Raw genomic sequence first — 122,758 nt, 5'->3', positions numbered from 1 at the left:
TTGGGACATTAAGAATATCCTAGGGGTACCTACTGGCTCAGTGAGTGGACCATGTGACTCTTGATCTTGGGGTTGTGAGTCTGAGCCCCACACTGGGGGTAGTGTTTACTTAATAATAATAATAAAGACTATCATATCAACTGTATATGTTTAAAGGTTTTATTTATTTACTCACATAGAGCACAAGCAGGGGGAGAGGCAGAGGGAGAGGGAGAAAGAGAATCTCAAGGAGACTCCTTACTGAGTAGGAGAGCTCAACATATGGCTCAATCCCACGACTCTGAGATCATGATCTAAGCCAAAATCAAGAGTCGGTCATTCAACCCACTGAACCACCTGGGAACCCCTCAAATATATATGTTTAAAAAAGCTTGATCTATAATTGCATACATTTATCACTGGAATTACTAGCCTCTTCTCTAAATCAAACTTTTAGTGAAGAATCTAACTTTATTTGGATATACTTAACTACTCCTAAAGAGTGAATCTGTCATCAGTTCTAGCTCTGAAAGTTCTCTGACCTTTCCTGAGAAATTGGTTAAGATCACACATCTGCAAGCAATAACAATTATGTTACTTTTCTACCTACTTCTCTCTCTTTTTAAAAAAGATTTTATTTTATTATTTATTCATGAGAGACATAGAGAGAGAGAGAGTCAGAGACACAGGCAGAGTGAGAAGCAGGCTCTGTGCAGGGAGCCCGATGCGGGACCAATCCCGGGACTCCAGGATAATGCCCAGGCCCAAGGCAGGCGCCAAACCGCTGAGCCACCCAGGGATCCCCTCACCTACTTCTCTATGTTTTTTTAAAATACTGACTGTAAGACCTATCCTGATTTCAGAAGTATTAAAATGTGAAAAACTTGGGACTTATTTTCAAAGACACATGGTTTCTAAAGTGCTACTGAGAAATGAATGAGGAAGTGATTAATTTTGCCTGGAGGAGGAGTGACATTTGAGTTGGGTCTGGGAAGTTGAATAGGAGTTTCCCAGGCAGATAAAGGGATTAAAGGTATTCCAGGCCAAGAGAAACTTCTCTTATGGTGCTTATCTGAAGCTATCTTGTTAATATTACTCCATTCCCATGAGTCTGTAAATTCCTTGAGGTCATGAACCAATTCTATTTCCCAAAATGATCATTTGACTTATTATATTGTAATTTAATTTTAATTGATTTATTTCATAGTTACTAACTGTATTCATATTTATACTGACAAAAAAAGTATTTCAAATACTTCATCATAGAACACTTGGTAAATGGGACATCTGGGTGGCTAGGTGGTTGAGCGTCTGCTTCGGCTCAGGGTGTGATCCCCGGGGTCCCGGGATTGAGTCCCACATCGAGCTTCCCCATGGGGAGCCTGCTTCTCCCTCTGCCTATGTCTCTGTTCCTCTCTCTCTATGTCTCATGAATAAATAAGTAAAATCTTTAAAAAAAAGAAAACTTGGTAAATAAAAAAAAAAATTCCACACAAATCCATTGGAATTCCACCACTTGGAGAAACCAATGTTAATATATTGATGTATATGCTTCAAGGCTTTCTATTTCTATACTTTTATTTATTTACTTTTAAAGATTTTATTATTTATTTATTTATGAGAGAGAGAGAGAGAGAGAGAGGTAGAGACACAGGCAGAGGGAGAAGCAGGCTCCATGCAGGGAGCCTGATGTGGGACTTGATCCTCCGGACTCCAGGATCATGCCCTGGGCTAAAGGCAGGCGCTAAACCGCCGAGCCACCCAAGGATTCCCTATTTCTTTCTTTCTTTCTTTCTTTCTTTCTTTCTTTCTTTCTTTCTTTCTTTCTTTCTTTCTTGACTTTATTTATTTATTTATTTATTTATTATTTTTTTTTATTTTTAAAAAAAATTTTTTTTTATTATTATTTATGATAGAGAGAGAGAGAGACAGGCAGAGGGAGAAGCAGGCTCCATGCACCGGGAGCCCGATGTGGGACTCGATCCCGGATCTCCAGGATCGCGCCCTGGGCCAAAGGCAGGCGCTAAATCGCTGCGCCACCCAGGGATCCCTATTTATTTATTTATTTATGAGAGACACAGAGAGATGCAAAGGGAGAAGCAGGGACCCTGATGTGGAACTCGATCCCCGGGACTCCAGGGTCATGCCCTGAACCAAAGGCAGACGCCCAACCGCTGAGCCACCCAGGCATCCCTCCCCCACTTTTTTTTTTTTTTAAGATTTTATTTATTTATTCATGAGAGACACAGAGACACAGCAGAGGGAGAAGCAGGCTCCATGCAGGGAGCCCGAGGTAGGACTCGATCCTGGGTCTCTAGGATCACGCCCTGGGCTAAAGGCGGTGCTAAACCTCTGAGCCACCTGGGCTGCCTGGGATCCCCTATTTCTATACTTTAAAGCAAAAATGGTATCAAACTATATTTATCAGTTCATAATTTGCTATTTTCACTTAACCATCATATTAGAAATATGGATCATTTGTGTACTTCACATCCTGTTGAAGGAAATACTGCCTAGCTCATAGTTTTCTATACTTAATTGGCCCTATCTCCTGACCACAGCTAATTGAACTAAAGGATTGGTATCCGATTGAAGGGCAGCCCACCTGTAGGCAGTCAGAGACATACACATGGGGTGAAAAGATTGGCTGGGCCAATTATGCCACTGGGTTATGGAACTGGGCAACTGAGACTATCCTCAAAGGAGCTGATGGTTTAAGGATCCCATGGCCATGAATTAAGGCCCTGGCAAACCAAATAAATGGAAACCAGAGATGTTAAGGAGCAGACCAATTAAAATGGAGGAAGCTGGTGGTCAAAAAGAGAAGGGTAAGAGCAGACCTGCCAACAAGACAAGCAGAGATGTCTTCAACCTTCCATTAATCTTTTCTTTTCTTTCTTTCCTTTCTTCTTTCTCCCCCCCTTTTTTAAAAGATTTATTTATTTATTCAGAGAGAGAGAGAGAGAGAGGCAGAGACACAGGCAGAGGGAGAAGCAGGCTCCATGCAGGCAGCCTGACGTGGGACTCCATCCAGGGTCCCCAGGATCACACCCCGGGCTGCAGGCGGCGCTAAACCGCTACACCACCGGGGCTGCCCTCTTTCTTTTCTTTTTTTTTTTTTTTTTAAAGGATTTATGTATTTATTTGAGAGAGAGAGAGAGAGAGAGAGAGAGACAGACAGAGCAGGGGTAGGGGAAGAAGGAGAGGAAGAGAGGATTCTTAGGTGGACTTCTCACTAAGAGTGGAGTCTGATGCAGGGCTCAACCTCAGGACCCCAAGATCATGACCTAAGTGGAGACCAACAGTCAGCTGCTTAACCAACTGAGCCACTGAGACGCCCCAGTCCTGTTTTCCTTGCTCTAGTCCATATATATCTTTATTATAAATGCCTCTCTTCTAGTCTTTTTTCTCTAGAGATAAAACAAGTGGATCTCTATTCCTTGTAGCCAGTCAAGCCTGACCAGAACCACAGATCATCACTGTTATGACTATGGCATTTTATTGTGTGGAGGTGCCCTTATTGATTTAAAAGCCTAGAGATGAGCATTTAGGACATTTTCTTTTTCTTTTTAAAATATTTTAATTAATTAATTAATTAGACACAGGGAAAGAGAAGGGAGGGCAGAACACAAGCAGGGGGAGTGGCAGGCAGAGGAAGAGGGAGAAGCAGACTCCCCCCTGAGCAGGGAGTCTGATGTGGGGCTTGATCCTAGGACTCTAGGATCATGGCCTAAGCTGAAGGCAGATGCTTAACCCACTGAGCCACCCAGGCGCCCGCATAGGACATTTCCAATAAACATATTTATTTCTAATTTTTGTACATTAATAATTTTTCTTTATGAGGCTGTTGGCTGTCTCAGTCAGTAGAGTATGAGACTCTTAGATTTAGGGTTGTGAGTTGGAGCCCCATGTTGGGATAGAATTTACTTTAAAAAAAAAAAAAAAGAGGCGTGCCTTTGGCTCAGGTCATGATCCCAGGGTCCTGGGATCAAGCCCCATGATAGTCTTCCTGCTTGGTGGGGGGCCTGCTTCTCGCTCTCCCTCTGCCTCTCCCCCCACTGATGCTCTCTCTCTCAAATAAATAAAATCTTCAAAGAAAGTTCCATTGTGATACATTCTAAGAGAGGAATTCTTTGGTTGCAGGATAGCTGGGTAATGCCAAATTGGATTTTAGAAAGATTGTATCAATTTAGCCCAACCAGCTGTGCAGGAGAATGGTTGCTTTTTCACCCCCTTTGCCAAAAGTATCAATGAAAACAAATAAAACATTGCTACTCTGATAGGCAAGAAGTACTAAGTGGCCAGTTAAGATCTTAATGTGTATTTCTCTGACTCTTCCCAGGCATATGGGCTTTGTCATTAGACCTGGGGTTTGAGTTCCAGCTCTGCCTCTTGTTATGTGGCTTCAGTTGAATTACTAGTTTTCTATTTCTCATCTGTAAATTGGAGATGATGATCTTTCTTTCTTTCTTTCTTTCTTTCTTTCTTTCTTTCTTTCTTTCTTTCTTCTTTCTTTCTTTCTTCTTTCTTTCTTTCTTTCTTTCTTTCTTTCTTTCTTTCTTTTTGTGGTGGGGGTGGGTGGGCAAGGGCAGAGGGAGAGGGAGAATCTTAAGTAGGCTCCATGCTTAGCTTAGAGCCCAAGGCTAGGCTTCATTTCACCACCCTGAGATTGTGCTCTGAACTGAGATCAAGAGCTGGACACTAAATCGACTGAGCCACCCAGGAGCCCCCAGTCCTCCTCGTCCTCCTCCTTCTTTCTCCTCCTCTTCTTCTTCCTCCTCTTTCTCCTCCTCCTCTCCCTCTGTCTCCTCTTCTTCCTTCTCCTCCCTCCTCTTTCTCTTCTTCCTCTCCTCCTCCTTCTCCTTTTTTTTTAAAAGTAAGTTCTACTCTACTAACTGAGCCAGCTGGGCACCCCTTATAGTTCTTATTTTGTAGAGTTATTATGAGATTCAGATGAGAAAATAAATACAAAATACTTAGTCTAGTAAAGTCTTCAGTTATTATAATTATGAACAATGACTTAATTTGTGACCATCAGATAAAGCTATGTGAGATATCTGAAATTCAATGTGATATTGATTTAAATATCAGTTAGAATTGCATCGTTTTAGGAATAAGGAAGAATGCATGAGGGATGCCTGTGTGGTTCACTGCATAGAGCATGCAAGTCTTGATCTTGGGGTCACAAGTTTAAGCTGCACTTGGATCTTGGATCTAAAGTTTACTTAAAAAAAAAAAAAAAGCATGAATCCACTAGTGTTATAACCTTTATCATTAGAAAAAACATTTATGTATTTGGATTCCATCCATTACAAAGGTCTTTAGAACTAAAATAAAAACATATGTATTTATTTTAAAAGCCAAGAAATATAAAATAAAATCAAAAGATAAACTAGGGGCAGCCCAGGTGGCTCAGCAGTTTAGCGCCACCTTCAGCTTGGGGTGTGATCCTGGAAACCCAGGATCGAGTCCCACATCGGGCTCCCTGCATGGAGCCTGCTTCTCCCTCTGCCTGTGTCTCTGCCTCTCTCTCTGTCTCTCATGAATAAATAAATAAAATCTTATAAAAAAAAAAAGATAAACTAGGTGGGACTTGAGAATTTCTTTTTTTTTAAGATTTATTTTTTTTTATTTATGATAGACATAGAGAGAGAGAGGCAGAGACACAGGCAGAGGGAGAAGCAGGCTCCATGCCGGGAGCCCAACGTGGGACTCGATCCCGGGACTCCAGGATCGTGCCCTGGACCAAAGGCAGGTGCAAAACCGCTGAGCCACCCAGGGATCCCCTTCTTCTTTTTTTTTTTTTAAAGCAGATGTTTTTGTTTATTTTATTTATTTATTCATGAAAGAGAGAGAGAGCGAGAGAGGCAGAGACACAAGCAGAGGGAGAAGTAGGCTCCATGCAGGAGCCTGACGTGGGACTTGATCCCAGGTCTCCAGGATCACGCCCTGGGCTGCAGGCAGCGCTAAACTGCTGCACCACCGGGGCTGCCCCAACTTGAGGATTTCTAAGAGTAGTCAGAGGAATAGATAACAAGTTTTGCAATCTATGACATAATATGAAAAGAAGCTCAAAATGACAGTTGGCACAGTGAGAAAAATGGCTCTGAAAGCTTGCAGCTCCAGGAGTTATGTCTGGTGGAAACCTCTGATCAAAAGTAATCTTGGGACTCCTGGGTGGCTGAGTGGTTGAGCATCTGCCTTTGACTCAGGGCCTGATCCCAGGGTCTTGAGATCGAGTCCCACATCAGGTTCCCTGCTTCTCCCTCTATGTCTTTGCCTCTGTGTCTCTCATGAATAAATAAATAAAAACTTAAAAAAATTAATTTGAATTAACTAGGTTGGAACTTAGCAAGTGTCTATAACTTTCAACTCAGAAAAGCTTTAAAATTAAATAAAGAAGAGCTTAATGGGATAAAAATTATGATGTTGGAATTAAGAAGAAATATGTGCATATTTCACATTTTGTGGACTTGCAATGTTTTTTTTTAAGATTTTTAAACTTTTTAATGTAATTGCCACCCCCAACATGAGGCTTGAACTCATGATCCCAAGGTCAAGAATCTAGGGCACCTGGGTGGCTCAGTCAGTTAAGTGTCTGCCTTTGGCTCAGTTCATGATCCCAGGGTTCTGGGATAGAGCCCCACATCAGGCTCCCTGCTCAGTGGGGAGCCTGCTTCTCCCTCTTCCTTTGCTTGTGCTCTGTCAAATAAATAAAATCTAAAAAAAAAAAAAAAAAAAAAAAAAAGAATCTCATGCTCTACCAGCTAAGCCAGCCATGTACCCCTGCACTTGCAATGTTTAAGAAAATTTGGCTCATTAGAGTGGCAGCTTCATATGTATAATTGAGTTAGTTTTAGACTTAAGATTTAGAATTGAAACCTTACTAATTTTGCACATGGAACTGGGTCATCTAAGAGAAATTTAGATTCATTTATTTGTAAGTTTGATTTATAAAGATTGCTAAGCCCTGAAAAGTTTTAGGTTAGACAGTTGAAGAAATTGAATAGAAAATCTAATAAAGTAAGTTTATAGGCATAATTTTAAATGCTTGGAGATGTTGAATTAACTAAGTTTGTGAATGGGACCAAAAATTATTCAGTTTCTGAAAAATGGTAAAATATGCTAGGTGTAGAATAATAAAATTTCTAAGCTGAACTTAATCATTTAAGAACTAACTTTTGAATTTTAATAAATTAAATCTTTGCCTGTTTTTCTTATTTATTTATTTATTTATTTATTTATTGAGAGAGAGAGAACATATGTGCATGCCAGTATGGGGTGGGAAGGTGTGGGAGCTCGATCTGACAACCCTGAGATCATAACCTGAGTCAAAATCAAGGTTTGAGCTTAACCCACTGAGTCACCCATACACCCCAAACCTTTGCCTGTGTTTTAATGAAAGGTGTTTTTTTCTAGGTTTTTCAAGATTCTCACTTTAATATTTTGAAGAAAGAGTGAATAGATTGTAAATGGCTAGAGCAAAAAGCCTCCAGTCAGGGGGTGCCTAGCTGGCTGTCTGTAGAGCATGATCTCAAAGGGGTAGTAAGTTCAAGCCCCAGGTTGGGGGTAGAGCCTACTAAAAAAAAGAAAAAGAAAAAAAGTATGGAGTCTTACTGCGAAGGGGCTTGTCATGCCGAGGAACTTGGACCATATTCTGAAGGGGATAATTGGGAAGCAATGTAAAAAGGAAGAATACAAGGTCATTTGCCCTTTAGGAAGAACACAGGACAGTGACAGTGAGGAGCTGGCTGCAGAAGAGAGACTAGAGTGGTGACTGTCTAAGCAGTATGACAGAGAGGAGAGAGACAAAAGCAATGCACTTCAGAATAAACTGGATGTAGGGCCTGAGGCCGGGAGCCTGGGGGTGTCCTGACCATCAAGGAGCACTTCTACTAACAGAGAAGATAGAATAGTCAGTGTTCAACACTTTATATTCGAAGTGTCTGCAGGATCTACAGGTGAAAATGCCCATTACACAGCTGAAAATGCTGAGTCAAGTCTTCTAGAGTTTGGTCTGGAGATGTACCCTTACAGCTCTTCCGCAGCTTAAGGTGAGCAGAAATAAATAAAAATACCAAGAAAGAATGGGCAAAGGAAAAACGGAAGGGGTTAAGGGCAGAATTCTGTTGAATACCAGTATTTGAAGGGATGCCGCAAGCTGCAAGGGGAAGGGGCATCCCTAAAAAGGCAAAGAATCTCCTTAATAAAGAGAAGAACTCGCAAAGAACAGAGGCAGGGAAACCAATGGAAGGAAGCTTGGACAGTTCTCCGCTTTAGCGACCACTTCTTCAATAGGAGGGGGCTGAGCAGTTCCAATCTGGCGCTTGCGGGCGAATCTGGGAGGGGACGAGGCCAGCTTGCAGCCCTTATGGCCGGGCATCCCTTACAGCAGTCTGAGTCCTGCTTGTGTCCCACAAGAAGACTTGGGGCCACTGCAAAGGACGCCTTCCTTGAGCGCTTTGGTGCAAAGGATTTTAGCTCGGTAGGCAGGAGGAAAGAGGGGGCCCGTGCTTTTTATTTCAAGCCTTTTAAAAACATTTACGTGCATTTATTTCATGCTGAATTTAATCCTGGGCTCCTAAGTTCTTCTTTCTTCTGGAATACCTTTTTCTTCTGTGCAACCTCCTCTCTGGTTTAGGCACACGCCGCTTTTTTTCGGCCCCAGACTTGCCGCTGGGGCGCGGCCGGCAGGGCTGGGCTCCAGGGCGGAGGCGGTCTTCCCGGCCGAGCGCAGAGGACCCGGGGTTCCCGGGCCGGCGGGCCCCGCCCCCTTCCTTCCGCCTCCTGAGGGCGTGGCTCCGCGGGGGCCGGACCGGGGGCGTGGCCGACCGGGGCCCCGCCCCCTCCACTCCGGCTCCGGGCGGCGCGGCAGGGCGGGGCCCGCGGGTGGGGTCGCGGGGGCGGGGCCTCGGGAGCTGGCAGCCCGCGCACTCTGCAGGAGCTGCAGCTGCCGCCGTCCGCGCCTTCAAGGTCTCGCCGCTTCCTCACAGAGACCCGGGCTCGGCCGCCATGTCCGCCGCGGACGAGGTTGACGGGCTGGGCGTGGCCCGACCGCACTATGGCTGTGAGTGCGGGGGCTCTGCGGCGCCGGGGCTTCGGGGTCGGGCTCGCTGCCTCCGGGGAGCCGTCCTCCCGGGGGCGCGGGCCGGCGGGGTGGCTGCGGGCCGCGCGGACCCGGAAGAGCCGGCCTGGCCGGGCGGCGGGCGGCGGGCGGCGGGCGGCGGGGGAGGTGGCGGGCGGCGGGGCGCCCAGCAGGGTCTCCGAGGCGGCGGCGGCGACGACGCAGGCGGCCTCCTCGCCAGGGCCCGGGCGCCGCGACCCGGGGGCCCCACCCATGCCTCCCGCTTCCCGGCGCCGCCGAGATTTGGGGCTGGGGGGGGCGGCCTCGGGTGAGGTGGCAGGAGGCCGGGGCAGGGCGTGTCCCGGAGACCCGGGCTCAGCTCGCGCTTAGCGGGGAGGCGGCGAGGAGGCGGCGCGGCGCGGCCCGGCCGGGGGGTGCGGACCCGCCCGCCGCAGGGCAGCGGAGAGCGGCGGCCCCGGGCGGGCCACTTAGGCTCTCGGGCTTAGTTCCCTCCTCAAGATTGCAAAAATTAAAATAAAAAACAAAAAAACAAGAAAAAAAAAAAAAGAAAAACCTAACCCCAAACCCTAGGACTTCCTCATTTTCCGAACCTCATTTTCTGTAGCTGTCCATGGGACGTCATTGGACTGCAGGCGGGAGAGCTCTACCCGGGGCCCAAGGAGAGTCCCTGGGAATCCTGAATTCCGTTTTCGTTTTATATCCTGGGGATAATGGCCCGTGTTTAGGATCATTTCACTCAACAGTTATGTGTGCGGTGCTGTGTCACTTTGTGAAATTAAAAATGAGTAAGACTGGGCCCTGCCTTCCAAGAACGTTTTAATCAGAGAGAGGGAGAGACAGGTGTACGACCTAATGATAGTAAGGTGTAATAAAGATAAAAGCTGCTGAGCCAGCCAGGCAGAAGCAGTAGGGTGGGTGAGGAGGAGGGGTTGGGGGGAGCCAATGAGAACACAGCCACGTTTCAACGGAGCCTTGAAGGAGGTAAAGTTTGACTGGGCAGGGTGGGGTCGGAGAGGTAACTTGAGGAAAGAGCAAGAATTAAGGTACTGAAGAGTAGAAGGGCGTAGTGGGAGGAGGAGGGGCAAGGGAGAGGGCAGCCAAACTGGGAAAGGCCTTGAATGCCATCCCAAGGAATGAGGAGTTCCTGCCATACCCCTGGGTGCCCATGAAGGGGACAGACTGAGACAGACTGCTTGGATTTGAATCCAGGTCTGAGGACTTAATAGTGGTGGAGTTCAGATCACCCGGGGCTGTTTCCTCATCTGTAAAATGGGTGTGATAATCACAGGATTGTTGTGGGGCTTCAGGGAGAGGATGCAAGTAAAATGCTTCACCGCACAGTTACTGCCACTTAGTTCTCAATGACTGCTGGCTTTGGTTATTAATAAAAAAGGGAAAACATGGGGCCCCTGGATGGCTCTGTGGTTGAACATCTGCCCTTGGCTCAGGTCGTGATCCTGGGGTCCTGGGATCAGGTCCCATAGCAAGCTCCCCACAGGGAGCCTGATGTCTCCCCTTCTCTCTGTCTCTCATCAATTAAAAAAAAAAAACTTATAAGAAACAAAGGGTAAACCTGATCAGCTCCATATATAGAGAGAGCCTGGCAGACCAGAACACATTTGGGCCAAAATCTCAACTCAGTATTTTTCAGGGTACAATAAAATTTAGTACATGTTTATATTATCCTTAAGAAAAAGGTAGAACAAATGTAGTTGAAACCCCATAGTTCCTGTTTAGGAACCCCATTGTTGTGCATCTGGCTGTCCACACGTCCACAGGTTACCCTGCCTCTCTAGGTGACTAACTGAAATTTGATGCTGTGGCATTCTTTTATCACTCAGAAGGGTTACAAATTTTTGTGTTTGCATTCTTTCTTTCATGTTTTAGCTGTCCTGGATAATGAGAGACTCACCGCAGAGGAGATGGATGAGAGGAGACGTCAGAATGTGGCTTATGAGTACCTTTGTCATTTGGAAGAAGCAAAGAGGTAAAGATTGGTGGGCTGGAAGGAGGGAGCTGTTAGAGTGTGAATACAGATAAAGATCTCTTTGAATCTGTTGCAGGTGTGAAGGTAGGAGGCTGGTAGTTTGAAGGACTAAGTATAGGTAGGGTATTTTTATTCATGGGAGCAAGTAGCCTTGATGGTGGTTTATTGTGAAACTCTCTGATGGGCACTTAAGTATTCTGAAAAATTTCTAGATTTGTGTTGTTTGGTTTCTTGCTTACGATGCTTGTTTTGGGCACTACCAGCTGTAGGGGAGAAATAACAGTTTTGTTATTTTTTCAAGCCCCCCCCCCCTTTTTTTAAATGAGATCCACACCCATCTTGGGGCTCAAGAGTCACATGTTTTTTGACTAAGTCAGCCAGGTACCCCAGAAATAGCATTTTTGAAGTTTGAAGTTCTTGGTCTTAATGTTTCGCTAATTCTCCACTGCTTTTGATTTACATACGAATTGGATTCATTTCCCTCTTGGTAGCCATCTGGGAATGGGCCCATCCATTTGGCAATGCTCAAAGTTTACCAAAGCCAGCATCCTCCACATTCCTTGTGAAGTGAATGTATAAGGGCAGTTTTCCTTTTCCAAATGCCCCAAGACCTCATAGTCTTATTCCTAGAGTGTCAATTTGCTATCTGTGGTTCATTTCTTCTGTTTTGTTGCCTGTGTTCCTTTGCAAGACCCCAGGGCAGATAGCTGTAATTACAGATCCTGTTTCCTGTGTGTGAGCTTTGGTGGAAAAGGCCAGTATGGGTTAATGAAAGGTATTTGTGAACGAAGTCTAATGAAATTCAAGGATGTTTCAAATGGTTCTGATAAACATGAGTATTTTTGTTTGCTTTGGTTAATTCTGAAAATCTTAAAAAAGGCTCTAGGAAAGTCCAGAGAACAATACAACAAATGTCCTCATATTCCTGAAGTTACAAGTCTTAGTCTTCAACTCTTTTCCTTTTCCTCTCCAAAGACACAGTTGGAGTCCCTTTTGTGCTCCTCCCTGGTCCCATTTTCCTTCTTCTGTCTCTGGGGCTACCTCTAGTATGCATTGGGTGTCTTAAATCCAGGCTGCTTTTCTGAGCTTTAAAGCTCTTCCTTTAGACGGGAGTGGGGGGTGGGGGGTGGTTGAATTAGTGGTGATTTAGGTGGGGGAGAATGGTAATAACACTTGTTTTTCTAAATAGAAGGTTAGACAGCAGGAAGTAAATATGTAATTAGAAAAGGGGATGTTTCTCATACGGAGTTTGTAAGGGACTCATGGGGGTGTGGGGGGGACTATTCGGTCCTTTGTTGCTTAAACTGTGGACTAGATCTAGATCTTGTTTTAGAAGGTCAAATGGTCTGAAAGCTGCAGCTGTATCTGAGAGACCATCTTGTGCTCTGTGAAGCCTTTGGTGTCTCTGTTGAGGTGACCTGGGGCTGAGAGGGAAGAACCCCAACTCCCTTCCTCCTTGTGAAGCAGTTCTACTTTTGTTTTAATCTTGGGTTTCCACAGTAAAATTCCCTTTTAACAGAGGGTTTCTTGGCTGCCACTCCCTTGCTACCACTAACGTAGTTCAACTACTCCTCTGCTTTAACCGTTTCATTTCAGGTAGGAAATGAGGAAATGGAAGCCTGAATTTGTGTGGTCTACTTGTAGTTTTCTTGGTTGAGCGATAGTTTTTTGTTTTAAATCCATTCTTACAGTGGTTCTTAACCCAGTGTGTGCATTAGATCACCCGGGGAACTTGAAAATATAGACATCTGGGGCCTTAGCACAGAGATTCTGGTTCAGTAGTCCTGGGCTGGAAGGTCCAGTGGTCTATTTATGTCTGTCTGTTTTATGCTTCCAGTGGTTCTGATGTAGTTGAGAAGCAAGATTTAAAAAGCTCAGCCTCTAGCCTGACTAGAATGGGGATTTCTGTCAGTCACATTTCCTTCTTCGAGTGCTGTAGGAGCAAGGCACTTCATTTCCATCTACTCTGGGGCATGTTCTTTTCTGTCAGGTGTTTTTCCCAGAATAGAAAAGTAGCCCGTTTCCTTTAACATCCATGATCGCCTGGCCTTTTTTTTTTTTTTTTTTTTTTTCAGTTGGATGCTTTTGCATACTTAGGCAGTAACTGAGGCAGTCAGACATTTGTGCTAGTCTTTATTTTTTATGCTTTGGGTTATAAGGGAGGGTATAATAGTGGCATATTGCCCTATTGGCCTGGCATCGTGGAAATGTGCATGGTTTATTTTATGGAGGCAATCACAGGATGCAGTGATGGTGGTGGTTGTTGTTTAAAGCTTTGATTGGAAGATCAACTTTGGAGGCATGTATTTAGATTTTACTACCAGAGGGGGCTAGGAAGAAGCCTGAGGATGTCCTGCAGAGAAAAGACTGAGATCCCTACCAGCCATCTGAAGTGGCTGCTGCCGTGCTTGCTTCGGCAGCACATATACTGAAGTGGCTGCTGCCACCCATAAGAAGTGTTTGAGGTAAACCACAGACAAATCACATGCCCTTCTGTATTAGCTGAGGCTTCAGCTCCAGTTGTTTCCTACGCTGGTGAGCTGGGCTCTACCTCATATGCGGCTGGAGCCCCACATTCCCCTCTAGCCAGAGCCCAGTTTGCCTTTTTGGATTGGCCCCCTGTTTCCTTCACAACCTCCACCCCTCCCAAGTCAGAGGAGCCCCAGGGTCTGGAATTTATACCCCTTCCAGGTCCAGGAAGAAAGATCAGAGAGATCCAAGGGAGAAAAGGTTTCCCTCTTTAGTTCTATTTATAATACTGATACTCCTCCCACTGAAAGCTCCCCCTTAGAGCACAGTGGCTCCATTGTGTATCCTAGGGCGCTCTATTTTCTCCTGTACCTGTAAGAGAGCTCTTTCGTGGGAAGAGAGGAGATTGTGTAGAGAGTGTGAATATGAGTGTGTGGAGACCGTGAGTGTAAGGGTGTTTGCAGAGAAATGAGAGTGTATTAGGGCTGTGGGTTTGTGTTCCCCTCAAAGGCTAAGTGGGAAAATTTAGGAGTGATTCCACAAAAGTGTGCACCAGGAGTGGTTGGAAAAAAGAAAATATAGAGATTCTGTTTTTCCCTGTTTTTTGGAGAGTAGCTTTAATAGGGAAATAATAAAATATCATAAAATATCATCTGAGGATTCAGGGCTTTTTGCTGAGGGCTGCAGAGCAGACCAAGGACTTTATTTATTTTAAAGATTTTATGTATTTATTCATGAGAGACACAGAAAGAGAGAGAGAGAGAGGCAGAGACACAGGCAGAGGGAGAAGCAGGCTCCATGCAGGGAACCCGATGTGTGACTCAATCCTGGGACTCCAGGATTATGTCCCGGGCTGAAGGCAGGCGCTAAACCACTGAGCCACCCAGGGATCCTCAGATCAAGGACCTTAAATGTGTTTTTTTTTTTTTAAATCTTTTTGCCTGTTCTGATTGTGCTTTCCGTTTGTTTCGGCTAAGGAGCAGTTGTATAGTAGAGATGAATAGCATTTTCACTTAGTTGAGGGAGGTGAAATTTAAATATGTGAGGTACAGTAGGTGCTTGAGTTTTGGTCAGGAGGAAGTAATAGAAAGGTCAGGCTGTTCACGTGAACAGCCCAAGAAGAGAACACATCAGGCTGGGCTGAGCAGGCAGTCTGCAGGTGAGGAGAATGTCTGAGCTGAGCCAGGAGAAAATTCGGTTAGGTTAAAGGTCACAGTCAGAAGCGTAATCCCAGCACTCTTTAAGTTTGATGATTAAGCATTTACTTCTTTCAGAGGCTTGCTATCATGGGCCACCTTCCTCTTACTGTGTCCATACCCCACCTGAAGGGGCAGGGCCTACCCCCACATAGAAGGGAAAGTAGGGGCTCTGGTTGGTGTCAGACTGTCAGAGACGATGCCTCGTTAATAAGAACAGAGCACTAGATAGAGGCATTCTTCCTTCTGTAATTTAGGGGAATTGTAAGAGTATCTTGGACAGAAATCTGTTCTTGAGAACAAATTTTCTTTTGTGCCTATGTCTTTGTTGTTGGCATTGAACAGGATGGGCTTTTTAGATCTCTTCTCTTCATGGGATCAAGATTTCAGTAACATCGATATATCCAGGCTGGCACACTGTGATCATGAAAACAAGTTAAAGACATTTAAGATTAGGCAAGAAAATAAAAAATGGGTAGGTGATGTGGCTCGGAAGAACAGCTTGCCCACCAGCTTTCTAGAATTCTCAAAAGGAGGAATGTCACTTTATTTTTAGGAGGTTGACCTATGCTCTTCTTTAATAGATGAAAAAACTAATTTGACTCATGAGACCCTGTGTGAATAAGGGGGCCACATAGATGTAGCTACTTAATGACACGTTTGACCCACAAGCTGGGTGCATTCATGTATTCATAATTATCAAAGTGAAATGGGTGGGATTTAGTCTTTTATTTTTTTTTGTATTTTTTTTTTATTGGAGTTCGATTTGCCAACATATAGCATAATACACAGTGCTCTTCCCATCAAGTGCCCTCCCACCCTCAGTGCCTGTCACTCAGTGACCCCATCCCCTCACCCACTTCCCCTTCCACTACCCCTTGTTCGTTTCCCAGAGTTAGGAGTCTCATGTTCTGTCACCCTCTCTGATATTTCCCATTCCTTTTCTCTCCTTTCCCCTATAATGGGATTTGGTCTTAACTCTTCAAATGATGACACAGACCAAAAAAACTCTATTCTCTGAAACTTACTTTGGTGCATCTGCCTTGGATAGACTCAGTGGTAAGAAGTTGATTGCATTTAAAAGTGTGTTTGTTAAAATTGTTCAAACTAAGAGTGCTTTTGCACGTGGTTGTAATGTTACAAATAGGAGGATTAGTTCCTAGTGTGGCCAGAAAAATGTTTTGCTGCCTTTCACCCTGTGGTGAATCTGAGACCTTTAGCAGAAGTTAGAGTTAAAAAAGTGTGGAGAGGGACGCCTGGGTGGCTCAGTGGTTGAGTGTTTGCCTTTGGCTCAGGGCAGATCTCAGATTCCTGGGATTGAGTCCCACATCGGGCTCCTTGCAAGGAGCCTGCTTCTCCCTCTGCCTGTGTCTCTGCCTCTCTTTCTAGGTCTCTCATGAATGAATAAATAAAATCTTAAAAAAAAAAATGTGGAGTGGCGCCTGAGTTGCTCAGTCTGTGAAGCATCTGCCTTCTGCTCAGGTCGTGATCCCAGGGTCCTGGGATCAAGTCCTGCATTGGGCTCCCTGCTCAGTGGGGAGTCTGCTTCTCTCTCTCTCTTTCTGTCCCCCCACTGCCCTCTCCTCAGTCTCTGTCTCTCTCTCTCTCTCTCAAAATAAATAAATCTTTAAAAAAAAATGTGGGGAATAATCTGGTATATATTAGGCAGTCAGCTATCATTAGTACTAAGAAAAGTCATACGGCTATAATCTCATAATATTTATAATGAAATGAAACAGATATTTAAAGTCTGAACAAAACATTTAAAAATCCTTGACCGTTGGGCACCTGGGTGGCTCAGTGGTTGAGCATCTGCCTTTGGCTCAGGTTGTGATCCTGGGGTTCTGGGATCAAGTCCCACATTGGGCTCCCCACAGGGAGGCTGCTTCTCCCTCTCCCTGTCTCTGCCTGTGTCTCTCTGTGACTCTAATGAATAAATAAATAAAATCTTAAAAAACAAAAACAAAAACAAAAACCTTGACCGTTGAGATATGCGAAGTTAAGAGAATGAGGACTTTCAGTTTTGGCAGGGGTGAGTTCTGATTCTGCTTTTTGCAAGTTGTTTAACCTGAGGGAGTGAGCCTAAATGTGTACTTTGCAGAATGGAGATACCCTGCATCTTAATGGAGGTGCTGGGAGGATTACATGCATGGTAGGCACTCAGTAGATGTATTATTTATCCTGGTCCCTGGGGCAAAAATAAATTTAATATGAAGATGATGAGGCATTAATACATGTTTCTGGAGAATTATCTGGGCACTTTCAAGGTCTTAAAAGACAGTAGCCCTAGTTTTTCACTTCAGACTTAAGGTTTGTTTGGAAGGAAATGACAGAAATAGAGGATACCTCTAGGGGGTGGAGTAGGGGTGGAGGGTGTGAGAAGATTTTTCCTTTTTATTTTAGTGCCCTTTGGTATATTTAAAACACTTTTTACAATGATCCTGAATTTTATAATAAAAAAAAAAAAGGAAGGGCTTAAGTAGAAGAAAAAACTATCTATATAATTTTTAGATAGTTGCATTCACGAATTTAGGTTTTTTAATTGCTATATTGTCTTAATTACTATTTTCAGTGGTTATATAATATCCATTATTTGGCTAATTCCAGTTTAAAATTATGTTGCTTTGATTGCTGGATAGTTTAAACATTTTCCCCACATATTTGTTTATCAATTTTATTTTATTATGTAAATTATTGATGACATTTGTCTAGTAGGGTCATGGTGTTAACTTTCATGAGCTTTCTCTTTTAATATGGATGCCAGTCTTCTGTTATATTTACTACCAATATTTTCCTTTGTTTTTCCATTTTGTTTTTTCACTGTACAAAAGTTTTATTACTTTAGTTTTTTTTTTTTTTTTTGGTTTTTATTTTATTGATTCATTTGAGAGAGAAAGAGCACAAGCAGAGGGGGAGGGAGAGAGAGAGGGAGAAGCAGACTGCCTGCTGAGCTGGGAGCACAGTGTGGGACTTGATCCCAGGACTTTGAGATTGTGACCTCAGCTGAAGGCAGATGTTTAACCATCTGAGCCACCCAGGCATCCCTATTTTAATTTTTTTTTGAAGATTTTAAGTAATTTCCATACCCCTTGTGGGACTCAAACCTAGAACCCTGAGATCAAGAGTCACATGCTCCACTGACTGAGCCAGCCAGAGGTGCCCCTGTAGAGAAGTTTTAAATTTTGTGCAGTTTAGGTGTTAAATCTTTTTTTTTTTTTTTTTTGTAATTTCTTCTACTAATTCAAAACCTAGATAGTTTAATTTCTCTAAAGCCTTGCTAAAATGTGAAGTTTTATATTGTTGGCTTTTCTTTGATTTAATGATTCAACCTTTTTTTGAAATCTAGATTTTAATTTAAAAATCTTATGATGTTTCTAAATTATTCTGTCATTTAAAAACAGTCTTAGGGTACCTGAGGCTCATTCAGTTTAATATTTGCCTTCAGCTCAGGTCATGATCTCAGGGCCCTGGGATTGAGCCCTGCATCAGGCTCCCTGCTCAGCAAGGAGTCTGCTGCTTCTTTTCCTTCTCAAATAAATAAATAAAAAATTAAAATCCCGCCCCCCAATCTTTTTACTAGCTACTAGCAATTGATATATACTTTGTCAAATACTAAAGTATGTATAGTTCTGTTTCTAGACTCTTTATTTTTTTTATGGTAAACTATATATTTCATTTTTCTTTTTTAAAGATTTTATTTATTTATTTCGTGGGGGTACAGAGGGAGAGAGAATCCCAAGCAGACTCTGAACTGAGCATGCAGCCTGCCCTGGGGCTCGATCCCACAACCCAAGCTGAAACCAAGAGTTGGACACCTCAGAGTACCCAGTGAGCCACCCAGATGCCCCTATATTTCGTTTTTCTTGAGAAAATGTGTAGAACTTCATTTTCTTGTACTTAGAAATATCCGAAGTTAACCTCGATTTTAGCTCCATGATAAGTAACTTTTTTTTTTAACAATTTTTCGTGATTTGAAACTTGTGAAATTCTTGTTTCTTAAAGTTTCCTCAAGTTACATATGAGAGCTGATGTTGGCTTAGTAATTTTGCCTGTAATGTAGAGACTCTTGACTTATATTATCTTTTTTGTTTTAGCTCTAGGAAGTTATTAAACCTTTAATAATTGGTTCTGATTTATTGGTTCTGTCCTGGGTACCTGTTGGTAGGTTAATCTGTATGTTAATGTTTATGTTAAATCAGCATTCTAGATATGCATCTCACATTTGTCTTCTGATTTACTAACGTCTTGATTTTTCTTTTTTTTCCTGGTTCTGTTAATGATAGTTGCTTTGTCCTATTGCAGTTTTCATTTTGGACCGTTAACTGCTTTTCCTTCTCTGTTCTTGTTACTGGATGAAATGGTCTCTAATTATTATTATTATTTTTCAATTATAATAAATAATAATTATTATTATTCAATTGCTTTTTAAAAAATATTTTATTTATTTATTTGAGAGAGAGCAAGTGAGAGAGATCATGAGCAGCGAGAGGGAGAGAGTGAAACAGACTCCCCTGATGAGCAGGGAGCCCAATGCAGAGCTTGATCCCAGGACCCCGGGATCATGACCTGAGCCAAACACAGGCGCTCAACAGACCGAGTCACCCAGGCGCCCCAAAATGGTCTCTAATTAGTTCATGAAGAATAGTGTGACACATAAAGCATTCTTTTCAGGCGGAAAAAAGGAGCTTGAAGCCAAGAGTTGGGTTAAATACTTTACCAGTTCCCTAAGTCTTATTTTCACTAAGTCTTGGGGTGGGTGTGACCTTGGGAAACCAGTGTTAACTGGCTAGCTGAGTATGGATTGTCTACCACTCAAGGTTGGGAAAGTCTAATTGGGCTAAGTGTGCTGTTTGTTTGACTGAATTTGGCATGTATTTCTTCTGGTCTTAGAGGTCAGAGTAACAGTTGTGTTTATATATGTTTAATGTTCCCTATGAGAAAATAGTAAAAATATATTTGAGAGCCTAAGTTGGCATGTTCTGGGCATTTAATTTTTTGGATTTGCATGGTGACCTGTGTCTGATTTCTGCATAATTTCGTCTGCTTTGAAGTTTAGCAATTTGGGGATATCTATTGATGGCAGGACCTATTTTGAACATTTTTAAGCCATGTGGTGTTTGACAGACTCCTGGTTGTTTCCAACTGAGGTTGCTAAATAAACTCCTTCACAGGAAGTATTTGTGTAAGAAAGTGCTGGTAGGCAAAGTGAGACCATCCGGAAGTGATTCATCTGACTGGGGTTGTTTGTTTAAAATTTGGGACTTGGTTACCTAGAGACCATATCTTTGAGCAAACTGAGTGAAGTGCCACTTGACTGTAGAGGTTCTGTTGCCTACCTGATCGAATCAGGACTCTGCTGCTTGATTTTTCTTCTAGGGGAGCTCTTGATATTCTGATTGATCCCTGTGCATTGACAGTGTGTGACTCAAACATCTTAAATATATAATAAGTAAAAGATCTGATTAATGTTTTATTTGGTTTTTTTTTTTTGTTTTTTTTTAAAGATTTTATTTATTCATGAGAGACACAGGAGAGAGAGGGAGAGAGAGAGTGAGGGAGGGAGAGAGAGAGAGAGGCAGAGACACAGGCAGAGGGAGAAGCAGGCTCCATGCAGGGAGCCCAACGTGGGACTCGATCCTGGGACTCCAGGATCACACCCTGGGCTGAAGGCGGCTCTAAACCACTGAGCCACCTGGGCTGCCCTAATGTTTTATTTTGAAGAAAAAGTTTACTTGCTTAAGCTTGAATGTTGTCTAAATTTTTTTTTCTTCTAATTCTATGTTGGGAAGAATTGCTTTTTTTCAATAAGGCATTTTATTACAGAAATCTCATTACTTCAGATACTTTTACAACAGCTGAAAGTAAAGAAAAACCCCCAAACCTCAAAACCCAACCCTGCAATTTGCAAGGAGATTGTAATAGAAAATATTTCTGTCTGCCCCAAGATCATTGTCCTCCTCCGCCTCTTTATTGTCATCCTCAGTACCGCTTATTGAGCACTTATTATATGCTAGGCACTGTGCTAATAAGCACTTTGCATTGTCTCAGCAGCTATTCTTGAAGCTCCATGAGGTGCTTATTCTTATCTACATTTAACAGAAAAGAAAGCAAAGCTTCAAGAGTCTGACTTTGCCCATCTAGTAAGTGGTAGATCCAGATTTCTAGTTTGGCAAGTACCTACCAGGTCAGTTTGCCACTGCAGTACTACTGCTTCTAAAAATACAGCAACAGTAACTACCGGTAATTAAGCAGAATGATGATGTACTTCACATACAACATTGCTTTGAGATAGGCATTATTTTTATTTTAAAAAGGGAAACAGGGATCCCTGGGTGGCGCAGCGGTTTGGCGCCTGCCTTTGGCCCAGGGCGCGATCCTGGAGACGCGGGATCGAATCCCACGTCAGGCTCCCGGTGCATGGAGCCTGCTTCTCCCTCTGCCTGTGTCTTTGCCTCTCTCTCTCTCTCTCTGTGACTATCATAAATAAATAAAAATTTAAAAAAAATAAATAAAAAGGGAAACAAATAAATTAGTATCACTTGTCTGACAGTCCTGTAACCATCTGTGGAGTTTGAGCCCAGCTCTGTGTGACACCAGGACACTACTGCTGTCAACCTCTATAGACAGTGAAGGGGCAACATTTAAGACCACCGTTTAAGTCAGCTAGTTCCTAGAGATACTAATTGCCTAGCTCTGATGGGTGAGGTAATGTCAGTGCCTGCGTACCACTTCATCTCTAGCCTGCCATTCTGACTGTATAAGGACAATTCTCTGATTTGTCTCATGTCTTGTCTTGTTTTGTCTCATATCTTTATGTCTAACTAGAGTGTTGGACTCTGCCTTATACTTTTTTTATTCAGTGCAGAGCTAAAGATAGGGATGGACATAACTAAATAACTGCTAAATGTTTGTTGATTGGTGAAAGATTTGTTCATGCTTACAAGAAATATAGTAAACATAGGGGCACCTGGCTGGCTCAGTCAGTGGAGCATGCGATGCTTGATCTCAGGGTTGTGGGTTTCAGCCCATGTTGCATGTAGAGATTACCTAAAAAAATAAAATCTTTAAGAAAAAATATAATAAAATCTAAGTTAAGTGATTTTTATATGTGTCTAGAAACATGATTCTGGTCTGTGATAAATGTGTATGTTTAACTTTTTTGACTGAACTCCCACTCGCTAAGACTGTTTCCCTGGAAGTGGAAATGGATGCGATAGAGGTTATATAGTTAAATATGGTCTCTCTGGGGAGGCCAGAGAGTTCCCAGTTAATTTTCTTGTTTATAACCTGATATCTGCTTTTGATTCAGCTTAGAAAGACATTTCTTCTTCCCAATTGCTTGTTTTTAAAATAATGACCTCATGCAGACAGGAGTGGCAAATTGGATTGGAAATTGCCTTGGATCGTTTGGCAAGAACTATATTTTTTGGTGTTGTGGGTGGAGGAAACTCCTGTCTAAAGGCCTCTATTTCTTCTTTACTCAGAATACCTTCCTGTTGACTCATTGGAAATCATAACGAAAAGCAGAAGGAGCCTTGGAGAGGCAGCTGCCAGCCAGCCCAGGGCTTGGCTTCTGTTGGGGCAGATGTTTGGGGACTGAGAGGATGTTGGCTTTAGGCAAAACTGTGAGACTTCTTAGTAGAAGGAAAATACTGTTATTGTGATGGATATTTATCCTTAAGGTACAAAGTATTCACCTGCTTCTAGGGATCATTAATCGGCCACATAAAAAAACAAAATATTTTCTTGAATAGGATTAATTAGTGTTCCTAAAAGCTAAAGCAGAAGGAACTGAAATAAAAAAGGAGGGGATGAGGCGAAATTAGAAAAGGAAAGCTGAAAAGGAGGAAAAAGCTATTATCATAGATAGAAAAATGATATAAAAATAATTTAAATATGAAAAGCCTTACAGTATAGCCAGTCATTTCATTACAGATAACATGCCAATCATGACCTTTAGAACAGCTAAAAGGAAACAAAATTTACTTACTACTTACAGGACTATTGTAACAAAATGTTTTTCTGCTCTGAAAACATAACTGTTATGTTATTAGTTTGCACAATTCTTTTTTTTTAAATTTATTTATTTACTTTTTAAGGTTTTTATTTATTCATGAGAGGCACACAGAGAGAAAGGCAGAGACATAGGCAGAGGGAGAAGCAGACTGTCATGCAGGGAGCCTGATGTGGGACTTCATGGGGGACTCAGGGATTATGCCCTGAGCCACCCAGGTGTCCCTTCTTTTTTAAAAGATTTTATTTATTCATGAGAGACACAGAGAGAGGGGCAGAGACATAGGCAGAAGGAGAAGCAGGCTCCCTGCGGGGAACCAATGCAGGACTTTGAGGATTTTTCTTTAAAAACTTGAGAATCGGGGATCCCTGGGTGGCTCAGCGGTTTAGCACCTGCCTTTGGTCCAGGGCCCGATCCTGGGTTCCCGGGACCGAGTTACCACATCAGGCTCCTGGCATGGAGCCTGCTTCTTCCTCTGCCTGTGTCTCTGCCTCTCTCTCTGTGTGTCTCTATGAATAAATAAATAAAATATTTAAAAATAAATAAATAAATAAATAAATAAATAAATAAATAAATAAATATGGTGTGTGTGTGTGAGGATTCTCAAGGTTTTTTTAAAGATTTATTTATTTATTTATTTATTTATTTATTTATTTATTTTTTAATTTTTTTATTTATTTATGATAGTCACACAGAGAGAGAGAGAGAGAGAGGCAGAGACAAAGGCAGAGGGAGAAGCAGGCTCCATGCACCGGAGCCTGATGTGGGACTCGATCCCGAGTCTCCAGGATCGCGCCCTGGGCCAAAGGCAGGCGCCAAACCGCTGCGCCACCCAGGGATCCCTAAAGATTTATTTATTAAAAAAAAAGATTTATTTATTTATTCATGATAGACACAGAGAGAGAGGCAGAGACACAAGAGGAGGGAGAAGCAGGCTTCATGCAGGGAGCCGGATGTGGGACTTGATCCTGGGTCTCTGGGATCACACCCTGGACCGAAGGAGGCACTAAACCCCTGAGCCACCCGGGCTGCCCTCACAAAAATATTTTTAAGGCAGATTTTAGTGTTTTTTTTTTTTTTTTTTAAAGATTTTATTTATTTATTCATAGGGACAGAGAGAGAGAGAGAGAGAGGCAGAGACATAGGCAGAGGGAGAAGTAGGCTCCATGCAGAGAGCCCGACGTGGGACTCGATTCAGGGTCTCCAGGATCACGACCTGGGCTGCAGGCGGCGCTAAACTGCTGCGCCACCAGGGCTGCCCAGATTTTAGTTTTTTAATTAAAACTTTTTTTTCTTAATCATTAAAAAGATCCCTGGGTGGCTCAGCGGTTTGGCGCCTGCCTCTGGCCCAGGGCGCAATCCTGGAGTCCCAGGATCGAGTCCCACGTCGGGCTCCGGGCATGGAGTCTGCTTCTCCCTCCTCCTGTGTCTCTGCCTCTCTCTCTCTATGTCTATCATAAATAGATAAATAAATCTTTAAAAAAATAAAAAGAAATAGATAATACATGAACCTGTTACTTAGAGGCTATGGTAGGGTATATGGTGGGGAAAAAAGTCTGTGTCCCAGAGACCCAGTTTTTCCCCAGGTAGAACCACTGTTATGAATATGTATCCTTCAGTAGGCAATATTCTGGATGTATTAATACAATCACTTTTATTTCCTTGTTTAGAAGTGATAGTGCACTGTACATTCTGCTTTGCATCTTGTAACTTATAACACGTGAATACATTAGAGTGCTCCATTTTTTTGTCTTCATAGTTGCAGCTCTTCAGTGTAAGGATTTAACCTTCCAGTGCACGTTTTTCCCCAGCTTTGCTGTTATTAACAGTATTGTAGTTAGCAACTTTGTATGTTTGTCATTTTGTACTCTGAGTATTATTGTAGGATAAGTTTTCTTCTTCTTCTTCTCCTTTTTTTTTTTTTTTTTGTAGGATAAGTTTCTAAAAGTGGAATTTTGAGTCAAAGGGAATGTTTACATTTAGTTTTGATAAATATTGTTAATTTTCTCTGTGTGGAGGTTGTACCATCCACAATATATGAGAGGGCTGCTTTACTTATTATTTTACCAACCTGGAGTATTAATAGTTTTTTAAATATTTGTGAATTTCATAGGTGAAAATAGTATTTCATTATAGTTTCATTTTCAGATTATCTAATTCTGAGTGAAGCTGAGCATCTTTTTAAAAAACATTTGTATGATAAAAGGGTTTTTTTTTTTTTTTTTTTTTTTTAAGTAGGCTCCACACCCACCCAGTATAGGGCTTGAACTTACAACCCTGAGATCAAGAGTCATGTGCTCTACAGCATGAGCCGACAGAGCCAGCCAGGCATCCCTGAGCATCTCTATACATGTTTAAAAGCCATTTATATTTCCTTTTCTGTCAATTGTTTTGGTAGAATCCTTTGCTCCTTTTTCTGTTGAGTTATTGGCTTTTCTTACTGATTTGAAAGAGCTCTTTATAGAGGGAGTTGACTCTTTGGATGCCATATGCATAGTAAATAATCTAGTTTGCCCTTTAGCTTTCTACTTTAAGGTTTTAAAAATAATTTAGGGGGATCCCTGGGTAGCTCAGCGGTTTGGTGCCTGCCTTTGGCCCAGGGCGCGATCCTGGAGTCCCGGGATCGAGTTCCACGTCGGGCTCCCGCCATGGAGCCTGGGCTCCCGGCATGGAGCCTGCTTCTCCCTCCTCCTGTGTCTCTGCCTCTCTCTCTCTCTCTCTCTACATGTCTATCATGAATGAATGAATGAATAAATAAATAAATAAATACATCTTTAAAAAATAATTTATAATTTTATTATTTTAAAAATAATTTAGAATTTTAAAACATGTTTGAATTTATAAAATGTTTATTTATTTACTTTTAAAAGATTGTATTTATTCATGAGAGACAGAGAGAGAGAGGCAGAGACATAGGCAGAGGGAGAAGCAGGCTCCCTACAAGGAGCCCAAGATGGGACTTGATCCCCGATCCCAGGATCATGCCCTGAGCCAAAGGCAGACTCCCAACCGCTGAACCACCCAGGGGTTCCTAAATGTTTTATATTTTTAGCTTTTATGCTTTATGTCATTTTTAGAGGATCTTTATACTGATAATATACAATAACATTTCTCTGTGCTTGCTTCTAGTGCTTTTAGGATGTAAAGAGTTTTAGCAAGTAACTGTTTGATCCATTTTGAATTTTTTTGGTGTGAGGAATGAGATAGAATCCTGCTTGATTTTCTTTAGATGATGTTTGGATAATAAATATTTGGCATCAAGGACTTTCTCATGAAATGTATTCTGTAGTTTGCCATGCTCTCTAGTCTATGAATTGAGATCTTTTTTTTTTTTTTTAATATTTATTTATTCATAGAGGCACAGAGAGGGAGCTGGGCAGAGACACAGGCAGAGGGAGAAGCGGGCTCCAGGTAAGGAGCCCGACATGGGACTGGAGGCCCGACATAGGACTCGATCCCGGGTCTCCAGGATCATGCTCCGGGCTGCAAGCAGCACTAAACCGCTATGCCACTGGGGCTGCCCTGAATTGAGATCTTAATCTTTTTCACAACAAGACAAGTTCGACTGTTGAGACTTCTGAGACATAAAAAGATCATTTTAGAAAAATTGGCTAGAATATTCTAAAGTACTTTCAAGCAAGTTGTATTGTGCCATAAAAAAAGATTAGTGTGTAATGAAGATTAGCATTGAGGAAACAGGTTTTAGATTAACAACGTTGGCATATGTACTGTGAAGAGATGAATTAACTTGCCAAACTAACGTAATTTTTTTGCGTTAAAGGAGAGTACAATTCAGGATTTGAAAACTGTGGGGCTGACTTTCTAGATCACTATTTTTTGAGGTGTATTCTATTAATGAGTGCTATGACATTAAGAAAGAAAGGATTTAGTGGTCAAATTTCAGAAATCATGGATTAAGCCAAGTTAAAAAGATTATTTAATTGGTGGGTTATATGGACTCTTTATTATGGGCTGTAAGTTCTGAATCTCTGGGATCCCTGGGTGGCGCAGCGGTTTGGTGCCTGCCTTTGGCCCAGGGCGCGATCCTGGAGACCCAGCATCGAATCCCACGTCAGGCTCCTGGTGCATGGAGCCTGCTTCTCCCTCTGCCTATGTCTCTGCCTCTCTCTCTCTCTCCCTCTGTGACTATCATAAATAAATAAAAATTAAAAAAAAAAGTTCTGAATCTCCAAGGGAGAAGATAGTGTAAGCAATATTCCTCAAGCGTAGTTTACCATCAGACTCTTCTCATAGACCATCTTTCTTAGGATGGTGTTCCAGAGTATTTTTTTAAAAAGATTTTATTTTTTTTTAGAAAGAGAGAGAAGAACACAAGGTGGGGGGCAGGGCAGAGGGAGAGAGAGAATATTAAACAGATTCCCTGCTCAGCATGGAGCCAGTCACAAGCTTGATCTCACAACCCTGAGATCATGACCTGAACCGAAACCAAGAGTCAGGTGTTTAACCAACTGAGCCACGCAGGAGCCCCTGTTTGGGAAATGCTGTTCTTTGCCAGAATAATGGATTTGAGGGACTATTTCAAGTAAGAATTTGGGTCATGTTCATGGTCAGTTCTCAACTGTTAAATGTTTTATCTGTAGTTTCTTTCTGTTCTTTAAGTTCTCATGTTCTTAGCTTAAATTAAAGCTATTGTTGTAGGTATAATTGCTGAACTGTCATCAGTGATCTTTAAGGCATTAGAAAAGAAGTGTGTTTTAGTTTTGTTTTGCTTTTTAGGAATGTGGTTTTTAAAAGTGGTGGAAGGCAAATGTGCTAATTTTATAAAAAAGGAAAAGGGGATGCTGGGTGGCTCAGCAGTTGAGCATCTGCCTTTGGCTCAGAATGTGATCCTCGGGTCCTGGGATTGAGTCCTGCATTGGGCTCCTTGTGGGGAGCCTGCTTCTCCCTCTGCTTATGTCTCTGCCCCCCACTCTGTCTCTTGTGAATAAATAAATAAAATCTTAAAAAAAAAAAAAAAGGAAAAGGTTATCACAAATTCTAGTCTAACAAATTAGTCTCAGGCAGAACTCCTAGCATAGTGTCAAATAGATGACTTATGAGCACTTAATGAGGAAAAAAGTGATGCTTAGGAGTCAACCAGGACTTCCCGAGACAAGCCCTATTATATTAACATCATTTCCTCTTGGACAGGGTCACCAGATTGGTGAATCAGAGAAACACAGTAATGTCTAGGTTTCAGCAAGGCATTTGCAAGTATGACTTGTGAAACTTTAGTGACAGGTGGATAAATGTGGACTAGGTTGTAAGTTAGGATTTGTAGCCAGTGGAATAAACCATATTCAAAAAGAGCTGCTTGATGAGGAATGACTGCTTAATGGGTGTGGGCTTTCTGGTGGTGAAAATTTTCTAGAATTAAATAGTCATGGTGGTTGCACAACACTGTGAATATACTTAAGAAAAACAGTTGCATACTTTAAAATGGTTAAACATGGTAAATTTATGTTATTTGAATTTTATCTCCATGAAGAAAGCTACTGCTAGGTTTTAAATTCAAATAAAGCTCTTTAAGGCATGTTACAGGTAAAACATTTTCATTGGGACTTTCAATGATGTGTATTGATTACATTTGAGATTGACTTATTGCTAGAGGGATGGTTAATATGCACGAAAGTTTTGCTTCCAAAATATCTTGAATCTAATGATGAGATTTAATAGTGATGAAATGGGACATCCTCCGCTGGGGTTCAAAAATGGAGTGTCTAGGTACAGGATAAAATAGTAGCATTTATAGGATACCGTTAGTTAGGAAATAGAACAAATTGAACCAAATCTCTGTTATCAACTCATTAATAGAAATGTGATATATGCAAAAGGAAGAGATGGTTCCATTGTCCTCTGTATTGATCATAGGCTACCTGAGGTTGGTATTCAGGTCTGGAGGCCATAGCTTAGGGAGACCTTGATGATAGACTAGAGCAGAGATGATGGATATGTGGTGGGATTTTTTTACACCCACAGTAGGCATTGCTGATTGATCAGAATCCTTTTCAATATAGAACCTGAGGAACCACTCCCAATCAGTGGGTGTTGTTCCACTGGTTGAGACGTGATTATTACTCAAGGACTAGTGCATGTTGAATGAGCCTGACCAGGATGATAAAAGATCTGTAAATTATGATGCATGAGGAATCATTGAAAGGGCTGAGATTATTTAATATGGACACAAGATTTAAGTGGACTCTAGAAATGTAGAATCTCAGAGGTACAGTCTGTCATCCAGTATAGGAATTCATTCAACTGTTAATATTTGCCTACATTATTTAGGCTTTATTTATTTGAAGGAGAGAGCACAAAGGGGAGGAGCAGAGGGAGAGTGTTAAGCAGGCTGCACTGAGTGCAGAGCCCAAAGTGGGGCTTGATCTCATGACCCCGAGATCACTAACTGAGCTGAAACCAAGAGTCAGATGCTTAACTGACTGTGCCACCCAGGTGCCCCAACATTTTACCAACATTATTTTTAAAGATTCCTGAAAAATGGAAGAGGGGTTTAGTTTATCACGTGTGGTACCAGAGGAATAGAACCAGACAGTGGAAATCTGCTTAATATGAGGAACTTCATAACAATAAGAAATTTCAAAACAAAAAAAAAAATCTCAAAAAATCTGCTTTAGAAAAATCCATGTTGCAGAAGATTTTCAAGCAGAAGACTGTAACAGTTGATGGAAGATTATGTGCTAAACACTAAGTACTTTCTTCAGTTACTTAAAACTTTAATTTCCTGTGTTATTAAAAGGTATTTTTATTTTAAATAACTTGATAACATTCTTTTTTTTTAAAAATATTTATTGATTTGAGAGACTGTGAGAGGGGAGTGCACATGAGAAGGGGAAGGAGTAGAGGGAAGGAGAGAAGCAGACTTCCTGCTGAGCAGGGAGCCTGAAGCAGGGCTCTATCCCAGGACCTTGGGATTCTGACCTGAGCCAGAGGTAGCCACTCAACTGACAAGCCTCCAGGCACTCCTAAATGGCTTGATAACATTCTATTGTTCATAGAATGTTTAGCTGGGCTAAAACAGTTGGGAATAGCACTTCCTGTAAAATAAAACACATAGAAAGCATTTCTGAGCTCCCCCTTGTTCAGGACCCTCTAATAGAACTGCAAAAGTTGGCAAAAGTTTAACGTTCTGTACTTTTTTTATTTATGTATGATAGTCACAGAGAGAGAGAGAGAGAGGCAGAGACACAGGCAGAGGGAGAAGCAGGCTCCATGCGCCGGGAGCCCGATGTGGGATTCGACGTGGGATTCTGTGGGATTCGATGTGGGATTCGATGCTGGGTCTCCAGGATCGCGCCCTGGGCCAAAGGCAGGCGCTAAACCGCTGCGCCACCCAGGGATCCCTAACGTTCTGTCCTTAAGGAGTTTACAGGTTAATTGGACAGATAAGGCATCACCATTTCAAAAGTCACTCAATATCAAAGTCTGAAAGGTCTAACTAATGTCACAAGAAATGATGCAGTTAAATGCGTGAGAGTTTAGATGAGGGAAAGATTATTTTATGGCAGAGTTTTGGCAAGATAAGCTGAAATTAGATGGGAAGAAGGCAAAGCATAAATACATATATTTTTGTGTTCCTTTAAGTTGAGACTATCTTTTTCTGCTACTTGGCATCTAGGAGCACCCCTTCCACAGTGCTTTTCAATAAAGTAGATGCTCAGGAATATTCAGTTGAATTGGTGCAAAGCTGTGTGGAGTGTGGGAGTTGGATGGTTAAGAGAATTTCAGTGTTGTGGGGATAAGAGCTTTGGATAATTGTAATTATTATTATTTGGTTATGATTGAGACCCTAGTACTATGGTCCTGCCTGAAGCAAGGAGAAAAGAATAGTTTGTCTCATTCAGCAGTTATTTACTGAGCGATGTGCTTCAAAGATGAATCAGAAAAGGATCCCACCCTTCATACTTAACTAATTATACTAAGAGGTAAAGAGATACATTAAGAAGTACAGTTTTATTTTTTAAAAGATTTTATTTATTCATGAGAGACACCGAGAGGGGCAGAGACAGGCAGAGGGAGAAGCAGGCTCCCTGTGGAGGGCACCTGAAGAGGGACTTGATCCTGGACCTCAGGATCACGACCTGAGCCAAAGGCAGACACTCAACCACCCAGGTGCCCCAAGGAGTACAGTTTAGAGGAAGTTTGGAGGAAGGAGAGATTTATTTCCAAAAGTGTAGATCATGGAAGAGTGCATGGAGGAGATGACTTTTGGCAGTAACATTGGAATTGTCAGAGGGGTGAGGCAGATCAAAAATTTTACCAAATCTTTATCTTAGTGGTCATCTCCATCCCTAGCTTCCCGTATTATGGCTTGATGACCTTTACTCTCTCTACAAACTCAATTTCTTTGGTCCTAACAAATTTATCTCATTTAGCATGCCAGCGGGACCTTCCCTGTAGCAATGGGAGAAGTATCTTTCTTCCTAAGACTCCACCTTCTATCTGTGGTCTGGATCCTATCCCTAGGGTCCTTATTTCAGTATTGTTTTCTTAACTGTAACTTACATTTTTTTTTTTTTTTTAGCCAATTCTTTTCTCTGAAGCACATAAACATCCTCACCCCTTCAAGATCTACTCCCTTAATACTAGGCCCTATTCTGATTATTGTCCCTTCTTCTTTTCCTTCAGGAAAAATTTGTCTTTACTCCCCGTGTCCACTTCTTTATCATAACTCCTATGGGTGCGATTTGTGTGCCTTTTCTTTTCCCCACTGAAATTTCTCTTGCTCGAACCAGCAAATTGTTATGTCCGTTGGAAAATTTTCAATACTTAATTCATTTCTTTCTTCCTTTCCTTTTCCTTCCTTCCTTCCTTCCAACACACACACACACACACACACACACACACACACACACACACGTGGAGTGGGGAGGGGCAGAGGAAGAGGGAGAGAGAAAAGATTTTAAGGAGGCTCCACACCCAGCACGAAGGCCAACATGACAGTTTCCATCTCCTGACCCTGAGAGCATGACCTGAGCCGAAATCAAGTTGGATGCTTCACCAACTGAGCCACCCAGGTGCCCCCATATATATCTTTCTTAATTTCTGTGGCATGTGACACTCTTGTCTGCTCACTTCATGAAATTTTCTTCCTTTCAACTGGGTAGCTTTTTATACTTTTTGAATTTTGACCTGTGTGTGTGTGTGTGTGTGTGTGTGTGTGTGTGTGTATCCTAAGAAAGTAAATTCAGGTGACACCTCCTTCAGAGAGCATCCAGCCTTACCCCAGGTCTGAGTTAGATGCTCCTCCCTTGTGTTTCTATCCCTCCCCGCCAGTATCTTTTTTAAATAGCCCCCTCCCCTCCCCTCCCCTCCCCTCCCCTCCCCTCCCCTCCCCTCCCCTCCCCTTCCCTCCCCTTCCCTTCTTCTTAGGGCACACACAGTGGAGTGGGGAGGGGCAGAAGAGGGAGAAGATTTTAAGGAGGCTCCACATTGTTTCTTTCCTCAGGGGCTGTTCACTGCTAGCAGTAACTGGGTGACAGCTGCTGAGACTTAGTATCACCGAAGTTTAACTCCGTTTGAAGATTTTTTTTTTTTTTCATTTAAGGTTAAAAGGTCTTTTACGCTTTGTGATAGATGGTAAATTAGAGACAGGGCTTGATAGATCAAATGTAATGTTTCCCTAGGCTCTGCAGCTGAAGACTTGGTCTGGGAATGAGCAGTTAATCCTATTAGTCCAGGGACTTAAAAAAAAAACTTCATTGGAGTAATAATTTACATGCCATAAAACTCTCCTATTTTTTAATGTACAACTTAATGATTTTTAGTAAATTTACCAAATAGTGCAATTGTCACCATAGTGTAGTTTCCATTACCCCAGTTTCTCTGGGAAACTAGCCCTAACTCCCTTCCCTCTTCAGGTGCTGAGGAGTTCTTTATTGAATATTCTACATTCATGTTTCTCAAGACTGGTTCCTACCACATCGTATTGAAATTACTAGGCTGTTTCCAGGGCCTGGATGGTGCTTAGATGTGTTAGTGTCTTCGTAGAATCCTAATTGCCAGGAAAGACTGCCCAATTTGGGAGGTGTTGAGCAGCCAGTAATCCTGGCATGCAGGGGCATTTGCTGTACAAGCTGGGTGTGGTAACTGGAGGAGCGGCTCCTGGAGGAACCGAATCTCAATGGTTTTGAGTAGTCAGTTCCGGCATTGGTATGTTCCGCTCTGTATTGCACAGAGCTGGGAAACCACTGAGGTCACGTGCTCAGCAGAACTAGTTCAACCCGTTTCCTCCTTACAGACCCCTAATTCACATTCCCACCCTGATTCTTTTCTCCCTCGGCATGCTTGAGGTCTGGGCTTGTCTCAGGGCTTACACACTAAGAGTTCTCGCAATAGTGGTTTCTTTGTCTTGCAGAGTGGGAGAACGGGGAGGGCCAAGCCTCTGGTCCCTTTGACACATGCTATCCGTGGAACGAGGAGGCAGGCATTAGACAGGTTGCTGGGTGTTACACTCCAGAAGGAGGTTTACTTGTGGGATCTAGCTCTTCATACACATACTCCTGTCTCTGTCACACAGCTCCCCCACCAAGAGAGAGTGGAATGGTGTGTTTTTGCACACAGTATTCAGTTAGTCTTCACAATTGCCTTGTGAGGTGTTTTCATAGACAGGAAGCTGAAGTCCCAGAGAGGTTAGGTCACTTGTCATCCCTTCTTCCTTCCCTCCCTCATTTCTTGAGGAAGAAATGGGTCTGTTCCTCTCCAATAGCTAGCTGCCCTCTGTGCTCTTCAGAACCTCCGCTTCTTCCTTGATTCTTTACTTCTTGTATCTTCAGACCCCTCTGTGCTCCGTCCTTTCTTGCAGATGGCAAGGATGTGCCTCTTCCTGTGTTATAGAGGAACACTCTGCCACCTCAGACCAACTGTTTCTCCATTCCTCCAATTTCTCTTCCCTCCTTAAACTTCCTGAAAAGGGAGTCGTTCTTGGCTGTTTCTAGTTCCTGACTTCGACTTAACTTGTCTAGCTGTAATCTCACTCCCCCTGATCACCATTCCACTAAGGTTCTCTTTGTAATATACTCACCTCTTAAGTGTTGGTGTTTTCTGAAGCACAGTCTTGACCTTTTTTCTTTTTTAGTTATTTTTTTTAAGTCATCTCTGTACCCAACGTGGCGCTCGAACTCCCAACCTTATGATCAAGAGTCATACGCTCCTCCGACTGAACCAGCCAGGTGTCCTTTGGCCCTATTTTATTTTATTCTATGGCCTGTTTCTCTGGTGAACTCATCCCCGTGGAGCCACTCTTCACACCAGTGTCTCTAGCTGGGCCCCTCTCCTGAGTTTTCCAGACTTGCATTTCCACTGCCTGCAGGATGTCACCACGTGATGTCCCATTCACATTTCCAGCTGAACACGTTTCCGACATGAATTTGTCATTCTGGCCTGCTTCTGCTAGTGTCCCCCTGCCTTGCTGGCTGGCATCCTCTTTCATTTAGTCATCCTTGCCACAAGTCACCACATCATCTTTTAAAATAAAACAACCTTTTGCCTTTTATAGAAATTTCTGAAAGTTTGCTAACGATGGTACATGTTGCCAGATTTTCTTCTGGAACAGTGTCAGAATGTGGGGTTTTCCCATGTATTGGATAATAATAAGTTGCTATTGTTCCTTTTTTATCTTTGCCAATCTGATAGCCAAATAATGGTATTTAAAAAAAATATTTTATTTATTTATTCATGAGAGACACAGAGAGAGAGAGAGAGGCAGAGACACAGGCAGAGGGAGAAGCAGGCTCCATACTGGGAGCTCGATGGGGAACTGATTCTGGGTCTCCAGGGTCACGCCCTGGTCCGAAGGCGGTGCCAAACCTCTGAGCCACCCAGGCTGCCCAAATAATGGTATTATTGTCACTTTATTTATTTATTTATTTATTTATTTATTTATTTATTTTTAAATTTTTATTTATTTATGATAGTCTCACACAGAGAGAGAGACGCAGAGACACAGGCAGAGGAAGAAGCAGGCTCCATGCACCGGGAGCCCGACGTGGGATTCGATCCCGGGTCTCCAGGATGGCGCCCTGGGCCAAAGGCAGGCGCCAAACCGCTGCGCCACCCAGGGATCCCTTATTGTCACTTTAATTTGCATATCTTTGATTAGTGAGATTAAGAATTTTTCCTATAATTATGGCCATTTACTTTTGTGAGTTGCCTGTTTATCTTTCTAGTCCATTTTTCTAGGGAAATACTTGTCATTTTATTTATTTCAAGCATTTAAAAAATATATATACAGGGATGTCTGGGTGGCTTAGCAGTTGACCATCTGCCTTTGGTTCAGGGTGTGATCCCGGGGTCCTGGGATTGAGTCCCACTTTGGGCTTCCTGCATGGAGCTTGCTTCTCTCTCTATGTCTCTGCCTCTCTCTCTGTGCTTCTCATGAGTAAATAAATAAAATCTTAAAAAAAAAAAGTATATATACATATAAAGATTATAGGGGATTATTAATTCCTTGTTATGTTTTGCAAATTTTCTCTCAAGTTTATCTTTTCTTTAAAAAATATTTTAATTACCTAATAGAAGTTTAGCTGCTTTTTATGTAGCCAATTTATGTCCTATTTATTTATTTATTTATTTATTTATTTATTTGTGGAGCCCAACACAGCTTAGACCCACGGTCCTTGCACTCAAGACCTGAGCAGAATTCCAGAGTTGGACGTTTAACTGACTGAGCCACCAGGTGCCCCTCCCTCTTCCTTTATAATATCTAGTATCTGCTGCCATAATTTTATTTGAAAAGGCTTTTTCTCATTTCAGGATTATACAACCATTCACCTATATTTTTTCCCTCCTTTTTATTTATTTATTTATTTTCTAGATTTTATTTATTTATTTATGAGAGACACAGAGAGGTATAGACACAGAGGGATAAGCAGGCTCCTCGCAGGGAGCCCAATGTGGGACTTGAACCCTGGACTTGGGATCATGCCCTGAGCTGAAGGGACACACTCAGCTGCTGAGCCACCCAGGTGTCCCTTTTTCTCCTTTTATTTTATTCTGTAAAATCTCCAATCCATTTTTAAAATTAATTTTTTATTTTTTAAAAAAGATTTTATTCATTTATTCATGAGAAAGGCAGAGATATAGGCAGAGGGAGAAGCAGGCTCCATGCAGGGAGCCCGATGTGAGACTAGATCCTGGAACTCCGGGATCACGCCCTGAGCCAAAGGCAGGCGCTCAACCGCTAAGCCACCCAGGCATCCCAAATGTTTAGTATTTAATGTGCTTCTCTCGGTGCTTGATAAAGGGAAAGTTGTTGATGAGGTCTATACTGTAGTACGGGTGCTCTAGGAAGTGCAGCCTCAGAACTTGAGATTTTGTTAGTGAGTGTTCAGAGGTGGTAGCTGTTATTATCGGAGGAGGCAATATATTGTAACAATAGAGTGTGAGTTTTAAAATCACATCAATTTGGGTTCAAGTGTTGAGCTCGGGCACTCACCAGGTGGGTAATCTTGGATGGGTCACTTCTAGGAGCCCATGGTTTCCTTATCCGTAAAATAAAAAAAATAATAATACCACTTAATGAGATTTTTGCGAAAATCAAGTGAGAAAATGCATGCAAAGTATTTAGCTTTATTTCAGCCATGTGGTGTTAGAGATTCTTTTTTTCATGTTATTTATATCGAAAATGAATCATTTATTTTGAGACGTGGGGGAGGGGCAGAGGGAGAGGAAGAGAAAGAGAGAGAGAATAGAGCCTGGTGTAGAACTTGATCTCAAAATCCTAAGATCCCGACCTGAGCCAAAATCAAGAGTTGGACACTTAACTGGCTGAACCACCCAGGTGCTCTGAAAATGAACCATTTAGATACTGCTGTTTTTGTGTTTAGTAGCTGTGTTTCAGATCTGAAGTCAGCTTTAAAATTTTTTTAGATAATTTTCATGTGACTTAGATTTGCTAAAGCAGTTCTAGTGTTAACTTGAGGAGGCAAAATGTTGAAACTTTATATCCCTTATTGTGAGAAGGGGGGGACTCAGAACTCTACTCTCCATTTTCTTCAACTCTGTGAGAAATAGAAATATAAGAGTTTTGTCACTAAGTTCTATTTGTGGTCACGGCTGAGGGTCCTGATCACAGGTAGTGTGTGCTGATGTTACCACATGGTATGATATTCTCAGAACTTTTTTTTTTTTAAGATTTTATTTATTTACTCATGAGAAACAGACAGAGACAGAGAGGCAGAGACACAGGCAGAGGGAGAAGCAGGCTCCATGCAGGGAGCCTGATGTGGAACTCGATCCCAGGACTCCAGGATCAGGTCCCGGGCTGAAGGCGGCACTAAACCGCTGAGCCACCCAGGCTGCCCTCAGAACTTTTTTAAAAAGTGACTTATCTATTAAAACATTTGTACATGTAGAGTTTTTTTTTTTTTAATTTATAATAAGATTTTATTCATGAGAAAGAGGCAGAGACCTAGGCAGAGGGAGAAGCAGGCTTCCTGCAGAGAGCCCAGTATGGGATTCAATCCCAGCACCTCGGGATCACGCCCTGATCTGGCGGCAGACGCTCAGCCACTGAGCCACCTAGGTGCCCCTACTTGTAGAAATATTTATACTTGTATTTGAAGAAAAAATTAAAAACCCGACTGTGTTGCCAAAAGTGATTTTCTGAAACAGATCTCATCAGGTCATTCCCCTCTTAAATCCTTCAGTGTCCCTCACAACTAGGATGGTTATTTCTTCTGCCTGGAGGCCTTCCCTGCCTTGGCCAGTTGGTAAACTCCTCTTTGTTCTTTCAAGCCCATTAATATTTGTGGATGATGTGGAGCCAGAAGAGAATTATTGTTTTGGATTGCAGAAGTAGGATTCCCAAAGATGCTGACATTAGGGACAATGGGCTGAACTGAACATGAGGAAATATCATGGAGATGAGTGCAGGTTGTGGTTCTAATATAGAATTTTAGAGATAGGATTCAGTAGCTGTGAATTTCCAAAAAATTGTTGATTGGAAAAATGTAATAAAAATAGTTGAGTCTGAGGCTTTGTGGTTATGGAGTACTCAAAATTAAGAAGGTGATAGTGCTGTTCCATTTCAGGCGAGTTGGACCTTACTTGGAACACAGTGTTCAGTTGGAGAAAGTTCACAGATGGGTGAGAGTGAAATAATGCATGGGTGAGGGGGCCTAGGTGTACTGTCCAACATCTGAGTGCTTGCTCGCTTTGTTTCAGTCACTGTTCTTAATGCTTTATTTGTATTATCTCTTGTAATCCTCACACTCCTTCCAGATGGCTGCTATTATATTATTCCCTTCTTATGAAGAGTATTTGAAAAAACAAGTAATCATTTCACTTACAGGGGTGTCAACATGTGACTCCATCATCTAAGGGGAGAGGAGGAAAAGCAAAAAATTTTTTTTTCATACTGAGCCACCACACACTATGCTAGCTCCACACTTTATATGCAATCTTTTTTTTTTTTTTTTAAGATTTTATTTTTAAGTAATTGCTACATCCAGCATGGGACTTGAATTTAAAACCAAGATTAAGAGTCACATGCTCTACCAACTGAGCCAGCCAGGCACTCCCCCAACTCCACTGCTTTTTAAAATTTTTATTTCCTTATTTGAGAGAGAGAGTGTGGAGTAGAGGAAGAGGGACAAGCAGACTCTGTGCCAAGTGCAGAACTGACTTGGGGCTCAATCTCATGACCCTGAGATCATGACCTGAGCCAAAATCAAGAGTCAGCTGCTCCAGCTCCACTGACTGAGCCACCTGATTTTATTTAATCCCCAGCAACAGACCTACCTGGAAAGTATTGTTATTCCCTTTTAACAAATGAAGGAACTGGTTAAGTGACTGTCTTGATAAGGGACAGGTTATAAATCCAGGTGTCCCTTTTTAAAAAATTTTTTTAAAAAGATTTATTTATATATTTTAGAGAGAGAAAGAGCATGAGCCGGGGGAAGGGCCAGAGAGAAGGAGACAAGCAGACTCCACTGAGAGGGGAGCCCCATGCGGGGTTTGATCCCAGGATCCTGAGACCATGACTGAGTCAAAACCAAGAGTTGGATGCCCAACTGACTGAGCCACCCAGGTACCCCTAAATCTAGGTCTCTTAAAGTCTCTGGCCAATGCTGACCACACTAATACACACATATTTTAAAATTCAAATTCAATTAGCCCACATAGAGTACATCTTCAGTTTCAGTTGTGAAATTCAGTGATTAAATCAGTTGCATATAATACCAAGTGCTCATCTTTAATTCCATATGTTGTCTTGCTCCACGAAGGCAGCTTAGGGTACCAAAGGGGAACTGATGCTGGCTTAATATAAACTTCTACCTGCTAGAATTCAGAAATGAAATGAATTAATTTGAATGTTTGGTTCCATTTCAGCAGCAGTGGTCAGGCTCAGCCTGTGGCATGATTTGGCTGAGAGGTTTTGGAAGCATTCAGGCATGAAAGGGAGGGAGGAGTGGGACGTGGAGGGAGTGGAGGAGTTGGGGTAGAGAGCTGTAATGAGCTTTCTACCCAAGGGATTCTATGATTATCGTGAGACAGTGATAAATATAATTGGCAAAAAGTTGTGGTGGCCACTGATTTTTCTTTCATGCATAAGTTTATTTACTTTTTAGTTTAGCTTTATTGTGATATAATTAACACTTAAAATTTTAAGATATTTAAAGTAGACATTGTGGTGATTTGTTATACATTATGAAAGGTTTAGGTTTGGTTTTGTTTTTGTGAGAACATTCAAGTTCTACTCTCTTGGCAAATTTCAGTTACATAAACATTGTTACCAACTATAGTCACCATGTTTTACATTAGAGCCTCAGACTTTATCCTCTTATAGCTGAAAGTTTGTACCCTTTTCCAACTTCTCCCTATTTTCTTTACCCCATACCTCATGGCAACTACTTTACTACTATGTTTCTATGAGTTTTTTTTTTTTTTTTTTTTTTTAGATTTCACATATAAGCAGTACCATGCAGTATTTGTCTTTGGTCTGTTGCATTAGGATAATGCCCCCAGGATTCATCTATGTTGTCACAAATGGCTGGATTTCCTTCTTTCTCATGGCTGAATAATATTCCAGTCTGTGTGTTCATGTACATGCACATGTGTGTATCACATCTTCTGTATGCATTCATCTGTTGATGGGCACTTACCCTGTTTCCATGTCTTGACTATTGTGAAAAATACTGCAGTGAACATGGGAGTGCAGATATCTCTTTGACAGCCTGTTTTCCTTTCCTTTGGCTGTATACCTAGAATTGGGATTGCTGAATCATACATATGCAGTCCTATTTTTAATTTTTTAAGGAATCTTCACATATTTCTCCTTAACAGCTGTACCAGTTTACATTCTCACCAGTAGTGCAAACGGGTTCTCTTTTCTTTACATTTTTTCCAACACTTGTTGTCTTCTGCCCTTTTTTTTTCTTTAAAGATTTTATTTATTCATTCATGAGACACACACACACACACACACAGACACAGACACAGACACACACAGGCAGAAACACAGGCAGAGAGAGAAGCAGGATCCATGCAGGGAGCCTGATGTGGGACTCCGTTCCCGGGCTGGAGATCCCTATCTCCAGGATCACACCCCGGGCTGATGGCTGATGGCTGATGGCTGATGGCGGCTGCTAAACCTTTAAGCCATTGGGGCTGCCCTCTTTTGCCCCTTTTTTTTTTTTTTAAATTTTTATTTATTATTTATGATAGTCACACACACAGAGAGAGAGAGGCAGAGACACAGGCAGAGGGAGAAGCAGGCTCCATGCACCGGGAGCCCGACGTGGGATTCGATCCCGGGTCTCCAGGATCCCGGGTCTCCAGGATCGCGCCCTGGGCCAAAGGGAGGCGCCAAACCGCTGCGCCACCCAGGGATCCCTCTTTTGCCCTTTTGATGATGATTGTTCTAATAAGTGTGAGGTGATGTCTCATTGAGGTTTTGATTTGCATTTCCCTGATGATTAGCACCTTTTGTATGTCTTTGGAAAAGTGCCTCTTCAGTTCCTCTGCCCACTTGTAATTTGGATTGTTTTTTTAATGTTGAGTTGTATGAAGTCTTTATATATTTTGAATATTAACCTTTTATCAGATTCATGATTTGCAGATACTTTCTTCCATTTTGTAGGTTTCATTTTGTTGATGGTTTCCTTTGTGCAAGAGCTGTTTAGTTTGATATAGTTCCACTTCTGTTTATTTTTGCTTTTGATGCTTTTGATGTCAAAACCAAAAATATCATTGCCAATACTGATGTTAAGGAGCTTACCTCCAGTATTTCCTTCTTGGAATTTATGGTTTTTGGTCATTTGTTCAAGTCTGTAATCCATTTTGAGTTGATTTTTGTGTGTGGTGCAAGGTAGGGGTCTATGCATAAATTTATTTAAAAATGTATTTATAAAGCAAGGGGCGCCTGGCTGGCTCAGTTGGTAGAGCATGTGACTTAATCTCAGGATTATAAATTTAAGCCCCATGTTGGGTGTAGAGATTACTTAAAAAGAAAGTCTTAAAAAATAACATAAAATGTATTTATAAAGCTAAACCAAATGCTTATATTTTATAAGAAAGCTTTGTGTCTGAGTTGAAAATCATTGTGGACTTACAGTTAAACTAAAATACTTAAAACCCTATTTAGTGTACAGAACACAGAGAGATACTAGACTTTTTCCTCTATAGGATATTTTACACTTTGCCGTGTTCATTCTGCCCTAATGGGCCCAGCCCTATTAGATTTTTGGACTGAGTGGTAAGAGCAACAGTAGTCTAGTGAAGAGGATTCTTAACTAGAAATCAGGGTCCTGTTATTCTGTCTTTGCCACTAGCTAGTAGTTGACTTTGGATAGACCTTATACTTGTAAAATTGAGGGAGTTGTACAAATAGGTGTAGCCTTTGGTAAGTTTTTGGACGATAAAAAACGTTTCTTTAATGTTTATAATTTTTTATTTTGTAGTTACACTTCCTTTTTTTTTTCTTTTTAAAGATTTCATATATTTATTCATGAGAGACTCACAGAGAGAGAGAGACATAGGCAGAGGGAGAAGCAGGATCCCTGTAGGGATCCCAATGTGGGACTCGATCCTAGAACCCTGGGATCATGACCTGAGTCAAAGGCAGACAGACACTCAATCACTGGGTCACCCAGGCATCTCTGGAATTACTTCTAAGGTCCTTTCCTTAGGAATTAATTCTAAGTGCAGCAGAACATTGTGCACAAAGCTGTTCTTTGCAGTATTATTTAATGGTTGAAAATATTTGGAAGTGACATGAGTAGGTAACCAATTAAGCACTTGGTAGAGTTTTTATGTAACTTAGTCTTCAGAAATTATATAATAACATGGAATATATTCATAAAATATTGAGAACTGTCTAATAATTTTCTCTTAATGGATATGTATTATATTGAAAAAAAAAAAAAAAACCCAAAGGGATTTGCCATAGATGTGCTTCAAGTTCTTGGCTATCATGTTGTGATTCTGTGGTTTAGTGACAGAAGAAGAAATCTCAGATGGGCTGTAGAGGACAAAAAGAAGGGTTTGTTATATCTTCTTGGGGTTATAGTTGAATCTAGACTTCTAATATTAAACATTAGAGTAACATAGTACCCTACTTAGTGCTTTCAGTTTTCCAAAGCAATTTGGTCCTGATTTAACCTATTTTATTTCATTTCTCTAAACTTATAAATGAGCCGGGTGATACTCTGTTGAGACGAAGGTCACCATCCCATGTGTGGTAACTTGGAAGGCAGCCTTGGGTTTGCGGCAGCTAAGAGACACCTCTGTATTTGGCCTATTTATTCTAGCTCTCCCTTAGCCCTTTTCACCAGATCACAATTGGCTCTTCTGGCCGAACATTTCTGTGATGTGCAAGGTATTTTAAATCTAGCTTGTTAATGGGGATTGTTTTCCAGCAGTTTGTGTAGGGAAGGCGAGGATAGAGGCTTGTGGGAGATGTTGATGCTGGCATTCCTTTTACTTTGATTTTGATGTAGTAATCTCAGAGGTGAACCGAAATATCTTTGGTAACTAGCTCTGTTTTCAAGGCAAAAGCATGTACTGTGCTGTTTATTCATTGTCTTCCCTATGTGTTTACCTTGTTTTCAAGAGAAAGTAATTTTTTTCCTCATACCATTATATGGTAAAGGGCTGTTTTTGGCTTACACTACAGTTGTTCTAGGTTTGTTTCTGTTAATGAGAGCACAAGTTAGACTGTCCCCTGAGAGCCAGAGTTGCCAGGAGCTGATGGCCATATTCCTTTTAGCAATAAAAAATTGAAGGGCTCTATTGTATATCCTTCAAGCAATTTTATGAACACGAATTACATAAATGGGGCAGCCCCGGTGGTGCAGCGGTTTAGCGCCGCCTGCAGCCCAGGGCGTGATCCTGGAGACCCTGGATTAGTCCCACGTCAGGCTCTCTGTATGATGCCTGCTTCTCCCTCTGCCTGTGTCTCTGCCTCTCTCTCTCTCTCTCTGTCTCTATGAATAAATAAATAAAATCTTTAAAAAAAAAGAATTACATAAATGCATAAATGGGATCAGAAATACATGTACATATTATCTGGCTTGTTTTCCTATTAATGTTAGTGTTTTCATGTAAATTTTCATGGATATATATGTTGTGTCTATAAAATATGGCATAATTAAATGTTTCTTCCAGTTTTATTTGCCTTTTAATTCAAGCTTCTGTATATCAATGAACATTATAAATGTTTCCTTTTTATGTTGTCCTACTTGGTGGTAAATCCAGTTTTTACTTCATTCAGCTGTATCTTTCAGTTTTTTTTCATTTGTCTTTTCACAGATTTAACACTAGTAAAATAGACCAGGCAATATCTAGTGTTTGGGGAGTTTTTTAACAGTATGGTAAAGAATGTATGAAATTTGAGTAGAATAATACACACATACACACGTAGGCACGCATGCACTCGTGTGTGTGTGTGTGTGTGTGTATTTATTTATTCTTCTATAAATAAAAGTAAGGGGGGGTGCCTGGTTGGCTCAGTCAGGGAAGCATGTGACTCTGGATCTCAGGGTCATGAGTTCAAGCCCCACATTGGGCATGGAGCCTACTTAAAAAAGAAAAAAAATGAGAAAAGGAACAAAATCACAAAAACAAAAACAAAAAAAATAAATAATAAACTACCAAAACAATGTCTTAAGAAATGTGAGGAAAACTCAAAAACTTTACTAAGATACAAAACTTGATTTGAATCAGAAATCTTGGATTTGGGACTAAGAAGAAAATCAAATAAATGAAAGTAAGCTCCATGCATATTCTGAGCCAGCCAGGCATCCCAAGTAGAATAATTTTAAATTAGGGATTTTTAATATGGAACCAGTGAAATCTCTGAAATTACATATTTTTTAAAAGATTTTATTTATTTTTTATTTAAGAGAGAGAATCCCAAGTAGACTCTTCATGGAGCTGGACATGGGGCTTGATCTCACAGCCCTGATATTCATGACTTGAGCTAAAACCAAGAGTCGGATGCTTAACTGATTGAGCCACCCGGGTGCCCCTGAAATTATATATTAAATTTCAGTATATGTACATTTTTCTGGGGAAGGATTTCCTTAGATACTCAAAGGATGCTGTGACTTAAAAAATAGTTTAAAAAACCATCGCCATGGGGCGCCTAGGTGGCTCAGAAGTTGAGTGTCTGCCTTTGGCCCAGGTCGTGATCCCGGGGCCTGGGATTGAGCCCTGCATTGGGCTCCTGCGGAGAGTCTGCTTCTCCCTCTTCCTATATCTCTGCCTCTCTCTCTGTGTCTCATGAATAAATAGATAAAATTAAAAAAAAAATACATCGTCTTGGGGTAGGTAGGTTTGGGTGGCTCAGTTGGTTAAGGGTCATGCTCAGGTCACGATCTCAGGAGGTTCCCTGCTCAGTTGGGATTTTTCTTTTCCTTCACTCTCCCCGCCCCCCCCCCCTTCCTGCTCTCTGGCTCTCTCTAGTAAATAAATAAAATCTTAAAAAAACCCCAAAAAACCCAAAAAACGAACTCATCACCTTAAATGATTTTTAGTTACCTCCATTTCTGTTGGTAGAAAATATGTGCAGATTGTGTTGTTTTATCTTGGGCCTTCTGAAATCTCTTGAGAGGTGTTCTAGGGAGAAAATAGTTTTCTTTTCCTTTCCCCTTTACAACCTCTTTCTCCACCTCTGAAAAAAAATGCATTCATTTTTACTGATTCCATTGGCATTTTCTTCCCTATTTTAACTGAGATAATTGACTATTCATGCAATCCCCAAACAACCTTAAAATCTGAACCTAGAAATTCACTGTGGATTCTGAAACTGGAGGAGAACATCAATATATTTAAATTTTTGAAAAGCTGAAATTGTGGCTTCAGCCACAAATGACTATTCTTAGGGCTTCTGCAGGAATAACTTAGGGTTAGGGTCTGAGGTTTCTGGGCTGTTGGGGCCGGGGGAACCAGCCAGCTCTGCTGGCTCAGGGGCAGAAAGCAGGGTAGAGAAGGAGGCCTTGATGTTCCGGAGTTTTTCTGAGTTCCTTGCCTCTGAGATCGGACTGGGTCAGGACAAGGATATGTGTGAAATTGCACCTTAAAAGAGCACTGCAGGCAACCTGGGTGGCTCAGCGGTTTAGCGCCCACCTTTGGCCCAGGGTGTGATCCTGGAGTGCCGGGATCGAGTCCCGCGTCGGGCTCCCGATGGAGCCTACTTCTCCCTCTGCCTGTGTCTCTGCCTTTCTCTCTCTCTCTGTGTGTCTCTCATGAATAAATGGATAAAATCTTAAAAAAAAAAAAAAAAAAAAAAAAAGAGCACTGCTTATGTGGAACTTAAGCTCCTCCATAGAGAATGGAAATAAAGCTCAGAATCTCTTAAGGAGGGGATCAGACCTTCCCTCTCTTCTCAAGTCCTCTCCCTTTCTTGCAGGTGGATGGAAGCATGTCTTGGGGAAGACCTGCCTCCTACCACAGAACTGGAAGAGGGGCTTAGGAATGGGGTCTACCTTGCCAAACTAGGAAACTTCTTCTCTCCCAAAGTGGTGTCCCTGAAGAAAATTTACGATCGAGAGCAGACCAGATACAAGGTGAGTCCTTCCTTGCTTGGTGCTTAAATTTCCATACACTTAGAAGAGAAGATTAGTGGACTTTACCCTGTATAAGAGTTATTGAGAAATATGTGTGAATGTATTTGTTCTAGCAAAATAAAGTACCTGGCAGAGTGGAGAAGAGAGTGCAAAGTCAGGCATGGCATTAAAAGGTGGCAGTCTGTATTGTTGATACAATTCCTGTAATGGTGTAGGTCTAGAAATATTCATGGTCCTTGATGAATTTTTAAAAATTTCTTAGAAGATGGAGGAAGTAAAAAAAAAAAAAAAAAAAAAAGATGGAGGAAGTAACTAGGGGGAATTACAATTTCAATTTTAACCAAGCAATGAGATTTGTTGGCAAATTGAAAGCAATAGCAACACACCTTTAGGAAAAAAGGCCCCTCTGTGATACTAGAATTCAAGGTAAATTGAGAAAGCAATCCAATTTCAGGAAATCAAGGTAAGTGAGAGGCTTTGATTCTCGTGGCCCAGAGCCATGAAAAACAGAAATCAAGTTGGGATGTTGACAAGGACCAAACTCTGTTGTGGAGGAGCTTTCCTAGGAGGAGCTATTTAGAAAAGGAAGAATGTAAAAGATAGTGAGAGATTACAAAACCAAGAGCAGCTGTAATCGAGGTAACTGTAGGAGTTGGACCAGAACTTGAAATGAGCTAAGGATGAAGATAGAATCAAAAGAAGTTATGTTTTATGTCTATATTCAAAGGACAAGGAGAAGATAAAGGTCCTAAAACCAAAATTAACATCCCAAAGAGAAACTTTCCTTTTCTGAAGGCAATTCTGGAGCTCTTCTGTTGAGCCCTATACAGTGTGGGGCAGAGCAGCAAGACATTCGTTCATTTAAAAAGATTTACTTATTTTTAGAGAGAGAGGGAGAGAGAATGCAGGCTAGCATGAACAGGAGGGAGCCACAGAGGGCGAGAGAATCTCAAGCAGACTCCCCACTGAGTGTGGAGCCCAGTGCAGGGCTTGATCCCATGACTCCGGGATCATGACCTGAACCAAAACCTAGAGTTGGATGCTTAGCTGACTGAGCCACCCAGGCACCTCAAACAACAAGACATTTAAAACAAGAGTGGAGACTGCATGGCAATAGAAACAATGGCCCTGCCCCTCTTCCCCTCCAGAGAGTAAATCTTTCTGTAAGATAACAAATCTAGAGGTTTAGAGGGGGGATATTTGTGTGAGTGGTACTAAGAAAACCCTGATTAACACACTTAATAATATCTGTTAGTTTGTGAATATTTTCTACCTGCCAGATACCACACTGGGTGCTTTTGTATGTTTTCCCACTTCATCTTTACAATAAACATATAAAGTAGGTGTTAAAGATGAGGAAATTCAAAAAGGTGAAGTGACCTGCCCACTGTCACCAGTAGATGGTCAAGCCAGGGATTGAATCCAGCATAATTGAATTCCAAAGACTGTTCTGTAGAGCTCATTATACAGGAAGATTCTCCAGATGGTTCTCAAGTGAGAGGAGCTGAGATGTGGATTTGGCTTTTTAGGATTGGAATGTGAACATGATGCTATAGATCTTCAATTTAAGGGGACCTTGCAAAGTCTCATAAGGAAACTTTTGTTGCAAAAAGAGTATTTAGTATTTGCTTCAATGTTGCCAACAGTGCCTAATTGTCTCTTATTTGTTCTAGGCAACCGGCCTGCACTTTAGACATACTGATAACGTGATTCAGTGGTTGAATGCCATGGATGAGATTGGATTGCCTAAGGTAACTTACATGATATTCAGAGTTCTGGCTTAGATCAGGCTGTTTTGGCACATAGTTATTCTGCCTGTAAAATTATTCTCAATTGAGGGCGGCCCGGGTGGCTCAGCGGTTTATTTTTTTATTTTTTTATTTTTTAATTGTATTTATTTATGATAGTCATAGAGAGAGAGAGAGAGAGAGAGGCAGAGACACAGGCAGAGGGAGAAGCAGGCTCCATGCACCGGGAGCCTGACGTGGGATTCGATCCCGGGTCTCCAGGATCGCACCCTGGGCCAAAGGCAGGCGCCAAACCGCTGCGCCACCCAGGGATCCCGGCTCAGCGGTTTAGCGTCGCCTTCCGCCCAGGGTGTGATCCTGGAGACCCGGGATCGAGTCCCACATCAGATTCCCTGCATGGAGCCTGCTTCTCCCTCTGCCTGTGTCTCTGCCCCCCCCCCCCCCTTCTCTGTGTGTCTCTCATGAATAAATGAATAAAATCTTTTAAAAAAATTATTCTCAATTGAATCTTTGGTGGTTTTCTTTCTTTTTTTTTTTTTAAGTCCTAAAAGATCTATTTCTTCTGTTTGTTTTAGGAATAGTTTTGTTCTTTCTTTTATATTCTTCATCCCTGCTTCATCTCATCCTAGAGAAATTCCCTATGATGTCATTTACTACATCAAGTTGTAGACTTATATTGAAATTCACATGCCATGAAATCCACCTTTTTACTTTAAAAAAAATTTTTTTTTGAAATCCACCTTTTAAAAGTATACAATTTAGTGTTCTTATTTAGTCACAAAGTTGCAACATTAATATTTGATGTTAGGAAATACAAGGAAATACTTTATTTTTAAAATATTTTATTTATTCATGATAGACATAGAGAGAGAGAGAGAGAGAGAGGCAGAGAGAGAGGCAGAGACACAGGCAGAGGGAGGCAGGCGCTGAACCGCTGAGCCACCCAGGGATCCCAGGAAATATTTTAGAAACATCATTTTTCAGCTGCAGAATTCTCCTCTATCTGTAAGAGAGCTTGATGTGCTATTATTTTATGTTTCAAATTGTAGAGGCAATATAATGACATTTACTTTTTATATCTTGTTTTGGTGATGGCTGTAGTATTTGTGTTTTAAAACATCTTGAGGTACAGTTGGCATGGAGAAATGCACATATTTCATGTGTATAGTTGGATGGGTTTAGAGTGAGTGTGCATCCTTGAATGTTCCGCTTAGGAGTTTATTTTATTTAGCACTGCTCTTACTGAAATTGCCACCTCTAGCCTCCACACCCCTCCATCCTATCTTGAATCCAGAAGGCCATACTGTGTTGTCAACTCTTAGAGGCATGGAAACCTTTTTTTTTTTCCATATCCTTTGACCTAAGGATTCTACTTCTAGGAATTTATCTCTGCCCCAAATCAGATAAGCCCGAAAAGATGGACATATAAGGGTTTTTCAGCATGGCTTAGGATAGGAAAAATTGATAACAATCACATGTTCCTTCACTAGGAGCATTAATTGTGCTGCAGCCAGTCAAACAATAGTACAGCCATTAGAAAGGATGATTTTATTTTTTTATTTATTATTTTTTTATTAATGATTTTTAAAAATTTATTTATGATAGTCACAGAGAGGGAGAGAGAGAGAGAGAGAGAGAGAGAGAGAGAGGTAGAGACATAGGCAGAGGGAGAAGCAGGCTCCATGCACCGGGAGCCCGATGTGGGATTTGATCCCGGGTCTCCAGGATCGCGCCCTGGGCCAAAGGCAGGCGCCAAACTGCTGCGCCACCCAGGGATCCCTAGAAAGGATGATTTTAATCTGTATTGACAAAGGAAATTGTCTGTGAGGTATGAAGTGGAGAATAAAACTCCAAATAGGCTAAAGTTATAAAAGAGTTTGTGTTCTGGCTAAGGTGAGATTGCTATTTTTATGTGTAAAAGTGAATACTTTTGGGAAAGGTTGGTAAGGAGATAATAGTTTTTATTTTGGTGTGATCGGATTAAGGGGTGGATTTTATTTTCTTTATAATTTCCTGTAGAGTCTAAATTTTTGTAACCAAAGAAATATTGAAAAAGAGTGAGATAAGGAGGATCACAAAGTGGCTGGAACCACTGGGAGATGAACATTTGGTATTTAGCATAGCACCAAGCTCAATTCTTCATATGTGTTTTGAATTGAGTTAAATCCAGAGTCAAGTCTTTGCAGAAGACTAGCCTTTGTCCTCTTTTTTTTTTTTTTTTCCAGAACAAAGTTCTGAAGCTCTCTTCCTTGCACTGGTAGGTTTGAGAATTAGGCCCACCAATGTCAGGAAATGCAGTATGTCAAGTTCTTTTTTTTTTTTTTTTTTTTTTAAGATTTTATTTATTTTTTCATGAGAGACACACACACAGAGAGAGAAGCAGAGACACAACAGGCAGAGGGAGAAGCAGGCTCCATGTAGGGAGCTCAATTTAAGCCTCGATCCCGGGACTCCAGGATCACGCCCTGGGTGGAAGGCAGGTGCTAAACTGCTGAGCCACTCAGGGATCTCTAGTATGTCAAGTTCTTAAACATACTTTGCCTTTCTGTGCACCTATATCTTCTTGTACCTGTTACTTTTTATTATTTTTATTTATTCATGAGAGACACACAGAGAGAGGCAGAGACATAGGCAGAGGGAGAAGCAGGATCCATGCAGGGAGCCCAATGTGGGACTCAATCCCAGGACCCCAGGATCATGACCTGAGCCTAAGGCAGATGCTCAACCCTGAGCCACCCAGGCGTCCCGTCTTCTACCTGTTTCTTCTGAAATATGCCTGATGGGCAGTGGTGATTTAACCTCTTCTGAATAATACTAAGAGCTTCATTAATATATGCTTTTACTAGTAGTACTGTTACTACAAAATGCTTTTTTAATGATTTAATTTTACTACTTTTTTGGTTTACTAATGGTAATATATTGTCCTGGATCACCACTGCAACAAATGTAGAATTCCCCAAAGACTTTCAGGGACAACAGGGTTATCATGGTTATCAGCCTTGAAATGTCCACTCTACATGACTTAGATCTAGAAGACTTGAATAATGTGGACTAATGATACTTAGCTGAAAAACTGTTGCCCATAATATACTGTATGATATATAATTGACAATACATATGTAGTGTTTACAGGAATGCCTTCCCTAATCTCTTAATATGGTACATATAGGCTAATTGTAGGAACTTAATGTTACAAGTTTTTGATTCTTATCCTTTTAGTCTTTTTATTATAATTGGTCCTGTTGGCTACCTACCTCTCTAGGAAATATTTTGTGATTTTTGACTTGATTTTTTTTTTTTTTAAAGATTTTATTTCTAAGTAATCTCTACACCCAATGTGGGGCTTGAACTCATAACCACGAAATCAAGATTCACCTGCTCTCTTGACTCAGTCAGCCAGGCACCCTTTGACTTTGATTTTTTTCATTGTGTGTGTGTGTGTGTGTGTGTGTGTTTTATAATTTATAATTTATTCATGAGAGACAGAGAGAATGAGGCAGAGACACAGGCAGAGGGAGAAACAGGCTCCATGCAGGGAGCTCGACATGGGACTCGATCCCGAGACCCTAGGACTACGCCCTGGGCCGAAGGCAGGCGCCAAACCGCTGAGCCACCCAGGGATCCCCAATTTTTTCGTTGTTTTAAATCTGTCCTCCGTCTTCCTCATGTGTTCTACCTCCCATATCCTAGTGGTGGGGGTTCTTTAAGATGCAGTCCTTATTTTAGCTACATTCTTGTTCTTATGGTTTCAGTTATTTTGAAGACTTTCTTAGAAGATAAACACATTGTATTCAAATGGCTGCTGGACAGTTCTCCTTGAATAGCTTTCTATTAGCTAGAATTCCTATCTGAAAGTAAACCTTCCTTTTCCCCCAACTGAACCTCCCCTCCTCTATACTAAATGGTAGGCTGTCCTCATTTCCCCAGTCATCCCGTCTCAAAATCTTGAGGTTACCTTGAACTCCTAAATGCACTTATCCCCCAAGCCTTCCTCATGTATTTGAAATGTTTCTTTTGTCTGTTGAAAGAGATTATCAGCCTGCCTCCTTAGCTTCAATTTCTCCACTATTCATTATATCCTGTGTCCTGTCTCCAGTCAGATCTTCCCGAGGCGCTGTTTTTTATCCTTGGCTTCAGAGCTGGGACTTCTCTGTGGCCTGCATATCAAGTTCAAACTTGTCTGACTTTCAAGGTCCTCATAATCTAATTGCATCCTACCCTACCCAGCTGTATTTTTGTTATTTTCTAAAATGTATTCTGTACTGTTTTTGGGAAGGGTGGCCCAACACAACTGTTATCTTCACCCTTCAGGAAATGACATATCTGTCTTGGAAAGTGAGCATGCAGAGTTTGAAAAATTATCAAAAAGATGATTATAGTACATCTCATCTCTTGACAGGGGCAATTCTTTCTAGTTGAGAGCTGTAGGTATTGTGTGAAAAGCATGAAAACAAACAAACATGATGTGTCAAGGACTCTAATAGGTACAACGTGCTGTGGTACTCTTCCTCCTGCCTTGGTTAAGGCCTTTCCCTGCTCATCCAGATTCTTCTGACGGCCTCAAAATTCAGTCTTTCCCTTCTCCAGATCACTGCTACCTCCCCCTAAATTATAGAATGAATTGTATGGTGCCACATCACCATGAAGATAGATCTTGAAATTCAAGATTATATCCAATCTAAACCTACTATGTTGCTATTCAGCCTCATTCACTAATTCATTAAATGTAGAGCCCCTTCCATGACCTTGGCTCTGGGCTTGGCATTGAAGATGTGGCAGTGAATTGCATAGACCTGGTCCCTGCCTTCATGTAGTGTGTAGTCAAACAGATAATAACACAAGTAATTGATTATTTGTGGCAAGTGGTACCCAGAATAACTACTGATCTTCCATATTCCCATACATATTATATATTCTAGCTACTTCATCTGTGTATCTTTTCTCTTCTTCCAAGCATGTAACACATTTTAAAAAAAGATTTTAAGTAATCTCTATACCTATTGTGGGGCTTGAACTTACAGCCTGGAGATTGAGTTGTACACTCCACCAAATGAACCAGCCAAGCATCCCTGCAGAATAACACATTATAATATTTTGTAGTTTTCTTCAGTGTCTAAATGTAGGAGTTCACAAACCGAAAGCACCTAAGTAAATGTTCATTGTTGAATTATTAATGAATGTAGGCATCATAGACAGGAATTGGGAAGATTGCAGGGCTTTAAAGTTTCTAACATTTACTGGTGATTTAAACTGCACTAGAGCTGAGTGTCATCTGCCTGTATCTGAGTCTGCAGTAAGCAAATCACTTTCACATACCTGGTAAAATTCAGTGGGTTAACCAAATAAGGCTTTTCCAACTAGTGCTTTTTATTCTGTATTACTGTATTTTATTCCTTGCATTACTTAGGATGAATTGTCTGTTCTCCCTAATGAAGTTACTTGCTGAATGCCCATAATATTTTCTAATCGTTCTATTTATATTATTGATGATTGGTGAAAGATCCAGTGGATGGATACCTTACTGTGCTTCTTTTATTCCTTCTTAGATTTTTTACCCAGAAACTACAGATATCTATGATCGAAAAAACATGCCAAGATGTATCTACTGTATCCATGCACTCAGGTAATCAGATATTTGTGGTAAAATAAACAGTGTACATAGACACAGAGAACAGATTGCTGAGTTGCCAGAGGTGGAGGTTTTGCGGGGGGGACAAAATGGGTTAAGGAGCTCAAACGTTACAGACTTCTAGCTATAAAATAGTTAACTAAGTCCTGGGATTATAATGTACTGCATGGGGGTTTTAGTTAATAATGATGTAGCCTTATGCTTGAAAGTTGCTAGGAGAGTAGATCTTAAAAGTTCTCAGCATGGGACACCTCGGTGGCTCAGTCAGTTCAGCATCCAATTTTTGGTTTCAGCTCAGGTCATGATCTCAAGGTCTTGGGATTGAGCCCACATCAGGCTCCCCACTCAGGGGTAGTCTGCTTTCTCTGTCTCCCTCTGCCCCTCCTCCTGTCCCACTCAAGCTCTTTCTCTCTCTCTCTCAATTAAATAAACATATATTTTTAAAAGTTTCTTAGCACAAGGAAAAACAAATCCATAATTATGTGTGGTGGTGGATGTTAAGGAGACTTATTGAGGTGATCATTTTGCAATATATATGTATATTGAATCATGTTGTACACCTGAAACTAATGTAATGTTTATGTCAATTCTCTCTCAATTTTTTAAAAGCCATTTAGGAATAACAATTGAATGTACAGCTTTTTGTGTATGGCGTAATGAAAAAGTTTTTGCATTAGCTTTAGGATTTCCAAATAAAATAGATTATTATTGTCTTTTTTTTTTATTTTTTTATTTATGATAGTCACACAGAGAGAGAGAGAGAGAGAGGCAGAGACACAGGCAGAGGGAGAAGCAGGCTCCATGCACCGGGAGCCCGACGTGGGATTCGATCCCGGGTCTCCAGGATCGCGCCCTGGGCCAAAGGCAGGCGCTAAACCACTGCGCTACCCAGGGATCCCGATTATTATTGTTTTAACAAAATGGTGGGAAACAGCTGTGTTTTTCTGGGGAGTAGGGAGAAGGAATTTATTTATCCCAGTAATAGCAGATAATTTGGCCCTGAAAACATAGTATAGTCTTTCATTGTTGATCTAGTGTTTCTGTGAACTGTGCATTTCAGCTGGGATGCAGTTCCTTTCTTTTTAATTCAAATTTCTTAAAAATTACAAAAAGGATATATATTTTGAAACTTTACTGTTTTGTCACAAGCCAGAAGTTGAATTACAAAATACAACCACCATGTCCTTTTTTTTTTTTTTAAGATTTTATTTATTTATTCATGAGAATACACAGGAGAGAGAGAGAGAGAGGCAGAGACACAGGCAGAGGGAGAAGCAGGCTCCATGCAGGGAGCCTGACATGGGACTCGATCCCAGGTCTCCAGGATCATGCCCTGAGCTGTAGGCGACGCTAAACTGCTGAGCCACTGGGGCTCCCCACAACCACCATGTCTTAATACTTTGGTAGTATGATTAAATTTTATAAAAATCTTCAAATAAAGCCAGCAAATATCAAATGGTTGATTTTTAATTTATTTGGTTTTTCTAGGCTCTCACCAAGCCATTTGTTCATTAGGTAATGTTTATGCCAAACAAATATGATAAATAGGAACTGAAACAAAATATATTTTTTTTCATAATTTCATAGCAGATTTTGAAGATGGCTTAATTTCAGGTCCTTGGCTCTTAGAATCAGTGAAGTGTACTGTATTGGAAGGAAGAGGTGATGTGTGTGGAGGGAGGGTGGGGTTCAGTAGATATGATAGAACCATATCAGAGTTGTACAGATTTACCTGATGGCCATAGGGCTAAACGAGAAGATGGTAGAAGTAAACGGGACATGCAGATGGGGTTTCTTTGCTCAGGCTACCCATTTTACAAGTCATCCTGTATGTGTACATGTTAATTATCTATATGAATATATGAATAATATAGACCCATGAGAAGTCTGTCGTCTCCAGTTTGATCCAACATGTGCCAGATCGTTGGGATCACTGGAGTTCATGTGAGACCCACAAAAGAAAGAATGTAGCTGAAAACTAGTGGACAGCACTGGCTCTGTGCCTTGGGTTATTCTGTTTCTGCTGCCTAAATGCCGCTTTACTCCCTAGTTTGACCCATGCTCTTCTCTAGCTGCTACTGTGGAATGCTACCTGTTCACTGATACCTTCTTTTTACTTTTTCTCCCTCAAATAGAATTAGCTACTTCCCATCCTTGTGCTCTTCTAGTATTTGCACATACCTCTTACTTCAAGCATAGGGCTTTTACATCCTACTCTGGTTATTAGTTCTTATTGCTTGCTCTCTGTGGACTCCTCCCAGGCAGGGCCTATTTCTGTTACTCTTTATCTTTGTGTCTCTAGTACTTATATGCCTCTAGCAATATAGTAGCTAGTCAATAAATGTTTGTATCAAAATCACACATTGTAACAAATCTTCCTTTCTGCCCTCTAGCTTGAAGGGATATTTTTTGCCCTATAAATGAAAAAAAGGAAATGGTGCTTTCTTTTATCAGGTGACACTTCATGTTTGTGTCTATATCCAGTCAAGTTTTAATTCAATTTCCACCTTCTTGGTGAACTTTTGTGATTTCCAGTGACTCCAGTTCATTCCTTGGTCTAAACCCATGTGTTTCTTAGTTCTATTGTTTCTTTCATATGTTTACTTTCTCTTTATTATTTTATTAGCATCTTAGGGACAGAGGTCATGCCTTTCATTTCTTTATCTTCTCTCTAAGGTACATGACATAATGTCAGACAAGAGTAACATAAGGATTTTTTTTTTTTTTTTTTTTAGGATTTTTAAAAGGTATTTAGGAGTGGGTTGTATCTAGGGGAATGTTCAGATTGTAGCAATTTCAAATGAGTGTATCTGAGCCAAAATCAGATTAATTCTGAATATTGTGATTGGCTCTGTGTTACAGTGAGGTCTGTCTGAATTGATAACCTTGTGAAGGTTATACCTACAATGGATTTCTGAACTTGGCAGACAAGAGGCCTAGCTGGTGAAACTCCACTTTGTGTGTTCCACAGCCATAGCTCTCTGCAATGTGACCTGGCTCCCAGGCCCTCAAATTCTCTGATTTGGAGATGAAGAATTAACTGTGCCTTTCTCATGATGGCGTCAGAATCAGAAAGAGAAAGTCCACTATTGTTTTTCATTTCTCTTTAATATGCAACCTGTGCTTAGAAATTATATACAGAGCGGGGATCCCTGGGTGGCTCAGCGGTTTAGCGCCTGCCTTTGGCCCAGGGCCCGATCCTGGAGTCCCGGGATCGAGTCCCACATCGGGCTTCTGGCATGGAGCCTGCTTCTCCTTCTGCCTGTGTCTCTGCCTCTCTCTCTCTCTCTCTCTCTCTCTCTGTTTATCATAAATAAATAACTAAATAAATCTTTTTAAAAAAAGAAATTATATACAGAGCAATGTGTTCTGGTTGGTGATTTATGACTTCTTTCCTTCCTGGAGTGTTTTTCCTTAAAGGCTGGCAGCCCTTGATATCTAGGCAGTTTAGACCTGCTTGGAACCTCTTCTTCACCATGTAGTACAGCAGTGATCGAGGCCGGCTCCACACTCTGCTGTGTGGGGTGAGGCACTTTCTCCCTTTTTGATTTTGGTTAACAGAGAAGCATTATCTCTCTGTTTTCTCCCTGCTTGTTTGCTTTGCTTTTCTCTTTTCTTTTTTCTCTCTTTTTAAAAGTCTTGACTGGCATTACTGCAGAGATATTTACTGTATTTAGTCTTGCTAAATTATTTTTCTGGATTATATTCCACCCCCAGAGAAGACCTCAATTCTTTTTTTTTTTTTTTAAGATTTTATTTATTTATTCATGAGAGACACAGAGAGGCAGAGACACAGGCAGAGGGAGAAGCAGGCTCCCTGTAAGGAGCCTGATGAGGGACTCAATCCCAGATCCCAGGATCACGCCCTGAGCCTAAAGGAGATGCCCAACTGCTGAGCCACCCAGGCGTCCCGACCACAATTCTTTATTTCACATGTATTTGTATACTTTATTTCCATTTCCTCTGATATCTAAGAATTGATTTTGGGATTAAATTGGCCCATAGTCCTGTAACCTAAATTCAAAAGAAATGTAAAAGCTGAAAATTATATTTAGGCTTGGTTCAAACTCATTTGTTGGCAAAATCTGATCAGAATTGATGTTATTTAGAATATTTCTGTCCTTACTGTGATTATATGTATGTTCCTTTGCAGAAAAGTAATGTATTTGGGGATCCCTGGGTGGCGCAGTGGTTTAGCATCTGCCTTCGGCCCAAGGCATGATCCTAGAGTCCTGGGATCAAGTACCATGTCAGGCTCCCTGCATGGAGCCTGCTTCTCCCTCTGCCTGTGTCTCTGCCTCTCTCTCTCTCTCTCTCTCTGTGTGTGTGTGTCTCATGAATAAATAAATAAATCTTAAAAAAAAAAAGTAATTGTTTAGGGGTGCTGCCTCAAGGCTTGCTGGGTGTGTTTTATAATACTGTGCATACTTTAAGTAAACAGATGTCATGTAATTCTGTGTATACTATAAAGCCTTTCTAATATCTGAGGAATCCTAAATTCGTATCTGCCCAAATAATTTAGATCAGGGATTGTGGACTGTACTAGAGTCTCTTTCCTAAGCACCTGTTGCGTTTGTGTTTAAGAGCCCTTATTAACAGTCTTTGAGATCAGCATAGTAACAGGTTACTCTGAGGGCAGCAAAGATAATAGGAATCCATAGCCTCCTTTCCCCTGTTGCTAGAAAGTATAGCTTTGCTAGGAAAAAAGAAGAAGAAAAATGAACCTGATCTTACACAGGTTTACTGTTGTAGGGACCTAACAGTTATTTGTAGAGGTAGGCATGGGAAAACAAGAGGAAAGATTGTTTACTGGTAGGATCTAAAGTTTCAGCTTTGAGGTGGAGTACTTTCAGTTCTGGGCAAGAGGATCTGACTGGCCATTATGGTTATGTTTATATAACTCCAGCATTTCCTTAAAATATTCCCAATAATTAAAATGATATAAAAGAGAGATGGTGCCAGTACCTTATCTTTTTCTCTAATTTATTTATTTATTTATTTATTTATTTATTTATTTATTTATTTATTTATTTTTAAGTTTTATTTATTTATGATAGTCACAGAGAGAGAAAGAGAGGCAGAGACATAGGCAGAGGGAGAAGCAGGCTCCATGCACCAGGAGCCCGACGTGGGATTCGATCCCGGGTCTCCAGGATCGCGCCCTGGGCCAAAGGCAGGCGCCAAACCGCTGCACCACCCAGGGATCCCTCTCTACTTTATTTATATCAGCTAGTGATATCATTACTTTATTTTACATTGAAAGACCTTAAAAATGAACTCACTCTTCTTGAGGCTCTAAAAGTGACATTCTTAAAATTTCTTAAAGTGCGGCAGCCACTTTCTTCATTCCAAGAAGAAATAAAAGAGGAAAAAATTACTGAAGAGAACTATTCTTATTAATTTGGAATGCAGGTGTGGGACATACTATATGGGAGAAATAATATATAGAATGGGTACATATTACAGGTATAGAATGTTATTGGCTGTTTTGCTTTGGAAAATTTGTTGAATAGATTAAAAAATTTTTGAGGGGGGCTTTATATATATATAGTTCCATTTTGAGTATTTTAGTCTTAATAAAAGTACTTAATCATATGCATATGATCATATTTGTACTTAACAGAAAATAATTAGCTACTCTGTATAAATCAGAATGTATTTTTAGAATACTTGACTTGTTTTTGGATTATACATTTGGGTTTATTATACACAATTGAAATTCTGATCAGTTCTGTGAATGTAATATACATGATCCATATTTGTGTTTAGATAAAACTGAGGTTTATAGATTATTTGCAAAAACTGTGGATTGCTCTATTGAGTTTCTGTGATTTGTTTCTTCGGTGTTTTTTATTTACTCCCTTACCACTAGACCATCAGTGTCTTGCTCATGTCCTTCCCTGCAAAGTGCACTTCTAACTTACTGATTCTGATCTGCTAGGTCCTTAGATTCCACTTAAGCTAACTCAGGCTTATAGACATTGACTTATCCATCTCTCCATCTGTGAAACATTAATATTTATTAGTACACACCAGGTTTTGGGTAGACACTGGTGAACAAGACTTTTATTGTTCCTTCCTTCATGAGATTTAAAGCCAAATAGATTTCTTTTTTTTTTTATTTAAACGGTAAGGATATATAATGTTTATTTAAAAATCATTAATTACCTGAATGAAACTTTTCCATCAGTAGTATGAATTCAGTTTACATAAGATTTTTTATGGAATGATTTTTTTTCTTTTTTTAAAAGATTTTATTTTATTTTATTTTATTTATTTTTTAAGATTTTATTTATTTATTCATGAGAATACGCAGAGAGGCAGAGACACAGGCAGAGGGAGAAGCAGGCTCCATGCAAGGAGCCCGACGTGGGACTCGATCCTGGGTCTCCAGGATCACGCCCTGAGTTGTAGGCGGCGCTAAACCGCTGAGCCACCAGGGCTGCCCCTTTAAAGATTTTATTTATTCATGAGAGACACACAGAGAGAGAGGCAGAGACCTAGGCAAAGGGAGAAGCAGCCTCCCTATAGGGAGCCCGATGTGGGACTCAGTCCCAGGACCCCAGGATCACAACCTGAGCCAAAGGCAGACGCTCAACCACTGAGTCACCCAGGCATCCCTTGAATCATTTTCATGATACTTTTATAAGTATCTTGTTAGTTAAAGCTTTTTGATCACAGGAAGGAGAACGAGAATGAAGATTTCTCCACTTAGAATGATTATATTCACATGTATATTACCATCTAATTACACATCAGATTTAAACCAGAACAGGGACTTGAACTTGTCTTCTGATTCCCAGTCCAGTGTTTTTTGCATTATGTGACTTTCTAGGACAATATTTTGTAAAACTCAGAAAAAGTCCTGAGGTAAAGTATGGTAACTGCAAAGGGGAATATGGTAGCATTCAGGGATATGTTCAGAATATTTCTGTTCTTTATACTGACTTTCCCCTTTAACCTAAGAGCAGCAGCTAGGTGCAGCTGGGCGGCCTAACTCTTTTTGCATATCGTGTCTTCTAGTTTGTACCTGTTCAAACTAGGCCTGGCTCCTCAGATTCAAGACCTATATGGAAAGGTTGACTTCACAGGTAAGGAGTTATAAACTTGGCAGGAAATGCTTGATTTATGTGGAAATAGCCTGGAGAGTCAACAGTTCCAATCTTAAAGACATAGGGGTTTAAAAATACTCTGGCAAAAGAGATCAAAGAAGTATAAGTAACTTCTGTGTTGAATAGAGTGCTAAACTGGGAATTTCAAACTCTGTTTTCTCATTTTAGCAAGTACCAGCAGTGAGCAAAGTAAGGGGTGTGTGTGGGGGAATGAGACAATGCAGAGGTGACAATTTAATAAAAAAATGTAGTGTATTTACCTTATTCTGTGTGTGTTTGTTATTGTCAAATGCTTGAATAGGTGGGGGCTTGGGGAGAAAACAAATGGTGGTGATATTGGTTAGGAGCTAATATAGATTCAAGTCTTTTGAAGTGATTATTATTTTGTAGACTTGGGAACTTTAAATTTAATAAAAACTTTTATCTATGACATTTTTCCTTCTAGGGAAGTTGTTCACCAGACCTAGGGCAAAGGGCTAAACCTTACATGTTGTTTTCTTTATCATTTGGCTTCCTGCCTTTGAAGCAGAATAGTTTAATAGCGGCTAGTACCTTAGCATTGAAGACATCTGGTCGGCTTGTGGGTCACTTGTTGCTGAGCTCCCTTCAAAGCTGTTCCATTCATAAGTTAGTTAGTTCGTTGTAGGAAATGCCGCAAGTAGCAGTTTTGAGAAACTGTTTTCTGTAGGGCTGTTTCTCATGTTATATTTACTTTTGATGCTCTTGTTAATAGTAATAATAGTTAATGTCTACTGAGTGTATGCTTTTTGCCAGGTACTATGTTCATTGCTTTCCATATATCTTCTTATTAAGTCCTTCAGTCCTGGGAGGTAGCCACCACTTCATCCCATTTTGTAGTTGGGGAATCTGTTTCCTTCTCTAAGTTCTGGGAAGGTGCTTAACTTGCTTGCCTGCATCTTCATCTTTCTCTTCCTGTAGAAGAGGAAATCAACAATATGAAGATTGAACTGGAGAAGTACGGGATCCAGATGCCTGCCTTCAGCAAGATCGGGGGCATCCTGGCCAATGAACTCTCAGTGGATGAAGCTGCATGTAAGAAGAGAGAAATTTTGTGGGTTCAAATGGGATTGGTGCTACCACTTTCAGTGATCTTGGACACTAGGAATTTTGCTAGCAAACTTAGGCCAATAGAGGTAGTTTAACACTGCAATGGACTTCTGTACTATTGCTATTGGAAGTAAGTGATTGATTTCAATGAAAATGAAAGCATTTAGAAAGTGAGTTATACATTTCAGTATCCTTTGGGTTTCTTCTTTTTTTTTTTTAATGGTATTTACATGATGATTAAAGGTGAACATTTCCATCATTTATGCTCCTTACAAGGCTCTTTACTAATATTTCCCAGTGAGATTCCAAACTCAGCATCCCAGACATGGGATCACAGGGATAGCTGTGGCTTTGTATATCTAGGAAGAGACTACTAGGCTTATAGGATTTGGGGAGCCATTCCTCTAACCCCAGTCATCATTTCTCTATCAAAACAAACCTTTTCCTGCAATAGGGGGTTGTGATGTTGTTCTGGATATGTCATGTAATCTCTTACTCTGTATAACCCCAGTGTTCTATGTTTTGAATTTTTTCTTTTAGTACATGCGGCCGTTATTGCCATTAATGAAGCCATTGACCATAGAATTCCAGCCGACACATTTGTGGCTCTGAGAAACCCCAACGCCATGCTTGTAAATCTTGAAGAGCCCTTGGCATCCACTTATCAGGATGTGCTTTATGAGGCCAAGCAGGAGAAAATGACAAACGCTAAAAACAGGGTAAAAATGGAACATCTGTTCTTTTTAATTGATTTATATTCTTTCATTGTTGGATGTAACTCCATTTTAAAAATCAGTTTTCTTTTTTTTTTTTTTTTATGATTTTATTTATTTATTCATGAGAGATAGAGAGAGAGAGAGAGGCAGAGACACAGGCAGAGGGAGAAGCAGGCTCCATGCAGGGAGCCTGATGCTGGACTCAATCCTGGGACTCCAAGATCATACCCTAGGCCAAAGGCAGGCGCTAAACTGCTGAGCCACCCAGGGATCCCCCTAAAATCAGTTTTCTTGAAGTATAATTTATACACAGTAAAATTTACTCATTTTACATGTATGGGTTTGATGGGTTTTGACAAATGTGTGTGGTTATAAAACAATCCTCCCTAAAGTCCCCAGGTCTCTCTTCATAGTCAGCCTCTACTGCTCCCCATCCCCTCCTTCCCACCCTGACCCCAGGCAACCCCCAATCTGAACAGATCACTATATTTACCTTTTTAAGAATATATATAAACGAAATGGATTTACACAGTATATAGCCTTTGGTATTTGATTCCATTTTAACTTTTATCCTTGAATTTTGTGCAAACCAATGAGAAGTTCTGTGATCTGGTTCTTGGGTGTGCCTGTTCTGCTCAGGTCTGAGGCAAGGATGCAAGCTCACAAGGGAGCAGGGCAGGGTTCAGCAGTGCTTCCTGCTCATGCCCAACTCTGGAAGCACCCTTGGGCTTGTCGTTAATAGGTGGATCTGCTTTTTACATTTTTAGTTAAAGGTTGTGTAGCATTCCACTCTGTGCTTCATTAAGGATTTTAAGCCATACACTTACTCTTTTTTCTGTCATGTTTGGGGGAGGAATACAAGTGTGTTTCTTAGGTCTTCTTAGAGACCTGAACTGATTTGTTACACTTTTTACTCATCTTCAGACAGAAAACTCTGAGAGAGAAAGGGATGTTTATGAGGAGCTGCTCACTCAAGCTGAAATTCAAGGCAATATAAACAAAGTCAATAGTAAGTATGTCCCTGAGTCAGGTAACTGCGGGATGTTACAGAATAATGTGAGTGTTGATCTATTCTTGGACTGATAATGTAGTATAAGTTTATTTATTTTAGGTATCAGTGGACTTGTTTAGGAACTATTGCTTACTACTACTGTTTTCTTGTGTTCATATGTCTTCTGTCTCAGCTGCCATCATCCTTAGGTCCTCCCTCTTCTATCTACTCATCTATTGCAGCTTCTGGATTTGTCTTGGTTAATTTAACTCTTTCACCCTGGGTTAATACACTTAAAAAAAATCTAAATAGGGATTTTATTTTTCCTTTATATATATATATTAAAGATTTTACTTATTTATTCATGAGAGACAGAGAGAGAGAGGCAGAGACACAGGCAGAGGGAGAAGCAGGCTCCTTGCAGGGAGCCTGACGTGGGACTGGATCCTGGGTCTCCAGGATCACACTCTGGGCTGAAGGCAGCGCTAAACCGCTGAGCCACCCGGGCTGCCCCTTATTTATATTTTTAAGTAGGCTTCATATCCAGCATGGAGCCCACTACAGGGCTTGAACTCATGACCCTGAGATCAAGACCTAAGCTGAGATCAAGAGTCAAATGCTTAACCAACTGAGCCACCTAGGTGCCCCTATTTTTATTTATATTTATTTTTATTTTTAAAAAGGATTTTATTATTTAGAGAGAGATAGCAGGGGGAAGGGGCAGAGGGAGAAAGAGATCTCAGGCAGACTCTGCTGAGTGTGGAGCCCAATGCAGGGCTTGTTCTCACAACCCTGAGATTAGGACCTGAGCTGAAACCAAGAGTAGGAGGCCTAATGGACTGCATCCAGGCACCCCTATTTTTCTACTTTTAAATTAATTTTATAATTTCATTTTTCTTTTAAAGAGTAATGCAAATTATTCAGACATAAACAAAAAAAACCCATAAAAAATTAGACCCCTGTTCTCTAGAAATGACCACTGTTGATTTTTTAAAAAGATTTTATGTATTTATTTATTTGAGAGAGAAAGAGAACAAGCAGGGGGAGGGGCAGAAGACGAAAGAGAAGCAGACTCCTCACTGAGCAGGGAGGTCGATCATGGGGCTCAGTCCTAAGACCCAGGATCATAACCTGAGCCAAAGGCAGACACTTAACTGACTGAGCCACCCAGGTGCCCCCACCACTACTGATATTTTTATACATATGTTTAAAAATATACTTAAACAAAAATGAGTTTATATCATTCATACTGATTTTTGTGTATATATGTTACGTACTTTTGAGGAATTCATATCTTGAAAATGTCATTTTCATTTTGTCACTCTTTCACTAAAGAACTTGCATTGGTTCCTTATAACTTGATGGACAAAAGGCAGACCCCTAGCCTAGTGGAGTTTTTTATATGGTATTTTATGCATACAATTCTCTGTACAAACTCATTTGCCTAATTGTCTCCCATATTCACTCTGTTCATTTCATGACTCATGGAAGAGTCCCGCTGTGGAGTGGCTCAGACCTGGGCCTTGGTCTCTTGGCCTCTTACTAATAGCTATTGACTTGGGATGCCTGTGGCACAGACTTGTTCTACAGATGGTGAAATAATGCATGCAAAATGCCTGGTATTTAGTGAGTACTCAGTAAACATTAGCGTTATTATAGCTTTTGCTAATCATGTATTCTCACTATAATGCCCTCATGCCTTATCTCTTACCTGATCCAAATTATACCCATCACTGGTCCAGCTCAGTTCTCACCTGTGCCCATTCCAGTTCTCCCATGGCACTTAAAGACCAACTACACAATTTGATACTCAATTATATATATATATTGTCTTATATGGCTTGCCTTTGTTTCTGACATCTCTATAAATTCTTTGAGTACAGATTATTTATGAGTTCTGCTTCTTTTGAAACCTCTGTAATTCTTAGTGTAATGGTTAGACTCACCAAAGAACTAAAAAGCTTATTTGATTTCAACCAGGCTTGACCTTGTTTTGCTCAAGATAATAATAACAATAGTAATAGTAATCCATATCCTCTCTGTTCATTGGGAGGCCCTAATTTCTCCCTTGAACCAATGCTCTGAATAACTACTGAGACTTTACAAGATTTTGCCAACTCTGTATGATCAGGAGCTCTAAAGCCTGACCAGGAGTCTTTGTATTCTGTTCCATTCTGGTTCATTTAAGCTACTGTTTTCTGAACGGAGTAATAGTACCATTCACATATGGGTGACTGTGTTATACTGTATCTGTATGAATACTTAAGCCAACAAATATAAACCAGTCTTTTATACTTGTCTATGTGAGAAGAAAGTCCCACATGTCTCCTGCTGTATAACAGTGCATAATACACTCTTTGTTTCAATAAGGGTGTTTTTTTTCTGCTATGTTCTTTAGGATTCTGTAACCGTTGTAGCTTTACCTGGCAAAGTCTGAGAGTCCATTATAAACCTGTGGGGGAAAGAGCTGTAGCTGTACATTTTTGAAGTGTTCCATTTAGGGGCCCCTGGGTGCTCACTTGGTTAAATGTCCCACTCTTGATTTCAGCTCAGGTTATGAACTCGGGCAGTGAGATCAAAACCTGTGTCGTGCTTGGGATTCTTTCTCTCCTTCTCCCTCTGCCCTTCCCCCTCCACTCTCTCTCTCTCTCTCTCTCTCTCTTTCTCTCAGATAAATAAATACATCTTTAAAAAAAATTCCCTCAAAATTCCCTCAAATAGCTTTCAACATAGTAGGGAAGATAGACATGCAAGTGAGTAATTTTAGGGCAACTTACTTAGAAGGTATCAAAGACATATGAAGTACAGTCACAGAAAAAGAAAGGAGTGATGACAGCTTGGAGGTTTGTGTAAGAACCTTCACTGGATAGATAAGGTGAGGATAAGGCAGGATTCCCCAAAGAGGAACAATTGTTTCCTAATCGTAGAGCAAGTCTAGGCAAGAGAAAGTTGTGTGCTAGCAAGATACAAGAGCTTTAGGTCCCAGGAATTATCTTAACATAATTATAGATAAGATTCTTTCTGTGAGGGCTTGAGAACCGGCATTGAAGCCACTGCCCCAGGAGAAAGCTGCAGGTCAAATAGTTCAAAATGAGAAAAAGTTTTTATTTACTTTCTTAGTAGAACAAGGAAAATTAATTAAAGCCTAATGGAAGAAAGTATTTAAATAGTGTTCTAACCTTTATCATCTTTATAGTGTGAATGTTAGTAAATGTTTTTTTAAATATTTACATATTTATGTAGTAAGTATGCTTTAAAGTAAAAGCATAATTGACTAGATGCTTTTGTAGATAGATAATCTGAGATTCTGCATCACATACCTAGAGAAAGCCTGGTTGTTAACCTGTGTTGATTGTATTTTCTGTCCCCACTCCTATAAAATCTTCACCAAGACAGAGATCATTTGTTTTGTTCATAGCTGTATTTGCAGCACAAAGCAGGTGCTCAGTAAATGCTGTTGAAGGAATGGATAGTTAGTTGGCTAAGGATCACATGGAGGAGTAGCCATCACCTTGGTGTGGTGATGAGTTAGCAGAATTGCAGGTATAATCGTTGGGAAGGAGTGAGTAGTCTCTTAGGAGTCTACACTGAGTCTACAAATCCATAGAGATTTAAAATTTTTCCTTTAACACCTTGTATTCATTTTTTTTTTTTTTTTACTAATGAAAACATTAAAACATTTAAAAATTTTAAGTGCTGCTATACCCCAAATACTTTGATTTTTGGTATGTTGTTATTGATTTGTTTTGCTACTTTGGTGATAAAAATCAGATGTTCATCCCTGAATGGAGCATGGAGGGAGAATTCTTGTTTTCTAAAAATAGGGAAACAAAATCATACGGTAAGGATCGCTTCCCAGTGGCTATTATTTTTGAAGTCAGAAAATACCTTATTCTGACTGCCAGCCTAATTCCTTATTTATTTTACAACATAAAAAGTGCTTTCACATACGTAATTTTGTTTAATCTTAACAACACTGTGAAGAAGGTGTCTTTATTACTTTCAGATGAAGGAGCATCTAGGTTTTCATTGCCAGATGTTAAAGACCTTGTGTGACTTCAAGTGACTAGAGGTAGAGAGGATTGAGGGTATTAATCGCCTCTACCAATCCCTGCGCTCAGACCACCCTCGCTATCTGGGCACTCACTGTCCTAGTAGAGTGTGTTCAGGAGACAGCTGGATAATGAAGGGATTCAGACTGATGCTGTTAAGAAGGAATGAAAGTTCCTTAATCTGGGGTAGACTGAGGGAAAGAGGGATTGATGTATCCAGGCGTCAACACCAGGGTGAAAACTTTCACAGATTGCTGTGGGAGAAACCTTCTCCTGTTCAGTAGTTTTATCTAGACAACAGCTTGGCATTTAGAGGGAATTTAGACATGTGTTGGTTTTGACTGGTGCCTCATATTGCTAGCCCCATAGTGCTAAGGTGTCTGTATCTGAAAGCTTTTCAGTAGGTCTGAGGCATGCTCCAGGAATCTGTTAACTGACAAACAGTCCAGTTGGGGACCCCTGAACTTGAGCAGTTTAAGGTTCTCTTCCAATTCCAAGATCTTGTGCTTCTGGGATATTCCAGAACAAAGGCCATCTGAGCTATATTTCGCTCTTCTGAAATTGAGGTTGGTTTAGGGGAAGGAAAGTGATGTAAGCTGTGATGTTCACAAAACGTCTTCATAAGCTGCGGCCTTTCCCCCTCCTCAGCGTCTTCTGCATTAGCAAATGTGGACCTGGCTTTGGAGCAGGGTGTGGCACCTGCCTTGTTCCGGGCACTGCAGTCACCAGCCCTGGGCCTTCGAGGGCTGCAGCAGCAAAACGGGGACTGGTACCTCAAGCAGCTCCTGAGTGACAGACAGCACAAGAGACAGGTGAGGATCGTGGGTCAGGCTGGCAGGCATTCACATACAGCTGTTTGAATCTTGTGTTCTTGCTGAAACATATTTGTGGGATCTCTTTTCCCTATAGTTACAGTATAACCTATAGTTTTTAGCATAACTTTCTGCATCTTAATGTAGGTTTTTATAATATCCTCAGGTAAAATACAGATTGTCTTTAGCTCTTGTTTGCTTTTATAGCTGTAAACCTTTTTTTTTTAAGATTTTATTTATTCATGAGAGACACAAGCAGAGGGAGAAGCAGGCTTCCTGCAGGGAGCCTGATGCAGGCGGGACTCGATCTCAGGGCCCTGATCCCAGGGCCCCGGGATCACGCCTGAGCCAAAGGCAGACACTCAACCACTGAGCCACCCAGACGTCCCTGTAAACCCTCTTAAACATAAATACTACCTGCCCTCCAAACCTGACTACCCCTTCACTTGAAGCATCCTTTTTAACCCTCCAATGAAAAGCCCTGGGGGAAAACCTGAATCTCTCCTACATTCTTACTTCAGGAATTTCCTACATAAAAACACACATCACTAGTTTCCTCTGGCCAGCACTGGGAAAGTACTTAACTAATGTGCAGTAAGAGCAGACTGTGTAATTGTACTTAGTGGGGCTGGTAGAACAAACACAAATGGCTTTCTTTTTTGTCTGAACAAGGCCCATCAAGTGCACATTTTGCAGATTCCCAGTATCTATGGCCAAAGCAAACAGTATTAATGTGCTAATGAGGCTGTAAACATCTTATGTCAGTATTTTTTTTTAAGATTTTATTTATTTATTCATATTTTTTATTTTTTTTATTTTTTTATTTTTTTTATATTTTTTTTATTTATTCATATTTATTCACACAGCTAGAGAGAGAGGCAGAGACACAGGCAGAGGGAGAAGCAGGCTCCATGCAGGGAGCCCGACGTGGGACTCGATCCCGGGTCTCCAGGCTCACACCCCGGGCTGCAGGCGGCGCTAAACCGCTGCGCCACCGGGGCTGCCCTTACGTCAGTATTTTGATGCTTCTTACAAACTTTTTTTTTTATGTGCTAGTATCTGGAAAGTCCTCTACCCCAGATTTGGTGAGGGCATTGGTTCCCACTAGGACTACCACTTTCTCTGATGCAGCCTGACACATCCACTTAGGGCCGAACTTTGTCCCTGTGACTGCTATTGAGATACAACTGTAAGGCCTGGAGGCATAGCCATGAGAATCTTTACATAAATGTTCTTTGCTTTTCTCAGGGTGGTCAGGCTGATCCCCTGCAGAAGGAGGAGCTCCAGTCTGGAGTGGATGCTGCAAACATTACTGCCCAACAGTATCAAAGAAGTAAGAGTCCTCTCCCTGAGATACTGTGTGGGGTTAATGTCGCTAGGGCATCTGAGGTCAGATCCTGTCACTTCTCACCCCCACCCCAAGCCTGCTAGCCACAATCGACCAGCAGGTGCCACTAGAGGTGCCCTACCCTAGTTTTAGAGTAGAACTGGAGTCAGTGTGGGCTTACTCTGGCTAGCAAGCACTTGGTCATTGGAGCAGAGTCTTAGGGCTTGATTGGTAAGATCTGGGTGGTGGCAGAGAGAGAAGGATGTTCCTAACCTGAGCAGGGAGGAAAGGAGGTGTGAGCAGAGGTGCCAAAGGTCAAAGATGTTTTGAAGCAACAGCGGTTAGAATACAATATTTGTAGATATTCGGGGTTGAGCTGTGTAAGATAAACCCTTGGAAAGATTGTGGCAGCTTAAGAAGCTGGTACTTGATTCGCCAGGCTACATGGGATGGGAGAGATGCTTTAGAAAGAGTCGCAGGATGAATTGGAGTGGAAAATAGCTTTATTGGGATATAGTTGGCATAGCCTGCAGTTCATCTTCATACAAAGAGGGAGGCTGTTTTTTTTAAAGATGAAAGTTCCACTTCAAACATCATGGCTTATAGTTTATCTGCAGAATAGAACTTTCTTCTGTGAAAACTGAATCTCTTTCCTCTCAGGGCTTCCCAAGCCAGCTGCATTTCTGACCTGTGTTCTGTGCAGGGTTGGCAGCTGTGGCGGCAATCAATGCTGCTATCCAGAAGGGTGTTGCTGAGAAGACTGTTCTGGAGCTCATGAATCCTGAGGCCCAGCTGCCCCAGGTGTATCCCTTTGCTGCTGATCTTTATCAGAAAGAGCTGGCTACCCTGCAGCAACAGAGTCCTGAAGTAAGTCAGCTGAACCTCTCCTGTTTGTGACCAAAATGGGGCAGAAGTGAACTCAACACCTATTTCTTGGTGTGCTTGGCAGAGCCTTTTTTAAAAAAACAAACAAACAAAAAAACAGAAACTTAGACTTCTTATGGCTTAACTGAAGTCCTGACCTCACTTGGTATCCCGGAATGTCCTCATCTTTTTTTTCCTCTCCTTTCTGTGCAGCATAGCCTCACCCATCCTGAGCTATCTGTTGCCGTGGAGATGTTGTCATCTGTGGCCCTAATCAACAGGGCACTGGAGTCAGGGGACATGAACACAGTGTGGAAACAGTTGAGCAGTTCTGTGACAGGCCTTACCAATATCGAAGAAGAAAACTGTCAGAGGTGGGTCCCCAGAGTGGTAGATGGAATCCATTGGACAGCTTTTACTCTGTTGGGTGTCCACACTCCTGTTTTCAGGCATTGTGACTTTAGTATGATGCTTTTTTCCCCCCTATTCTGATTCATTTTATTCTTTATTATGCTGGAGGATTTATAATAAATTACATATATCATGACATTCCACCCCTCAATATGTAAGTATGCTTATCTAAAACAGTGAGGATATTTATTAGGTAGCCAAAATAGTACAATCTCATAGTACAAACCCTGGCAAAATCAATAGTTCTTCTTTAATATGTGCAGACCCTAGTCCATTTTCATACTTCTTCACTAGTTTCGAAACTGTCCTTTTCACCTGATTTCTTCAAACCAGGGTCCAGTGCAGGACTATGTGTTACACCTGGCTATTGTACCCTTTAGGTATCTCTTAATCTAGCATTGTTCCTTTCTTCATGATATTGACTTGTTAAAGAGATAGGACCAGTTGTTCTAAAATGTTCCATCTTCTGGTTCTGGTTGCTTCCTGAGATTTGGCTTATTTTTGTAAATTAGAAATTAGGTGTAAAGGCTTGTCAAGATCAAGTCAGCATTTTTGGTGTTGTGTATTTCATATTTTCTCATAACTAGAGGCATATGAAATTGACTTGTGTCACCATTAAAGATACTAAGATTGATTCTTGAATCCGGGAGAAAGCTTATCCCTCTTATGTGTATTTATGTTTTTCCCTTAGCATAAACTTTTTTTGCACCTTTGTACCATCAAAGTGTCCAGTTCCCCATTACCCATACATAATATCTAAAAAAAAAAATTTTTTTTTATTTATGATAGTCACACAGAGAGAGAGAGAGAGAGAGAGAGAGGCAGAGACATAGGCAGAGGGAGAAGCAGGCTCCATGTACTGGGAGCCCGACGTGGGATTCGATCCCGGGTCTCCAGGATCATGCCCTGGGCCAAAGGCAGGCGCTAAACCGCTGCGCCACCCAGGGATCCCCATACCTAATATTTTTAACCCAAGTTGATAATCCTTGTCTAAATCAATACTTTGCATGAATGAATGACTGAATTTCAATTGCATTTATATTCCAGAAAAATTGGAGGTAATAATAAAATAATTAATGCTGTTTGAAAACAACAAAAAAGAAAAAGACAAAAAAAAAAAATCAATACTTTTCAGTAAGATTTGCTTAATGATTTTTTTTTTAAAGATTTTATTGTATTTCATTATCTTCTTTGTTGGGGGAATGGGGTAGGTATCTTGATGAACTGATGAAACTGAAAACTCAGGCACATGCAGAAAATAATGAATTTATTACATGGAATGACATCCAAGCTTGTGTGGACCATGTAAATCTGGTGGTGCAGGAGGAACATGAGAGTGAGTAATCTACTTAACCATCCCCTCAGATAGTGAAACTGTTAAAGGTACTGTGATTCCATAAACTGGCTCTAAACATTACTCCCAGAAAGATTCTTGAAAATTTGTGTGTGTGTGTGTGTGTGTGTGTGTGTCACAAAAAGCTGAGGTTGGATATTGTTTTTGAAACATCAGGCAACTGCTACAATTAGATATGTATGTAATAAGGACTAACATTTTCAGGAGATAACTTGAACACGATCTGTTATTTTTAAATGTTTTATAACAAGTAGTTATAACACCACCTGGATTTAGGTCATCTTGCATGGGTATAGTGCTCAGTCTTCCATAAGACTCCTCCCATAAGACTCCTCTCATTGGAGACACTAACCACAAGCTTTAAGGAGTTCCCAGGTCACTACACTTCTGAACAATTGGCTATAAATTCAGAATTTCCTTCAACACTCCCCTCAGATTCAATAATTTGCTAGAGTGACTTAAAGAACTCAGGAAATGCTATATTTATGAAGAATATAGTTTTATTAGAAAGGATACAAATCAGGACTGGCCAAAAGAGAAGACCTAGAGGGTGATCCCAAATATAGTGAGGTCCCAAAGACCAAGCTTATGTGTCCTCAGGATGTGTACCCCAACCAGCTCTCCTGAGATTTGGGTCACCAGAGATTTTAAAGAGGCTTCATTACCTGTGAGGAATTGATTGTTGGCCATGTAATTGAACTCCGTTTCCTATCTACCTCTTCTCCCTGGAGATAGGTAGGGTTGGCTGATATCACAATATCATGTTGCTCAAACCCCCAGAATTCTGATCATATGCTTGGTCTTTCCAGCATGATCAGACCCCATCCTGAGACTACCCAGGGGCCCATCTGGGTGGCATATATTCAGGTGTGGTCCTAGAAGCCATGCCTGAATAATCGGATAATAAACAGATAATCAAATTATTTAGGAAATTCTAATGGGGGTTAGAGGCTCCTTCCCAAGAACTGGGGTCAAAAGTTAGCCACATCTTTATTATACCACAGTCTTTACAAAAATAGCACAGCTGCCTGGGATACTTGGGGAGTGACATTTCTAGTTTTAGTTTGTATTTCCTGTGAGAAATATCCATTGATTTAGCAAGAAGAGCCTTGCCTCAGGGTGGGGAGCCCTGGGGTTGGATCTGCTGTTGTCCAGTTGTTTGAAGTGGGATCTCGAAGAAGAAATTTCTAAGCCTAATCTTTTCTTATATAAAAATGTTTAATCAGGGATCCCTGGGTGGCGCAGCGGTTTGGCGCCTGCCTTTGGCCCAGGGCGCGATCCTGGAGACCCGGGATCGAATCCCACATCGGGCTCCCGGTGCATGGAGCCTGCTTCTCCCTCTGCCTGTGTCTCTGCCTCTCTCTCTCTCTGTGACTATCATAAATTAAATAAAAAAAAAAAAAAAAAAAAATTAAAAAAAAAAGTTTAATCAGGTGACTTTTTATGATCCCTTAAACTCTTTTTTGTGAATAAAAAGAGTTTTTTTTATTTAAAGATTTTATTTATTTATGATAATCACAGAGAGAGAGAGAGAGAGGCAGAGACACAGGCAGAGGGAGAAGCAGGCTCCATGCACCGGGAGCCCGATGTGGGATTCGATCCCGGGTCTCTAGGATCGCGCCCTGGGCCAAAGGCAGGCGCCAAACTGCTGCGCCACCCAGGGATCCCTAAAAAGTGGTTTTGATTACACATTGTGATGTACTTGAAAGCTATACTATTAAAACCAGTTTCATCAAAATTCTCTTTATTTTTCCATTAGGACAATTAAAAATAAAACCAAATACTTGAGGTTTCAATGGAAATATGTATACTAGGGTGTTTATTTTAAATGAAACAAACACTAAAGTTAAAAAAAAATTTAAACGCTGCTTAATATTATAGGTGGCAAATTATAATTTGAATCATGGTAATGCTTGGGTGGATTTATGATTCCTTAGCATGTTTAAAGATTTATTTATATAATTTCCTAATTTAAAAAGTAACCTTTTGTCCCTTCATATTTAGGGATTTTAGCCATTGGTTTAATTAATGAAGCCCTGGATGAAGGTGATGCCCAAAAGACTCTACAGGCTCTGCAGATTCCTGCAGCCAAACTTGAGGGAGTCCTTACAGAAGTGGCCCAGCATTACCAAGACACACTGATCAGAGCAAAGAGAGAGAAAGCCCAGGTGAGTGGCAGTGAAATTGTTCCTTTCTGTGCAAAGAACTTCATCCCTCCTAAAACTAAGATAGAGGTAGGGATGTTTTCTAGGCACCTTTGAATTCACAGCCTTGGAGGGATATGAGATGTCACAGTACACATTTGGGGTTGTTTTGTGGTTTTCTGTTGTTATTATTACAGACAAATCTCTTTTTTTTTAAGAGAGGGAGGAGGGGTGAGGGGCAGAGGGAGAGAGAGAATTTTAAGCTGGTTTAACACCCAGCATGGAGCCCCACTAGGGGCTCGATCTCATAATCCTGAGATGACCTGAGCCAAAATCAAGAGTCATACACTAAACTGAGTCACCCAGGTGTCCCTTTCTTGTGTCTCTTTAAATAAAATTGTGTTGAAGTATAAGGTCCAAAGAATGAATGTCATGTAAGTATACAGTTGTATAAATATACCTGTGTAATTGGTGCTCAGATTATTTTTTTTTTAAAGATTTTATTTATTTATTCATGAGAGACACACAGAGAGAGAGAGGCAGAGACATAGGCAGAGGGCAAAGCAGGCTCCATGCAGGAAGCCCGATGGGAGACTTGATCTTGGGACTCTGGGGTTACGCCCTGAACCAAAGGCAGATGTTCAACCACTGAGCCATCCAGGTGTCCCAGTGCTCAGATTATGAAAAGCTTAACTGCCCCATCCCTTCTGCCCTCATCCATCCTTACTCCCTCACCTGCTGGTAATCACTATTCTGATTTTTAACACCACGGTTGAATTTTTTTTTTTTTGGCCTGTTTTTGAATTGTATTTGAACTGTATATAAATACATACAGTATGTATTCTTGTATCTGGCTTCTTTTGCCCAATATAATGTTAGTAAAATTCATTTGTGTGATTGCAAGAAGCAATATTTATTCTTTCTTGTATACTATTCTACTCTGTGGTTATATATTCTGTCTGTGGTAAAGTTTGGTTTGTTTCCTACTTTTTGGCTATTGCAAGTTGTACTTCTATGAATATTTTAGTATACGTCTCTTGGCAAATATATCATTTCTACTGGGTGTACATTTAGAAGTAGAATTTATGGGTCATAGGGAAGCACATGTGTTAAGCTTTAGTAGATAATGCCTTTTTTATTTTTATTTATTTTTTTAAGATTTTATATATTTATTCATGAGAGACAGAGAGAGAGAGAGGCAGAGACATAGGCAGAGGGAGAAGCAGGCTCCTTGCAGGGATCCTGATGTGGGACTCGATCCTGGATCACGCCCTGAGCTGAAGGCAGACGCTCAACTGCTGAGCCACCCAGGCGTCCCAAGAACATAGAAATTTTTGTAGGTGATTGTAACACAAACATATCTTTTAAAAAGTTTACCTCTCAGCTAGTTTGTTGAGGAAATGGACAAGATTTATACCTTCTTTTTTTTTTTCCATATTGCTGAGTAGGAAGTTGCTTTTTTGTAGTAGGCCCTCAGATATTAGTTTACATGATTAAGGCATAATTAATTCTGCTTTTCTAATTGTGACTGATCTTCTTTTAGGTTCTTCCTAACTAATACCAATTAGTTGTTGGAAGGACAATACCTTTTCTCACTTAGAGGGTCCCTACAGTAAGGTTCTGGTAGCAAGCAGAAGAACTAAAAGAAAAAATTTTTTTTAAATTTTATTTTTAAGTAATCTCTACATCCATTGTGGGGCTTTAGCTCACAACCCTGAGATTAAGAGTCACTCTACTGACAGGGCCAACCAAATGCCCCCTAAAAGAAGTTCTTAACTTAGGGGATCAGATTCTTTCTGGGAAGCCATAGGTGGTAGAAAAACACCCGGTTTTTTGTGTTATTGGAGCTTTTGTACACTCACACCTTTGCAGGCTCTTTAAGTTTGGGTTGGGATAGAAGAGTTGTGGGTAATACTATAATATTGATAAGTTCCCTTTGATTCCATTGTCAGGAAAGTAGTTGGCATTACCATGTCCTAATCATATAAATATAACAAGTACCAGGTTTCATTTAAGAGGCACATGATTGTGCTGAATGTCAGGGATCTGATACACAACTCCTTTTGTGTAGTTAGGAAACTGAGAACAGGCGATAACTGATTTCATTTAATTGGGTGAGAAGCAGTTGGCTGTATGGAAGTTGTAAATGGAATTCTTTGTCTTTGATATTAATTTTGGATCATTTGCATCAAGAGCTTCCCAAAGTTGGCCGATTTTTTACAACATTTGAAAAGTTATTTTTAAAATACAGATTCCTAAGCTTTAACTGTATTCCTGCTGATTCAGAATCTCTAGCCTGGGGCCTGGCTGCAGTAGGTTTTTGAAAAGCCAGTTGTGTTGGCATTTGTTTTTGCTACCATATAAGTCCAGAAAGAATCTTATATCTGACTGAGAGGGGAGTGGGGTTTGGGAGAATAAGCTAGGTCTGGTTCCCTAAAAAAGGAAAACTCTAAAAAAGGGAAGTCGTTGGAGGATATAACTTATACCTGTTCTCACTCATGCTGTAAGCCTGACTGCTCCTTTTGTTTGGGTCATGGCAGTTAAAGTTTTAGAGGATGTGACTAGAGTTTGAAGCATTTCCTTTTGCTGGGGAATAACTTTCAGAGTTCATCAAAGGAGGAGAAAGGGGGGAGTTAGAGGAAAATGTGCTTAATATTGCCAGGCTCGTCAGCTTAGACTGCATATTTGGTAGAATTGGCTTTTTTAGGCCTCAGCCTAGTTTCTCTGAGCCATTTTGGGAGTGGTTTTAAAAATAATCATCGGAGTTCTAAATTTAACAAGTGAAAGATCTTAATTTAAGTTTGGTCTGTAGTTTTCTTGTGATATCTTTGTGTCTAGTTTTGGTATCAGGGTAATACTGGTCTCACAGAATGAACCGGGAAGTGTTACTTCCTCTTCTAGGTTTAAGAAGAGTTTCTAAAGGACTCATGTCGATTCGTCTTTAAACATTTGCTAGAAGTCACCAGTGAAGCCATATGGTCCTGTTTTTTGGGTTTTCTTTTGTTTTTTGCAGAATGCATGTTTGATTATTAATTCCATGTCTTTATTTGTTATAAGTTTATTCAGATTTTCTTCAAGTATTCTTTATTCCTCCTCCCTTTCTTGTTGCCTTCTGGGAATTCCATTATGCCTATATTGGTATTATTAATGGTGCCCACAGGTTTCTGAGGCTTGGTTCATTTTTCCTCATTCTTTCTTCATACTGGATTTTTTTTTTTTAAGATTTTATTTATTTATTCATGAGAGACACACAGAGAGAGAGAGAGAGAGAGAGAGAGAGGCAGAGACCTAGGCAGAGGGTGAACCAGGCTCCATGCAGGGAGCCCGATGTGGGACTCGATCCCAGGACTTCAGGACCATGCCCTGGGCTGAGGGCAGGCGCTAAACCGCTGAACCACCCAGGGATCCCCTTCATACTGGATATTGTGCCTCAGACTGTATAATTTAAATTGAACTATCTTCAAGTTTGCTGGTTCTTTTCTTTTGCATGCTTAAATCTGCTGTGTCCCTCTAGTGAATTTTTCATTTCAGTTATTATACTTTTCAAGTCCAGAATTTCATTTGGCTCTTTTTAAAAAAAATAATTTGTCTCTTGATATTCTCAGGTCAAGTATCCTCCTTATACTTTTAAGTTCTTCAGACATAGTTTTCTTGAATTCTTTGAACATATTTAAAATAGCTATTTTGTCTTTGTTTCCTTTTTTTCCTATTTGAATCATGCTTTCTTGTTTCCTTTTTTTTTCCTATTTTGATAGTTTTATAGAATTTTCTTTTTTTCTTTTTTATTCCTTTAAAAATTTTAATTCCAGTATAATTTAACAGAGTGCTACATTAGTTTCAGGTGTACAAGGTAGTGATTCAACAATTTTGTACATTAGTCCTCATCATGATAAGTGATCTTTAATTCCCGTTACCTATTTTCCCCATCCCATAGTCACCTCCCTTCTAGTAACCATCAGTTTGTTCTCCATAATTAAGAGTGTGTTTTTTGGTTTGTGTCTCTTTTTCCCTTTACTCATTTGCTTTGTTTCTTAAATTCGACATATGAGTGAAATCATATGATATATGTCTCTGACTAGCTTATTTTGCTTAGCATTATGCTCTCTAGCTTCATCCATATTGTTGCAAATGGCAAGATTTCATTCTTTTATATGGCTGAATAGTATTTCATTATGTATATATACACCATATCTTCCTTATCCATTCATCTGTTAATGGACACTTGGGCTGCTTCCATAATTTGGCTATTATAAATAATGCTGCAATAAACATAAAGGTGCATATATCTTTTCAAATTAGTATTTTGTATTCTTTGGGTATATTCCTAATATGAAATTACTGGATCATATGGTAGTTCTATTTTAAAATTTTCCTCCTTCAGGGGATCCCTGGGTGGCTCAGCGGTTTAGCACCTGCCCTTTGGCCCAGGGCGTGATCCTGGAGTCCTGGGATCGAGTCCTGTGTCGGGCTCCCGGCATGGAACTTGCTTCTCCCTCCTCCTGTGTCTCTGCCTCTCTCTCTTTCTCTCTCTCTCTCTCGCTCTCTCGCTCTCTCTATGTCTATCATAAATAAATTAAATAAATCTTTAAAAAATAATAATAAAATAAAATTTTCCCCCTTCAAACAAATGATCTCACATATTTGTTACTGAATCAACCTACTCATGCAGAAGCATAGTAACAGGAACCATTTTCCCAATAAAACACGTCTATTGTTCAGGTAGTAGTGATGGTCACAGAGTGATAGGATACAAACATGTGACCTTCAGGCAGCATAAATATGTGTGCCATCTCATGTGCGATCCCTTATAGACCCAGCGTGGTTCTTTTCCAGTCTCTTGGAGTTGTGCCTGCTTTTATTACCAATTTTCATGCATATCCACTGGGTAATGTAACAATTCTTTTGCTGCTTGGCCAGGAGTCGCTTGATCCTGAAACTCTTGTGGGAAGACATGGCGAGGAATGGTCAACTGCACATACCATGATGGGGGAGAAAAGGAGTTATTTTTAATATTTTGAGGGACCTATATACAGTGTTCTGCAGTAGCTGTACCAGTTTGCATTCCCATCAACAGTGCATCAGGGTTCCTTTTTCTTCACATCCTTGCCAACACTTGTTTCTTGTGGTTTTGATTTTTAGCCATTTGGACAGGTGAGAGTTGATATCTCATTGTGGTTTTGATTTGCATTTCCCTGATGGTTAGTGATGTTGTCATCTTTTCTTGTGTCTGTTAGCCATCTGCATGTTTTTGGAGAAATGTCTCTTCATGTTTTCTGCCCATTTTTAATTGGATTATTTGGTTTTTGGGTATTGAAATGTACAAGTTCTTGATATATTTTGGTTACTAATCCCTTATCAGAAATGTCATCTGCAAATATTTTCTCCTATTCAGTAGGATGTCTTTTAGTTTTGTTGATTGTTTCCTTTGCTTTGCTGACGCTTTTTATTTTTATGTAGTCCTTATAGTTTATTTTTACTTTGGTTTCCCTTGCCTCAGGAGACATATCTAGAAAAATGTTGCTATGATCAATATCAGAGAAATTACTACCTGGGCTCTCTTTTAAGATTTTGTGTTTTTAGGCCTCACGTTTAGGTCTGTAATCCATTTTGAGTTTATTTTTGTGCATGGTGTAAGAAAGCTGTCCAGTTTCATTCTTTTGCATGTAGCTGACCAATTTTCCCAACACCATTTGTTGAAGAGACTTTTTCCATTGCATATTCTTCTCTCTCTTGTTGAAGATTGTGTAATCACCAGTTTATTTCTGGGCCGTTTTGTTCCATTGATCTATGTGTCTGTTTCTGTGCCAGTACCATGCTCTTTTGATTTCAGTAGCTTTGTAGTATAACTTGAAGTCTGGGGTTGTGATATCTTTAGTTTTGTTTTTCTTTTTCAAAATTGCTTTGGCTATTCTAGGTTTTGTGGTTCCATACAGATTTTAGGATTGTATTAGTTTTGTGAAAAAATGCTTTTGGCATTTTGATGGAGATTGCATTAAATCTATAGGTTGCTTTGGGTAGTGTGGATATTTTAACAGTATTTCTTTCTCCTAATCCATGAGCATGGAATGTCTTTCCATTTGTTTGTGTCATCTTCAATTTCTTTCATCAGTGTTTTTTAGTTTTCAGAATTCAGGTCTTTTACCTCCTTGGTTAAGTTTATTCCTGTGGTTTTTATTATTTGGGGGGCAATTGTAAATAGGATTGTTTTCTTGAGTTCTCTTTCTACTGCTTCATTATTAACTATAGAAATACAACAAATTTCTGTATGTTGATCTTGTATTCTACAACATTGCTGAATTCATTTATCAGTTCTAATAGTATTTTGGTGGAATCTTTATGGTTTTCTGTATATGATATCATGTCATCTGCAATAATGAAAGTTTTACTTCTTCCTTACCAATTTGCATGCCTTTTTATTTCTTGTCTGGTTGCTGTGGTTAGGACTTCTAGTACTATATTGAATAACAGTGGTGAGAGTGGACATTCTTTGTCTTGTTCCTGACCTTAGGAGAAAAGTTCTCAGTTTTTCACCATTGAGCATTATATTAGCTGAGGGTGTCTTACATATGGCCTTTATTATATTGAGGTGTATTTCCTCTAAACCTATATTGTTGAGGGTTTTTATCATGAATGGATGTGTACTTGGTCAAATCATTTTTTCTTATTTCTTCACATGTCTTATAATTTGTTGTTGAAAAGTAGACATTTTAATAATAGGGCAACTCTGGAAGCCAGAGTCTACCCCCTTTTCAGGGTTATCTTTGTTACTGTTGTTTGTGACTTTCAGTTCTGTTAGGTCCTGTGTGGCCACTAAAGCCTCTGCTTGATTAGCTAGAGGTCAGTTAATGGTCAGGCAGAGTATTGTATATTTATTTATTTATTTATTTATTTATTTATTTATTTATTATTTTAATATTTTATTCATTTATTCATGAGAGACACAGAGAAGGGCGGGGAAGGCAGAGGGAGAAGCAGGCTCCATGTAGGGAGCCCGATGTGGGATTTGATCGCAGGACCCCAGGATCACGCCCTGGCTGAAGGCTGAAGGCAGATGCTCAACCGCTGAACCACCTGGGCATCCCTATTTATTCTTTATAAGATTTTATTTATTAATAATTAGAGAGTGGGAGCGGAGAGGGAGGACAAGCAAACTCTGGGCTGAGTGTGGACCCCGGCACAGGGCTTAATCCCATGACCCCAAGATCATGAGCTGGGCAGAAACAAAGAGTTGGACATTTAACCAGCTGAGCCCCCCAGGCATCTCAAGGCCGAGTATTTTTAAGTGCTTAGAAGCAGTAAAGCTCCGGCCTTTGCTGAGTGGCAGTGTGCATGTTGGGACACACCGTTAACACTCAGCCAGGCAGTTTACAGTTTTGCCTTAGCCCTCGTTTCATGTTTGCCCAGAATCTCAAGGTCAGCCAGAGGTGAGCCCTTACAGTCTTGCCAGATCTTTTTTGAGCATGTGCACAGTGCACATGTGGATTATGGCCTCCTGGATTCCCATCTCAGGAATATGTCAGAGGCTTTTGAAGCTCTCCATGGACAGCTCATTCTTAAACTTTTTCTTTTTAAGCTTTTTAGTTGACCTATTATTTGCTTAATTTTTTATCTGCTACTATAGACATCTGTGGTATTAAACAAGTGCCTCCTATTGTTTTTGGTAAATTGCCCTGGAGAAAAGGCTATTTGCACTGGGCAAGTTCTTTTTTTTTTTTTTTTCCCCTGCCCCCCCCACACTGGGCAAGTTCTAAGTCAGCTCTGAAGATAGCCTTCAGAGGCCGTGCTGTGGCCTTCTAGGGATCTACCTAATAAGTCAGCTCATGATAGTTCTCTGGGAATAGATGGGGCTCTGAAGGAGAAGCATGTGTGAGGATAGGGGGGGTGGGTGGGTGTGGTTGTGGGTGGTGAGGGGAGACATAGGAGTGGGGCCATTTAAAGTGCCACAAAGTGCTCGCTTCGGCAGCACATATACTAAAATTGGAATGATACAGAGAAGATTCGCATGGCCCCTGCGCAAGGATGACACGCAAATTCGTGAAGCGTTCCATATTTTTTAAAAAAGAAAAAAAATAAATAAAGTGCCACAAAGCTCACAGTTGTTACTGCGATTCAACAGCTTTTCTTGGATAAACTTTCTTCTTGCTGCAAGCCTTCGGTTAATTGCTGTAGTTTTGGAAAAGTTGATGATTTTTGCTAGGGTTTGGTTGCTTTTAGGTAGGAGAGGATTTTCAGAGGTCCTTACTCTACTTTCATTGATAGTCACTTCTCTCTTCATTTAAGTTTAGTGTTTTTGGAATTCTTGCTAAAAGTAGATTACTACTCATTGGGTAGTAATAGCTGAATGCCAAGACATGGATATCAGGGATTCTCAAGGAACCCATTTTATAATTGTAATTATGGACTCTGTTCAGAATCTCTGTTCTGCTCCCATACCCTATAGTATGCGTATACACAGACATACTATACTAGTATGCTTGTAGCTAAAAATAAGCTGATATGCACTGGTGCAACTGTAACAGTTATTGGAATATTGAAATACTTTTGTTTGGTACACTGCTGCTGTCCCAACCCAGCCACATGTGTACCACACCCAATTTTTGCTCTTTCCCTGAACTTTCACTGTGCAGTAACTAAAGGATTAATATACCTAATCTAGCAAGCCATAGAACTCTGCTCCATTCTGATTATTCAGTGCTTATGTTGTATAGTTGATGCATATGTTATATAGATTCAGATTCATGTATGTGTGTGTTTACATATGTATATAGTATGTTGACATAGTTTATATATGTTTGTAGTTTATAGTATATGGCATGGTATGCATGTTTGATATATAATATTACATGTATTACATATATGTATACACAATATTCTGCAACATAGATTTTGTTTATCATCACACATGCAAATCATGCTACATATAACAGGAGAGACTTCTAAGGAAGTTTTAAGGAGTAAGAAGTACCCTTTAGAGGTGTGCGAGTTTGGCCTTTACACATATACACATACGTATATAATAGCCATTCTTTTGCCCCTTCTCCCTTTCTTTTCCCTGTATTTTGTGGCTTCTCTACCTTTTTTACCTGTAGTCATTGCCCACTTTTTTGGATTCTTATTTCTGGTTTCTCTCTCTTTATGTCTTCTGAAATGGAGCCAGTGTGCTAAGCTTTAGTGTTGTTAGGAGGCAGTATTTCAGAGTATTTTATATAGCATTTTCACTTTAAATCTTTTTTATCTCAGTATTTCTTCACAATGTCTAGCCCAGAGTTTTAACTCTCTGCTCAATGATTTGTATTAACCTTGGGTGATCTCTTTAGAGTGTGCAGGAGGATCTGGGGCTTTTGTCGTCTTATTGGATCTGATTGGAGCTGAGAGAACTTGTTCTTTCCTTATACTGGAATGAAGTGATTTGTGTCGTCTTTCCTCCTGCCTGGTGAGAGGTATTGCTATATCATTTTTCCCTGACACACTTGAGACACCCATCTATTCTCTTTCTCTTGCCTTCCATACTGTAGCTCTGTTACCTGTTTCTTAGAGGTGTATGCATGGAAGTTTTTATTTTAATTGCTTTGCTTTAGTTTGCCTGGGGCAGAGAAGGCACAACTCTGAATGGTCAGAATTCTTGGTAAGCTGTGCCTTTCTCTGAATGCAAGGAGCATTGTGCCAAACCTCCCAGCTCTGTGTATGGCAGATTCTGCTCAGAGTTATCTGATGTGTGGTCAACTTAAAAGTGAACCCATAAGAGTGTAGTTCTGTGGAAATATTTCTGTTATATTTGAGAGGGTTTTGAGGCTACCTTCTGTTGAAGACTGCACCTCCTCCAGCACTCTAGCATATGATTTCTCAGTTCAAGTTATCACAAACCTGTAGCTGACTCATCGCACTGTGTCACATTGAAACTATTGCATTGCATTTCCAGTATTTAGTCATGTGATTTTAGGGGGGTTGTGTGTGGCCATTTTCTGTTTTCATTAATAGAAAGTGACTAGTGGTAGGAACATACTAACTTCTGCAGCTCTTAGGTGATTTGTTCTTGCATTCTATTTGTCTGTACTCCTCTTTCCCAACAGTCAGTTTCTTAAAATTGGGACAGTGCTTCTTAGGATTCTAAGCCCAGCACTTACCATAATTTACTTAAATGATCTTCCTTCCTTCCTTCCTTCCTTCCTTCCTTCCTTCCTTCCTTCCTTCCTTCCTTCCTTCCTTCCTCCCTCCCTCCCTCCCTCCCTCCCTCCCTCCCTCCCTCCCTTCCTTCCTTCCTTCCCTCTCTCTCTTTCTTTCTTCTTTTTTTTTTCTTTTTAAAGATTTTATTTATTTATTCATGAGAGAGAGAGAGAAAGGCAGCGACATAGACAGAGGGAGAAGCAGGCTCCATGCAGGGAGCCCGACATGGGACTCCATCTGGGGTCTCCAGGATTAGGCCCTGGGTTGAAGGTGGCACTAAACTGCTGAGCCACCTGGGCTGCCCCTTAAATGATCTTTTTCTCTAAACCTCTGCATTTGAAAGGAATAAATCAGTGCTTTCAATGTTTGTTGCCTGCTGTTGGCCTTATCCTGTCACCAATTTGCTTTATAAATTTCAGGAATTTGAGACTGTTTGGCCCTGCTGAGTAAAACACTGTGTCTCCCTCCACTATAATGTGGGAAGATAGTGAAGCCTTCTCTGAGCTTTAGTGACTTTGGCTGTTGGGCCCCATGAGGGCAGTGAAAGGTCCACTTTGCTTTGAAGCCCAGACCCTGCTTCATCTGGCATCGTAGTTATGGTTCCTGCCCACAGTTATCTCATTGGTGCCTTGGCAGATTATATTTTCACCAAGCAGTCCAAATGGACTTGTGATCTGCCATTTACCCCATTTGCTATTAGCTCAAGCCTGAGAAGCAGTTAATTTTGTTGGATCTGCCAGGATCATCTCCAAAATGACTCTGAGCCTGGTCACTTCAAACCTGAGGTGCTTCCCTTCCTGTGGAGAAGGCTGATGTGTTAATCTACTGGATGAGTGCTTTCTATACAGACTTGGAAATATTAGCAAACAGGACCCTGTTGGAGATAGTTGAAACTTCTTCTTTTTTTTTTTTTAAGATTTTATTTATCCATGAGACACACACACACAGAGGCAGAGACACAGGCAGAGGGAGAAGCAGGCTCCATGCAGGGAGCCCGACATGAGACTCTATCTAGGGTCTCCAGGATCATGCCCTGGGCTGAAGGTGGTGCTAAACCCCTAAGCCACCCAGGCTGCCCGATAGTTGAAACTTCTATAACCTCAGTACGACCATTGAAATCTAAGTTGGTATCAGAAGTTTCCATTTCTGATTCTCATGCTGAGATTAGGAGTATTGACTGTGCTGCCTGTACCCGCGCAGCAGTGAGTACCCAGGGCAAACCCTTGAGCTACTTACCCAAATCAGAGAATGGTAGGTAGTCTTGGAAACTGGAAGATATTAGAGAAGGATATTTCTGCCAATCTAGTTCTGTTTAAAATGCCTCCCAGAGCAAATGATTGCCAATAAGCTACTTATAAAACAAAACAAAAACAAAAAAACGTTGGGGGCCCCTGTGTGGTTCAGTCAGTTAAGCACAGACTCGATTTTGGATCAGGTCATGATCTCAGGGTCATGAGATTGAGCCCTGTATCAGGCTCCATGCTGAGTGAGGAGCCTGCCTAAGATGTTCCCTCTCCCTTTGCACCTCCCTACCATCCAGCTCGTGCACTTTGTCTCAAAAAAAAAGTCAAAGACATTTAGAAAGAGGGAAACTAAGCACCACTTCTATTTCATTTGTGTGTCTCCAATATTCAAGTCAGACTGCACTATGGCCCTGTGAGGCTTTTGTTGTCCATGCTGAGGAAACTAATCACCGTTAATTATATTTTTGTGTGGATTATGTGTTTTTAAGTTTCCAACAACTGATTTAACGTTCACGTTTTAGAATTTAAACTGAGGATATGGAGCATTGCCTGTAATGACACCTGGCTTTACCTCTGATAAAGTCTGATGGTCTAAAAAACAGTAATCATAGAGAATATTAACTTCCTTTCAGTTTTGTTGGCAAAGAGGGCTTTCTACAAAATACTACATATTCATATTCATAGCATGGCCCTAGTCACATTAATGCAGTCCTTAGGCCCCTTCCCTTTTTGGTCCTTTTGCTACTGCTAGTTGCTCTTGACCTCCTGAACCACTTGCCTCCGTCTTCATGTGCCCCTCACCTGCATCTGAGGCATGTCTCCTTGCATCTTTTACCAGTTTTTTGATGCCCAGCGTCTTCCTGTTGACTATTTGATGTGTCCTGTGTTTTTGAAACTTATTCTACATCTGAGTGGGCCTCAGAAGCCACCTTGATCACTTGTACATGATTGTAATGTTGTTTTGCTTTTTAATGGTGTGTAGGAAACACAGGACGAGTCAGCTGTGTTGTGGTTGGATGAAATTCAAGGTGGAATCTGGCAGTCCAACAAAGATACCCAGGAAGCACAGAAGTGTATGTATCACTTGCTTGTTTCTGTTTCTGTGGAGGGGGTGGGGGGGTTGGTGCCATGTTCCCCATCTCAGTATTGAGTTTGATAGAGGGATGGAGTGGGGGCAGGGGGGCGAACAGATTGTGAAGATGTGTGTGCTTTAGACACTTTCTGAACTATTCTGGTGATAATTCTCTTCTGAGACAGTTGCCCTAGGAATCTATGCCATTAATGAGGCAGTGGAGAGTGGTGATGTTGCCAAGACACTGAGTGCCCTTCGTTCTCCTGATGTCGGCTTATATGGAGTCATCCCTGAATGTGGTGAAACTTACCAGAGTGACCTTGCTGAAGCTAAGAAGAAAAAACTGGCAGCAGGTGAGTTATGGGGAAATATGTACCTGCGTTGAAAAGAAGAGCTTGAATCTATGAGGGGACAGCTGTAGGGAAAGATACTTTAGTGTAGAAGCACAGTATTTAGGCTTATTTTAAAGCCCCTAAGGAGATAATACCCCTATTTATATATATATATGTATATATATATATAATATTTTTTTTCTCACCTCCCCACCTCCTTGAGGGCAGCTGTGTTAAAAAAGGTCAATTTTCTGAAAAGACAAGAAGGATCCAAATATTTGACTCTTTATCTTTCATAGGGCGTCATTAATTCTGATTGCCTAAGTCTATAGATAGTTAAAAGTCATTTATCTGCAGAAAGAGGGGAATAGAGATAAAATTTTTCATCCTATTGCATGGCTTTTTTGTATTAACTGGAGAAGCTGAATGTTTGCAGATCTTTTAATCAGAATAGTTTTCTGACACACAAGGTCTTAGATGCAGGCTTTGGAAGGAACAAAGTCAAGGTTAGTTCCACAATTGGATTTCATGTTTCCTTTTTATAACAGAAATGAGTGAACTAAATGAGACATGACAAAGCCATGATTTTAGAGGGACTTAGGATGCCTCTTTACTCTTAGAGATGCAAGGAACAGGCTTTTGGAATGGTTCTATTTAAAGTGTTAACCCTGGCCAGAATAATCCTGCAGTGTTAGATATATGAGTGTGGGAAGTGTGGTCCTGGGTTTCTTTTATCTTTCCTTTATTTTCTGTCAGGAGATAATAACAGCAAGTGGGTGAAGCACTGGGTTAAAGGTGGATACTATTACTATCACAATCTGGAGACCCAGGAAGGAGGATGGGAGGAACCCTCGGACTTTGTGCAGAATTCAATGCAGCTTTCTCGGGAGGAGATCCAGGTAGGTCCCATTTTCTCATGAGAGCAGAGCTGAGAGAATGTGTTCTAGAGCGAATATTAGTGAAGAGGACAGGGGCTATGGTTAGAAGCCTTAGACTAAAATGAAGGCTATGTAATGAACTATGTGGACTAGCTTTTTTCCTAGTGTTTGGGGAATGACTAGGGCCTAAGTTAGTAAAGCATCAGAACTGTAAGATGAAGTCAGGTAAATTGTGTGCTCATTAAAGAAAACTTAGATCAGGAAAAAGGCAAAATGAAAAGTTGTTCTGACTCCTTGTTAAATACAGTTACTATTAATCTCTCTCATTTGCCTTTCCACTCTCTTCTTTCGACTGCTCCACAAATTCCAAACTGCTGTTTTTTAATTTTTTTGAAAGATTTTACTTATTTGAGAGAGAGAGAGCACGTGAGCACAAGCAGGAGGAGGGACAGAGGGGGAGGGAGAAGCAGGCTCTCTTGGAGCAGGAAGCTCAATGTGGGGCTTGATTCCAGGACCCTGGGATCATGACCTGAGCTGAAGGCAGATACTTCACCGACTGAGCCCACCCGGGCACCTGAAACTGCTGTTTTAGAATATAACTTGTACTTTTAAATAAGCATAGCATTTTTTTAATAGCTGCTTTGAAATAGCTTTTTCCCCCATCCTCCGTGTGTTTGCTTATGCTGTTTTTTCTTATTGGAGTTTGCTCACTCATTTGGCAGTTACTTAACACCTTGATTGTAACAGGCTATGGTCTAAGCTATGGATAACACATGTCCCTGCTGTCATGGGATGTTCATTCCCTGCCATCTATATCTGTCAGACTTCTATCCTTCTGGATACAAGCATCTCAAATGTTACATCCTCCATGTTTTGTTTTGTTTTGTTTTGAAGTTTATTTAAGTAATCTCTACACCCTTATGGGGCTCGAACTCAGGACCCTGAGATCAGGAGGCTCATGCTTCTCACACTGAGCCGGCCAGGCACCCCTTCTCAGTGAATCTTTTTAAAATTCTCTTTTCTTTCCCCTCCCAACTTCATTTGAAGCCCCCTCAAAACTTCATATTAATTCAGAATTTAACCAACTTGGATTTTTTTTTAAGATTTTATTTATTTATTCATGAGAGACACAGAGAGAGAAGCAGAGATGTAGGCAGAGGGACAAGCAGGCTCCCTGAGGGGAGCCCGTTGCAGGACTTGATCCCAGGACCCTGGGATCAGGACCTGAGCCAAAGGTAGATACTCAATCACTGAGCTACCCAGGTGCCCCCTCTTGAGCACTCTTCACATTACTTAGTGCTGAGCTAATGCTCATTAAACTAGAATTGTCTAATGAACATTAAAAGAGAGGAAAAGGTTATTGAGGGGAAATTTTCAGTGAGGTCATATTTAGAAATGTTATTTTCATTTCATTTCATTTATTTATTTATTTTAAGTAATCTCTTAAAACTATGGGGCTCAAACTCATGGGGCTTAGGGCTCAAACTCATGACCTTGAAATCAAGAGTCAGGTAGGTGCTCTGTGGACTGAGCCAACCAGGCACCCCAAGATGATACTAATAGGCACAAAGATTCCTAGAGAGAGGACAGTAAAGGCCATCTGCTTCCCCAGATCCTGTGTAGAATAATTGTGATACCTACATATGTAAAAAGTGAAATAGTCCCATTATTTAGAGGGCCAGGTTTGTGTCCTATGCTTGAAGTTCTCCTCTTACCTTCCTGGCATTTCATCTTCTCTGCTAATGATTTCACCATGATGAAATTTAAGGAAAGCCCTCAGACTGGGTGAGTGTTCAGTTTGATGTAACAATGTAGCAGAGTCTCTGGCTTCCTGTTGTTCACAGTGTTTTGATGAAAACAGCCCAGAACTGAGTCCTGCAGAGTGAGGTGACAGAGACAAATGCTCTAAAAAACAGTGACGTAGAGGAATGTCTAGGAAGCAGTTAATCTTGTTCTGGAGAAAGCACAGATAATATTTCAGCAGGTGTGGAAAAGAGAAAGGGACTGTGTGTGGGGAAAGGCCCAAAGGACTGGGGAAACATGGGCCATTTATGGGGAGACAAGCACTGCCAGTATGCAAAAAGAGGCTCAAGTTGAATTCAAGGGCTTAACGTGCCACAGTAAGCAAGCCTGGCCACCTCTTTAGCAGAGTGATTTTTAGCTTTTTTTTTGAGTCACTCTTTTGTTTAGCTCATTAACCTCTACAGAGACACTCCTACTTAGTATTTTGCATATGGACCTATATAGAATTTAAAAAAGGGGAAGGGTGTTGCTTCATTTTGGTGCATGAACTAACCTCCCTAAAAAAAGAAAAATAGTGGCCATCAAATTGGATTCTCCCACTCCCCACTTCCTGTACTTTCAGTGAATCTGGATTTTCACTGAATCTGGATTTTCACTGAATCCTTCATCATTTTCTTTTCCAAAACTTATTGTTCATTTTGTCCCTGATTTCATTCTCATTTTTCTAGTTTATTATACAGCTTGTACTCCTCCTCCTCTCATAGTTCTGAAAATTCTTCTATGTCACCTGGATCTGTGCTTTTCTGAATTCAGAGTGGAGAGAAAGAGAGAGAGAGAGAGAGAGAGAGAGAGAGAGAGTGTGTGTGTGTGTGTGTGTGTGAGAGAGAGAGAGAGAGAGAATGTTCCCCAGGGATCTTGGTAAAGTGCAGATGGATTCTGTGGGTCTGAGATGAGGCCTGGGGATCTGCATTTCTGACCAGCCCTCCAGTGATGCTGATGCCATTGACCCAGGGGTATACTTTTAAGTAGTAGCCTGCATACATACATAGTCTTGTTGCCTTCATTGTAGGGGTTAAAAAAAAAAAAAAAAGACAAGTATTTTTAAAGCCTGTGGAACTTTCCTGATTTGGCCTTGCCTACAAACTTGTCACTGTTTCTTCTTGCTGAATGCCTTAAAAGTTAATCTGCCCCTCACTAATTCATTGCCCATTACCACTCACTTAGCTCACAGCAATACAGTTTCCTGTCCAGCCTTTACTTTAGTAAAACTTTTTTTTTTTTTTTAAGATTTTATTTCAGACAGAAAGTGTGTGAGCAGGAGGTGGGCGGAGAGAGCAGCAGACTCCCCACTCATGATCCCCAGGATCATGACCTGAGCCAAAGGCAGGTGTTTAACTGAGCCATCCAGACACCCTGTAAAACTCTTACTTTAGAACTTCTTGATAGCCTTTTAATTGCCAGGTTCAGTTAGGAAATCTCCTCATATTTGACCTCTCACTGTGTTCTCTTCCTTAAACTTGCAACTCTTTGGCTTCCTTAATGTGATTCTCTTCTGGTTCTCCCACTTCCCTCTTCTCTTCCATCTTAATCTCCCTCGATGCCTGCCTTCGTTCCACTTGAACCACAACAGGATTCCATTGGCCTCCTTCTCCTTTGTTCTTCCTCAGGGGCCTCATTCAGGTCTGTGGTTCCAGCTCGCTCCTTTGTGCTTGTGAACCCCAGATTTTGTACCTCCAGACTCCTCCTTCTAACCACCAGCTCTGCCTTTCTATTTGTCTAGAAGTCCAGCAGACACCTCAGACAGTCTCACAGAAAAACAGGCTGCGATAGTATATAAAGGTGTATTTTTTTCTCACATAAAATAATCCCGGAGTTGGGCAGTCCAGCAAAGGTGTGGTGGCTCCACCGTGGCATCTGTTCCCAGGGTCCATCTGTCTTTCTGCTCTGACATTCTTACCATGTGGTTTCCACTCTCAAGGTCACCTTGTCATCCAGAATGACAGCTTGGAGCTCCTTCCATCCAGTTACCAGGCAGAGTAGGAGGAAGCGAAGGAGAGCAAAGAAGGCATGAGGCCAGCTGTCTCTCTCTTAAGCAGCTTTCCCAAAGGTCTTCCCGAACTACTTCTGCTTACACTGCATGGGCCACTTACATCCCCAGCTTATGTAGTCTTTTAATTGTATGTGCTATTGGCCAGAAAAACCTATCAAGGCTCTGATACCAAGGAAAATGGGGGGGGGGAGGGGAATAACCAGATGTTCTTGCTGCCCCCACTCAGACCTGGGTCACCCCTTCCTTGGATTACAGTAACCACATTCTGATTCACCCGTTGACACCAACCTGCCAGCTCCTCTGATAACAGTGCTGCTTTTCTAAAAATAAGACTCCTGGCTGGATTCCTTTGTTGGAAATTTTGCCGGTTCTCCAGTGCCTGTGGTCACAGCCCACATGCTCTAGGCTACTTGTCAGGGCCATTTGCAATCCAGCCACTTCCCCCTGCTTCCTTCCTCCACTGTGAGCATTGTAGGGGCTTCTGGGACTTGGTACCCAGCCCTGTGTTGTACCTGCCACTCTGTCCTCTCGTCCGAATGCAGTTCTCGGCAGTCAGTGTTGGCCCTGAGAAATAGATTTGACATCTTCATTCCTACAGCCCCCTACTGTGGGACAGACTTGGAAAGCCCTGAGGGTCGGTGTGTGCGCTGTGGGTGAGATTGGTTAAAGTTGTGTCCATTCTCTGCTATGTATGTCTCCCAATATGGCTGAATGCCTTTTCAGAGCTCCATCTCTGGGGTGACAGCTGCATACAACCGAGAACAGCTTTGGCTAGCCAATGAAGGCTTGATCACCAGGCTGCAGGCTTGCTGCCGTGGATACTTGGTTCGACAGGAATTCCGATCCAGGATGAACTTCCTGAAGAAACAAATCCCTGCCATCACCTGCATTCAGGTATCCAGAGCCCGTTCTGCAGGCAGCCAGTGGGATTCCAGAGCAGGGGTAGTAGGCAGACAGCTCTTAGAATCAAATGAGAGTGATTATTGCCCTCTGACTTCTTGGTCTCTCCTTTTTTTTTGACAAGTGCATCCTCTTTATTACTGATACAATCACAATAATCAAAGTGTGCTAGATGGGGTAGTGGTGAGTTGTCCAGCCCAGAGGCAGTTCTTGGGTAATTTATAACACCATTCCTTTGTGTCAGATTTGAATATTGAGGGGAAACAGCTGTGGTTTGATTACAGTGACAGGGTAGTGGCATCACGGGAAAAATTTTGAGTTAGGAATTAAGGCCCCGCCCTGCCAGGGAGTGCTAAGCCTCCTCTTAAGTTGCTTCTTCATCTGTGCATGGGGATACTAACATTTATCGTCTTCACCTGATTTGCTGTAAGGAGCCAAGAAGAGAACTTGTGTGGGTGCCCTTAATAGGAATGAAGGGCTATGGCAATATTAGGGAAGTGGGAGGTAGCCATGTGCCCTCCAGTACAGCCCAGTGCCCTCATTCCCCTGTCACTGCTGGGCATAGTCCTTTGGAAGTTTCATCATGAATTGCTCTTGGGTAATCGATGAAGATGAGATTTTTTTACTTCCTCTGATCCTTGGGAAGTAATATATCAACTATAACTTTTGATGATTTCAGTCACAATGGAGAGGTTACAAGCAGAAGAAGGCATATCAGGACCGCTTAGCTTACCTGCGTGCCCACAAAGATGAAGTTGTAAAGGTATAGTAGTCCCGTAGTGTTTCTCAGTGTGGAGTTTTGAGTGCACTAGGTCTTGAGAAGAAGGACTGTCCTAATTTTCAGGCTCTGTCTTCCACAGATTCAGTCCCTGACTAGGATGCACCAAGCTAGAAAGCGCTATAGAGATCGCCTGCAGTATTTCCGAGACCATGTAAGTACCCTTGGGTATAAGGACCAGTAGAATTCGTTTTGCTGTATTTTTGATGAACAAACAAAGGAATTTCTTCTTCTTTGTTGCTTAGATAAATGACATTATCAAAATCCAGGCTTTTATTCGGGCAAACAAAGCTCGTGATGACTACAAGACTCTCAGTGAGTAACTGTGCTCGGCAGACAGGAGTTGAGGCCGTGGTTGAGAGCCATCAGGTTCTGGGTATTCTCCACGGATCTCTTTTCTGGTCCTGAAGGCAAGGCTTGGGGGCTAGGGTGCTGCTCGTGACGTAAGTCTCTCCATTAACCCGTGGCTACATGTCTTGCTGCTTGCTGTATTAACCTGTGGCATGACCAAAAAGACTGCACTTGCTGGTTGTCTTTGCATATCTCAAAAATAAACATCTTATGTGTGTATAAAGTTATTATTTCAAGACAATGCTGACATTTCCCCAAGACTTAGAACTTTTTCTGGTAATTCCATTACCCATCTCACACGTTCTTTCTTTCTGTTAGTCAATGCCGAGGACCCTCCTATGATTGTGGTCCGAAAATTTGTCCACCTGCTTGACCAAAGTGACCAAGATTTTCAGGAGGAGCTTGATCTGATGAAGATGAGAGAAGAGGTCATTACCCTCATTCGTTCTAACCAGCAGCTGGAGAATGACCTCAATCTCATGGATATCAAAATTGGACTGCTCGTGAAAAATAAAATCACACTGCAGGTATGGTCCAGCACCAGCAGAGGCCTCGGGGCCCTTCGTCCTACTCAGTACCCCCTGCCTCACCTATTCTGACTTGCAGGGAGGGTGGAGGCTGGCTTTCTTCTTGGCTAATGCCACATATCCTTTAAAAATTACGTAGGAAACTAAATAACTCAGTAGTGAAATTTTAAATAGAGAAAAGGATTTAATTAAAGGATTAAAGGATTTAATCATAAACACTATTTTTAATGGCAGCACCCATCAGACATTTAGGTTGTTTTTCAAGTTTTTATTACAAATAACATTGCAGTTAATGTCTCAGTGAATATGTAGCTTTTATGGTATTTAAGACTGTATTTTTATTATAGATTCCCAGAAGCTGGTTTCCTGAGTACTTGGATGTTTTTATGGTGCAAGTTCTTAATAGGGAGGTGGAAGTAAGAGATTTGATTGGTGTGCTGAAGATAGGGTACAGTGTAGTGATTCTAAAATAGTTAATGGGATCTGCCAGTGCAGCAGATGTATTTTTTTTTTTTTTTTTGGTGCTAAATGACCTTTCCTACAGTATCCAGTTTCATCTTTCAAAGCTTTTTGATTTATGTGTATGCTTTCGTTTCCAGGATGTGGTTTCCCACAGTAAAAAACTTACCAAGAAAAATAAGGAACAGTTGTCTGATATGATGATGCTGAATAAGCAGAAGGGAGGTCTCAAGGCATTGAGCAAGGAGAAGAGAGAAAAACTGGAAGCTTATCAACACCTGTTTTATTTATTGCAGGTGAGTGGCTGGAGTTGATCTTGTAAGATTTAGCTTATTTCCCACAAGGAAGCCTTTCCCATACATCTCTATTTCTGGCTTCCACTAAGGGGTAAGGAAAGAGCTGTGTTATTTTTATTTATTACTAATGCACATTCTAATCCTTCAAGTTTAAAAGAACTTGAATATTTGTGCCAGCCTTTATATTACCTAGAAATTACTTATTCCTTGGTTTTATTTCAGACCAACCCCACCTATCTGGCGAAGCTGATTTTTCAGATGCCCCAGAACAAGTCCACCAAGTTCATGGACTCTGTAATCTTTACCCTATACAACTACGCATCCAACCAGCGAGAGGAGTACCTGCTCCTTCGGCTCTTTAAGACAGCACTCCAGGAGGAGATCAAGTATGAATGGGTTGCTGCTGGGCATGGGACCTGTCCCACCATCACTCACACTCACAGTTTGAGAGTCAGGCCTGCCCATACCACTGCCTGACCTCAGTTAACACCATGATCTATGTGAGATGCATACTTGAGAGAAGCTTCTAGTTTTTACATCACGAGTCTAATATGTTGCTGCTTCAGGGAGGTGGTAGATTAAGAGATTTACTAAAGTGATTTTAGGAAGATTCTATATTAAGATATGATTTTTAAAGAACTGATCCAAACATGAAGATTCCACATATTTATCTAATAAAGGACCATTCATGTTCCCATGATTGAGTCTGCAAACAACAGGAGGGTCCTGGATTCAGGTTTGTCAGGGAATGTTTCTAGAGAAAGAGCACTCTTTCAGCTGTTTCTCTTTCTGGAGGATGGAGCCTTTCTTTAAGTAGAAACTCTGTCTTTACATTAATAGATTCTGTGATTATGGGATCCCTGGGTGGCGCAGTGGTTTGGCGCCTGCCTTTGGCCCAGGGCGCGATCCTGGAGACCCGGGATTGAATCCCATGTCGGGCTCCCGGTGCATGGAGCCTGCTTCTCCCTCTGCCTGTGTCTCTGCCTCTCTCTCTCTCTCTGTGACTATCATAAATAAATTAAAAAAAAAAAAAAAGATTCTGTGATTAGTTTAAGTTTGTATCTGATGTTTTATAGGTCAAAAGTTGATCAAGTTCAAGAGATCGTGACAGGAAATCCTACAGTTATTAAGATGGTTGTGAGTTTCAACCGAGGTGCCCGGGGCCAGAATGCCCTTAGACAGATCCTGGCCCCTGTCGTGAAGGAGATTATGGATGACAAGTCTCTCAACATCAAAACTGACCCTGTGGATATATACAAATCTTGGGTCAATCAGATGGAGTCTCAGACGGGAGAAGCAAGGTATGGTAACAACTGCAACATCTTTTCCTTTCCTATTTTCATGATTTTCTTTTTTAAGCAGTTAACCTTTGATTTGTAATGTTCAAATAGCTTTTCCTTAGAAACCTCTTCTTTAAATTTTTGACCTGGTAATTGATCCATATACTCAGCAAATTACTTATTGAGTGCTTATTGTGTGCCAGGCACTGTGTTAGATATATACATATAGTAATACAGTAATGAACAAAACAGGCTCTCTGCCCCCTGTTCATAGTTTATTGCATGGGAGAGACAGGTGCATAAAAATGAAATTACAAATTAACAATTTTACCAAGCCTTGCCTGGGGAACTATAATGGAAAATTGCAAGAGGGAGCCAGCTCAGGCAGAGTGGGTAGGGAAAGCCTCTCTGAGAAGGTGAAATTTCATTTAGCTGAAACCTAAAGATTAAGATGGGGCCAGACTTGCTGAGAGCTTGGAGCAGAGTATTCATGCCCGAAGGTGGAAGGAGCTTGGGAGTCCAGGACCTAAAGGGACACTGACATCACTGAAGATGCAGTTGGATGGGAAGACTTCTGTGTGTGAGATCACCGTGTTTCATTAAAGAGCTGCGGGGACTCTGGGGGTAGCTCAGTGGTTGAGCATCTGCCTTTAGCTCAGGGTGTGATCCCGGAGTCCCGAGATCGAGTCCCACATTAGGCTCCCTATAGGAGCCTGCTTATCCCTCTGCCTATGTCTCTGCCTCTCTCTCTCTCTGTCTCTCATGAATAAATAAATAAAACCATTTTTAAAAAAGAAAGAGCTGGAGGGATCCCTGGGTGGCTCAGCAGTTTGGCGCCTGCCTTTTGCCCAGGGCGTGATCCTGGAGTCCCGGGATCGGGTCCTGCATCAGGCTCCCTGTGTGGAGCCTGCTTCTCCCTCTGCCTGTGTCTCTGCCTCTGTGTGTGTCAAATCAATCAGTCAATCAATCTTTAAAAGAAAAAAAAATAATAAAGATCTGGGGATGGTGTGGGGCTGCCCTTGAATCCTGGGGGAGGGTTGGGCCAGGATGGGAGTTGAACCACCAACATTAACATATCTAAAGAAAGGTGTGTCAGTCTGATGTGCATAATGCTGGGAAAATAAAGGTCAGAGAGCCAGCATGTTTCTGGTTTTATCCAGCTTGAGTGAGGACAAGAGAGGGTTGAGCAGCTTGGTCAAGGGTGGTTTCTCCCGGTTGTTGTAGAGAGTTAGGTCTTGCGTGAAGTTTTCTGGAGCTGAGGAGTGGCTCTCCGTACTGTTGCTCTGAACCAGTAAGTGAAAAATCCACTGTGTCTCTCAGCACATTGCTTAGTTCAGCTGGTTTTTTTCATAGCCAGATTTACTAGGGAAGGACCTAGTGTGTTGATTACATCTGGCTCAGGCCTCTTCCCATCCTGGACTGATCTATAGACTGGTACCAGCTCATACTTTGAATAGTGCTGCTCAGCATCATGCTCCTTTCCAGGTACCTGGCCCCCAGGCAAAGAGGAAGGTGCACTCTGGGTAGAGAACAGACATTCTACTGACTGAAAGGGCCTTAGCCCCTGTTGGGATCATCCAGCACCTGATCCATTTCTCAGTAATGTGTCAATCTGTTACCTGGAGGGCAGCCCTGGTGGCGCAGCAGTTTGGCGCCGCCTGCAGCCCGGGGTGTGATCCTGGAGACCCTGGATCCAGTCCCACGTCGGGCTCCCTGCATGGAGCCTGCTTCTCCCTCTGCCTGTGTCTCTGCCCCTCTCTCTCTCTCTCTCTCTCTCTCTCTCTCTCTCTCCCTGGGTCTCTCTGAATAAATAAATAAATAAAATCTTTTAAAAAAAAATCTGTTACCTGGAGGCAGATCATTGCTGATGTAGTGAAAAGTCCATTTTTGTTTTGCCTTGTACTCCTCAGGCTCAAATCTTGGAATGTGGCCAACAGATTCAGTACTCGCCTGGGAAGTTTTGCTGGCAACCCAGGCCATCCTTAGATGACAGGGCACTGACTGGCTCAAGGGTACTAAGATATCCTTCTCGCAGTCCATGAGTCCATTTTAGATCAAAGTTCTAGTAGACATTTCAGGGTTTTTTTTTTCTTCTGACTATCACAAACTGGTGTCTTACTTTGTTTTTCATAAAATGGAAATTGGTTTCAACACATTCTTGCTACTGATATCTGGAAGGTGCAGTGGGTGCCCATCCTTCCTGTAGGTATCATGGATCCTTGAGCTTAGACCACCAGATACAGAGCAGACTGAGCCTGGTTCCCTCTAGAGAATTTCACCTCTAAAATCTGAGGAATGTAACATTCTGCTTTGTTGAGTATGTGTATTACCTTTCTCATTACTACTTCTTTTTTTAAAATTTTAAAAAATATTTTATTTATTCATGAGAGACACAGAGAGAGAGAGAGGCAGAGACACAGGCAGAGGGAGAAGCAGGCTCCCTGCTGGGAGCCCAATGCAGGACTCGATCCCAGTACCGTGGGATCACGCCCTGGGCTGAATGAAAGCGGCGCTAAACTGCTGAGCCACCCGGGCTGCCCGCATTACTACTTTTTATAAAATGTCGTTTACACATAAAGTTACACAGTTTATTGATAGAAAAGAGGTATGGAACACAGCTTACAAATAATAAAATATATGATAATCTTATTTAACCAACAGAAATTGACTCTCTCCTTGTTCAGGAGACCAGAAATCTGAAATCAGTACCAGTGGGCGGAGAGCACCATGTCAGCAGGGCTGAGCTCCCCAGGAGGCTCTAGGGCAAAATTCGTTCCTTGCCTCTTCACTCTCTGGGGGCTGTTGGCATCCTTGGCTTGTGGCCCGATCACTGTAATCCGTTGCTGTGGTCACATTGCTGCCTCTCCTGGGTATGCCAAGTCTCCCCCTGCCTCTGTCTTGATGGGACCCAGACCACCCAGCTTATCTAGGATCATCCTTACTACTTTTTGACCTCATTGACGGTTCTGGAACCTTGGCCCCTGCATTTCATTTTTGTCTTTCAGTCCCTCCTATCTTCCCCAATTAAGCCTAGCATGCCTGCTGTTTTCCTGCCTGTTTCTTCAAGCTCCATACTCTCTCCCTGAGGGATCTTAATAGCTCTTCAGGCTTCAGTTCCTCTATGTATCTGTCACTTCCCTCACCAGTACCCAGAGGGTCACCAATTCCCACTGACTGTGTCCCCATAGCATCTCAGACCTGTCCCCTTGGTCCCCACTGCTGCATCCTTGTTTGTGCCCTCATCATGTCTTGATCAGGCTGTGGCACTGACCCATCTCTTCATCTGTGACTATCCATCTTTCATTCATTCTTCATGGGGGACCAGAGAAATCTTCCTCAAATTCATGTCTGCTACCTGTTAGTAGCTCTCCCTGGCTTCTAGGAGAATGCAGACCTTAGTGTTATATACAGGGCTCTCCACAAGCTGGCCCCTCTTTACTCGACCACCTTGTTTCTCCTTCTCTTCCATTGTTTTGCTTTTGATATTCCTTCCTGGAAGACAGTTTTTTTCCCCCTTTATCCTGAATTCAGGTGTCCTTTCCTTAAGTTTTCCTCAATTCCTCCCATCTGTGTGGCAGCCCCTTGTCTGTGAATCTGTGTCACAATATGTTTACTGGTATCTGTGTGTCTCTCCTACCAGATTGTGAGAGACTCAGGAGCTATCATGTCTTATGTACCTTTTATCCCAAGGGCCTATCATAGTGCCTGGCACATCGTGATAGGCACCCAGTTCACAGCTGAAAACCAGAGCTCAGCATCTGGCGCTACCATTTAGCAGCTCTGTGAGCAACGAACAACTTACCTTATCTCTCTGGGTCTGTTTCTGAAAGACACAGTCCTGCCTCAGGCTGCTCCTGGCTGTTAACTAACACAGTTGGGGATGATTTTTACTTTCCCAGCAAACTACCCTATGATGTGACCCCTGAGCAGGCTCTGGCTCATGAAGAGGTCAAGACACGTCTAGACAACTCCATCAGGAACATGCGGGCAGTGACAGACAAGTTCCTCTCAGCCATCATCAGCTCTGTGGACAAAATCCCGTGAGTGCCATGGGTTGTGACCCCAGATAGAGCCCAGTATGACTCCCCCCGCCCCCATCCAGTATGATGCCTCCAGTATGACTGTCCCCTTGGTACGATCCCCCTCAGTATGACTCCCCCACCGGTATGATCCCCCTCAGTATGACTGCCCCCACACCTAGTATGACTGGCACCCCTGTTCCGGCCGCTCTCACGGCAGTCTGTCCATCCCACAGGTATGGGATGCGCTTCATTGCCAAAGTGCTGAAGGACTCATTACATGAGAAGTTCCCTGATGCTGGTGAGGATGAGCTGCTAAAGGTAAGAATCTGGACATTGGCACTTCCTTGTCCTTCCAGTAGCCCTTTGAGGAAAAAGTTAGAAAACAAGGCCCAACCTGAGAGCTTCAGCAAGTGTGCAAGCGCAGGTTCCAGCAGTAGTTTGCCATTGGCGGTGAGCTCTTGAAAATGATTGTAAATAGTAAATGATACCTCTCCTAGTCCCTGTGTAGTTCCCTTATTGTTTGGCACACAGACATCAAACAAGTAGAGGAGGTGACTTTCCTGTCTTGAGAGAATTTCTCCGAGTCCTGTCTTTTCGCTGAAGAATTGCACCCTCTGCTGGTGGCGGGGTGAATGGCAGCAAGCACCGTGGTTTCTGCTAAGGCTGTTGCTGATCACTCTTTTTCTTACTTGGCTGTGCTCCTTCCTTTCCCCCCCTTAATCTGAACGCTTTTTTCTTCTCTCTCCTAGTTCTGTGCTTTCCTACAATGAGGCCTCGATTCTAGACTTTCTATTCAGGTGAATTAAATTTTTTTGTTTTGTTTTTTGGAATGAAACTCCAGGGGAAATGCTGTGACTGTCCTTGAATTCTTCTGTGGAGGAGATGTGTGTTGAGTGGCTTTAATTTCAGAGGCATGAACTTGTCCACCACTAAAGTCAGCAGCATGAGGATGGGGTGTGTGTGAACATATAACACATTGCTAATTAGGTCACGTGGGTGATAGTAGCCTTATTTGCTGCCCTGATATGTGAACAAAGGATGCCCTAAAACGCTTAGTGACAGATTTTAAGTCTATAGTGATTACCTTCTGGACCTGCTCTTTCATTATAGTGATATTTGGTTCTGTTATTTTCTTTTTGTCTGCATCCAACCGAGGGATCTTCTGTTGTTTTAGTTTCAGCCTCGAGAGAAAGTGTGTGCATGCGTGCATGCATGCATGTGTGTGTATGCGTGCATAGTGTTTTACTTTTCCTCACAGGACTGCATTTTCTGGTTTTCTTTGCTAGCAAAGTCATTTGTGGCTTACCTGGTGGAGTGGTTTTTCACAGCTGTCTTTCTTTTTCATCTGTTCCCAGATTATTGGTAATTTGCTTTACTATCGATACATGAATCCTGCCATCGTTGCTCCTGATGCCTTTGACATCATTGACCTGTCGGCAGGAGGCCAGCTCACCACAGACCAACGCCGAAATCTGGGCTCCATTGCAAAGATGCTCCAGCATGCAGCTTCCAATAAGATGTTTCTGGGAGATAATGCTCACCTGGGCATCATTAATGAGTATCTCTCCCAGTCCTACCAGAAATTCAGGTAGGGGAAAAGGAATAAGGTACTTAAAAGGTCCTGTGGGTGTGTTTCTATCTCTGAATGTCAGGACAAGATTAAATACATACTTGACTTTGCCTGGGCCCTGCCATACTATAGGATAGGTGTTTGATATGCTCATAGCCCCTGGAGGTGGTAAAGGGGATTTTGAGCTGTTAAAATGTATTCCAACAAAATAGACCGCACTTAACATAAATGCAGTGAATCCACATTAGGCATGTGTTACTTTGTAATCAGCAAAGAATCAAGAGTGCTTTCAACATTAGTAAATTAAACATCCAGTTCTGAGTTCATGGCATTGTCTTAGAGATAAAGTTGGTTTGCCTAATGACTCCGGTATTCGCAAACTGTTTTAAATGATGGGTGAGCGGTTCTTGTGGGTGGAATTAAAACTGGGTGGAGGGAGAAGTTATTAGAACCACCACCCCAAGGCCATGAAGCCCAGCGGACATGTGTAACTTCTTTGGAATCAACGGCCTTGCCTGGCTTCTCTTTGAACTCATTGCTCCAGAGGTTTGTGGGATGTCCTCTGGCCAGCTTTTCACATATGTGTCACCTAAGGGTCTGGCTCTCATGTTTATTTTCAGACGGTTTTTCCAAACTGCTTGTGATGTCCCCGAGCTTCAGGATAAATTTAATGTGGATGAATATTCTGATTTAGTGACCCTCACCAAACCAGTGATCTACATTTCCATTGGTGAAATCATCAACACCCACACTGTAAGTATTTTTTCTTTAATTACTTAGTTTCATTGCTCTAGCCTTAATTGCCTCCCCTGGGTGCTGCTTACCATCTCTGGAAAGCCAGATACCTTACCTTCCTTTGATCTTGCAGACCTCACATCTGCCTTGCTGTTTCTTTCTTTGTGTATTAAAAAGACCTTCTAAATATCTCAAAGTGATCCCAGGCCCTCTACATCAGAGTCACCTGGGCTGATAGTCACAAATGAAGTTTCCGGACCCCACCACAAGCCTGCTGAAACAGTCTCCATGGGTGGGCTGCATAGTCTCCATTGTGAGCACCCATCTAGGGACTTGATAAAATACTGTTTTTACTTCTTCTGTTTATCCTGGCCCTCGGTGTTATTTTTCTAGCATCTAAAATACCCACTTTTTCCTCTGTGGCCCTTAGGATTGATTTTCCCTTGAGTGTTCCTCTTTTCCTCAATATTTTTATAATTCATTCCTTTCTCCTTCGGGGGTATATAGAACAGGAAGTGAAGAAGTATATAAAATGTAAGGGAAATTTCTGAGGGCATCTCCTAGGGTAATAGTATCTTAAGTCTGCTTGAGAACCCTTAATATGGGGACAACATGGATCCTGTGCACTTTTCTCTGAACTAGGAGATGCCGTATATGGTACACATTAAGTATAAGTATGCATGTGAGTTATTTGAACTGGTTGTAGGTACGTTGGTGACTTTGAACATAGAAGTCTGTAGTTTTGTTGTTCTCTCCCTTGTAGGGTCCACTTAAATCCCTTGTATCTACAAGGTTGAGAGAGAACCGGTATTTCCTCTCCATGCATTATCCCATAAGTCATTCAACAGAGGCCAGCACGATGCTTTGTAGTATATCATTTACTTACGTTAGTTTGCTGAGGATGGCCTGCCAGTTCTTTGAATGCAGGAGCTTTGTTATCTGACCCCTTGTATGCTGTTTGGCCTTGTTGGTGGGGCTAAGGGCTGATGGGCTGAGTGTCATGCATGGACTTGACTACTGGGTATTCGATGCAGCTCCTGTTGGATCACCAGGATGCCATCGCTCCAGAGCACAATGATCCAATCCATGAGCTGCTGGACGACCTGGGCGAGGTGCCCACCATCGAGTCCCTAATAGGTAAAGTTCTGACTTAACTGCCCAAAAAGTGACAGGGAAGGTGCTAGAAGAGTGCTATAACTGCCACCTCGTCCATTTCTGCACTACCCGAGCTCTGCGTGTGCATGAGGGAAGAAAACAGATGAGATCCACTCCTGTTTGTGAGGAATTGAGATCCAATGGAAGAGAGAAGTTTACATGTGTATAATATACACTTAATCCTATAATTAAAATAAAAGTTCTGTAAAGGAAATGAACAGAATATCTTAGGAGAGATTTGTCATGTTACAGTTATTAAAATGACTTGTTAAACATTTATGAAATTATTTTATTATGGATCCTTTGTTTTTATTATTTGGCATTTAGTCTATTTCTCAGGAAGAGTGTCCTTGCCATAGTGTAAATGTTGGCTTATTCAAGTATTTTCTTAGGCTTGCATTTTCTTTTCCTTGTATTAGTGTATCCTCTCCAGTATCTCTTCTATTATACTGATCCTCTCTACTCTCCCCAAACCGTAGGAGAGAGCGCTGGCAATTTAAATGACCCTAATAAGGAGGCACTGGCTAAGACAGAAGTGTCTCTCACACTAACCAACAAGTTTGATGTGCCTGGGGATGAAAATGCAGAGATGGATGCTCGGACTATCCTGCTGAAGTGAGTACTAGAAGTGAGAAGAATGAGGTAAACATAGCACAGAGATCCCTTGGCCTCGGCGGATGTATCCACTTGTTCATACCTGAAGCCATCACCTTGGCCTTTTAAGCCCCTCGTGGTTCTGGTCTCTTTATCTATTATCCTCAGCACAAGACTTATGTCCCTATTTGCTAAGATGCTAAAGTGAGATTTACACCTAAGAAATCCTAACCCTGGTACTCATGCTGTTGTTATTGAATAAATAAACCTGGGCCCAGGAGTGCCTTGTGTTTGCAGCTACTCGGTGGGACCTTTGGGAGATGGCATGTACTCATGTACAGTTCAAAGTGTACTGCTGCTGCCTAGCTCCGTTTGAGAGGAAGGTGGAACACCTGGTGATTTTACACTCTTCCCGCATCTCCTTTCAGCACGAAACGTTTAATTGTGGATGTCATCCGGTTCCAGCCAGGCGAGACCTTAACTGAAATCCTAGAAACACCAGCCACCAGTGAACAGGTAAAAGTCAGGGGTTCAACATGGAGGTGGAACCCAGATACTAGGAGGTAGCAACCTGCAGCGGGGACCAGAACACAGTAATCCAATCCAGCAGCTGGTGCATGAGCTGGGTGAGGTGGTGATTAGGGCCCTCTGAGAACATTGTTGGCTCCTACATCAAGAGGCAGGTGCTCTTAGGGCGTGAGGCTCAAGGCACATAACCTGCAGTCTGTGTGTGTTAATTTAACTTACTGAAGCAGAGTCAGCGAGTCTGTCTAGGAATCTATCAAATATTATATCGTTAGAATTTTGTTAAGTGCCTTGGTAGATAGAAGAAAAGTACAGGATGTGACTCCAAAACTCAATGGACTCATGATCTGGTTGGAGAAGTGTGGTATATGTACCTGAAATAATTAGAAAACCAAATGCGGCAGTTCTGGAAAGAGGCCAGTGAGGAGCAGAGCATCAGGAGGAAGCAGGATTCAAGCCTCCCTTAGTGGGCAGGGATGGGTCTGGTTGTGCATAGACGACGAGAGGTGTCATGAGCAGGAGAGTTCCCACAGGCAGAGGATGAAGGAGGGAAGGGCACGATGTGACCAGACTGACATATCTAGAATGAAGATGTAGTGAGGGCGAGTCATGAGGAGTAAGACATGAGAACAAATGAAGTAGGATCAGGCAGATCCTGAGTAAAGAGCTTTTGTAACTGTGGGACCATTTAGTACTGATCAGTTAGGCAGTGCTATCAGAGCAGACAAGAGCTGAGCAATCTAGGTGTGTGATAGATAGAGTCCCAGGCCCTGTTGGCTGGGGGAGGGGGGGGCAGTTCAGCAGTGGGAAGGATGGATGATGCACTTCATGTTTAAGACACCTCTTTTGCATTTGTGAAATGTAGGTCATTTGTTTCAAATTTTGAGCACAGGAATCCTTTTTGTTAGATGAGTGTTTACCCGGAAGCCCAAGTATAAAGCAGGAAAAATGGGAGCTACTCTGGTAGCACCAGGAATGGGGCTCTTGCAGCCCCACCCTCTGGGACTTCAAGATCGTGTGGGAATCCCTTATGGCTGAGCACTCTTTGAAAACCATTGTTTGAATGGTTTTCAAACCATGAATTCTCAGCTTTTAGATGCTATGATTAGTAATTGACTAGATGTGTGTGAGAGGCAAGAAAAGAATCATAGCCAATACTGCACCTTGTTTAACCTGAAAGGAAGTTTGAAGCAGGGAATGTTTGAAGCAGGGAACCAGTCTTTAATGAGAGCCTACTGTTAGTTTGGTGCTTTCACCTGTGTTCTTTCATTTCCTCTCCTGCTATTCCCATCTTCCACAGATGAGGTGAGTCTTGTCATCCTCTCCTGCTATTCCCATCCATTTCACAGACGAGGAGTCTAAGACCCTTAGAGGTCACATAGCTTGCCCAAGATCATCTGCTTGTAGTGGCAGAACTTGGATCACGTTCTGACACCAGGGTTTATGCTCTTCATGTTTTGTGAGGCAGAGTGGTCTTGACATTAGGAGAGAAGGGTGATCTGGGAGAAGGAGTTGCTCCAGTTTGGGAAGAATTACAAGGCATTCCAAATGTGAGCATCCTGGTACAAATAGTTCAAAATGTGGACCAGAGCCTTAGCCACGAAGATTAGGATCTGTCAGCATAGAGGTGATCACTGAAGTATTGAGAATGAACAGTTAGAAACTGCCACAGGTCACTTGGAATTACCAAAATCATGCCTAAGGCAAGGAGAAAATACAGAGGGTACGAGTAAGGTGACAACTAAGAAAAAGCACTAGATTCAGCGTGGGGGGCGGGTAATAATTGGCCATGGGAGTGGAGATGTAGAAGCCAGATTGCAAGGAGCTAAAGAAGAAAGAAAGCAAAAAAAAAGAATGGACCAGCAGTGTGGGTCCTGTCTGGCAGGGACATAATGGGCAAATGTTGGATGTTGACTGGGAAAAAAGAATCAAGGACAGGACTTTTCATTCTGTAGATACTGGCATTTGCAGCATGCTTGGAAGCAAAGGGAAGCCTTCAGCATGATCCAGCCTGGCCAACATGGCAAAAAGCATTAGCAAGAATTGACTGAGCACCAGTATTGCTTGGTGTGATTATAACATTCACCAATGGATAAAGCTGTGTTTCAAGTAAAATTAAATAGCTCTCACATCCCAAAATGTAATAGAAAAAAACGAGGGATTTCGTAGCCACTGGATCCCAATCTCTAACTGTACATGAGGATCCAGGAAAGAAGTCCTAGAGGCCATGTGACTTCATCAATGTTATCTCTAGATGAAAAGAGATCTGCCTGTGCTCCATGCAGTTTCTCTGTCAGTTGTCAGAGGGCAGGTTTGTTCCCTTGTTTCCAGAATGGAGTTTAACAGCTGTATAAATCCACGTGTGGATATGCTCTGTAGATTGAAGTTTTGGATTAGTGTGGTGGACTTGCCAGCAACTTCTTTCTCTTTTCTGTATCTTTAGGAAGCAGAACATCAGAGGGCCATGCAGAGACGTGCTATTCGTGATGCCAAAACTCCTGACAAGATGAAAAAGTCACAATTTGTGAAGGAAGACAGCAACCTCACCCTTCAGGAGAAGAAGGATAAAATCCAGTCAGGCTTGAAGAAGCTAACAGAGTTGGGGACAGTGGACCCAAAGAACAGATACCAGGAGCTGATCAATGACATTGCCAAGGTACTACATATGGGGGACAGTGATGGCTTGGCCATGTGTAAACTCAGTCTCAGAGGCTTGTGAAGTGACAGTAGCTATTCAGATGACAACAAACCTTCAGGGCGCAGGCAGATTGGTGTCTTCTTCTCTGAGGAATTGTTTTTGACTTTTCCAACACCAGGATTTTGCCTGCCCTTTGATGACTTATTCCATGACCTAAATCAATAGGGAAAAGACCCTAACTAGAGCTTCCTGTGTCTTGATTTGTCTTTGGCCTTAAAGAATTCCTCTAGATCTTTTTAGTGATTACTGTGACGTATAAATTTACATCAAGTTGGTCGTGGAATTCTTGATTTGTGTGCATCTTCACAAGTAAGGGGCCCTGGTGCAGATGTTCACTGCTGGCCCAGTAAGGAGGTACCATGCCCATCAGGGAGGTTGGTGATTGAGGTGGTAAAATGGTGTTTTCTTCCCTCTCCTGACAATATATTTGAGAGATTTAAGGCAGCTTTGCAAGTAAATGCTAAGAATGTGGAAGTCTGTAAAAGTAACACATTTCCCTATCTCTAGAAAATACAGATGGGGGAAAAAGACTGATGAGATCTGAATTTCTTTGCTAATTATTATTTTTTTAAAGATTTTATTTATTTATTCATGAGAGACACAGAGAGAGAGAGAGAGAGAGGCAGAGACACAGGCAAAGGGAGAAGCAGGCTCCATGCAGGGAGCCTGATGCGGAACCTGATCCTGGGTCTCCAGGATCACGCCCTGGGCCGAAGGCAGGTGCTAAACCGCTCAGCCACCCAGGGATCCCCCTCTGCTAATTTTTTTTTAACATAAATTGCTTCCTGTTAAGAAAGTGTGGTCATGCAAGCAGGGCTAAGCACTGCTGGGCTCCAGTATGGACAATTCAAGAAGCATGTGATACCTACCATCATTTTCCTAATTTCAATGATTGTGTCTTAGGACATTCGGAATCAGCGGAGATACCGACAGAGGAGGAAGGCCGAACTGGTGAAATTGCAACAAACCTATGCTGCTCTGAACTCGAAGGCCACCTTCTACGGAGAGCAAGTGGATTACTATAAAAGCTACATCAAAACCTGCTTGGATAACTTGGCCAGCAAGGGCAAGTGAGTTTTTTTTTTTTGTTTTTTTTTTTTTAAGAATCGATGTCGGGGGAAAAGAAGTAGAGGCAATGGAAGTGACCTTGGAAGTTTTTACTTAAAACATGCTGGGTCTAATTATTCCTTTAATTCTTTATTTTGCTTTTAATTCTTTGCATGATTTTCTAGTTCCATTTGTTGTTGTATAATGTAAATGAATTAAGTAGGGGGGATTTCAAGGTGCTTATTTCTAAGCAGCCCTTGTTCTAAAAGATCTTCTTGGCCCTAGAAATGAAAGAATCATGGAAAGAAGTTAGTTAGTGCTCCCCATACCCAGATGTGCCTCACAATCACTTAAGGAATATGATAGGTATTTTGATCTCTTGGCCTCTCTCTATACCACCTGGGGACACAGGATCCCAGACTCCAGCTTTTTTCCAGTCACCAATGAAAATCTGATGTGGCCTTCCTGGCACAAGCCACAACCAGCAACATGCCTGTTTTATAGGGAAGGAAACTGAGAACCCAGGGGGATGGGTTGATAGGTGCAAGTTCTATCCGTAGTAATGACTAGGGTTAGTTTATTTTGTTCTTCTCACTTTTCAGTTTAAGAATTTTCCAATTTGAGAAAGGTTGAGAGACTAGAATAATAAATACCCATTCGCCCTTCATCTAGATTCACCTGTTTTGGACATTTTACCTTCTCTGGCTTCCTTACTCTTCCACCTGCACTCTGGCTCTCTCTTTGCCTCCCTGGAAGACTGAGGTGGGGCAGGGCTGATATGCAGGGATAAAAGTCAGGCCTGGCTTACAGAGGGCTCCTGTGATCTTTTGACATTTCTTCTTTGACCACTTCCTGACTTTATATAGGCATAGGTGTTTCTGGTTCAACTTGTACTTTTCCCTCCCAGGCTTGGAATTAGCTATTTCTCCCAAGCATTGCTGGCCCCTTCAAATGAAGAATGGTGTTTAGAAACCAAGATCTAGACATTAGATGTGCTCATTGGTACAGGGTCGTCATTGCTTCTAGGTATTCTAAGCAGAGAGCTAAGTCTTTCTTTCTGTGTTAATGGCTTGCAGTATCCCATTGCACACATGGATATAACAATTGATATGGTCAGTTCTCTAATGATGGATATTTGTGTTTCCAGTTATTAAAAAATTCTGTACCAAATAACTTCTTGTACATAGATTTTGCAAATGTGAGAATATTTTTGAAGATAAATTCCTAGACATGGAATCACTGGGTCAAAGGTTTTATACAGTTGTAATTTCTGTAGATATTGCAGTTGTCTTCCATAGCAGTTCCCTTTGACTCCTGTACCAGCATTCCCGCCCTGTTTCGTGAGACCCTTCCTTTGGGAGTCCCAAATCTCTGGTTCTCAGGGATCTCTCTTCTTCCTTTGCTTGCTTTTGAAAATCACTTCTTACCTCGATTATCACAGTAGCCTCCTAAGATCTTTTTCCTTTTTCCCATTCCTCTGTATTTACTACACTGGAGGCATAAAGTCTTTTAAAAATTACTTATTCTGTAGATATTTATTTTTGCCCTGCCAAGCCAGGGGGCTTACAGTGACTCTCTTGGGGTTCAATACAGTTCCTTCAGGCTGGTGTTAGAAGCCTTTATAGCTAACTTGTAGGTGTTTAGGTGTTGAGAGGGACCCAGGCAGATGACTCTCAAATTCATGGTGGGTTTGCAAATATAATTAAAGGCAAAGCAATTTAGTAATGTTTCCCCTGTTTTACAGAGAGATTCCTCAGGCTAATCCTAACACTTATTTGCCATTTTAGAATCAGTTTGTTACTTAGGCTTATATGTGGGAAGTCCATTTTCTGACCCCATATCCTTGAACTACTAAGAGACTTGTAGTACACAATTACAGATAGAAAGTGATATGGTGTGATTTTTTTTACAGGGTCTCCAAGAAGCCTAGGGAAATGAAAGGAAAGAAAAGCAAAAAGATTTCTTTGAAATACACAGCAGCAAGACTACATGAAAAAGGAGTCCTTTTGGAAATTGAGGACCTGCAAGTGAACCAGTGAGTATTTACTTCTTTACTTTGTCTTATCATTATCTTACTGCCTTTTCTTTCTGTTATGTGGATGGTCGTTTTCATATTTTCTATCTACTTATCTAACTATTGAGGTGAAACATTAGGCCTAATAGCCAGACTTAAATTTGTCCATCATAAAAGGGAAAGTATTTCTTCCCCTTTGTTGTAGAATATTTGCCCCAGGCTGTGTTCACACCTGTGTGGGCCCCAACTTAATTTTTCCTCTTTAAAGCAGGACACCATTTCTTATTTATCCTTGTGTCTAAACCAAGAATAAATAAGAATAACAAGAAGAAGGGTTTACTTTATTCCACCTGAGGCTGGGGATCAGGGACTTACCCTCATTCTCTTTCCTGGGGATTGCCAGCTTGCTCTGTACAAGGTCTCTGGATCTGGCCTGGCTGTTGTTAGCAGGCAATATTAATACCTGCTCAATCTGCCCTGTGACCTTATGAAGCTGAGCTTGAGATTTTGTGTCTGTTAAAACAACAACTTTAGGGATCCCTGGGTGGCGCAGCGGTTTGGCGCCTGCCTTTGGCCCAGGGCGCGATCCTGGAGACCCTGGATCGAATCCCACGTCGGGCTCCCGGTGCATGGAGCCTGCTTCTCCCTCTGCCTGTGTCTCTGCCTCTCTCTCTCTCTGTGTGTGACTATCATAAATAAAAAAAAAATGAAAAAAAAAAAAACAACAACAACAACTTTGTTTAAAAAGAAACTTAACTTTTCTGATCCTAAAATAGTATGTATTTGTTGTTAACCTTTGGAAATTGGTAAAGCATGAAGAAAAAGAAAAGGCACCATCCACTTAATTTATCTACCTATTGGGGATCCCTGAATGGCTAAGTGGTTTAGTGCCTGCCTTTGGCCCAGAGCGTGTGATCCTGGAGTCCCGGGATCGAGTCCCGCGTTGGGCTCCCGGCATGGAGCCTGCTTCTCTCTCTGCTTGTGTCTCTGCCTCTCTCTCTCTCTCTCTCTCTGTGTGTCTCTCTCATGAATAAATAAATAAAATCTTAAAAAAGAAAAGAAAACTGATTTTTAAAATGGAGTTATATCAAACAATGAAAGAATATAAATCAATGTCTATCATAAATAAATAAATAAATAAATCTTAAAAAAACTTATCTGCCTATTATTTTTTTAACATAAATTGTAAATATAGCCCTGTATCCCCATTTTTTTTCCCCGTAACATTTTGAGGATTTTCACTTTCTTTGAAAGCATGCTTTTTAATGGCCACAAAACACTCCATGTTGTAGTTAAAATTTAACCATTCACCTACTGTATGACATTTAAGTTTATTTTACTTTTTACATGATTACATTTGTGGTATACCTTTATATGTAAATCTTTGGTTTTACCTATGATTATTTTTTTATGATAGATGCCTAAAAATGGAATTTCTAGCCAGAGTGTTAACATTTTTTCATTATAAAAAACACAAGGCATAAAATTTATCATCTTAACTATATTTTTAAGTGTGTAGCTTAGTAGTTTTGAGTATATTCACCTTGTTATGCGACAGATGTCCAGAACCTTTTCATCTTACCAAATAAACTATACCTGTTAAACAACAGCTCTGCATTTCCCTCTCCCTCTCCCCAAGCCTGGCAACCCAATCTACTCCCTGATTTTATGTATTTGACTCCTCTAGGCACCTCAAGTAAGTGGAATCCTACAGCACTTGTCTTTTCATGACTTGGCTTATTTCACTTGGTTCATCCATGTTGTAGCATGGGACAGATTTCTTTCTTTTTTAGGCTGAATAATATTCCACTGTATGTATATGTACCACATTGTGTTTGTGTATTCATCAGTGTCCATTTGGATTTCTTGCCACTCTTGGCTCTTGTGAGGAATGAATGCATGGAAGTGTAAATATCTCTTTGGGATCCTGTTTTTAGTTCTTTGGAATATATACCCTAAAGTGGGATTGCTGGATCATATGATAGTTTTCAAGTTTTTGAGGAACTGCCATACTGTTTTAAATAGCAGCTTAAAAAAGTTTAACTTGTATATATATCCCTGAAGTAGTACGCTGGTTGAGTGTGTGTGTATAAGTGTGTGTGTGTGTGAATCATGGCTTATTATCTGTATTTTCTCCAATCATTTTTGGGGTTTTTATGTAGAGCAGTTAATGCACTTTACGGGTCTCATATTTATTATCTCTTCCCTTCTTTTTGTCATTATTTTCTATTGTTTAAATGCCATCCTTTTTTTGGGGGGGGGGGGGCTTCTTTTAATTTCTACTAGAGGCTTAGAAACCAGATAACAAAGCAAACTGATTCAAATAAAATCATCACAGAAAGTCTCTTTAAGGAATGACCTGTGAGGACCTCCTGTTGAGTAAGATGTGAATGTTCTAGTGTGTGGATTTTGTGACCTCTCTCATAGCTTCTCTGTGGCCTGTTTTATATCATTCATGGTTCTTGGCTCTGTTCTATAATTGAATTCTAGAAGTCTGGACCAACAGGCTTTGATCACTCAGGGAATAACATATCCCCACTGAAGTTTCTGGGCTTATAACATATTGAGAATGAGTAATACCTTAAATACTCTTGGTAAATAGCAATGTATCTTTGGTGGTACTTGGTACTGAGTGCATTTGTATCTATGGCACCCCCTCTCATGGCTTTTTGTTCTGACCCCTTTTTGTTTACTTACACACTTCTTACAATCCTCAAACATGCATTCATCCTTTCCTCCCTCTCCTTCCAGTCTAGTTTCCCCTTGATTATCCTTTTACCATTGGATTTAAGCAGTGGCCACGGGGAAAGCCAAGAGAATTCCTGTGACATCATCCTTTCAGAGGGTGGCATTCCTCCATGGTCCCTCTTCCCACAGCATGCAAGGGCTGCAGGGAGAGGTTCCCGGCTCTCCCCAAGTCTCCGAGCATGTGGTAGTTAGAGTAGTAGCCACACACTGTTCTACCTGTAGAAGTGTTTTGGGCCTTTATTTGGTACCCCTTTTCACTCTTGAAGAAAGATTGTTTTGTTCTTTTTAAGATTTTATATGTTTATTTGAGAAAGAGAGAGGGAGAGCGCAAGTGGGAGGAGGAGCAGAGGGAGAGGCAGGAGCAGACTCCCCGCTGAACAGGGAGCCCCACGTGGGGCTTAATCCCAGGACTCTAGGATCTTGACCTGAGCCAAAGGCAGATGCTTCACAAACTGAGCCACCCAGGCACCCCTTGAAGATTGTTAATATTCTTTCTACATTTCACAGAATATTTTTATATGAGAATGAAAAAAATCACACCCTTATGATGTTATGTTTCAACAGGTTTAAAAATGTTATCTTTGAAATCAGTCCAACAGAAGAAGTTGGAGACTTTGAAGTGAAAGCCAAGTTCATGGGTGTTCAAATGGAGACATTTATGTTGCATTATCAGGTGGGTATGCACCATACAGAACTGAAAACTTTATATGTGATGTGGTTGTGTTCTTTTTGGGGTGGACAGTAGGTAAAAAAGACACATGTTTGGATCACCCTGCATTGAGCCAGCGCCCACACAGGCGGGAAAGGAGCTGAGGGCTGCTGTGCATCTGACTTGGTCTGTACTCCCTGGAGAGCTTGGGCAGATCTGGACGTCTTCTGAAAGCTTTTATCTGAAGCTACTACTTAGTGTTGGCACTAAATTGAACTGGTACCTTGACGTTGAACAAAATGTTTAAGTAATGATAGTAGAAAATTGTAAACCTATTCAATAGCTTGAAATCTTTTCTCATTTTGATTTGATTTTGGGGACTTAAAAGTGTATTTCTGACAAGATGTGTATAAATTGCATCTTTGTAAACTGAATCCCATTTTAAATTCGGGAAGAACTCTGCAGTGAATCATTTATAACATAATTTAACCTATTTTTTATTCCAAAATATTTCTAGTCTTTACGCAGTAGAAAAGCACCAGGGTACCACAAGGCCTCCTGGGCTCTGTCCAGGCTCCACAGCTCCGTGTGTGTCCTCATCACTTCTGTCCCATTCCTTGTACTGCATCTCACTGCTGTGCTCTGTGGGCCTGGGCAGGGGCCATCTCTGAACGTGTGCTGGGCTTCTGCACCTGCTGCCCACCCCCCAGCCCTCTCATTTATTCCTGCACACATGCCTGCCAGACCGTGAGCTCCTTAAGGACCCACGGTAGTGTGTCTTCATTTCCTCCTTAGTGATGAGTAGACCTTCAAACATGTTAGCTGAACAAAAGTGAAGTGATTCTGTGATGCACATGCTCAGGTGCTTACACCCAAAAAAAAAGATCCTGTCACGTCTTTAGTCTCACCAGCGTTGCACAGGCCGACCAGCCTGCCTCGGTAGCATGTTGATCCGTGCACAGGCGCATTAAATATAGAATGAGGATCAGGTGCAGGTGTTCTGTCAGGCACAGGTGACACACCAGGGCCTTCGTTCTCATGGAGCTGCTAGAATTTTTCCAGAAGTTGCATTGTTTGAACTTTGGGTTCTTTCAAGTGCCTTGACTCATTCTGTCTCTTCTGAAGTTCATGTGCAAGACTACTCACTTCCTAAATGTGCTCTGGACAGTAGAGGGCAATGGGAGAAGCAGGGGCTCTAGATCCAGATCCAGATCCACTCCATGCCACTCTGAATATCTCTGAGCCTCATCTTTAAACTCGGGATAATCACACCTATAGGACTTTTATCAGGACTTAAAAAGACACTATCTGATGTGCCTACCCAATGTTGAGCACACTGGAGGCACCTAATAAACATTTTGTCCTTCTTCCCCTTGCCTTCAAAATATAGAAATTTTCTCACGTGAAATAAAAAGTAAGACTCTAGTGGATACTATTGAGATGACGTTAGTGGCTGTATCCTGTCTTCAGTGATTAGTATATTTTATCATAGATTGAAATGCCTCCCCCTTCCCCAGGTGACCCATCACTTAGACAAACTGGAGACACGTTATTGTCAGCTCTGAAATAGGAAGTATGTGTGATGAGTGAACATGCTGCTTTTTCTTTCCATGTTTTGTGTATTTTGATATACAGATGTACCAGAATATTCTGTTGAGCAGCATGTCCCATTCCTTGAGTTCTCAGGGTGGTTGTGCAGTGGACCGTTCTGTGGTTGGGCACCTCTTTTTCACACCACTTCACATTTGTCATTCCTTGTTCCTTCTGGATCCCTCCCTACATCATGTCCTTTCTTATTCCACAGACTTGTTTGACTGTAAAATGTTGTTTTTATAGGACCTGCTGCAGCTACAGTATGAAGGAGTCGCAGTCATGAAATTATTTAATAGAGCTAAAGTAAATGTCAACCTTCTGATCTTCCTCCTCAACAAAAAGTTCTACGGGAAGTAATTGATCCATTGCCACCAGACCAGAAGGATGAAGGAAAGAAGCTCCTCACGGTGACCTTTCTTGGGTCCTTCTTTACTCATTGGAAGCAAAGACCCAGGCCACAAAAAAGCCTCAACTTGATACACTCCCAACGCCACGTTTTTAACCCTCCCACTCTGATGGGATGTCTATTGCCCTTTCTTCATAGTGAAACTGTATTTCAGGCTGTCCGACCCTCTTGTCCCCTCATTTTCTTCCGTCACTTAGGAAAGAGTGGAGGCTCCACTAAAATCTCTGTTGTTATGGTCTTAGAGGCTGCATTACTCTATTGTAAGCTTTGGTGTTTAAATTAGCAACAGGGATGGTGGGGCTTGAATTCTTGTTACTTGGAAGTAGGATCTATCAACACGAATAACACATGCACATAAGGCACACAACTCACAAGTCAGGTCATCTCCTGGCATTCAGTTGTCATTTGAAGGTGAAATTCCTTTACGTTTCCATCCCATCGGTCAAATGGAAGGATCCAGGGGCTCATTGGTTCTCTTCCACTGTTTTCCTTTATGAGCAGGAGCTAACAGAAGTCAGTGCTCTGTGTTCAAAGAAACATTTCTAGCAAAGGGGAGACACAGTTTTAAAATGTTACCATTAGGGCAGCCCCCGTGGCGCAGTGGTTTGGCGCCGCCTGCAGCCTGGGGTGTGATCCTGAGACTCAGGATCGAGTCCCACATCGGGCTCCCTGCATGGAGCCTGCTTCTCCCTCTGTCTGTATCTCTGCCTCCCTCTCTCTCTCTCTCTCTCTCTCTCTCTCTCTCTCTGTCATGAATAAATAAATAAAATCTTTAAAAAAAAAAATAAAATAAAAAAAAATAAAATGTTACCATTAGGGCAGCCCGGGTGGCTTAGCAGTTTAGCGGCACCTTTGGCCCAGCGCAGGATCCTCGAGACCCGGGATTGAGTCCCACGTCGGGCTTCCTGCATGGGGCCTGCTTCTCCCTCTGCCTGTGTCTCTGCCTCTCTCTGTCTCTCATGAATAGATAAATAAAATCTTTTTAAAAAATAAAATAAAATGTTACCATTAAAAAATAAATAAAATAAAATGTCACCATTAAATTTGAGCAGTACTGTTGGTGTAGTTCTCTCATCAGCGGGAGGGAGAGTCCCATCAATAAACCCAGCTATGTAGGCAGGTTTGCAGTGGTCTGCGGTGCCTGCTTGTATGTATTGATGCACAGAAGGGGGCTATGTTCAGGAAGGCAGTCCACTCTGTCCCCGTGGCAAAAGGAGGGGCCAGCCCTAGCATACGTAAAATGATTGTCCTCAAATCTGTTTTATGTTGTAAGAGTGCCTTATTAAAGTGTACATTTATTTCTTGAAATGTGGGTGATAGGAATTTTGAAGATTTATATAATGCTTTAAAAGCCTTTAGAATACTGTAAGAAAAGGATTTTTAAAAATTGGCTTATCTGTATATCTGAACTCTTAAAACTTTCTTATAGCTAAAACACTAGGATTTATCTGCAGAGTTTAGGGAGACAGTCCTGCCTTATATAGACCAAAACAAAAAACCAACCAACCGAGGTTAGCTTGGTATCAGGGTCTCTTTTTCCCCACTTCTTTCTTTTGTTGCTGCCCAGGCCATGCCTTTATTTTATGAGCTCCCATTTTCTGGGTTTAGTCAGAAACAATTCAATTCTAAACATTGAATTTAGGAAGCGTATGTTATTACATTAAAAAGTCATATACTTAAAAAAAAAGAAAAAACTATCCAGGGAAATATGTTGGAAATCATGCTACTGAGGCTCCATTTTCTCTGATGTTTTGGTTCGGTATTTTTATCATAAAACAATAAAGCTTAAAATAATAAACTTACGCTTAAAAATTTCCTGATAGGGGATCCCTGGGTGGCTCAGCGGTTTGGCGCCTGCCTTCGGCCCAGGGCGTGGTCCTGGAGACCCGGGATCGAGTTCCACATCGGGCTCCCTGCATGGAGCCTGCTTTCTTATAGCTTTGCCTGTGTCTCTGCCTCTGTCTCTGTGTTTCTCATGAATAAACAAACAAAATCTTAAAAAAATAATAAAAAATAAAAATTTCCTGATGTATATTGAAAGCCAATAAACTTTCGTTAGTAATTATGTGATGTGTCCCTATTATAAATGTAAGCATTGGAGATGTGTTTTTCATGTGTTTACTCAGTCAGGTCCACCGTCGTGCAAATGTGAGTTGTTGAAGTCTTCACACACTCCAGACAGGAAGAGGTGAGGCATGGAGCTCCATGACCGAAGACTCCACTAGACTGACTTCGTTTTTTACTGTATTTTGGGAAATCATTTTTCAGTGAATATTTTCCTCAGATCAAAAGCAGATGCTATTACAAGTAGCATCACCAAAAAAACTGGGACCAAAGTGTCAGCCCTCTTACTTTAAGAGGATACCCATCCCAAATGCCCATGGAGCTCCAAGGCCACATCCATGACAGACCATGAGCAAAGTTTACAACTCCTTTAATAATTTCCTTGATACAACTCCAATGCAAAATAGCACAGAATACACTTCAAGATTTCGATGGTAACTGTAGAATTACAGTTCTAATGGCATGGAGCTTGCCCAGACGAACTCAAGTGGTGGCATTGAGACCATGTAGCTCCTCCTCTTATTTATTAGCCATAGCGTTCTCTGTCTCAGTCTTCTTCCTTCTACCTTGTCTTCCGACAGCTATCATGACATTTATCATGAATTTACGTCCAACCATTTGGACTACTCATCAGACCACTGCACACAATTGCCTTTGTATCTCTGTATGAAATAAAAGGTCATTTGTTCATGTTTGTGTTTATTTTTCTCAGTTTCATTGTTAACAGTTCCTGTTCAACAGCGTTGACTGGAGTGAGATTTAATGATTGAAAACCACAACAGAAAAAAAAAACCAAAACCCTTTACAATCTTCCTGAAGCAGCAGACCCAAGTCCGCTTTCCACTCACATGTTTAATATGAGAGTTTAGCCTTTTTAAGAGAAATAGGCTTTAACTACCCTCAACAGAAAAAGAAATAGGGGGTGGGGAGAGCACACGATACCACCTCTGTTTGGCCAATGGGGCGGGGGGGGGGGGGAGTTTAAAACTGCTACGGCCTATGACCCTGTTCTGTGAGCAGCAGCACCCCAGGTCATAGTACATCCTTCAGGGGATTTCTCTGCTCCACCCAAGTCCCTGGAAGGGATGAGATAAAGTTGCATATGGAAAAAGTAAACAGCCAGAGTGGGGGGGAAACGTGGCTTCCTTTTAAGTAAGCCCCCACGGACAGCCTCACTCAAAGATACAAATATGTATGTAAGCATCCTGTTGTGTTTATAAACTGTGGCCAGACTTTATTGGAAAATTAGGGACTAGGAAAGAAGAGGAAAAACAGAATAACTCCAAAGTAAACAGCCGTGGAAAATGAGAGACTGGTCTGTGTAAGTGGAGTAGTGATGAGCGCTGTGGTGGGACTGGGCCTTCCCACCCACCAGCCTCTTTTTTTCATCCTGAAGTGGGGGTGCTGCTCCCCACGCCTGTGTCATTGAGTCAACCTAGGCTCTAGTTGTCCTGTGGGTAAAGGAGTTAGAGAGGTGCTCATCAAGACCTAACGGTATTAAATAAGGAAACCAGGATGGGGTGGGGCGGGAATGAGAGGAAGGGAAGCGGGAGCCCCTAGTGATGCCCGCCCTAGGCCAGGGCCGCTCCTACCTTGATGCCTGTGCAAACCTGGGGGGAGTTTGGGGCAGCTGTACCCCTCCACGGATTTTAAACTTGACATCTAAATTTTGTGATGTTTCAATTATGAAGTGTGCAATTGCCAACCTACTACGAATTTCAAGATAAAAATGACCTCACTTTAAAGGTATGCAACAGAAGCCCGTCTAGTTTGTTTTACACTCAGAGCTCAACTGCAGGGAGTGTAGTCACAATCTGTCATCAAGCGCTATTACAGCCTTACTGACTATTCCCTATGCTGGATTTCCCCGCCTCCCTTTTTTTTTTTTTCTTTTGAAGATTTTATTTTATTTTATTTTGAAGATTTTATTTTTAAGTAATTTCTACACCCAAAGGAGGGGCTCCAATTCATAACCCCAAGATCAAGAGTCACTGCTCCTCAGACTGAATGTCTTGGGCGTCCCTGTATGTGGTCCTTTCCACCTTCATGACTTACTTATTGAAGGTTTATACTCCTAATTCCTTGTAGTTCACCTACCCACCCCAACCATCAATTTGATCCCTGTAAGTTTTATTTTTTCTTGATCTGTTTGTTTTGTTTTTAGATCCCAAATGAGTGAAATCATACTGTATATGTCTTTCCCTGACTTCCTTCTCTTAGCACAATAGGTGCATCCGTGTTGTCTCAAATGGCAAGATCTCTTTCTTTTTTTACAGCTGAATAATATTCCATTGTGTGTATATACCACATCTTTATTCATCCATGGATGGACACTTGGGTTGCTTCCATATCTTGGCTATTGTAAGTAATGCTGCTATAAATAATAATATATATATATATATATATATATATATATATATATACACACACACACACACACACATGTTTTCAAATTAGCATTGTCATTTTGTTTGAGTCAGTACTCAGTAGGGGAGTTTTGGATCATAGGCTAGTTCTATTTTTAATTTTTTGAGGAAACTCCATACTATTTTCCACAGTGACGTCACCAATTTCCATTCCCACCAACAATCCCCAAGAGTCCCTCTTTCTCTATATCTTGCCAACACTTGTTATTTCTTGTCTTTTTGATTCTAGCCATTCTGACAGATATAAGGTGATATCTCATTTTGATTTGCATCTCCCTGATAAGTAGTGATGAGGAGCGTCTTTTCAAGTGTCTTTTAGCCATTTGTATGTCTTTGGAAAAATATACAGATCCTCTGCTCATTTTTTTAATCAGATAATTTTTGCTGTTGAGTTTCATAAGTTCTTAATGTATTTTGGGTATTAACCCCTTATTAGATATATCACTGGCAAATATCTTCTCTCATTCAGTAGGTTGTCTTGTCATTTTCTTGATGGTTTACTTACCTGTAGAAAAGCTTCTACTTTGGTGCTGTCTCAATAGTTGGTTTTTGTTTTTCTTGCCCAAGGAGACATATCCAGAAAAATGTTGCTAAGGCCAATGTCAAAGAGATGACCACCTATGTTTTCTTCTAGGAGTCTTAAGGTTTCATGTCTCATATTTACGTCTTTAAGCCATTTTGAGTTTATTTTTGTATATGGTGTAAGAAAGTGGTCCAGTTTCATTCTGTGGCTGCCCAGTTTTCCTAGCACCATTTATTGAAGAGGCTGTCTTTTTCTCCATTATATATTTTTCTCCTTTGTTATAGGTTAATTGGCCAGATAAATATGGGTTTATTTTTGGGTTCTCTATTCTAATCCATTGATCTATATGTCCATTTTTGTACCCTATCCATTTTTAAAGGTATGCGAACAGCTATCAGCTCAAACCTTTACATCTTTTTTCCTCTTTAAACTCATGTTTCCGGGATGCCTGGGTAGCTCAGCAGTTGGGCATCTGCCTTCAGCTCAGAACATAATCCTGGAGTCCCGGGATCAAGTCCCACGTGGGGCTCCCTGCATGGAGCTTGCTTCTCCTTCTGTCTATGTCTCTGCCTCTCTCTGTGTGTCGCTCATGAATAAATAAAAATCTTAAAAATAAATAAACTCATGTTTCCATTCCACTTCCCTCAGAATTTTGCCCTAATATTTATTTATTATTTTTTTTAATCTTTTTTTTTAATTTTTATTTATTTATGATAGTCACTGAGAGAGAGAGAGAGAGGCAGAGACACAGGCAGAGGGAGAAGCAGGCTCCATGCACCGGGAGCCCGATGTGGGACTCGATCCCGGGTCTCCAGGATCGCGCCTTGGGCCAAAGGCAGGCGCCAAACCGCTGTGCCACCCAGGGATCCCTGCCCTAATATTTAAAGCCTAAGTCTTACTTTTCATTATTCTGTCATGATTATCTAGCAAAAATTACAATGTGTTTTATTTCCTTTGACCTTAGGCTATTAATGCAATCCAGAAAAATATTTTGTGTCATTCTAGTTCTTGTTAGTGCATATTTGATCAAAGTCATGTATTGTCTCGACAGTTGTAGAAGTAAGATATTTGAAATGCGGTTGTTATTTTTTTTAAGATTTGATTCATTTATTCAGAAGAGACAGAGAGAGAGCGAGACAGAGGCAGAGGGAAAAGCAGATCCGTCTATGGAGCGGGGAGCCTAAGCGGAACTCGATCCCAGAATCCTGGGATCATGACCTGAACCGAAAGGCAGACACTTAACCAACTTGAGCCACCCAGGCACCCCTGAAATGCGTTTCTTAATGAGAAAAATGAAGATTTTTTTTTAAAATGAAGGTTTAAGGAACTTATGGATAAATGTCACTACTTGCTAGAATGTGATAGGGCTCATGGTCAGTTCTTTTCTATTTTTCATTTTTGTAAATGTAAGCTCTGAGAATTTTTGTTGTCAAATAAGCATATGGCAATGGAAGGTGTTTTGTTATAATGATGTCACCCATTTCGGAGGGACTCCTTTGTTTATCCAAAGAATCTCAGTGATTTGTAATAATTGGGACATGATTAGGTCTTCCAATTTTGTTAAAAGCCAAAAAAAAAAAAAATTACCTAATTTTATTGTTCAGTCATGAGATCATCCACTTTCTCCAGGCTTGGGAAGTAGACAAGGGGCTTCACTAAGACTTATTAAATAACTGAATTAAACTTATAACCTTTTGACTTAGAGACAACTTATTTAACCCAATATGCTAAAGATGCTTGGGAAAATGGAAATATTTTAATACTCCTTCAGCATTACAGTTTTAAAACTTTTATTAGGGAAAACTAACCTATAAATAGAAGGAATAGTATAAGGCAGCCTGGGAGGCTCAGTGGTTTAGCGCTGCCTTCTGCCTGGGGTGTGATCCTGGAGACCCGGGATCGAGTCCCACATCGGGCTTCCTGCATAGAGCCT

The 122,758-nt window shown here is 41.3% G+C and overlaps 1 protein-coding gene and 1 non-coding gene across 2 annotated transcripts; both read left to right on the top strand.

Annotated features, from left to right (window-relative positions):
• The first annotated feature begins 8,870 nt into the window (after positions 1-8,870).
• On the top strand, positions 8,871-118,566 carry IQGAP1 (IQ motif containing GTPase activating protein 1). The gene is made up of 38 exons (XM_025436877.3): positions 8,871-9,046; positions 10,952-11,051; positions 45,598-45,754; positions 47,428-47,505; positions 53,049-53,125; positions 60,155-60,222; positions 61,183-61,296; positions 61,852-62,030; positions 62,952-63,036; positions 67,719-67,882; positions 69,131-69,215; positions 69,913-70,076; positions 70,287-70,447; positions 71,696-71,820; positions 73,843-74,006; positions 86,373-86,463; positions 86,648-86,815; positions 87,551-87,693; positions 92,189-92,359; positions 93,045-93,128; positions 93,226-93,297; positions 93,389-93,458; positions 93,813-94,021; positions 94,621-94,776; positions 94,999-95,162; positions 95,853-96,077; positions 99,956-100,096; positions 100,312-100,396; positions 101,434-101,666; positions 102,269-102,401; positions 103,418-103,520; positions 104,018-104,153; positions 104,561-104,648; positions 107,101-107,313; positions 108,259-108,425; positions 110,315-110,437; positions 113,729-113,837; positions 115,650-118,566. The coding sequence occupies exons 1-38, from the start codon at positions 8,992-8,994 to the stop codon at positions 115,761-115,763; spliced, it is 4,974 nt and encodes a 1,657-aa protein (XP_025292662.1). The 5' UTR covers positions 8,871-8,991; the 3' UTR covers positions 115,764-118,566.
• On the top strand, positions 81,930-82,036 carry LOC112654241 (U6 spliceosomal RNA). Its single transcript, XR_003132890.1, has one exon. It is a non-coding gene; the product is annotated as a U6 spliceosomal RNA (small nuclear RNA).
• Positions 118,567-122,758: the final 4,192 nt, after the last annotated feature.

This window comes from Canis lupus, chromosome 3 (genome assembly GCF_003254725.2).
Source record: "Canis lupus dingo isolate Sandy chromosome 3, ASM325472v2, whole genome shotgun sequence".
Classification (NCBI taxonomy): domain Eukaryota; kingdom Metazoa; phylum Chordata; class Mammalia; order Carnivora; family Canidae; genus Canis; species Canis lupus.
Note: the sequence above shows the minus strand (reverse complement) of the source record. Positions and strands in the feature narration are given on the sequence as shown.

What these genes read in the sequence shown, in the direction of transcription:
- IQGAP1 (XM_025436877.3), top strand. Translation starts at nt 8,992, where the DNA reads ATGTCCGCCGCGGACGAGGTTGACGGGCTGGGCGTGGCCCGACCGCAC. An exon ending in CTCAGTGGATGAAGCTGCAT is followed by an intron (nt 61,297 to 61,851) that starts GTAAGAAGAGAG and finishes TTTTTCTTTTAG; the next exon opens with TACATGCGGCCGTTATTGCC. An exon ending in TGACAAACGCTAAAAACAGG is followed by an intron (nt 62,031 to 62,951) that starts GTAAAAATGGAA and finishes ACTCATCTTCAG; the next exon opens with ACAGAAAACTCTGAGAGAGA.